General features: G+C 38.8%; 7 protein-coding genes across 9 annotated transcripts; 5 read left to right on the top strand and 2 right to left on the bottom strand.

The window, feature by feature from the left end:
* Window positions 1-16881: 16881 nt before the first annotated feature.
* On the bottom strand, window positions 16882-17482 carry LOC141442666 (probable small nuclear ribonucleoprotein Sm D1). The gene has a single exon (XM_074107713.1). It carries the CDS (start codon window positions 17364-17366, stop codon window positions 16983-16985), a length of 384 nt encoding a protein of 127 aa, XP_073963814.1. The 5' UTR covers window positions 17367-17482; the 3' UTR covers window positions 16882-16982.
* A 159-nt stretch (window positions 17483-17641) lies between these two features.
* LOC141442665 (uncharacterized) lies at window positions 17642-23024 on the top strand. 3 transcript variants are annotated; one of them, XM_074107710.1, is made up of 5 exons: window positions 17642-18010; window positions 18732-18825; window positions 21423-21596; window positions 22561-22673; window positions 22904-23024. In XM_074107710.1, exons 1-5 carry the CDS (start codon window positions 17903-17905, stop codon window positions 22961-22963), a joined length of 549 nt encoding a protein of 182 aa, XP_073963811.1. In that variant the 5' UTR covers window positions 17642-17902; the 3' UTR covers window positions 22964-23024. The 3 variants fall into 3 exon arrangements, with proteins under 3 accessions (XP_073963811.1, XP_073963812.1, XP_073963810.1); XM_074107711.1 differs by lacking the exon at window positions 17642-18010 and adding an exon at window positions 18287-18397; XM_074107709.1 differs by lacking the exon at window positions 17642-18010 and adding an exon at window positions 18287-18430.
* Window positions 23025-23581: 557 nt separating this feature from the next.
* On the top strand, window positions 23582-26840 carry LOC141442845 (uncharacterized). Its single transcript, XM_074107987.1, has 2 exons — window positions 23582-23702; window positions 23783-26840. Exons 1-2 carry the CDS (start codon window positions 23699-23701, stop codon window positions 24190-24192), a joined length of 414 nt encoding a protein of 137 aa, XP_073964088.1. The 5' UTR covers window positions 23582-23698; the 3' UTR covers window positions 24193-26840.
* A 1274-nt stretch (window positions 26841-28114) lies between these two features.
* On the top strand, window positions 28115-28734 carry LOC141442840 (protein D2-like). The gene has a single exon (XM_074107982.1). It carries the CDS (start codon window positions 28162-28164, stop codon window positions 28723-28725), a length of 564 nt encoding a protein of 187 aa, XP_073964083.1. The 5' UTR covers window positions 28115-28161; the 3' UTR covers window positions 28726-28734.
* A 135-nt stretch (window positions 28735-28869) lies between these two features.
* Window positions 28870-29721, top strand: eIF1 (eukaryotic translation initiation factor eIF1). Its single transcript, XM_074107990.1, has one exon. The coding sequence runs from the start codon at window positions 29020-29022 to the stop codon at window positions 29350-29352; it is 333 nt and encodes a 110-aa protein (XP_073964091.1). The 5' UTR covers window positions 28870-29019; the 3' UTR covers window positions 29353-29721.
* A 2026-nt stretch (window positions 29722-31747) lies between these two features.
* On the top strand, window positions 31748-83224 carry DCTN1-p150 (dynactin subunit 1). The gene is made up of 32 exons (XM_074107991.1): window positions 31748-31925; window positions 32303-32500; window positions 34685-34827; window positions 39508-39540; window positions 42290-42349; window positions 46936-47047; window positions 49266-49376; window positions 51546-51743; window positions 52168-52267; window positions 52669-52779; window positions 58243-58388; window positions 59045-59224; window positions 59507-59641; window positions 59874-60006; window positions 60835-61041; window positions 61553-61637; window positions 62345-62450; window positions 63499-63661; window positions 63946-64112; window positions 64575-64712; window positions 66170-66355; window positions 66739-66870; window positions 67111-67233; window positions 67816-67955; window positions 68255-68379; window positions 69688-69726; window positions 70810-70845; window positions 74983-75067; window positions 76235-76397; window positions 76917-77036; window positions 80495-80703; window positions 81108-83224. Exons 2-32 carry the CDS (start codon window positions 32324-32326, stop codon window positions 81190-81192), a joined length of 3948 nt encoding a protein of 1315 aa, XP_073964092.1. The 5' UTR covers window positions 31748-31925; window positions 32303-32323; the 3' UTR covers window positions 81193-83224.
* A 9662-nt stretch (window positions 83225-92886) lies between these two features.
* LOC141442685 (uncharacterized) lies at window positions 92887-102285 on the bottom strand. The gene is made up of 4 exons (XM_074107735.1): window positions 101663-102285; window positions 97527-97596; window positions 97039-97180; window positions 92887-96043 (listed from the first exon to the last, which is right to left on the bottom strand). Exons 1-4 carry the CDS (start codon window positions 102069-102071, stop codon window positions 95930-95932), a joined length of 735 nt encoding a protein of 244 aa, XP_073963836.1. The 5' UTR covers window positions 102072-102285; the 3' UTR covers window positions 92887-95929.
* Between the last annotated feature and the right edge of the window lie 7824 nt (window positions 102286-110109).

Genomic DNA, 110109 nt, shown 5'->3' with positions numbered 1-110109 from the left:
ACGGCGACCAGAGCACCAATGCCTTCCGTTCCGTCGTGGCGGGCTACGCGCTCAGAGTACCTTTCCGACCCTGGTCCGCTGCGGCGTTCGAAGACGCGCTGAAGGAGATCCTTGGCAATGACAGGTCGGCCATTGAGATTTTTAAACACCAGAAATTACAGTCAACATCCCGTAGGAGATATGTCTAATCTAAATCTATACTTTTTTCGTGCAAGACAGTAAATCTTATTCAATTTTTAGACCTTCACCCATAGTTAAGCAACGTTTCCACCAATGTGCAAGGATGTGTTGCGTTGCGAGGAATGTTTTTCAGTAACAAATAGAAACGCTTAAACACTCGTCGCACAGCACATCTCTAGTGGAAACAGCTGAGCGGAGCGAGGATGTGTAAATGAAGCGTTTCTATTTGGTTCATTGTTCGATACAGCGCCATCTATAGTTCACCTGCTGAATTAGATAGCTTGCTAATAATCAAAATGATCGATGCCCGTTGACATTCATGAACCTCATTAGTTACAAAAAACACACAAATGTGGTGGCGTATCGCGCATCAATATAAATAATGTTTTTAAGTTTGTTTGTCACTGTTCTATTGCAATCGTGTTCGGAGTAAAAGGTCTAAAAAACCAACCGATCTCTCATTTCGGGCACCCAATTTTTCATTCATGACAAACACATTCCTCGCACATCTCTGGTGTAAATTAAACGTTCAACAGTTATCTAACAAATGTACTGCTAAATTATTTAAAAAAAAAACTAACCAATCTGGCTGTTTATTTATTGAAGTATATTTAGTCGTTAGTAGTAGGTACCATGTAGTACCTTACATGCAAGCTTACAATGTTATTTTTTTTTTTCAGTTACTACAAGAGAGCAAAACATCTGTCCAAGGTGTTCCATAATCGGCCCGTCGAGCCTTCAAAGCTAATCTCACACTACGTGGAGACAGCTATCGAAACGCAAGGTAAAACTTGAGAAAATAATAGTTTAGCTAATTAGTCACTCAAAACGTGTAACAAATAAAAGCGCCATCTCGTGATGAGTAGCTTCAGTTGTTTTTTTTTTATTGAGTCGCCTTAGTGTAGCGTTTTACAGGCTTTCGGCAGCGCAGTTGGCAACCGTCGCGGGCCAAGAGCTTTGCGTCTCTTGGATTGTTAATCGTTACATAATTTAACGTTCGTTTCGTTTGATCGTGTTAAATTTGGGTAATTTTGGGAAGAATAAAAAATGCAGATTAATGGGTTTGGTGCCGACCGCTTCAGTTGGTGATAGCAAAAAAAGGGCTTTTATTTCTAAGAGACAATCCTTATATACTAGTTTAACAACGCTCTTTGGGTTGTTTACAGAACTAATTAATTAAATACATCATTTCGTAGATTTTCGGAAAGTAGTACCATCAGGTTGGACTAGATGGCCCTGCTTATGTAAATCGTTAAATTAATACATTTTAGAGATCGGTTACATAGTTTTACGGCCTGCGCTACCATCCGCGCTGGCGAAAGCGTGACTAAAACCACACTTAAGGTTCAAAGCCACTATGTCCTTCCTTTTGTTTATGAGTTTAAAGTTTTTAAATTTTATATGAGGCACTCTCGACTTACGCTCTCGTAGAGCATCAGTGCGTTCTCTCAAATAATTAAATTTAGCGACGCTGTCTTAAACATTGTAAAGTTCGGTATTAACAATAAAACGAGAGGGATACTTTCTTTCTAAGTAACAGATCTTTGATAAAGTTTTTAAATGGAAAATTTTAGTTCCGGGTTTATCACAGTTTTCTATTTCTAATCGGTCTCAAATAAAGCACTATACTATACTACAGTAATTTATGACTGTATGTCATAGAATCTTCAGTCTTCAACACTACGTAAAATTAAAAGCTTGTAAAAAAGTGCTCTTTCACTCTTGTTGATGGCAGTATTGAAAGTGTAGTTTAGCTACTATTAGCGCCATCTAGTGACCAAATATAGAAACTCCAACATTATGTACCCTGCTATCGAAACACAACTTCCAACACTAGGAATAACATCTGCAAAGAGACCATGGGCGTCGCCAGGGGTGAGCAGGGAGGGGCACCTCCCCCCCTCCCCCTAGAGATTCTAAAAAAGTAAAACAATAATATTAACGCCATCTATTAGCGAGTAGCATATAACTTTTCCTTTTTTGTTCTAGGTGCTTATCATTTGCGGTCACCATCGCGCCACTACCAATGGTACGAACGCTACATGTTGGATCAACTCTTCGTGATATTAGCCGTTCTGTATATCTTAGGAAAAATATTAAAAGCCTTATTTAGGTTTATTAAGAGCTTATTTGTAGGAAGTAAAGTTAGTAAGGTTAAAAAAGAAACAAAATCGAAGAAGGTTAAAGCACAATAAATTTACTAGAGAAAATGTGGAGGTTCCATTTTTCGGAACTAGATGGCACTGGCGTTCTAGATGGTGTTTCGAAGGATGCGACTTCAAAATAAAATGACCAGAGCTACTAAACACATTCCTTAGAAGTGAAATTTACAGAACAAAATGTCTTCAATTTTTTAGAATAATAATTTATTTTCACAGCACAAAAGCTGTAAATGTGATAAGATTAGTAATAATTCGATTTTGATACAATTTACAAAAAAAAATACAATCTTTTGCATGAATGAGGGTAACTTCAAGTCGATATACAATTTAAGAAAAATAAATTAAACGTTTTTACTCTAACAGTGACTTTTGCTTCTATCATATATGTTTTCGTTTACACAAATTTAACACAAGCTTTTTTGTTGACTGTACTTGCATTTCATCTAGTCTACATATGTATACCAAATTTCAGGTCAATCTAACCACTGGAAAGACCACAAAAAATAACCTTAAATTTTGGACTGATCTGGGACAAAGCATACGAAAGGTAAAGCTGCATGACTATTCCTTCATCAGACCTGGATACCAATCTAGGTTAAAAGTACACCCTAAGACGACTCTAACAAGCCCAAACGGGGCTTGGTTACGTTGTTTTCTTGGAGTCCCAGTGTAGCTTCTAGCTCCATCATCAGATCAGTTCGATGGTTCTATATTATTGTATTGTCATCAGAATTAAAGTTTGAAAAGTCTCGTCAAGAGAACGGTAAAAAGTGAAGTACAAAAATGGTTTTTGAATACAACATAACACAATGCAAATACTTTTCATTAAATTAAGTACTTATTAATGTATTTTACATTTTATTATTTTGATTTCATTTTACTGGCGAAACTCAAGTGGACCATTATTCTCTTTTGACTAGTATAAGTATACATAGTTACAGGTAAAGTTAATATAAAGCGTGTAAAAAAAAGCAGTTTGTTTATTGATTTATTTCAAAAATAAATGGAAATAAGTATACAAATAAACAAATGTCAATATCTAAATTACACATAAAATAAACAAGCGTAAACATGGCATGACTTCGATTAAAACAATCTTAATGACAAGACTTAAAAGAAACTTAATTTTTAAACATTGATTTTCATTGATTCATTCATACATACATATACCTAAAATAAAAATGTGAAAGACCATATTTTTGTATTTGGATAAAAGTATCAAAATCTTTCGACATTTCCTTGAACAATCACTGTTTAAAACTGTTATTTTCATGTGTTTTATTTACAATAACAAGTTATACAATACAACAATAATAAAAAAATTAAATACAAATTAACTGTCGTAATTAAAATTATAGGTCACTTAATTACAAAAACTACGACTGGGCACCACTTTGGTACCATTTTAAACACTCATCAAAACATTCAGTTCGTTCCTTGAAAACATCCCTTGAGTCATTATTTCAATCACTCTCTCCCTTTTCTCTTATGACTAATGTACAGTCGGTGCCCTAACATAAGTGTCCACTTTTCTATGCAACTAGTATCTAACTAAACAACATAAAAACTGAAAAAGTAACACTAGCTAAGGCTACCTATATTTCAGCAGGACACCATGGCGGCGCAAGCAGTCGCCGCCACCAACAAAATGTATGCAGCTCTAGGAAGGGTATCCCACCTGGTGTCCACTTGGTTGCGCAATGCTTCATACATTTTGTTGGTGGCGGCGACTGCTTGCGCCGCCATGGTGTTCCGGTGAAATATAGCCCTTAGGGGACCGACCGTACAACTCTGTATAAAAAACTTCAGTTTTCATTAATAAATCTACGATTTTCTCAACAAGTCTCGTAGTGGCTTTAAAAACATTACAGCCCATTCCAGACGGTTGTAAACCAGCGTCCCAACAGAGGTGACCTTGGCTGGAACTTGGTTTACAACCACGCGCCGACACGCTAACGAATCAGGGAGGCTACTACGAAAATCGAAGTTCGTATCGTACCGTCCCCCTCACTCTCGTATTAAATAATATAAGCGTCAGCGGGACGGCACGACAATACGCCCGTCTGCCAAGGACGTTGGTCATGTTGTCATTTGGTTTAATTGGTTTGACCGTGTACGGTTGGCAACAATCACTAAGCACGTGCTTTAATTAGTACATAAAATAAGTAGCCAATAGTATAAATACAATATTAGGTATTTTTTTAAGAATAAAATTCTATTATATTTCATGTTACAAACATCCTTGGTTCTGGTTTCGGGCACCATATCGTTTCTAACATGAATAAGTTTCTGTTAAAAATTACATTTACTTGTAGCATTTTTACTGACTGCATGTCACACATACATACATTGTCATCCAACTGACGTGTGTATACTATCTGACTAATGGAAGTGGGTCAAAATGAACTTGCATGGTTAGACCAAAAAAAAAACCAACAACCAAAAACCAGGGCAGGTTAAATAAAAGCTTGTACTGAATAAACCCTCTTGGTGAGAAATGTACATAGTCTAAAATAGTCACTTCCCGCCATCTGTACGCTTAGATCTTTTAAACAAAGCGACGGTTTTTAATGCGGTGTTCACTATCAGTTATTTTTTACAGAATGATTATAACAATATTTGATATAATTTCAAAGGATATAATCAGTTTAAATAATAATCATTTGGTATAATTTGTAGACATATATTTTTATTTTTATAATTATTGTTTGGTATAACACTTATTTGTTATTACCATCATATGGCATAAGTCATATTATTAAAACTAATAATCACTTGGTGTAAAAATAGAATTATTTCTTGTCTGTAATTTGCGTTTTATTTAAATGATTGCTAGCAGTCCGTTTTGTGCAAAGTTCGCAATTCTTAACAAACCTACTTCCCTATTAGCTCGGATTATGTCTTTAACACATTAAACTGAAAATGATTATGTCAACTGTACATTAGATGAAGTGAATATTATATCATTGTTCTTTTTAGGAAATGCGCATAATACTTACAGTATGTTATATATAACAAATGTTATTATATGAAATAAGCGTTATTACGATTGATATTATAGGTTAGGTACCTACCTATTATGTTTTAAAATTTCGTGATTTTCACTCAACGTCAAAATACCACAAACGGGACTTATCACGCCAAAACACACGAGTAATATCTACCTGGACGTTTCGACCACATTATAGCGGCCGTGGTCACGAGTAGACTGAAGTGCGGGTAGTTCGAGATACGAGTGCCGGTACTATTTGCGATCAAGTGCGGGAAGATCGAACGACTCGCGCTTTTAGGCAGACTTGACACCCCACACTTCACTTTACTCGTGACCGCGGCCACTGTAATGTGGTCGAAACGTCGAGGTAAATATTACTCGTGTGTTTTGACGTGATAAGTCCTGTTTGTGGTATTTTGACTATGATATTATACTACATATTTTTATAGTCATAGACCTTCATTTTGTGACACTTTGTATATTACAACGAAATGGTCCCTCTTCGGCATGCCATCGCTGCGCGTGATCAATTAAAACGTTCAGATCCGAGAACTGTTCACAACATAAATTGCAAGAATAAGGTTTTTGTACTGCGTCGCTACGTTCGGAAGTATCAAAGCTATACTTACCCGTTGTGTGAATCCGTTTGTGACTAGTCAGAGAACTTAATTCTGTAAATCTTTTGCTACACACACTGCAAACATATGGTTTCACTGCCGAGTGCAGTCGCAAGTGGTTGTCTAAAGTGTTCTTATGTGCAAATTGTTTTTCGCATATATCGCAGGTGTACAGATTCTGTTGTGAGTGCGTTTCTTTGTTTACAAAATCGACGTTGCTTACAGAAATGCTAGGTTCAAGTGGTTTGTTGGCTGTTTCCGTGTGCTGACGCATATGGGTAAGCAAAGCCTTTTCATAAACAAATCGTTTTTCACAAATATCGCAACGGTGGCGTTTTTCGTCAGTTAGATTTCGCTTATGCTTTGTAAACCTGGACGTTAGTTCTTTATTAAGTTCGCTTGCTTTTTGATGTCGCAATCGCATATGAGTGACTAAAGTCTTTTTGTACACGAATCGTTTTCGACAAAAGCTACAACGGTGGGGTTTTTCTTTAGTGGAATCTTCCTTACTTTTTGTAGAACTACTACTACTATAAGGACGTGTGATCTGTTGATCGTCAGGTTTGTTTACTTTCTCATGTCGTATTCGCATATGAGTGAGCAAAGTCTTTCTGTACACAAATCGCCTCTGACAAATTTCACAACAGTGGGCTTTTTCTTGTATAAAATCTTGCTTCATTTGCAAAAGGTGCCTTGCTTGTTGCTTAGCAAAACGAGGCGGTTGAATAATTTGAACTTTAGGTATGATTTCCGGATGCTTTCGCATGTGCGTCATCAAAGTCTTTCTGTAAACGAATCTTCGCTGACAAATTTTACAACAGTGAGACTTTTCTTTAGTTAAATCATGATTACATGTATCTTTATTAGGTTCGTTCACCTTTCGATGTCGTAATCGCATGTGAGTGAGCAAAGTCTTTCTGTACATAAATCGTCTTGGACAAATATCACAAAAGTGTGGTTTTTCTTCAGTTAAATTTTGATTATGTGAGTGTAGTTTATTAGGTTCGTTTACTTTTTGGTGTTGTAATCGAATGTGAGTCATCAAAGTCTTTCTATACATAAATCGTCTCTGACAAATATCACAACAGTGTGGTTTTTCTTCAGTTAAATTTTGATTATGTGAGTGTGGTTTATTAGGTTCGTTCACTTTTTGATGTTGTAATCGCATGTGAGTCATCAAAGTCTTTCTGCACCTAAATCGACTCTGACAAATATCACAACAGTGTGGTTTTACTTCAGTTAAATTTTGATTATGTGAGTGTTGTTTACTAGGTTCGTTCACTTTTTGATGTTGTAATCGCATGTGCGTCATCAAAGTCTTTCTATACATAAATCGTCTTGGACAAATATCACAACAGTGTGGTTTTTCTTCAGTTAAATTTTGATTATGTGAGTGTGGTTTATTAGGTTCGTTCACTTTTTGGTGTTGTAATCGCATGTGAGTCATCAAAGTCTTTCTATACATAAATCGTCTCTGACAAATATCACAACAGTGTGGTTTTTCTTCAGTTAAATTTTGATTATGTGAGTGTTGTTTACTAGGTTCGTTCACTTTTTGATGTTGTAATCGCATGTGAGTCATAAAATTCTTTCTGTACATGAATCGTCTCTGACAAATGTCACAATAGTGGGCTTTTTCTTGTATCAGACCTTGCTTAATTTGCCAAAGGCGCCTTGCTTGTTGCTTGGCAAAACGAGGTGGTTGAGCAAGTCGAAAGTTGCGTTTGTGTTCTGGATGTTTTAACATGTGACTCATCAAAGTCTTTCTGTAAACGAATCGTCTCTGGCAAATTTCACAACAGTGGGGTTTTTCTTTAGTTAAATCAAGATTGTGACTCAGTTGCTCAACAGTTTCTTTTACTCTTTGACGTTCTAATCGACTATGTGTCTTTTTGTACACAAATCGTTTCTGACAATGTCTTTGCTTGGCTAAACTAGAAGGTTGAGTCACACATGTGTCAGGTCTATTTCCAGAGTGTTTTCGCATGTGAGATATCAAAGACTTTCGGTACACAAATCGTTTTTGACAAATGTCGCAACATTGTAATTTTTCTTTTCCGTGATCTTGCTCGTGCTTTGTAGAATTAGGTGGTGTGATCTGTTGGTTTTTAGATTCGATTACTTTCTGATGTTTATCTCGATTTTGTGCGAGTTGTTTATTAAGTTCCACTTTTTGATGTCGTAATCGCATGTGATTCACCAAAGTCTTTCTGTACATAAATTTTTTGTGACAAATATCACAACAGTGTGGTTTTCCTTCAGTTAAATCTGGGTTATGTGTGAGTTGTTTATTGGGTTCGTTCGATTTTTCTTTTTCATGATCCTGCGTATGTTTAAGTCGGTCGTTTGCTTTCGGATGTCGCACTCGCATATGAGTGAGCAAAGTCTTTCTATACACAAATCGTCTCTGACAAATGGTACAACAGTGTGGTTTCTCTTTTTCATGATCCTGTGTATGTGTAAGGTTTTCTGTTGCTTTTGGATGTCGAGTGAGGTGTTTATTGGGTTCGTTCGATTTTTCTTTTTCATGATCCTGCGTATGTTTAAGTCGGTCGTTTGCTTTCGGATGTCGCACTCGCATATGAGTGAGCAAAGTCTTTCTGTACACAAAACGTCTTGGACAAATTTTGCAACAGTGTGGTTTTTCAAGTATAAGGTTTTGGCTTTCCTTGTCTAAACTAGAAGGTGGAGTAACCTGAGTGTCAAGTTTACTTCCTGGATGCTTTCGCATATGTGTTATCAAAGACTTTCTGTACACGAATCTTTTTCGACAAACGCTGCAACCGTTGGGTTTATCTTTTTTCAAATTTGTCTCATGTGTAAGTTGTTCGTTACGTTCCTTTGGTTTTTTATGTCGTCTGCGCATATGATAAAGCAAAGTCTTTCTGTACATAAATCGCCTCTGACAAACATCACAACAGTGTGGTTTTTCTTTAGTTAAATCTTGGTTACGTGCGAGTTTTTTATTAGGTTCATCCATTTTTTGATGTTGTAATCGCATGTGAGTCATTAAAGTCTTTCTGTACATAAATCGTCTCTGACAAATATCACAACAGTGTGGTTTTTCTTCAGTTAAATCTTGATTATGTGCGTGTTTTTTATTAGGTACGTTCACTTTTTTATGTCGTAATCGCATGTGAGTGAGCAAAGTCTTTCGGTACACAAATCTTCTATGACAAATGTCACAAGAGTGGGATTTTTCTTGTATTGAACATTGGTTAATTAGCCAAAGGCACCTTGCTTGTTCCTTAGCAAAACGAGGTGGTTGAGTATGTTGAAAGTTGCATTTGTTTTCCGGATGCTTTCGCATGTGAGTCACCAAAGTCTTTCTGTACACAAATCGTCTCTGACAAATATCACAACAGTGGGGTTTTTCTTTAGTTAAATCTGGTTCATGTATGAGTTGTTTGGTACGTTCTTTTGGTTTTTTATGTCGTCTGCGCATATGATAAAGCAAAGTCTTTCTGTACATAAATCGCCTCTGACAAATATCACAACAGTGTGGTTTTCCTTCAGATAAATCTGGATTATGTGTGAGTTGTTTATTGGGTTCATTCAGTTTTTCTTCCTCATGATCCTGCGTATGTAAAAATTGTTCGTTTGCTTTCGGATGTCGCACACGCATATGAGTGAGCAAAGTCTTTCTGTACACAAATCGTCTCTGACAAATATTACAACAGTGTGATGTTTCTTTTTCATGATCCTGCGCATGCGTAAGGTGATCGTTTGCTTTCGGATGTCGCACTCGCATATGAGTGAGCAAAGTCTTTCTGTACACAAATCGTCTCTGACAAATATTACAACAGTGTGATGTTTCTTTTTCATGATCCTGCGCATGCGTAAGGTGATCGTTTGCTTTCGGATGTCGCACTCGCATATGAGTGAGCAAAGTCTTTCTATACACAAATCGTCTCTGACAAATGGTACAACAGTGTGGTTTCTCTTTTTCATGATCCTGCGTATGTGTAAGTTGTTCGTTTGCTTTTGGAGGTCGCATTCGCATATGATTGTCATGTTTGTGGTGGTGCATGTTATATGTAGGTTTTGTATGACCTGGGTGGCGCTGATGCATATGCTTATATAATTTTTTTTTGACTGTGAACTGTTTCTGGTAAATGTTATAATGGTAAGGTTTCGCCATTGTGTGTTCTAGCATATGCGCATTAAGTTCAGATGACTGTGTAAAAAGTTTTTTGCATACATTACAAGTATATGGTTTTGCTTTATGCATTTCTATGTGTGCAGTTAAAAAACGAGGATATTCAAACTTTTCCATACATATATGGCAAAAGTAACCTATGTGAGTTTTAATATGATTAGTTAAATAATTTTGCCCTGCAAATTGTCTCTGGCAAATGTTACAAATGAAAGGTTTATCCGTTAAACTAGATGAAGAATGTTGCCCCCCCAAAATAAATCGTTCAAGCCTTACAAAACAATATGGGAGTTGCTCATAGGTCTTGACACTCTGAGATTCTGCGGAAAGTGTTGGAGAGGATATATACTCAGTTCTAGGTTCATCCGTCAGCTTCAGTATGTATGGGTCCTCCTCAGTTTTGATCAGAGCATCTGAAAAAAATAGTTTAGGTGGTATCATTAATTTGCTTAACACATTGATGGACAGTATGTACACCTATAGGCGTCCAAATATAAGGCTTAACATCTAATTGAAAGTAGTGTCCATCAATGTGTTCATTAATGTACATATGGTGAAAATACATAATGGTTAATTTAATATAATACATTTTTTTTATCAATACAAAACAACAAATACAAAATTAACTATCTTTTTATTTATAATCCAAAAATTGGTTTAGGTTGGATTAGGTTTATTTTATTTTATAACAATCCTGTGTAGTTCACTATTTCTGAGAAAATTATACTATAGAAATGAATCATTATGTATGAGGTTGAACACCATCAAGATAATTATATTCATGATAATTATTTGATTATTATCAGGTTATTATCCTACAACAATGATATAATAAAAAAATAAAAAAATTACATCTCATTTCAGAAACACGCATTGCCATGACACCATAAAAGTGCCTACTGTATTATATTATTCATATTAGGATACACAATAAAGACCTATAGGTACACATAATATCATAGTTCTCATACCCAGGTACATAAATATGCATTATCATCATTAATTATCAATTTCAAAATATTGTGATAATTATTTTTGATAATTATCTTCCATCCAATAGGGTTACACTGTTAATAGAGCAGGGAGTAAATTTTTACTAATATTAGGCATTTACACTTTATAGGAAACTTGCTTTTGCCCTTGATTCTACAAAGAATTTGTTTATGCCAATGAAAACTAAGCAATTTTCAGGGATAAAAAGTATCCTGTCCTTCTAGGTTCTCCAACTATCTCCATACCAAATTTTAACTGAATTGGGTCAGCAGTTTAAGCATACAAAAGTAAGAGACAGACAAACAGAAAGACAGAAGACATAGGGCCTAATTTTATAGTATGCAGGGTTTAAAATCAAAATGTCTGCCTTTACATAATTTAGGTAATGTTAACACAAATCTTCTTCATCACACCTATAGAGAATATTCTACCAGTGGCAAAACTTAATATTTTTCTTTTCATATTTTAATTGAGGCTTTGAAAACTCCAGGTAATCAAGTAAGCCTTAATGGTGCTCCCTACACAATGGACAGTGTACATGGAACCCAAGCCCCAGAGAACTCTTATTCCAAGTCTGCGTTCCGAAGGGTGACACTATTTACTGGCCGTACAATACCAACATGGAAATACCAACCTGATATTTTGTGTAAACGCCCATAGAAACTCTTGTCAGTTTGACACCAGTGTGTATGGGTGTGTACACGAAATATCAGGCCGGTATTTCCATGTTGGTATTGTCCGTGCTGGTAAATAATGTCACCCAGTTCCAAACAAATTCCAACAAGTCTTCTACCGTCTGGCAAATCTCACACAGCACAGAATGATGGTTTAGCTCTTATATAAAAGGTTTGTGGGGATGTGTCCAAAACTAGCCCTAAGTTAGCAGAGTCAAACCAAGGTGTTCATAAGGAACTTAAGGCGAAACTTACGTTGCATTGATATGGCAATATCCTGTGGTTGAAGTAGCTCGGGACCGAAAACGATTTCTTCTTTGACATCGTGGTCAGCGTACAGGCAAGCCCACGAGGCTGCTTCACTCTCGCCGCCGGCGTCCCACTCGGGCTCCTGTTTCAAGGCCAAGCACTCCTCAGCCGTGCTGTATCTGTAAGACCACGGCAGCGGAGGCTCCTCGTCGGAAAGAAGACTGTTGCAGTCTGCTGGCGTCATGTCACAGAATCACTGTAGTCTATGTAAACAGCTTAAATTTTCCATAAAAAATAGTACGAAAGCGGCACGTGCGTACTAAAACTTTCGGCGCAACTTTATTTCGTGGCACTCAGCTTTGTTTTGCACTTAGCTTGTATCCTGTTTTCATCCTTCTTTTAATAACTAACCAAAGAGACGGTATGCTTGATACAGTAGAATAAATACGCGTAATTTACAATGTAGTCACCAAAATTGCGGCGGCGGCGTCTCATTTCCACTCTTTCGTTGCCAAGCCAAACGTCAAAACCAGTTGACTTGACAGCTGATATTTTTTAGGAAAGACAAAGGAAACTACACCCATACGGCTTACGACACAAAAGCACAAATTAAATACGGGCCCTGCTTCTTTTTCTTCGTAACTGCTACATTAGTGCCATAAAATACTTGAAGATAGCAACATTTCCGCATATAATGAAATGAAAAGCCTTGTGAAAAGCATAGGCGCTGTAAGAGGCGGCATCTGTTGCGGAGTAGTGAAACTAATTTGATTCATTACGGTCGTTATAACATCGATATACATTATTATGTCATGTGTACAGTTGCATTAGTACATTACTGCAGAGGCCATGAAGTAAGGGATTGATGGACGAGTTCGGGGTAGACGGCCGAGTCGTAGACGAGGCCGGATAAAACGAGTCCAGCAATCCCTGTTCTGGCCGAGGCTTGTATAGTGCTTTTCTCAAACAATGTGAGGAAATATTTCATCCATCCATCCATCCATCCATCCATCCATCCATCCATCGCATCGCATCGCATCGCATCGCATCGCTTCGCATCGCATCGCATCGCTTCGCATCGCATCGCATCGCATCGCATCGCTTCGCATCGCATCCCAGTATCGCAAATGCTTACAGAGTAGTGGTGGTTGGCTGTTCGTAATTTTTCCTTTGTCAGTTTAATGTTAGAAAGCAAAATTAAAAAGTTAGAGCAGCGGACAATAATGGATTTTCATACATACTTCATGGCCTAGGCCAAGAAGTTATGTAGGGAGGTAGTAGGGAGCCATAAATGAGAAACTTCATGTCTCCATTTCGTGACATTAACGCATACATTTCCGAGCATGTTTGAGAAAACAATATTTTATCTACATCCATAACGGGTGTGGCCTGTAATATGAGCAAATAATTAAAACATAGATCATACTCGTCAAACTGGACAACATAAGTTCAGCGACTTTTAAAAATAATTAGTTTTTTAATTTTTATTGCACCTTTATGCGAAAAAGCAATGTAAACCAAAATGCTGCAAAATGGAGGATTTACATATGGGTGTAGATAAAATAAACAAACTAACGGTTTTTGAAATTTTATACGTAATTAGAGTATCGCAAGAGATTAAGTTAATGAATGAACTAAAAACAATTACTTTGCTTACCCGCGATAGCTATACTCCATTTATTTTACCATTTATAACGGTAAAATTTGCACGTTTTTAAAATTGTGTTACTCTAATAAAAAACAAATAAATACGTAATAATAATAATAAATGTACATGTAGGTATTTAGTATTTTTAAACCATTCTTATTCGAAATACCGAGAAACGTATGTTACAATTTGACCGTTACTTCAAACCTTAAATTAAACGGAGTATACATAATACGTCTACGCAACAAATGTGTGTTCATGCAGCTCCTCCACCTCCACGCTGTAATAACACATACAAATCACGCAAACCTAACTATCATCACCACCACACTAGTTACACTGACGCGTTTCGAACTCAACCTGAGCTCACCCTCAGAGCAACACAGCTGTTCACCATGCTACCAGATGTTATGGAGACTAACAAACCAAAACAAACATTTAATTTTGTCAATGTGAATCCCCACATGCTCACTTTATTTTTCTCAAACAAACTACCCACAACATTTTTATAAACTTTTTTAATCATCACATGAAACAACTACCTTGTACTTAATTTTATTTTACACTAGCTTTTATACCCGCGACTTCGTCTGCGCAGATTTAGGTTATCGCGCGGTGGCGCCCTCTACCGGAATGAAAGGTATCCTATGTTGATCCTTGGGGTTAAATCAAACTCAAACTACCTATATAAATTTCATCAAAATCGGTTCAGTGGTTTCGACGTGAAAGCGTAACAGACAGACAGTTACTTTCGCATTTATAATATTACATAATAATAATATAAAGTAGGTATTATAATGGGCATCCTACGGGACAGTGGACGTCCTACGGCTGAGATGATGATGATGATGATGATAATGGGCATGTTAATAATAACTGTTCTTGTTCAAATAAGAGAGCTAATTTAATAAAGGCCATAGTCGCGTTTCCATAGTAAGTCTACCCTTACATCAAACGGGCTTGGTTTTTTTTTTTGTGAATACCTCTTATAGGGAAGTTATCTGAAAGTTTGTCTGTTTTTTTTCTTTTATACAACAAAGAGTTTACAAACATACATACAATATTTATGCTGAGTACGAACATCCTAACTTGTGACAGTTTTTGACTTATTATTTTTTTAAGATTTCTTTTAATATATTTTTTTCGGGATGTATAAAATTGAACTGAAATTTTGAAATTATGTTCTTTATATAGATTTGCATCGCCACCCAAAAAACTAGTTATCATATAAAAAAAGAAAAAAATACCAAATGAAAAAAAAACTATTTTTTTATCTGGTTGTGAAGTAGTGACACCTCTCGATTTTGTTCTTAGAATAAACCATATTTTGGCCATATACTTACCTAATTTACGAGTTGCTTGTATTTTTTGCCAGATTATTATTTGTGTGTGACATTCCCAATCCACACTAAGGCCGCGTGGGAAGTACGGCCCAAGCCCTCTCATTCTGAGAGATCTGTGCCCTGCAGTGGGATGTATATAGGCTAGGATGATGATTATTTACTTGCTTGTCAGTTGTCATAGGTATAGGGTTGTAGGGGGCAATGTTCCACTCCTCGTCGACTTGCATGAATGGCTGCCGGCACTATCCATGCCAGCCCAGGAGCTTTATTGTCTAACGCACGGGCTCTTGCCATCGCTTTCACTATCTCTTTCTGTCACCATCTTACACCATTAGACACAAAGACATAATGAATGCAATAGCAAGCATCCGTGCATTAGACAATACTACCTCAGGTCCTGGACACAGCATAGCAGACCCTTTACATTGCCAACGACTTCTTGGAGAGACCCTGGTGACTGGAAATATACTGCCATGCTATAGACATCAGTAGTACTTATAATCTGTTTAATTTAAGGTTTGAATTAAGGTCAAATTGTAACATTTCTCGGTATGACGAACACAAATGGACTAAAAATATGTACATTTATTAGCAGTATTTATTATAGAAGTTATCACAATTTTAAATAGTTTGTTTCATTGTTTTATTTAAAAACATGTGCAAATTTTTGTTAAGTTTCAATGTTAAAATAAATAGAGTATAGGTCTGAATTTTCCCAAAACTAAAATTGGACTTATTACTGATATCTGTTAGTCAGATTTTGTCAAAAATAAAAAATCAGGCTTACTGTTGGATGTTTGTATCAATGGTGCGGCAGTGAAGTAACCTGTAGTTCACCACTCACCACAACACAACTCTTCAGAGAGGTCTTTGCCCGGCAGTGGATATCCTTTAGCTGATTATGGTCATAATTGATCTGCAGTATGCATATAATCAATTTGATTCCTAACACCCAAGTCAAATTTTTGATTTATGAACATCATACCTACTTTACATCATTTATGATTATGGTAGTTTGATGTTAAAATTTAAAAGTCCTTTATAAAGGACTCTGGGCGTTAGGAGGCTATACTACTATATCTATTACAGAACAAAAAAATATTTTTTTGTTCCATGATTATGATTATATACTATAATGACACTAAAGGTCAAGCTAACTTAAAAATTGTTCTTCTGTTCAATAACATCTATTGTCAAGCTAAATAAAAACTGTTCAAATACTGTATACCTACTAGATTAACTGAGCTTTTTTGACCAGGAAGAATGGTTTTCTAAAAAGTAGATAGTGCTTACTTTCACTTAATTATTTCAACAAGAAAATAGAGAAAAAACTTGCAGACTAAAATAAAGTTTTATGTAGTCAAAATACTATGCACAGGATTTATCATGCTAACACACATGAGTAATATTTACCTTGACGTTTCGGCAACATTACAGTGGTCATGGTCATGAGTAGACTGAAGTGAAAATCACGAGTTTCAAACATTATACTTAAGCAAGGACCATGTATGGTCCTTGGTTATAAGTTTTATGTATTTGTGATTAGTGCAAAGTACTGCCGAACAGAATTGGAATTATATGTAACAAAATATATTATACCAGGGTTCATGTTAACTGTAAGAGCTCTTGTAACATGAATAGTCAACATCAGGGTAGACAGTTAGGTAGGCAATAGATTAAATAGATATTAAACTCATCAGTCATCATCCAATCAAAGAAGAGTCATGTGCTAAGATAGGCAATTAAGAGTTTTTATTCTAGGATATATTTATTGAAGTTTGGGACTGTACTGTTCACTCAGACCAAGGTTTGTTAGATAAAATTTAGCAAAGTTTCTATGTTGCTATTTATTATAATAACAGATTACTTACTTAGTAAAGGTTTTTATTGATTAAAACACGGTATTATCGAGAAACTTATACTTAATAATCACGCATCACATTCTTAGGTTGTAGCTTATGGACTAGGTTAACGCCGCCCGCGGCCCCGGCCGCCACGGCCGCCTCTCGGGCCTCCACGACCACGTCCACCTCTGCCGCGACCACCCCGAGCGCCGCCGCCGCCTCTTGGGAAGCCTTCACGCTTGCCGCGGCCTCTGGGAGTGTCGTCGATGAGTAAAGTCTCCAACGGTAGACTGTCCGGCAGCAGATAATACCTAATGTTGTTCCCGCGTATGCTCAATGTCTCCAAATTCAGCTCTTCCTTGTTTTTAAGCGTCACTTTTACAGCCTTTAAGTGTGTGTTCATAGCAACATCGACGCCAGTGATTGTTCCATGCACAACACTGCCATTCTTCAACTCTATCGTCACTGTTTCGTGACTAAGTTTCATCAAAAACCGAACGAGTTTCATGTTTAGCGTTTATATTAAATTAGATTTTAGCAAAAACAATTCCGGCGTCTGCCCGCCTATTATAACCTCAAATAGCAAACAATGCAATATGGCGGCTGGCTACAACTTTTTTTTTTCGAGAACAAACAATTGACGGTTTACTAAAAATGTTGTCAACTAAATAACTCAAGCATTTGGTAGAAATAATGTATGCGCACGAAAATAAAACTGAAAGAGAAGTTCAGTGTGCTCTCGATTTTTAAGCTATTTGGACAATTTTTTAACCAATTTGCTCAGACCAATGAAATCTATGGATCATAATAATATGTCTTCAGCAATTTGACAAGTTATCATTAATTTTTAAATAGTCCTGGCAGTTTGGACGACAAGAGTAAGTTCTTAGTGACAGCAAAATAATTTTCTATCACATCAGATCAGATCACATCTCCCATTGTCTCCCATATCCTTAGTTTCCTACACTGCTCTTATTGCAACACAACACGAAAACATTTGAGTTTGTCTTGTAGCCAATACCTAACTATTATTCATTTATAACAATGAATGCTGATTTGGGAGATCTGGGAGACATTGAACCTGATCAAGAAGCTGAGCCAGAAGAAAAAGAAAAGACTGTTTGTGCACGACTCGTGTTCACGCAAGAACAGGTGAGTTAATTTGAAAAATAATATTTAGAAAATTTATAGATATTTAGCAAATCTGTTGCAGCCTGAACATATATTCTTATATAAGACCACTAAAGCTGTCACCTCAAAATTACCAAACCGTTGCTTGCTGCGTAGCTTTTTTACCACTTTAAAATTTGACTCGTTCTTTCCCATTGTTGTTGGTAACCTTCCACTTGACATTTTTTTCATTAGCAACATTAAAATTGCCGCGAAAAAAAAATGTTTGATCAATGAATTTATCAATGTGCACGTAGCCACATAGTTTCAGTAAATATAACAATGGAAGAAACATTAGATTATTCAGTCACTGCCGATTTTTCTGAGAAAGAGATTGAGGAATTACAAAAAGTTCCTGGAAACTGTCAGGTTAAGGCAAGATTGACTTTAACACGAGAACAGGTAGAACGATTAATACATGCTTTGGTTTTAAATCTACATACTCACATATTAAGAAGAAAGGAAGAAACATCAATTAAAATAGAATATACGAGTTACTTGAGATATACTCTTCGACATGTTTCAGACTCGTCTTTGGTTTTTGTCAAGTTGTATTCGATTTAACGGTTAACCTAACGAAAATACTAACACTAAGTATATAGTTAGTTAAGCTAGCACTTTTGCAGCTCGGTTTCATAGTTTGTGAATCGTACGTAACGACAGCAAATTAATACAGTCTTATTATATTTCTTGATCTGTTTAGGAGGATGACTTGCGAGAAGCTTTCAACCTGTTGGACTACAACGGAGAGGGAAAGATCAAAGCAGAGGATTTTCGAGTTGCTATTAAAGCTTTGGGTACATCATTATTAGTATTTCCAAGAAAAAAGCCTCAACTGATTGATTTTCATGATTATAGTCTGTAATACATTTCTGGCATCTTCTTTTGTAACTGTTTTAAGCTATTTTGAACCCCCGAAGCAAAAAAGGTGTGTTTTAAGTTTGAAGCATCGTAGCTTCTGAGAATGTACCCATGGACCGATTTCGATGCGTTTTTTACGCGAAAGCGAACTTTCTCGCCGTGATTCTTAGCTATATTTCATTAAAATCGGTTCAGCTGTTTTTGAGATATTGAACTTTGAATTTAGGGGGATTTGTACTTTTCTAAATTGATAAGGTTAATCCGGGTTAACGTCTCTGAATGATGTAGAATAAGTTAGGTTAGGTGCATCTTTGATTTAAACATTACCGACAAATTAATGAGTTATTAACTACTAGCTTTTTTCGCACGCGTAAACTATTCGGTCTGGTAGTTGCAATTGAAATTTTTTACTAAATTCTGGAAATTCCAAATTTATATCGTGGTCTTCATTGAGGTTGTGTGTGAATAACTGTACAAAATCAACACTCTAAACCCAAATTTTTCCCTATCCAAATTCAAATTCATATCATTTACAGTAAATAGGCCGCAATGGGCACTTTTACACGTCATTTTTTTAAATACCAGCACTTTTGGAAAGACCATTATTGCCAAGAAGAATGCGCCGCAAGAAGCTTGCCAGAAAGTCATTTTTTCAAAATAAAATAAGTACGAATAAAATACTTAAAACTACAGTAAGTATACAATTAAAGAAAATACAAAATATAATAACAATAATACACGGATGTATGGGGTCCCTTAGTTACAAAACTATCCCGTGGAAATTGATAAAAAGTAGCGTACTTATGTGTTATTCCAGACGTCCGGCTACCTAGATACCAAATTTCATGACTCTAAGCTCAGCGGTTGTTATTTCGAGATTTTATCCATATCCCGTTGGAATATCGGGTCAAAAAGTCACTTAAGTATTATTCCAGATGTCCAGTTACCTACATACCAATTTCATGACTCTAAGCCCAGCGGTTATTATTTCGAGATTTTATCCCTATCCCTTGGGAATATCGGAATAAATAGTAGCCTGTGTTATTCCAGAGGTCTAGCTACCTACATACCAAATTTCATGGCTCTAAGCCCAGTGGTTGTTATTTCGAGATTTTATCCCTTTATCCCGTAGGAATATCGGGTCAAAAAGTCACTTAAGTGTTATTCCAGATGTCCAGTTACCTACGTACCAAATTTCATGACTCTAAGCCCAGCGGTTATTATTTCGACATTTTATCCCTATCCCGTGGGAATATCGGAATAAATAGTAGCCTATGTGTTATTTCAGAGGTTCAGCTACCTACACACTAAATTTCATGGCTCTAAGCCCAGCGGTTGTTATTTCAAGATTTTATCCCTAGGTATCCGTGGAATATCGAGTCAAAAAGTTGCCTATGTGTTATTTCAGACATCCAACTACCTACATACCAAATTTCATGACTCTAAACCCAGCGGTTGTTATTTCGAGATTTTATCCCTATCCCGTGAGAATATCGGAATAAAAAGTAGCCTATGTGTTATTCCAGAGGTCCAGCTACCTACATACATACTAAATTTTATTGCTCAAAGCCCAGCGGTTGTTATTTCAAGATTTATCCCTAGGTTTAGGCATATGCTGAGCTGAGTCCTTTTGGCATCACACTACAGCACAATATCTCTTATTTCTTCTCTTTTCCTATTTATGTTTTTACTGTGTTTTTGTTGTGATGTAGTGTGTTTTTCTTGTCAATAAATGTTGTGAGTTTGAGTTTGAGTTTGAGTTTGAGGTATCCCGTGGGAATATCGGGTCAAAAAGTCACCTATGTTTTATTCCAGACGTCCAACTACCTACATACCAAATTTCATGACTCTAAGCCTAGCGTTGTTATTTCGAGATTTTATCCCTATCCCGTGGGAATATCAAAAAGTATCCTATGTTTTAATCCAGGTTATAAACTAACTTTCCGCCAAATTTCATCCAAATCCGTCCAGCCGTTTAGGTGTGAAAAAGTAACAAACATACTCACTCACTCACTCACTCACTCACAAACTTTCACATTTATAATATTAGTAGGATGACATCGGGACTTTCAAGAAAAGGGCTAGTAATTTCTTAAAAGTCCGGCAATGGGCCAATGACTCCTTGACTAGTTGGTACTCCTGTACGGTGCGATCATTTCCCATCAGATGACCCGCTTGCTTGTTAGCCTCCCTCTTATAATAAACAAAAGAATTTAGTTCTTATGTTCTACTTTTTGTTGACTTGATCAGTCTGTCTTTGTATGTACTCGTAAATTCAGTAGCGAGCGGCGTAGGGCAAGGCGCCGTGGGGCGACCGCCCAGGGCGCCTGAAGCCTATACCTTCTAAAAAAATCCCAAAGTTGGGAGCGCCTTGGAAATCTCGCCCAGGACTCTGGAAGAGCTAAAACTGGTAGTGTGTAAATTCACGCTACCAAACCGTATGTTTTCATGAAAAACTCTTTAGACAGGACTGAGCACGTACTTACTAGATTGTAAGTTTTGTAGCCTTCGTTATTTAAATCTCGTCTCTCAGGTTACGAACCCACCAACGAGGAGCTGCAGAAAATGATCAGCGCGGTGGACAAAGGCCAGTCCGGAAAGCTGAGCTTCGAGAACTTCGAAACCGCCATAATGCGCAAGATCATGTCGCTCGACAGCGACGGAGACATCATGAAGAGCTTCAGACTATTTGACTCTGATGATAATGGTACTTTTTTTTAATATATAAGAGAGGGAAAATGAGCATCGGGTCATCTGATGGGAAGCAATCACCGCCGCCCATGGACACCTGTCAACACGAGGGGTCCCACAGGTGTCTGTCTGTGGCACCGTAGCTCTTAAACGGGTGGACCGATTTGATTGCTGTTTTTTTTTAATCAGGTTTCCTAGCAATGGTTCTTAGACATGTTTCATCAAAATCCAAGTTTTTGTTGGTTAGGTTACAATTCCATATGGGAATCCTAGGTGTGGATCATCTTAATGTAGCTGTGGTAGTCTAGTAGCTTCAACTGTCGCCTCTCAACCAGAAGTTCACGGGCGTGGGATAGGATAGAGCCCGTGCTCTCACCTGTAAGTTTTTCTTAATTCATGTGCGAAATTACATTTGAATCTTACCACGAGCTTTACGGTGATGGAAAACATCGCCAGGAAAGCTGCACAAACGTGCAAAGCAATTTGTTGGTGTATGTGAAGTTTCTAATCCACACTGGGCCCGAGTGGGAACCACGGCCCAAGCCATTCTGAGAGGCGGTCTGTGCCCCGCAGTGGAACCAGCAGTGGAGACCTGCACACACCTGTGAAGCAATTCAATGGTGTGTTTCAAATGTACTGGACCCTCGCGGGAAACTACAGCCCAAACTGTCTTAGAGAGGAGGCCTGTGCCCAATAGTGGGACGTATATAAGCATATCCTGTAGTCAGCATAACTCAAATAAATATAAGAAAGAAAATACTAACGTGTGATTTTGTCAAAATTAGACATTAATGACATTGTAATACGAACCACGGCACGCGTCATCGTGAATGACTACCTATGTTTGGCCTTCTAAGATTATTCACGTGGCTGCAACTATTAAACATACCATTTTATCAAGCATAAGAAAATTAGCTCACTGGTGCATTTGGTTATTTAGGTTAAGGCAAGTTACTTTATGTAAAATACGCTGCTTGCAGGACTGATTGGCTGTGAGCACGTGAAGCGTGTTACTGAGATTCTTGGCACATATCTGACAGATGAAGAAATTGAAGAAATGGTAGATGATGCTGATAAAGATTTCGACGGATTCGTATGTATAAATTAACTGCCACTGACACACATATGCGTTTTCCGAACTGCGTTCGGAGAGTGCCACTGTCATAATTATTCATACATTTTGAACGCACATGTGCGTCGGTGTGGCATCTGTGGAAGTCAATACGTTAAAATATATATTGTTCTTAACTAGTACTGACACAAAACCATGTGGTTTTATTAGCTTAGATTTCAAAATCTAAAAGAATGAAAAACTTGTTGCAGGTTTCAGTAACAGAATTCATGAGGATGATCAAGAATAGCGTTAATATAGTTACTCCTTGAATTGTTTTTAATTATATTAATATAATTAATATATGTATTAAATAAACCTTTTTCATTTGTTTGTAGTAGTTTCAATTATGGTTTCCATTCAAATTTATCTAGGAGAAAGTGACTCGCATCAATTTGTTTGTAGTAGTTTATTTAAGTTATTTATATGGCTACTCTACCATGACGTGTTTTAGAGCGTTTTCAGATTATCCGATCCGTATATTGGTATCGGACGCCTATACGATATCGGAGCAAGTAAAATGTATGAAATATGATCCGATATCGGATCGGATAATGTGAAAACAGTCGTAGTGGAAGAAATGCATTAGTAAACATTGCTCTTAATTAAAAAATACAATAATTAAATTTTGAAGAATTTATTCTAATCAAATAACAAATTAAATTGGAATATTAACGACCGTACACAGCACAGAGCGAGCCACAGAGTACTTTATACATATACTGCAGGGCTACTACGAAACACGAAACTCGAAGTTCGTGTCGTGCAGTCCCTTTCACACTTACACTATTTAATACGAGAGCGAGAGGGATCGCACGACACGAACTTCGAATTTCGAGTTTCATAGTAGCCCAGCTGGAGCTAGCGTCGTTTTTATTACAAATGTCAAATTGACAACGAATTTTGTGTTCAAATTTTGTATTTTTCAGAATCTGCGTTTGCTAACAAAAATAATGTAATTAATAGATTAAATTTGCTTTGCATTTGTAAACACTTGAGACGTTAACATGGGTAAGCAAAGTAATGAAATAATTATTTTCGTTATAGTTAAATTGCCTACAAAACCTATCTCAACAATGATATATTTACAGATATTGAAGACCTAACTCTAGAAGAAAAATGCGAAAACCTCATGACCGCAGTCGTTGAAACACGCAAACGGTTTGGTCAGAAATGTGTGGACTACCAGCACAAGACAGCCCGGGTTGAAAACCAACTCCTACAACTACGACTTGAAAGCTTCTCAAATTATGAATGCAAGCGAAAAAACCCACTCCCAGACTTGGGTATCGACGACGTGGCTTTAAACATCGAGGATATTAAGGCTGAGATCATGGAAAAACAGATAAGAATAGAGAATTTGTGTAAGAGATTGAACAACACTCAGGAGGTGTTATTACAGCTGAAAAATGATAATATTGCTAAGAAAATGCACCAACCTGTAACGATCGAATCACTAATGGCGCGAGCTAAGGAAAAACAACAAAAGCCTATGTGCTAGGAAGTGTTACACAATGGAACAAAAAAAATCAAATTATTGAATATTGCAAAAATATGCCTGGTGCAATTATTAATATTAATTAGTGTTTAAATAAAGCAGCATGTCTTGCATTGTGTGATTGCCTTTTGGCTGTTTAGGATCACGATCAGAAATTACCACAGTAAATTAACAATTCTTGAAATGACCCCTACTTCGTAAGTCCTGACTTTTTTCATACATAGTTCTACAGACTGAACAGAGAATTCTATGTTGTGATTTTGGAAATTACTTACATAAATTTAATGTTCATATTTCATTGAAAAATTTTTACTCCACCATGTAAATTCACCACCTGCTAAAATTTATTCCTTACTTCTCCATCCATTCCATTGTAAATTGTGTTGCCTGGAAGAGATCGCTCTGAAGCGATAAGGTCGCCTAATGCTAACCTCAGAAGTCTGTGTATATATGCCTGTTTTCTGTACTGCTTGCTATGTGATGGTGTGCAATAAAGAGTTATTGTATTGTATTGTACATTCGGCAGTTATTCTTAACTGATTTGTACTTTGTGAATTACACCAGGACTTACGAGGTTAAATATCTACTTTTGATCCAACAATAGTGTAAATCAAAGACTTATTGGGGCCTGGCACTTTGCCACTGCTGCTGTTCATTAAAGAACAAGAACACAAGAAGTGGTCATTTCAATAAGCAGTCATTTTAAAAAGCAATTTCAAGATGTTATTTCTCATTGTGGCCCTAAACCACTGAAAAGTTTGAATGACAGTGAATATTGAATGAAGCTAGTATAGTATATCAGTTTAGTCTAAGATACAATTTATTGGCCTAAATCAGGGGTCTCCAAACTACGGCCCCTGATTTAGGCCCCTCTGATCCGGCCCGTGGAAAGAAAGCGGGAGAGCCAACGGTCTGGCCCGCGATAGGGTCCGATTGTATAAAGCTACAAGTAACTAGTAATTAGTTTTATAAGGCCCGCCACTGATGGTAATTCGCCACTCATGAACATAGTCAACACCAAGTGCGTTCCTTATGCGTTACTCATATCTAGGTGAAGACTAAATCTACTTAACTAATGTATTACCCCCATGACCAGCCAGTCTTGGCCCGCATGAATTTACATTAAGTGCAGTGTGGCCCTTGAGTCAAAAAGTTGTCTTCAGACCCCTGGCCTAAATATTTGGAAGGAGCTTGACTAAGACTTCCTAAAGGATAATAATATTAATGCTGTACCTATATCAATAATTGTGATTTATTATTTTAATAGTCTTTTTGCAAGGGTAGGCTTGATGTTGTATACCATGGCTTCCCTTGAGACTGAGATATATGGTTTTCAAGACTTATTAACACTATTTAACTGGCCATGCCATGCATTACATGTAATGCCGCGTCAAACTAGCTCTGCTACGTCTACATGTCGTCAGGAATGGCTGTTTCTATACATTTGTGCATTATCTGTAATGCACGGACATATCGACCCATGACCATGGTGAATGAAAGTGAGGTACAGTGAAAGTATTAAAAGTACAATAAAAAAGGCAAGCTTTTGTTTTCAATTTGACTTAAAGCTTATTATTTTATTCTATGTTGAGTTTTACCTCGTATTAAATAAATATCATGGGACAATTCACATCAATTGACCTAGTCCCAAAGTAAGCTTAGCAAAGCTTGTGCTATGGGTTTGGGTACTAAGCAATGGATAAATATAAATAACCCTTGCGGAAGCAGCCGATATGATTGTGCAGGTTAATTACATTTGAATTTGAATTTGACATGGATTGTACATAAAGTCCACTGTCGTAACTATTTTCATACTCGTATATAGGCCTAGATACATATTAAACACCCAAGATCCGAGAACAAACATTTGTATTTTTCATACAAATATCTGCCCCAACACGGGAATCAAACCCGGGACTTCAAGCTTTGTAGTCAGGTTCTCTAACCACTAGGCCATCTGGTTGTCAATATCAAATGAAGCAAACACAGTATGGATAAATGTGATGCCATCTCTGTTTGTTTTGTTTGAATAGATTGAGACGGAATCACATTTTTGTGTTAAATAAATTTAATCAAAGGATGGTGAAACAGCCCGTTAACCTCCTGCCTGCCAAAGGCACTTTTTTGGAATATCTTTTTGAAACTTTCAAATTATATTGCTTTGAGCTTATGTTCAGGAAAACTAGAGGAAAAAATCTCCAACTTTTCCTACTAGTTTTTCACTATGTACTTTACAAAAGCCATCAGTGTCCAATTATAATTATTTCTTATGTCCTTCCCAAAGGAAGGATGTAGGTATTTGTGTTATGTATAGAACTAGGGAAAAGTGGGAAAACAGATGGAGTAGGTAATAAAAACATGGCATGAATGTATAAAAAAATATATATGTTGTCTTGTCAGGAGATCCACTTGCTCGTTTGCCATCCAGACGAATAAAAAAAAAGCTGAAAGAAGACCAATTAACACCCTAACCATCAGTTTATCATGGGATGTGAAAATTAAATTTCTAAAGAAACCTCAAGCTTTTCTAAATTTTAACTGCAAGTTGAAGGTATTATTATCTATGTTGTTTAGCAAGCTGTATGCTTTAGATTAGATTTAATGATGCAGAATCAAAACAGTTCAAAAATATACATCACATTTAAAAATAATTTTGTTTAATTTTAAATTTATTTAATAATGATTAGTATGGATTAGGGCAGAAGTACCGTTTGTGGCCACTGTACCGTTTATGGCATGTTTATGACTTATCAGATGAGTTATCAGATTAATGTAAACCTGTATCCTAAATTATATTTTGATCATCAAAATTCGATCACCAAAATAATAGATTTGTCACCTAATAAATAGATCAGTTCCTTAATTCGATGCTTCTACCTATTATACTGAGGCAGGTCTGGTTATGTGCGACCCTCAGTGCGCGAGCCGAGCGAGCGAAGTGAGCGTGCCGCGGCAGCGGCCGGCGAAGTGCCAGAACCGAACATTTTTTGCTAATATACTTGTATGATTATGATGAATATAAATGTTTGTAGTATTAAATATAATGACCCGGATAACTCACGTCTTAAATCGAGTAGTTACTTGAGTCTTGGATGTTTGTATGTATTTAAGTATATATGTATGTGTACCTGTTGTTTAGCACCCATAGAACAAACTGCTTAGTTTGGGGCTGGGTCAATTGGTGTAATTTGTAAGAAGATATTATTATTATTATTTCATTCATTGTATATAATTATCGTCAAATTTTAGTTAAATTATTTGATGATCAATATTATTTTCCAGTGATTATAATTAATTTTTAGGAAGCCATTTCTATATTGTTTGGTGATTCAGTTTTAGTGACACATCTATTATTTTGGAACCCAATATAATGATTAATGATATTATTTCCGAGTAATTTTTAAATAATATTTAGGTAACCGTTTTAATATTATTTGGTGATTTAATTTCGGTGACAGTTCTACTATTTTAGGAACAAATATTATTTATTATTCATAGGTCGCCGAAAACGCATTTATTAGGTGATCAATAAAATCATGCCTGTGTTGTTTATTCCAGACTTGCTATCTATATAGTTAATGTTTTAAAGTCGGGCTATTGTAATGGGCCAAATTTATGCGAAGCTAGTTAAAATCTATTTAAAAAAATTAAACTATTAAGTTGCCAAAGAAAAAACTATTTGAACCATAGACAACTGTAAATTCGTGAACAGACATCTTTATAATGGAGCTGTACTTTTTTTTCAAAGCTTTTTTTTAATTAATAATTTTTAAAAAATTGTGTTATTCTAACATACACGCGATTATTTGTGGACAAAAACAATACAACTTTCGGCTTCTTCCTATTTATTCCAAAGCTTTTTAGTAGAAAAATTTGAAGTTGTCTGTTCGTGGTTCCTTAGTAACGAATAACAAGCTAATTTGACAGATAAAATAAGAATTTTCATGTGCAGCGTTTGTGCACTTAAGTACAATGTCAGACCTTCAAAGTCTTTTTAAGAAGCATTGCGTAGTCCCAGATGTTATAAATACACCACCATCTGAGTTAGCACACGTGCAATACTCAAGTTCACTGCATAATGTTGATCCGGGGAAAGAGCTAACTCCTACTCAAGTAAAAGATAAACCGGTTGTGAAATGGGCAGCTAAAGAGAATGTATATTATGTTCTTGCTATGGTAGATCCGGATGCTCCAAGTCGTGAAAAGCCAAAGTTCAGAGAATGGCATCATTGGTTGGTTGGTAATATTCAAGGCGGTGATTTGAACAAAAGCGAAGTATTATCTGATTATATTGGATCAGGACCACCAAAGGGAACTGGATTACACCGTTACGTGTTTCTGGTTTACAAGCAACCTGAAAAATGTGATTTTTCCAAAGTTCCTAAGTTGCCAAGTAATTCCGGAGATAAAAGAGGAAATTTCTCGATTTTAAAATTTTCACAACAATTCAATCTAGGCCCTCCTGTTGCCGGAAACTTTTTTGTTGCTCAATATGACGGCTATGTGCCAAAACTTTATGCAAAACTCAAGGGTTAATAATTTAATGTTAGTAAACATAGTAGTCAAAATTTCGTGAGTGGTAGCCCTTATAAATTATAAGTAAAACATGTATTGTCTATGGTTCCGATCGATAACTATTTCCGCCTCCGCGTGACATTCTCATTTTTTTGGTCCGCCATATCGTCCGCCATTACATTTCTGGAGTTTGCGTAAATTGGTCGTTGCTGTGTACGATCATCACACCACATCAGTCAGTTTATCAGTGACAGTGAATTACGTGCGTCGTATCGCAGCGGTTTGTTAGAACAAAGAGGCTCTACGTTCAATCGTATGTCCATCCAGAATCTCAACACATTTGACCCGTTTGCCGATGCTATCAAAAGCTCGGAAGACGACGTACAAGATGGACTAGTCCACGTCCGGATCCAGCAGCGGAACGGACGCAAGACGCTAACTACGGTGCAGGGCCTGTCCTCGGAATATGACCTGAAGAAGATCGTGCGGGCATGCAAGAAGGAGTTCGCGTGCAACGGGACCGTGGTCGAGCATCCGGAGTACGGCGAGGTGCTTCAGTTACAAGGCGACCAGCGCGAGAACATTTGCCAGTGGCTCACCAAGTCGGGACTGGTTAAGCCCGAGCAGCTCAAGGTGCACGGCTTCTGAGCTGCGCCGTCGTCCGTCGACATACCATGTCCGCCGCATCCGCATCGTGAAATCATCATAGTCAAATAAAAAATGAGAACGTGCGCGTTATAACCCTATCGAATATGTATTTAGAAAGCACAGATGTTTACAGAGAAGATCGTTCGAAGAGGCCCCCGGCCTCCCGCGCCTTGTGCCTTTCTGACTCCCGTGTATTATAAAGTAAATGTTTTCAGCGACGCCGTCTCGCGTTTCTAGAAAAGCTTTAGTTGCAATTATACGCCGAACGAAATAGTTATAATAATCTCTTTGTTTTTTACGACATTAATACTTATTAAATTGCTGTAATGATTATATGATGTGTCTCAATTAATAAACATGTTTTTCTAATATCTTAGTTTTCTTTTTGCCACGCGTTGTTACTTGTTGTTAACTGTACGGAGGATAACGGGAGTTTCTACTTTTAACAGTGCCAAGTGAAAGTGGGCAGGCAGGCGACAGCAATGCTGAAAATTTCGCTCCTTGTCACGCTTGTCGCGTTGTTACCATGCAACCAACTCTGATCTTATAATAATCAGTTTAAATTTTATTATCTTTGCTAAATGCTGAGTAAACTCGACAGTTATCCATATCTATCATACGGATTCGCGTCGATGAAACGTGTACATTTGTTTATCATTTAATAGTAATTGCGACTAATCTAAAACGAAATATATACAACCAGCTCAGCTCACAATACATAATAATATGTTAGTGTGTGAAAACTTTATTTTATTGTGAAATACTTGCAAGTGTTAATGAGTTCATTAGCATTAGTCACAGGGCCCATGCCCACAGACTATTCACACTGCACTAACGCTAACGCCCGCCCATGTCTACAGCCTTGTTTGTGTTTGACATTGACTTGACAATATTATGACGCATAATTCGTTGGTGACTCATTCATAATTTTATTGTTCTCGACTCGATTTTAAATATCTGTAATTTTGAGTACTTTAGTAGGTCTCTTTTTTGCATTTTTTGTCACTTGTTTTACTTTACGGCACAATTCGCATCCCAAGTCCCAACCAATTTTAAGTTACCAAGTATGACGTATGACGAACTTATGACGAAATATTTTTACTCTCTTATTCCATTCCTCTGTGTGTGACCACTGCCTTGGTTGGTTGGACTTCGGACTATCGCTGACTCATATCTCAATTTAGGAACATTAACACTGTCGAGCACGCTATGTTTGCAGTAAAACTGTCGTAATTTTGTTATTTACCTATTAGTTCAATGAACGATACGTCGAACGTTTAAAATTAAACTGACAAAATTCGAAATATTCTCATTTAACTCGATCACATTTTGTTTAATACAATAGTAGATTGTACAACGAGAGCATAAAATGAGCCATTTTACCCAAGACGTTCATATAGTCACCCGAGGATAGACGTGGTTATCCACGTCTCAAACCCATTAGTATACACACGTCAAGGGAAAAATGGGTTTAATGCTCGTGTTTTACACTGCTTTTCACTTAGATTGCGAGGAAATTAAATAGCAACAGTGGAAACAATTGTTTACTTTCTATGTACCTTTTATTTTCATGCATTACCTATAATACATAAATTATATTTTTTAGTTTTATTATTTGATTGATTTTAAATTTTATATAAATTATAAATCTGCACTAGAGCATAAAAAGTCATTTTATGTCGCCTAGATCCAGCATAAACACTAACTTTACGAGCATGAGAAGTGAAAATTTTATTTTGGAAATGTGAATATTCCGTATTGTGTATCAGTTTCGTTCTAAACGTGCGACGGTGCTTCGACGAATTTGATGTCGTGGGACTTTTTAGGTGTAGGTACAAAATGTATCTAAGTTTATTTTGGAGATCTCGGAAACTGCTCTAATGATGAAATTTGCTATGAGGGATTTTCAAGGGCGACCCCGGAACAATAGATCTAGCTTGGTCTTATCTTTTGGAAAATGTCGTTAGTTTTTTTGAGTTTTAGCCCGAGCGATTGTACCTAGCCTAGCCCAGGTAGGTATTCTAATAACCAAGAACGAATATTTAGGATGAGTAGTGAAATGAATGACTACTACGGTACTACCTAAAAAGTTGCAAGCCTCCGAGATTATTTCTAACGCCTAAAACTTACAAACGAACGGTTGAATGAACCGATTATGACGAAACCCAGCCAAGTAGTAAGCGTTAACTAGTACCTAGTAAAAGTATAGAATAATTTGGTCAGTGTCTAGTGTATTTTGCTTGATGGCTAAGGTACATCAGTTAACATCACGACTAAATTAACTTTCTCCTTACATCGCGTAGGCCCAATGAAATACCTTCGTGTGTACGCAGCGTATCTCAATTCAATTATGCAATAACTAAACGGTTTTGCTGTCAAGTTGTCAAACGAACGACTGACGTTTACAATTTTGACGTTTCCTATAATAATTTGTAAATGTTCAATTCGTCAATACTTTGCAGTATTATATTGTTAGTTATTACAGGGATTTAATATCAAACGGGAATCTCACTATGTTATAATATTTTCATATCGGCACACTTGTTCTGTAACTTCGATTGATTTTTATGCAGGTACCATGCTATTTTTTTCTCTTGCCGTTTTCCATCCTCTTATATATAGGTGTCTAGTGTTGTGCAAGTAATAAGAATAAGTGGTATTTTGTTTTTAAATTATTCTAAATAAAGGATAACAAACTGCAAAGTACTGACTCGAACTATATGGATGGTATACTATTACCAATACAAATCACGCACAGAAGAGAAGTATCCTACTCGGGCGTATGAATGCGACTCTTCTAGGGGCTAAAGTAATATTTAATTTTAAAAATAAAGTAAATCCAGATCCTCTTTAGAAACTTATCAAATAAATCAATTACTGAGCTGTGAAACTTGAACCAACCCATAAACTTACTTCGAAGGGATTGATCATTTTTATTTATCATTTTTAGGTATAATATTACAACGGTATTATGTCAGACAAGGCATTGGCGTTGGGTCAGCGCGTGAAAGTGGTGGGGAAGGATGTGAAGGGCTCTGTAGCATATGTGGGCTACCCCACATTTGCTACTGGAAAGTGGATTGGAGTCATTCTGGATGAGCCCAAGGGGAAGAACAACGGGACTATTAGAGGACATGCATATTTTACGGTGAGTTCAGTTTTTTAGGTAGTCTAGTTGTTGGAGAATGTTGTTTCTCGTTTTTTGCTCATTTAAAAAACTGTCATCTTTTATGTACATTTGTAGCTGATGTCTGGAATGACATAAAGTCTTAAAATAGGTATGGTATAGGTTTAAAAAATGTGTGCTGTGCCATCATAGGGTCTTAATAAGTTTAATTTGCTCACTCTAAATTTAGGTCCTGTGCGACAACTGATCTGGTATATTGTTGCCGACTTACTTTGTTATAAACAGTTTTGATTAACATGATAATAACATAATTATTATAGTGAATGTGAGGTTGTTTCTAATCTTAATTTTAAATCAACGACATTGGATTATGAGGGTAGTAGTAGCAAAAATTTTGTTTATGTTGGGTAAATAATTTCAACTGTCACTTTTTAAATGATAGCCGCCTTTCAAACTGTAATAGTGATTTATTGTGGTTAAAATGTTTGCGGGACAAATAGAACCCTTTGAATTAAGCTCTGATTGGAAGCAGTATGTTGAAAGATTAGAGCAATATTTCATTTTCAATCGTATTCCAGAAGAGTTAAAAGTGTCTGCCCTCATATCTATCATTGGGAAAGAGGGCTATCAGTTGTTAGTGAAATTATGTACACCAGACCGACCTGCAAGCAAGACGTTTGGTAAACTAGTGAATATAATGAAAGAACATTTTGAACCCACTCCAAACACTTTGGAAAGACGCTGCAGGTTCAGACAACGGATACAAAAGCCTGGAGAGTCCATTATGGTCTTTGCAACGGATCTCAGAAAGATGACAGCGGATTGTAACTTCAAAGAACTGAATGGCAATTTATGTGACCAGTTTATCTTTGGAATTGTGAGTGAAACTATAAGACAAAGACTTCTGGATAGAAAGGAAGGTACATTCACTGCAGCTGTAGAATTAGCTCTAATTTGGGAGACAGAAGAGCTATACGTTCAATCTTTTGAGAAAGTAAATTCTATGCAAAAAGAGAGCATGGTACAATTGGATAAAAGCGAAAAAGAAAAAACTGTCTCTTTGCCAGAAAGAGAAGAAAGTTCTCAAGTGGAATCATGCTGTGATAGCTTAACGAGCCTTGAGACAAACTATGTGATTGAGATATGTTCAACAGATGCCTCTTTGACTAGTCAACATACAAACAGTGCTGTTGTATGCAACCTTACGCAGACAGAGTCTACTGAAGATAAATCTATACCTAGCTCTTTGCTTATACCTCCTAATTTGACCAGCAGTACTTGTACTAATAAAACAATTGATTTAAGTAGACTTAGCATCTGTACAAATACTGCAAAGACTTCAATACCTCCTTTAGATACAGAACATTGTGTTGAATATGTTATAAATAGAAGCCAATCTTGTCTAAAAGATCCTTTGATTCAGAAAGAAATGGATGACTTTATAGTTGCTAAGTCAACCCTTGAGTGTGCTGTAGCAGCTATAGACAGGCGCCAGGCTGCATTGCAAGCAGTAAAGCAACATAAACATTGGCAAGATTACGTGGACAGTTCTAATGATTATGCGGACACAATTAGAGCGCTGGTGAACTTTGCTGTGCGGGGTACATATTGTCAGTTGGCTGCATTGCGAGCATCTAAAGCTCAAAGGCAGCATCAAGACTGTATTGTTACTGCGGATGATAATGAACTATTATTGCTAAGTCGCCGTGTATGGGTAGAAGAAAAGGCTGCAAATGGTACAGTAGCATATGTAGGATACCCAACATTTGCCACAGGCAAGTGGGTCGGAGTAATTCTCGATGAGCCTAAGGGAGAAAATGATGGAGTTGTCAGAGGAATTTCTTATTTTACGGTGAGTTGTAAGCAGAGGCGTCTTTACCTATAGTGCAGGGTGTGCATTGCACACGGGCGTAGCGGTGTTAGGGGCGCCGGCCGCGGGCCGCGGCACTGTATCACACTTAATACCTATTCCATTTTGACCGTGCGCTTCCTAGATGGCGCTAAAATAATAATTGCACACGGGCGCTACATGGGCTAAAGCGTGTGTGCGTAAAGCGGCTATACCTGCGTATGATGTTATGCGTCAATTTTATACTGTGTATCCTAATTTGGGTAACATAGTATGTAATTTTTTTGGTGTCACGTCGATTGTGTGTATCCTCACTCGAGGAATGTAACAGTCAAAAGTTTTTTTTGTTTTTTCAGTGCGACGAAAACTATGGGGTGTTCGTTCGTCAGACGCAGATACAGCTGCTTGACGGGGAAGATAATCCCATGGAGAGTTCGATGACCTCCGTGGACGAGCCGCGGGAGGCGCGCGCGCCGCCATCTAACCGACGGCTCAGCAGGTATACGTAGTTCTATATTGTACCGGCTTTAACTAATCCAATCCAAAAAACTAGACGCAAGCCACACAGAGGAGACGTGGGACGGGGACGCGTCAGAGTCACTTCGCCTCTTGAATCAGTTTTCATATTAAATGTATAGAAACGTCGCGATCCAAAGTAGACAGAAGAGACGATGCGGAGACGCGCCGGGGACGTAACGCTTCGACATCTGCGCCTCTCCGCCCCGTCCTCAACGTGCCCCCGTCCTACGTCTCTTCTGTGTGGCTTGCGCCTAAGAGCCTCCGCTAACTCGCGCGGGTGCACAGCTTAGCGCGGGCGCGGCGTGCTGTTTTAATAGGTTCCAATAGAGCAGAGCCAGTGGCGGCCTTAGGGGGTGGCGAATAGGGCAATCGCCCGGGCCCTCGCTCTTGCAGGGGCTCGCGTAAAAAACCAAGCAAATAAAAAAAAAAAACTGTATTTTCGCATTACATACCTACTTTCCACGAAGGACAAAGGGCCTCGCAAAGACCTGCCGCCCGGAGCCTCGCAATGAGTAAGGCCGCCGCTGAGCAGAGCCCCGCATCACGCAGCGCTGCTCTATTAGATGACAAGCACGCCGCCCCAAGCCAAGCCGTGCACCCGCGCAAGTTAGCGGATGCCCTAAAGCTGAGGCATGAATCCATAAGCTAAAATCTCTTCGAACCCTTAAACAACCAGAGCCCTTATTGTCTAACGTACTTGGAATCACAATCGTTCTCACTGCTTCTTTCTATTACACGGTATAAGACGAGGATAGAAAGAGATGGTGGATGCGACTGCGAATGTTAGCGCGTTAGAGCGTTTTCAGATTATCCGATCCGATATCGGTATCGCAAGCCGATACCGATATCGGGGCAAGTAAAATGTATGAATTATGTACCTGTCTTTCAGATTAGCCTGTAGTAAAATGTATGAAATATGTCCTGTGGTGCCGCCAACATATCGGTGTCGGCTCCGATATCCGATATCGGGCCGTACAATGTGAAAGGCAGGGTACATATATTTCATATATTTAATTGCCCCGATATCGTATTGGCGTCCGATACCGATATCGGTTCGGATAATCTGAAAACGCTCTTAGGCAATACGGTCACAGGTCGGCGGGGCTACTGCGAAATTCGATCGAAGTTCGTGTCGTTCCGTCCCTCTGACGCTTATACTATTTAATACGAGAGTGAGAGAGACGGTACGATGCGAAGCGAACTTCAATTTTCGAATTTCGGAGTAGGCCCTCAGGACCTGTGTAGTAGGAAATATGCATGGAACACAAATTGTCTCTTAAATAACTTAACGTGACATGAAAGTGGAAAATAAAATGAGCATGAAAAAGTTATCAATATCTGTTGAAAAATAAAAAATATTAAAAAAGCTCATGTCTTTGTAGAAAAATGAAATTTAGTATGTTGTTTCTATGTGACAGGTCTGTGACATCATAGTTTATGTTTTGTTTACAAGGATCTCACTGTCTAATTGACGATTCAAAACGTCCATATCTTAATATTTTTGTTAGATAAATATTTGAAGAAAAGAAATAAAAAACCCTTGCATATTCCCTATTGTCTTGCATAATGTATTCTTTTCAATCTGTATGAGTGAAGTGCCATGCTTTTGAGAGTTGTAACACTTGTAGCCTCTCACACTCATCGTGGTTTTAAAGTTCGATTGTTATGGAATTGGCACGTGTAGTGGCAAGCCATGTCTCTTTCTGTCCAATAAACATGTGCGAAAGAGATGATACGTATATCCGTGACACATGCTAGTGTCAGGAACATTAGAACAATTTGAGACTAGTTTGTTGATTCATGAACAGAGGAATCGTAAATTTCAGTGCATTTCGACTAAGTAGGGTAATTCTAAGCATGAGCGCTGTCTAGAGGGTTATCTGGTATTTAGTTTCTCTTTTAGTTTTCTACTAAGACTTTTGAGTGTTGCTATAATTGCACTGAGTTTTTTTCTATCGGAATAGTCCACAGTTGTCTCCGAGTCCAAGCCCAGACAGCAAAACCAAATGGTACACAATATACATTCGCTACGCAATGCAAGTGGCTTTATTTTCTAAACTGTGTTGCCATCCGTCACAAGTGTTGCTATGTTCGACGATGGTGTTGCCAGATTCAAAATAGTTTGTTGTGTTACTAGATTCATTGTGTCTTATTTTTTTTATTATTTTTACAGTATTTAGTGAAATAAAGAATTCGTTAAGGACCATGATTGTAATGAATAGAAACTAAATTTTTAAGTAATAGAGTTAGACATGCTATGTAAATTAACACATATCTAGATTATTTGCTATTCTTATAGTTCACCTGTTTTTAACGTAATTAAGCACAAGTAGATTTCTTTCTACATAATTAATTTAATAAGATGTCAGGTCAATGAGTCAATAAAGTTTAAAATAGAAGTGCTCTTATAGTTAAATCTTAATATTAACCTAATTATGCATTGGGCTATACAAATTTAGTTTCTGGGAGATTGGAATTCGAACAAGTAATAAAGCTAAGTTTTACCTTCATTGACATATTATCGAGATAAACGCAAGTGAACCTAAAATTGGGGCAAAAATAAGAGGAAGAGCCCTCTACGCGCCCTTCAGTTTAGTTGTTATTCTGTACATTAATTATACGGAAGTGTTCCCATTATGGTTTTCAATACTTAAGGGGGCACCGAGCTTCTAGCGCTAATCCATGTGATTGGTTTTTTGGAATCATTTTTACTTTTACGGTCATCCCGTAAAACCTAAATTGAAAAACCAGAAAAATAAGACCATCACTGGGAATCGAACCCAGGTCCTCGGTATTCCGTACCGCGTGCTATACCGCTACACCACTGATGATCCCATGGATGGTGATGGTCTTATTTTTCTGGTTTTTCTGTGCATCTATATTTCAGTTTGTATTTTCAATCTAATCAATGTGGATAGGAGGGAAGCGAGGCTCAAGATAGGTCGGTCAGAAAACGCTCGTTTTTGTTTTCTTCGTTTAACTAAAGCAAATACATATTTTAAAAACATAACTTGAACTACAAGTACTAGTGTTTCTACAGTGTATGATTTGTAGAGTATAAACTCAAATATCTCGCACATGAGCTTCAAAACTAAAGCTTTACTAATAATTACACGGCAAAGGAATAAAATTTTGTCATTAAATGTAATTTTTAATTAGACGACAAAATGACGCCCGGATTGGCAAGTGGTTAGAGAACCTAACTATGTAGCTTGAGGTCCCGCCCAGGTTCGAATCCCGGCCGGGGCAGATATTTTTATGAATAACACGAATGTTGTTTTCGGGTCTTGGATGTTTAATATGTATTTAGGTATGTATATTTATCTATATAAATGTAAATTTAATCATTAAATGATTGCAATAAATGCGCGTAAAGCTCGGCGTGCCCTTAATTACTCTTTTTGAGTTGTAAATGTAATTAATTGTGCTCGTAATCATACATTCAGGGGTGTTGCCACAGCCGTATTGGCCCCGGTACCTCATATCCACGGTTTTCAAGGAAGTTGTATGCCTATAGTTTATCTCGATAGTGTGTGAATGTCTACCTATTATGATACTCATCCACAGAGCACTTACGTCCAGAGTTGGCTTTCCCCATCTGGTACAAAATAAGACACCACCACAGACCATTTTGGTCATAGAAATATTCAGTTACAGAGGTGCTGTACGTGTAGACATGATCCCCGCGAAAAGTGGCGGAATGTAGCGCAGATAAACTAAAACTAAAGGTGATATCAGACGGTTCATTTTAATGAATGTCCACTAGAGTGAATGCATCATTTCTCTTTCATTTCATGGTGATCGGCTGAATTAACAGAAAAGGACATTAAATTTGTTCTTCCCTTCAATGTGTCGGCTAAAGCAGTCGTGCATCTGGGAATAGTGGAATATGGCCGAATTAGAATGAACGTTCTCCCCATGTTCAGATTATTGTTCGTTCTTTCGCAATTATGCGGCCGCCCCGTTGCCCGCTTGGAATCACAATCGTTTTTACCTCTTCTTTTTGCCATACGGTGTAGGATGAGGGTAGAAAGAGATGGCGAATGCGGTCGCTAGCGCCCTCGCGTTAGACAATACGGTCACAGACGGTGGCCTAAATGATGCCGAATGGAAATATCCAACGTCTTTAATTCCTTCGACGCTTTTGTTTTTACAAGCTTTTATTTAACTTGCATTGTTTGTTGGGTCAAAACTTGTAAGTTCATTTTGATCCACTTTGAGTGGTCGGATTGACGTGACATTTGATATACATTTTGTCAGTTGGTTGTAGCAATGCGAGTACAGTCAACAAAATGTAAAGTCAGTAGGTACAATTTGTGTTAATACCTGTCACTTTGAGTATGAAACGCAAAAATGAACTGTCCGCTATCTTAGGGTTTACACTCGCTGACGCGGTTTGCACGGAGCTGGTGGACTGGACACCTATTGAAAAATAGTATGAGCAGCGCTAACTGCACACGTCGCGTGCGACGGATTGTGCCTGCACCAGCGCCCGCAGGCGTGCGCCCGCGTCAGCCAGCCTTTTAAGGCCCGTTTTAGGCCAGTTGGCCTTTAAAGTTAACTCTCTTTGTTAAGTGCTCTGTGCCCATCAATAGATGTGTTCACCGGCAGTTGGGCCTTCATTTTAGCGTGTAACTGATAGTGTGTTTTCTCCTGCTAGTATAACTGTGGCCCAGAGGTCTAGACCGACCACGTGAGTACTGACACAGTAGCCGCACCCTGTACTGCTTTTGCACCAGTTGTTTGGTTTGGGTTGATTTAGTTATATATAAGTCAGTATGAAAAAATATCGTTATGTCTTATCTAAAGTCGAGTTTAGAGTTCCAAGAAAAATCGTGCGTTGCATTACATTGCGGCGCTCGATTGCCCACTACAAACTCGTTGGTTTTACGGCCTCGCAATGTAATGCAACTTGCACGATTTTTCTTGCAAGTCTAAACTCTGCTTAAGGTTGCGTTTGCTCGGAAAGCAAAAATACTTTTGTATACTATTAACCGTCGCATTTTTATAATTCGTAGCAATAATTCGTGTCATATTTAATAATAAATAAATAAATTTGATACTGACTTATTGAATTTTTAACTTGCGATAATATCTGAATACTTATTCAAAATTTTCTTATCTATTATCATACAAAGACGTGCTCTTTAGTCAACCAAAAATACTGACTGATTTCGATGCGATTTCTTTATGTGGAAGCGAGTTTCCCTGCTGTAGTTCTTAGTAACATCTTTGATAAAAATAGGCTCACCTGTTTTTGAGATATTGAACTGTAAAATGATAATGTTTACATCTTTTTTTATTGTGAGAGGGAGGAAAACCTGCTTGCTCAGGTCATCTGATGGGAAATGAAATGATCACCATCACCCATGAGTACCAACGACTCGAGTCATTGGTCCGGCCGGCCTTTTAAGAAAGTATAAACCCTTGAAAGCCCCGATGTCCTAATTGTTAATTTCCTAAGTTGGTTAGGTTATATTAGTTGATTAGCTGTCTGGCGCACAAGATGCTATCGCAAGTTAATTTTCAGATCGTAGCTATCGTTTTTAATTTTACTTGTAGCTATATTATTGATAATTATATAAAATTTGTATCTTTATGTCTCCCTGTGCTATGTTGTATCGTCGACCAAGAAAGTCCATTACCACCGGACCACCCTATGATTCTAAATCAGTTGTATTGCTTGAAACAGCAACAGTATTCACTTACAAATCAATGTGACAAAGCCTTATTGTTTTTTATCTGATGCAGCGACTGTCGAAGATTTAAAAGTTTAGATACTTATGCCTTCGCAGTGAACAACTGTAATGACATTAGAATAGAACTACTCCACGGTTCTGAGAAAGTAGTGCCGTCTCTTTCTGTGTTACGGTAATATAGCCAACACTACTGTCATGATTCCAAAGTAAGCTCACTCATTTTGGAGTTGACGGATTTCGCGCGGTCAAAGTATGGTAAGGTCGTATCTAAACTTCAAAATCTTTGGCGACTATCATAAAAGTGGTAAAGCATTTATTTGGTTGATTATACTGCTACTTTCAGAATTCGATTCATATTTAAAATGTCACCTATGTTTAGGACAAAATCCAAAAGTGTTTTCAAAAAGCAGTTTTATACCCGGTGGGCCCTGTAACAGGAGCATAAAAAATAAAGCCTAGTTTCTGCTACTCAAATAGAACAACTTTAATTATGCAACTTTCAACAATTAAGTACATAGCTTAGATTACATCGCCTGTCAAGTAACAAAACAACGGATTTAGCAATACATTGCTTGTCCTATTAAACTTTAAACTATAATAAAAATCACAATAAAAGTTATTTTCAGAATTTGTAGAATAGGTTAGCTCAGGATGGAGACCGGAAGCTGTGGTTTACTTTTTTGCTCCTGTTACAGGGCCCACCCGGTATGTTGAATAATGTGTTTAAATGACGTCTAGTAAATAATTTGAAAAGCACTTTTTTTATGGCTTTCACTCTTGCCGTTTTATTTGAAAAGCACTTAAATGTACCAATTAATGTACAGCACATTTCTGTCAATTTTGTTCCTTCAAAAAAGATTTTTTCTTTATGTTTCAACACTGAAATATTTTCAAAAACACTGTTTCATTTCGTCACTGCCTTTTTTTAGTTACTTAATATTTTATCCTGTGTTTAATATTTACGCATTTGTAAACATAACATAGCTTAGTAAACAAGTTATGTTTTATGTATCACCAATACATGAAAGGATTCTGAGCCATCGCAAACTGGTAGTATGCAGCAACTAGAGTCTTAAGTTTTTTTTAAACTAAGTGCGTCTACGCAGCAAATCCCTACGGCGCCGGCTGGCAATACTAACGTTTCCTTCTTCTTGACTCGGCTCGCGCACGAGCGCGTCCGCTGTCTCACATTTTTGACCATTTATTTTAAAACGACTGGATGGCAAACGAGCAAGTGGGTCTCCTGATGGTAAGAGATCACCACCGCCCATAAACATCTGCAACACCAGGGGCATTGCAGATGTGTTGCCAACCTAGAGGCCTAAGATGGGATACCTCAAGTGCCAGTAATTTCACCGGCTGTCTTACTCTCCACGCCGAAACACAACAGTGCAAGCACTGCTGCTTCACGGCTGGATTAGCTAGCAAAATGGTGGCAGCAATCCGGGCGGACCTTGCACAAGGTCCTACCACCTGAAAAAAATTTTTGTAGTACGAGTAACCAGTCTACCTTTGTAGTTCACTATTCTATTTAAAGTCAAAATCAGGGCTAGATTTCACAATGATCCGGCTCGAAGGGATGTGATGCGTAGACAAAAAGTGTTTCGTTTCGTACGAACGGGACACCCACCCGCATCTTCTGGGAATGTTTTGCTTAACATTGCTGCTGTTTCGCTGCCAGATTCCATCGCTAACTTGTGTCTAATACATGTGTTAACAACGCAACGTATTGTGTCGGTGAAGGGTCCGACGGAAGACGCAGCCGACAGCGACGGCCAAGGCAGGCACACTGTCCATGTCGAGGTAACCAAGGAGACTCGTACGTCCTGTAATATAGTAATGCACATTGTTAACTTGTTGGCAAACTAAATGGATCTCACCAATATATCCTACTCTTTAACACGTTCGGCCCCAGTGACGTATTTGTGACTGCTGTGAGATATGCGTAGGCATAGCGTAAGAGCTTAGTGGATTGTTTCTGGGGCTGAACGTGTTAAGGTCTCTATCCACTACACCGTCCTACTTTGACCGCATTAGGTCACTAGTACGTTTCTTAACAGCGGTCGCCGTCGCGTGGCATGCACGGGCCGTCAAAAACGGTGCCGATACACTTGTTATGGGCACGCCGTTGACATGTTCTAGTTCGTGTCGCGTTACATTCCGTGCCTGATACGTTTTTATTACGGTCATCGTATGATACGGTGCAGCGGGTAGAGACCTTTAGGGGCTGTTTCACCACTCATTGATTAGTGTTAACTGACGCTTAAATGTGATGCCGTCTCCGTCTATTCGAACAAAACAAATAGAGACGGCATTACATTTAACCGTCAGTTAACACTAATCCATGGGTGGTGAAACAGCCCCTTAATCTTGCTAGCAGTAGTGCTTGATTGCTTAGCGATGGCGTGCATTAAGTACCTAGGCAGCAGGGTAGGTAGTGCTGGTGCTGGCAAACTACAAGCTGCCTGCCCTGGAATTGAACCAATGCACGCCAATATGCTTATTGCTCAGCAATCACCGAACATCTAGTTTGCCAAAAGCGTTGAGCACATTATGATTATGTAATGATAATTGACCGATTGTGTTTTGTCTCTTTAAGTACTTAAATAAAGAAGAAGACAAAACATTAAAGGCTAGGTTTTAAAATTCGCTAACGCGCTTTTTTAGTCTTTCTGTTTTTAAGTAAGCATTTTGAGAATCATGATGCTAGCACTGAGGAATTTAGGCAGCGAGGGAGGCTTTGGGGGGGGAGGATACAAGAAATCTCTCTCCAGGCAGATGCTATGCCTGGGGACCCGAGTCTGAAGCACGGGCGTCGGAACTTCTATTTATGCGTGCGAGTTGAACTTCGATTAGGATGTAAGAGTTTCTATATTTGGCCACTAGATGGCGCTAGGAGTCACGACACTACTAAAAATTAAGCTTCAGTTGGCTAATCAGTCAGAACAATAATAAGGTAAAGGCCTAACGTTCCACGCAACATGTTAAACAAATGGGTTTAGTTGTTACACAGCGTTACAATTCTACTTCCATAAATCTAAGTTTTTTTTTGTAGTAAATGGTTTTGAAATTTAAACCGTGAGTGTTACTAAATTTGTTATTTGAAGAAACTAAACGTTTATCCAGTGCTGGCGTTATGTAGAAAGCTTTACATTATGTAAAGGTGTTAGTGCTTGTTTATATTCGATTATCTTTTCTTTATTGTTTTTAATTTATCCCTTTTATAAAGGGGAGTCTTAGTTTCTTGTTATTGTTAATTTTTAATTGTATTCACACTTAGCAAAATAAGCTATTGCACGACTTTTCTTGTTATTTATAAAATGGGCCAGAGTCTATTTCATTTTGTTAAAAAAATAATTAAAATTAATTAAATACACCATAAATAGAAAAAGTTGAATATAACCATAAAAAATAGTTGCGGCCGGGTCAAATCCGGCTCCTCATGAATCCGTCCGTGTTTCACTATACACCAAGGCGAGCCAGATCCACTCATCACCTGGTCATCCTTTCTGGTTTCTTCAATGCCTTCTAGTTACGGTATATTTAAGAAAATTCGTTCTTGGGCGAATATTCGGGCGGTCAAACGTCATTAGAGTCCCACGTTTATTGGCACAACGGAGAGACAAGTCACAAGAATTTTAATCACGCTAAATTCAGCATCGGTATTGTCTTAAAGTTTCATAAAAAAACAACCCTGGGCATTACCACTTTTAATAACACTTGCGAAGACACTGACCGCAAAAAAGCTGTAAAAACGCAGTTTTCTTAACAGAAAAACTTTAAAAATAATTAAAAAAGTAAAATTTTTGAAGTTCCAAGTTAATTATTGTGTTAAAAAATATAAAGAAATAGTTGGAATAGAACCCGGCCCGCTTTTAAAATTTGTTCATCTGTATATATTATTTTATGTCTACATAAATGCGTCTATACAAATGTAGTCATAGTCATAAGTTGCCTTTATTATTGCTTGTAAGGCAGTAGTAAAAACAGCCACCACCGACAAGTAGTGAAAACAGTGTTTTAGTACGAAAATTTTGTCGCTAAAATGTTCATACTAAAAACACTTATCGCTACTCGCCGACGGTGGGAATAATGCCTAATCTTTATAACAGGTTCCCATTACTCAAATTCAAATTCATTTATATATCAGATAGTATAATTGATCCGGATTTGTTAGTAACATTACAATAATTGTATATAATCAGTTAGTAAGTTACAGTCTGTATTTCCCACTTAGGGCTCTTTAAGGTTAGAGTGGCTTTTTGCAATAGATAATCCGAAAAATTTTAGACCTGTGATTTATAAATAATGATTAATCACAGAATAGAAAACGCAAAAGGAAAAAGCATGTTAACCGCACACTCTGATCATAAATATGTGCAGTGATATTGCATTTATGTCAAATTTAAATCCTCTCGTGGCCCAAGTCAAATTTTTGTTTGATAAACATGAAACTTTATGTCATTTAAGAGAGTTCGATTTCACATTATAACAAGTCCTATTTATAGGACATTGGATCGTAGAAGGTTAATAATATAGGTAGCATCCGGTAGTTCTATATTCTGAATCAATTTGAAGATACCCTACCCAACCCTGTATAATACGACAGTTGGAGCAGAAGGATCGACTAATTTAATATATTGTCTGTCTCTATCCACTATCCAATGCTTTTGTAAAGGGAACCTGTTAATGTATATGTATTATATCGTTAGACTTGGTATCTGCTGTGCTAATATAATTAGAGATATGCTATTTTTGGGATGGTAGAAAAGGATGCGCTTAATGGAAAAGTAAGTTTCGTATCCTTATTACGGGTGCTATCTGGTCGCATAATTTTTGAAAGTCATAATGTAATGTTTGTGATAATATTTTGATAGTCATACATAAAAAAAATCCCGCCAAAACTAATATAAAACATGAATAAATAGTCATCATGTGTAACTCTATAGGTTATAATATGGTTTGTTTAATAATAATACAAACATATACGTTATGACTTACAACAATTATGCGAGGCGATATGGAGCTGTGTTACTATAGTAAGTAGAATTTTAATTTATTGTTTTTGTGTTTCTTTCCAGTTCTTATCTTCCGTATGTACAACGTTTAAACTATAGTACTGTTCTACATTTTCTCAATCAAGTTCGTCTTACGATATTACGCACTAGTTCCACCGTTGGCGAGTACCGAGAAGAAAGTGTTTTTTGGTATGAAAAATTTGTCAGCGAAAAAAGAGATAAAATGTTCATACAACACTGTCTTGTCGCTACACGCCGGCGGTAGGGCTAGTGTCTTAGTTCATATCGACGGTTGAAAGAAGTTTGAAAGGCTACATCTAAGCGACATTTTTTGAGAAATTGAGTTATGTATATTTTCGGAATCAGTGATTTTTTCTCTGTCGTTTGAGCTGTGTGTTAAATTTTTCGTAAAAATGTCGCTTAGATGAATTAGCCTTTAAACCGTCGATATGGGCCACAATAATAATTATTTTTCTAACATATCTTTTTGGTGGTCTATTCGAATCAAGGGAACCTTTTGGATAGGTCGTCATCTCGGCCTATATGTATACGTCTCACAGCGAGCACAGGTTTCCTCTTGGATGGGGCTTGAGCTACTTCCCATACGGGTCCAGTGTGAAACGAATTTCTTCACAAACGACAAATTTTTGGCTTATCCTCTGACCCGATCATGTGGCCAAATAAGCCGTGGTGGCCTAGTGGTTTGACCTATGGCCTCTCATATCTAGTTTTTCGAAATTCATGTGCCAAATTACATTTGTAAAAATAAATTTGAAATTTACCACGAGATTATTATTTGTGAAGCAATACGGTATTTGACAACTCCTGAATTTGCCATGTCTTATATTATTATTATGACAATATAGATAGACTGACAGTGCTTAGCGAAGAGAAAACTTAAATCGGTTGAAAATTGGATTTATAGTGATTTTTTGAAAAATCTATATACCTGTCTCTTTCTCAAACACTTTTCTCTATGCAGCAAGTATGGCGCTACTTGCGTGTGACGTCACATGCAAGTATGTCTTTCTCTGTCTAATCTTGAATTTCAAACCTTTATAACTTTGTTATTTGTAAAGGTAGCTTAAAAATTGTTTCTCTATTCGATAACAGGTATTGTTAAGTTTTAATTTATAAAATACATTAAAAATAGTCAAATACCGTGTTCAATGGTGTGTGAGACTGAGAAGTTCCCGATTTGCACTGGGCCCGCGCGGGAACTGTGGTCCAAGCCCACAACAACACTCATTGTGAGAGGAGGTCTGTGTCCCGCAGCGGGACGTAAATAAGCTGGGATGATGATGATTGTTTGAGCATACATCATGAAGCGCGCCTATACCCGACAGATGTCACGGTTGTCGCTGTTTTCAGTTCGCGCACGTCGCTGGCGAGCAGCCGGCAGTCGCTGTCGTCGTTTGTGTCGCCGACGGCCGAGCGCGCCGCGTCGCCCGACCAGGCCGCTAAGCGAGCCTCCTTCGTTGAAGTGAGCTAATTTAATTAAGTGCGTTTATACCTGCTGAGCCGGCAACGTTGCATTTTTGTTAGTTTTTCTCGATTATTCCATAAAAATTGAATGAAAATTAAAAATGTGGTCTGATAGAACTGTTCTTAATACCTATATAAGTTAATGTATGTACCTACTGCAATAATGATTCGTAATAGACTTATTTTATTTGAAAACCGTTTGATAAAGGTTTGTTCATTTTAAAAGAATATAACAGTCTATCACGAATAATTATTGCAGTAGACACATTGACTTATACATTAAGAACAGTTCTAACAGATCACATTTTAAATTTTCATTAATTTTTTATGGAATAATCGAGTAAAACTAACAAAAATGCAACGTTGCCGGCTCAGCAGGTATAAACGCTCTTAAAGGGTCAATCAACTATTTTGTCCCGTAATCAGTGATACAATTTGTTAGAAAAATGTTTGCAATGTGTACTATTATAGCATACTTAGTAGATGAGCAATGAAGTAATTGCTTTAAAACTGTCACAACTCCTAATAGTAGAAGATCCGAACTTGAAAAGATCTTCACCGGTCTGATAATAGGATGAAATGTATTTTTATAATAAATTTAGTATTTTAGAAAATATATTAGAAATGATTTTGCTAAAAAATCCTAGACAGGCAATTTTTTTTTTTTAAATGATTTTTAAATTAATGCAGACAACCCTATATCAACGTGTTCACAATAAAACAGCGCTTACGTTGATATACAATTTGTTCTATTATCTAATCAAGTGAAAGTAACGGGCATCGATATAACTATTTGAATTTATACCTGGCAACCCAGTAGTTCGTCCAGGTAAACAATAGCAAACCCAACGTCTACATATTTTATAGGTTTTATACTTTAAGTTAATATAAAATTTTCTTATTATCTCGATGATGCAACAAAAATTTATTAAAAAATCATTTTTTTTTAATAATTAAAATAGCCTGTCCAGGATATTTTTAGAAAGTCCATTTCTAATATATTTTCTAAAATACTAAATTTATTATAAAATACATTTCATTCTATTATCAGACCGGTGAAGATCTTTTCAAGTTCGTATCTTAGAATATAAACTTTTAGTGAATTTGTACCCCATAAAATCATACTTTTAGTAAGTAACTCAGAAGACGTTAGCGTAGCAACAAGGTACGCTAAATTTAATCCGCTATGGCTGCGGCTCCACTGAGGCGGAGACGAACGGAGCGGAGAGGAGACGTGTAAGGATTGACCAATCATATTAGTTGAATACACATCTCAGCTCCGCCTCATTATCATCAGACGTGTAGGGATTGGTCGATACCTATACGTCTCCTTTCCGTTCCGCTCGTCTCCTTGGTCTGGTAGTTGGGGCGCAGGTTGCGGGACAGAGGCGCTGACTCCTGTTTCTAGTCGTACTTGGTTCAGCAGATCTCGCTGGTCATACAGCGGGGCTGCCGCTGGGGTGATGGGTAGTTTGGGGCCAAGTAAGAGGAGGATTGCTGAGGACCTGGGTTCGATTTCCAGTGCTGGTCTCTTTTTCTGGTTTTTCTGTGCATCCATATCTCAGTTTTTATTTTCGACACATATCGGTTCACCATTGACCATCCATCATGTATGAAATTCATGTGTCTCCGAGTATGAACGCTGGTTGTCTTCTTAAAGTGTGGAGGAGGAGGAGCTGTATGAACACACATTTGTTGCATAGACGCAGCTATTGTAAGGTCGCAGGGGAGCAAAGTAATACGGTATTTGACAACTCCTCATTTTGCCATATCTTAATATTATTATGAAAATATAGATAAACAGATAGTGTTTAGTGAAGAGAAAATTTAAATCGGTTGAAAATTAGATTTATAGTGATTTTTTGAAAAATCTATATACCTGTCTCTTTCTCAAATGCTTTTCTCTATGCAGCAAGTATGGCGCTACTGGCGTGTGACGTCACATGCCAGTATGTCTTTCTCTGTCTAATCTTGAATTTCAAACCTTTATAACTTTGTTATTTGTAAAGGTAGCTTAAAAAATGTTTTTCTATTCGATAACAGGCATTGTGTAGTTTTAATTAAAAAACATATACAAATTAGTCAAATACCGTACTGTTTGTAGTTCATTGATACGGACCGCCGCAAAGTAAACCCTGAGTCAATACACAGGGTAAGTTAAATAAAAGCCTGTAGAAAGAACTGAACGCTATGGCCATATTGTCCATGCTTCGCAGACGGGCTTCGTGGAAACCTTGACGCAGCAGTACACGCCGGGACAGAGCATCACCTCCCCGCAGCCCAACTTGGCGGAGGAGCGCGCTGCCGCTGCCCAGGCGCAACAGGAGGTACAATACAATACAATACAAATATTCTTTTCACTTCTCATGCTCGTAAATTTCGTGTTTATGCTGGATTAGGCGACATAAAATGACTTGTTATGCTCTAGTGCATAAAGTAAAATCTTCGTCTAAGACCAAGGCAATCAGGTGTAAACAGCCACAAACAAAGAAGTTTCTTCATATATTTTTTAATAATTTTTAATGTATATAATACTAAAAATCAATCAAAATAGATCAATAAAACTAAAAAAATATATAATTATGCATGAACAATAAAAGGTCCATAGTAAGTAAAAACTCGAGCATTAAACCCAATGTCCCCTCGACGTGTCTATCCACCCTCGCCGTACCGGCTCGGGTGGCTATATAAACGTCTTGGGTAAAATAAGCTCGTTTTATGCTCTTGTTGTACAATCTACTATTATTACACACCAAAAATCAGTTTTTATTGCATGGACACAAAATGCAGGGCAGACAGGGTCTTATCGCTTAAAAGCGATCTACTGTCAAGGGATCATTCAAGTATTGCGTAAGCAGAATTTTAGTCATATGTAAACCCCCCCCCCCCCTTGTCAGCGAAAGTCAGCAAAACCCTCCCCCCTCCCCCCTATGCTTACGTAAACATTGGTATATATATTTTAAAATCTATTTAGGTTTATTGTTATTTATGAGAATTTGTTGCAAGTAGAGTAGCCATATTTGCTTGTATTAAAACCTACTACATTTTGCATAAAAAAACAAGAAATAATAAATAAATATTGCTGACGTAAGCACCATGTCATCAAAAATAAGCAAAGCAAATACCCCACCCCCCTTCGGTGCTTACGTAATACTTGAATGAGCCCCAAGAAAAATATCCCTAATTGAAAATACAAACTGAGACATGGATGCACGCACAGAACAAAACAGAAAAAGAGACCAGCGCTGGGAATCGAACCCAGGTCCTCACCAATCCGTGCTGCGTGCTATAACCCCTACACCACCGCTGGACAGGAATCTAGACACGAATTTTTCCTATGCATATGTCGGCGGCCGATCGTAAAATCCGCCAGATCACGAAATTCCTAGGCATATCGTGAAATGCCGCCATTTCATGAATTGGCTAAGGGACATCCGCCATATCGTTCAAAACTCACCGTTTAGCGATTAGCCTAGTGACGTTTAGGCAGATCATGAAAATCCTAGGCATATCATGAAACGCCGCCATATCGGTTCTGGCACTTCGCCGGCCGCTGCCGCGGCACGCTCGCTTCGCTCGCTCGGCTCGTGCGTCGTGATCACAATTAATACTAACCACTCCTCGCTTCGCTCGTCGTACCTAAATTTTTCTATATAAATAAATAACAACTAGTGAATACTTTATTTACCAACAAAATACTAACCTCTAAAATACGGGCAGACGTCCATGGTTTTTTCACATTGTGCACAGAATCCGTTTGATTGACATAAAAAGAACGGAGCTGATGTTCAAAAGCTTCTTTTGCACTTCTATTTTGAATTCAATCACTATTTTCGATTTAAAGATGCCTGATGATGATTATTGCGACGCCGACATTTTTCACGCGCTAAACAAACACGGCCGGTCAGCTGGTCACGGCCGCCATTGCATACGCAGCGCCACCAGTGGCCAAATAAAAAACTATTTTACGATGTGCCCGGTATAGAGCTAGGAATATCGACGAACGCGTTGCTCTAATCGATCTGTCGTATTATTTCTCAGGCACATCGTGATATGCCTGGCCAACGTTTAGGCATATCATGAAATGGCGGCGTTTCACGATATGCCTAGGAATTTCGTGATCTGGCGGATTTTACGATCGGCCGCCGACACATACATATCTCAGGAGTCAGGTTGCTTATTTCTACTACGCTACTTATGCAGCAGCACTAGCGACATCTATGTCTATATATTCTGTCACCTACTAGATTTCTTTTTCGGCCTCGTTGTCGCCATTTATTTGTCTGTCTGTTGGTCTTATGTTTCTGGTTTTTCTGTGCATCTATATTTCAGTTTGTATTTTCGATATGTATATTATTCTGTCCCCTAACTCAGATATAAGCATACATTTTCTTAGAAAAATGTTTGTAATATACTATTAGCATACTTAGGAGATAACGAGATGAGCCATGAAGGAATTGCCTTAAATCTGTCACAATTACTAAATTAAATTTCAGAATGCCCAACTGAAATCCGAAGTGGAAGACTTGAAAGAGAAGTTGGAGACTCTACGAGTGAAGAGAGCGGAGGACAGGGAGCGACTGAGAGAGCTAGAACGCGTGCGGCTGCAGTTAGAGCAGGCCAATGAGTTCAAAGCGCGCATTATGGAGTCGCAGGCGCAGTTGCAGCGCGACTTGCAACGTGCTAAGCAGGAGGTAAGTACACACACACACACTATTTTTTTTTGTTTTAATTCTCTAAAAGGTTATTTTTATGGGATGTGAATCAAGAAAGAGCTGTTAATCTGTCAATCCTTCCGGATATACCGGGTGTGTCCTGTAATATGAGCAAAAAATTAAAACATAGATCGTCCTCGTTAAACTGAACAACATTACTTCAGCGACTTTTAAAAATAATGGAGACTTTGAATTTTCCTTTTTCATACTAATTAAATATTAATACTATTATAGCAGTATCTAAACGTCTTTTTGGTAAGCTTAATTTTGGATTATACCATTTTTTTTACTAACCCAGCAAAATAATAAATAAGAAAAATAAATTTTTGTACCAACTTGAACCAACTCACAACATTTGCCATGTTCATTATCCATTGCTCACTGAGTACCGTTATCGTTCAAGGTGCGAGAAGCTCAAGAGGCATTGGACTTGCACAACGACGAAACGGCTGAGCTGCAAGAAGCTACCGAGATGGCAGCATTGGATAAGGAAATGGCTGAAGGTATGGTTCTTATTCGTTATATTATTGACATTTAATTTTTATGCTTTCCCGCCTTTATTCATTATAAAAACTGCAGGTGTTTTTTCCATCGAAAACACCACAAGCTACATATTTCAGAGACAATAAAAAAGTCCGAAGTTCCAACAAAGTAACTGATACCGGCCATTTGAGTTGGATGTATACGACTTGTGCCAACATTCCCATAGCCGTTTTTTTTAAAGTTTGAGACTCGACAATAATGGAATTTGTATGCGACATTATTGTCGAGCTAGCGAGCCAGCAATCATTTTTGCTTCGCCTAATGCCGCTTATTCGCATATCGCCGATATGTAAAGAATAATGTCAACTGTGTTGAAATTTTTGACAAAAGAGTCGTTGTATTGTATTTTTTTTGTCCACAGAGCGGGCAGAAGCACTCCAGCTGGAGTTGGAGCAGTGCCGCGAGAAGCTGGAGGAAGCTACCCTGGACTTGCAGCTCATGCGGGCGGAGATGGAGGCCTCCGGGAACACACGTGAGTTTACTGTCGGACATATCTGAAGCATAATGTTCCTCGAACCAGAAATGACCTTTTCAAATCAAATTAAATAAAGTTTGAAAATAGTTAACAAAAAATAAACAAATTTCTAAAAGTGGTCATTTTAAGAAGTGTTCACTTCAAGAAATGGTCGTTTCACTAAGTGGTCATTTCAAGAATTGGTAATTTCTCATTGTGGTCCTAAACCGCTGAAAGGGTTAAATAAATAATTTCGCTTTTGAACGGCTTTCAGCTTAATAAAATTATATTATATATGCCGTTGTAGATGACGGCTTTACAAATAATGAAATTAGTGAACTTTAAGCCTAGTAATGAATGCAATAAAAACCCTATAAGTTTCGTTGTATTGCTGCGTGTTATAGATAACTCATACTATAAAGAACCACGTTATTTTCCCTAAGTTTACACTATGATGGGCTTTACGAGATTAAAGCTTATGTTACCTCTTCCCCGCAGACAGATGACGCTACTTGCACGTTCTTTCTGGCATATGTAAACAAGGCTTTACCTTTTGATTTTACATACACAATATGAATTGGATAGTTGACAGCATTTATAATCCTAAAACACGACTCCAGTTGTAGCTTGTAGACGTCCGTTGTTTCACCGGACAACGGAGCGTTTTTTGCCGGACTTGCGGTGTTGTATGGCTAAGTCGCCGGACAAGCGTCCGGTGCATGTACATTCATTGTAAGCCATACAACACCGCAAGTCCGGCAAAGAAAACGGTCCATTTACCAGTGAAAACAATGGACGTCTACAAGCGGCCTTCTACCATATTTTTGGATTAACTGTTAAATAAAAAAAGATTCCTAGTTGCTTTGAAATAAATAAATAGTTATCTCAGTTTGCATATAAGTGTCGTCACAGTTATTGTCATACAAAAACGTGTCATAGAAGTACCTGGGAATTGTAATTTTACAACTTATAAAATTATGTCAATGAAAGCTTCCTGACAGGCGAAATATCGCTAGATGGCGTTAATATCGTGAGGTCCGTTTGACGTTTCAGTCTTGCTTGCGATTGGCTCATTTAGTTTAACCAATCACAAACGTGACGCAAATATGAAAGTTGTGGTGCGGCCACATGCAGTCGCTCGTCGCTCGTTTGCAGCAATAAATCTGGTCGCGTGACCCCGTTTTGAATGTGATTGTGAATTTCCCGCGACTCAAACAAGTAGCGTCAATTCGCCGCGTCGAGCAGCAGCGTCAAGATGGTTGCTTACAGGAATGATCTTGGTCTTGGAAGCTGATTTCTTAATCTAATTTAGTAGCAGTCGTGGCAGTGGTACAAATAAAAGAAATTGGAGTGAATTAGAAAAAAAATAACACTGTTTTTGCCGAAATTGAAGAGGTTTTTTTTCCAGCGATAAAGCTCAACATTTTCAGCTTTATCGCTATATGTCACGTGACCAGATTTGACGCTGGAAACGAGCGTCGAGCGACTTGCAAATCTCAAATTTCTCAAACGGACCTCACTATAGCGCCAACAAGCCTGTCACAGAAAGCCCTCATTGATTGATGGTTTGAACTACCCAATTTAGTCTTGGGTTAAAAAGTTGGTGCAAAATTGATTACGAATATAAATAATTATATATTGATTTTAGGGTCTCCGCTAACTCGTGCGGATGCACGGCTTGGCTTAGCGCGGCGTGCTCAATAGAGAATATACGCAAAAATCTGCACAGGGGACAACTTCATTTCTCTTTATATGTTGTTTGTGGCCATGACGGATCATGACGTAACAAAATAAGATGATATTTACACCGATAGTAATGATAAAGCTATTTTTCCAAAAAATATAATTGAAATAATATGATGTTATGGCATCCTACGGACATTTAAAAGACAATTAAGAAATTACAAAAAACTTTTGACGGTTTGTGCTAGTGCTGCATTCTGGTGGCAGAACATTGCAGTAATATTCCCTATAGACCAGAGCCCTGCCTCACGCAGCGCTGCCTATCAGATAACATGAAAGCCAAGTCGTGCACCCACGCGAGTTACCGAAAGCCTTTACATATTTTTACCACTTAAATAATTACACTATCTGTTAGATGGATTCAATATCTTATCTATCAGACAGTGAAGTTATCTAGAGGTATTTATAGTTAAGGCAGCACACACGGTCTCACATACATACCTTGTCCTCGTTCTAATTTGCTATTTTATTTATTTATTTTATATTTTAATTTATATTGATTTGTATTTTATAGAAAAACATAAACAGCTAACAGGTGTACGTATAAGATCACGGTTTTGGTTGTGGGTCGCACTTAGACTCCATGTTTTATATTTATATATTTCCATATAGTATCATTTTGTTATATTTTTATTTTATGCACGAACTTGACGCATTCACTGCTTTCGGGATTTGGAAGCGATGCTTGGGATATTGTTATTTAGAAATCTGAATTGGTTTTAGTTGAAATACACTTAACAGTACTTTTTTTTATTAGTTGGCATTGGCAATCTTGTAATTTATGTTGTTAAATAAATAATAATGAGGGCAAATAATAGCTACGTCTACGTCTGTGCAAAAATTGTGTGTTCATGCAGATGCTTCCCCTCCGCACTGTAAGAACACACACAAGTCACACAAACCGAACTGTCTGCACCACACTACGTTGACGCGTTTCGAAGTCAACCAGAGTTCATCCCCATGGTGAACGGTTGTATTTGCTCTGAGGGTGATCTCTGGTTGAGTTGGAAACGCGTCAGCGTGTGGTGGTGGTGATATCTGTGTTTGTGTGTGTTCTTACAGTAAATACACAATACACATTTGTTGCATAGACGTGTAGTAAGGTCGCGGGTGAGCAAATTTTATTTATAGTTCAATCACATCTAGTTGCATCAGGTGCAAAGGACATCGGCTTACAAACTAAGAATGTCTATATCTTTTAGTCATATCCATATATACAGGGAGTCACTGAACATGGGGCTTTAAATCCAGGGTTCAATTCGACTCGCATAACTGAGGTACTTTTTAAAAATATGACCACTGTTAATTGTAATTTTTGAAATAATATTAGTTATTCTTTTACAAATGTACAATTTTACTCGCAAATGTGATGAATAACATTGTATGTCGCACGGGCGGTACTAGAATTACGAACATTTTCTCATTAAAGTCTTCGACTTCGGGCTTCTAATAGACTCTCGTTCGTAATTCGTTATTTACCGCCCTTAAGACACAATATACTATTTTAATGACATAATTCTCAGCTTTGTTGGTTTTTGGTACACTTCCCACACAAAGTTGCTCATGGTCCTTAATGTTTCTTGAAATGCTACAAAACAAAAGTAGCTTAGTTTTGTGAGTAGAATTGAACCTTCAATTTAAAGCCCCATGGCCAGACACCCTGGCTAGCTACTACGAAACTCGAAACTCGAAGTTCGTATCGTACCGTCCCTCTCGCTCTCGTATTAAATAGTATAAGTGTCAGAGGGATCGCACCTGCTGTATATAAGTACTACACGTTGTGGATATTACAACATCATGGCTGCAATCGCAATAATTATTTGCCTAGTGTATACAGTGTATTACAATTTTTTGTTGTGTCACAAAATCCCAAAGCCAATGGTATTTTTTACTCTGTAATGGAATTAGCAGATTGTGGAAAGTTCGCTCTTAATTTTAGAAATTTGAATGATGTCAAATTATAGTGAATGTGTTAGGTCTTTGTGTGTCGAATAATATTGTTTGCATGTATTTTGTGTATGTGTTTGTGTTTTAAGCCTCCGATTGACACGACGACCGTCTCTTTCTGACATTATATCATCGTCAGTTTTGATAAAGTCCAAGTAACATTAATACGTAATATTTAATCAAATATAAATATCTTGCTTTTATAAAATCCTTTTTTTTAAAGTCAAGAACTATGGTAAAAATAATAAAAGATAGTAAATAAACATTTATTTGCACTGTTCCTGTTTAATGAGGGTTTTCACAGAGGCGTAATATCGCTAGATGGCGTTAGTGTCGTGAGGTCCGTTTGACGTTTGCTCGTGATTGGTTAAAAAACTAAATGAGCCAATCGCAAGCAAACGTCAAACGTCAAATGGACCTCACGATCTAACGCCATCTAGCGATACTTCGGCTCTGTGAAAACCCTCATTACATCGGAATCGAAGTGAAAAACGTACTTTATGACTTGTTCATAAAACTTGTGCTCCCCTCAAAATATTAACTCTTGCCTGCGGCTCGGGTGGATATGACGATTCGGGTACAGATCTAGTATTAACGTTTTTCCATCGTATTCTGTCTGATAATCTCAATTAGCTCCAGTAAACTTCAGTAAGCTAGTTGAGAGAGCAAGATAACCTTTTTCGACAAAAGACGATGGCAAAACATAATTCACTACTAGAATGTTGCCCGCGACTCCGACCAAGTAGAATTCGTTTATCGCTATCGCGTGGGAACTATGCAAATTTCCGTTATAAAAACTATCTTATGTCCTTCCCGGGGACTCAAACTATCTATATACCGAATTTTACCTAAATTGGTTCAACGGATTAGATGTGAAAAGGAAACAAACAAACATACTTGCAAAACAAATAGTTTGAGTACCGGGGAAGGACATAAAATCTTTAAAGATTCTTAAGATCTTTTTTTAAGGAAACAGGTATTCTAACCCTGCCGTCACTTTATGTTTTTGAAATAATCATGTATGTTAGGAAGAAGATATGTGATTTTCCCACTAACGTCGATAAGCTAAAGGCTACTAGAAATACAGGGAAGCTTAAAGTTCCATCTTACAGACTGGCTAAAACCAAGAAGTCGTTTCTGGGAAATTGCATTCGTTTTTATAATAAGATTCCAAAAAATATTGCAAATAAAACGGATAAAAATTCAGATCTATTGTCAAGAAGACATTAATATCTAAGGCGTATTATAAAGTTAATGATTATATCATGGACAGCGATATTTGGAAATAATTCCGATCCGCATTAGCGATCCCTTCAAATAGCGAACCTACTGTGTTAAAAATAAAGTTGTGTTAAATACTTGTGATGTATAGATACAATTTAATAATATTGTAAATCTATTTAAAAAAAATACCTCGCTTAGTTTCTTGCCGGATTCTTCTCAATAGAGGTTTTTCCGAACCGGTGGTAGATTTTTTTTGACATTCAAAAGTGCTTGTTATAGCCTAAATTGAATAAAGATATTTTGACTTTGACTTTGAAATAGTCTTTATCCGAGAAAATTGCATAGTTCCCGCGGGATACCGATAAACGAATTCTACGCGGACGGAGTCGCAGGCAACAGCTAGTATAAAAGACAAGTAAACAATAGCAGGGACTTAGTGTCTCTGGCCATTAAGGCGACTACCCCCAATAAAAAGATTACTCCTCTCACCCCCACCCATGACGTGACGTACTGACCCCGGAGCCTGCATGTCACCCCCATAACCGTGGTACCGTGTGCGCTGACCAGAGCACCCGTACGCAGCGGCCGACGGCGCCGCCACCGGCTACGAGCTGCGTCAGCTGCAGCAGCAGAATACGCGGCTCCGGGACACGCTGGTGCGGCTGAGAGACCTCTCCGCGCATGACAAACATGCCATGCAGAAGATGCAGAAGGTAGGGGACTGCTAACTTACAAGACCTTTGGATATAGGGACGAAGGCAGTAATCGCGCGTAGCGACGGCTCCTTATGGTCAATATGATAACCCCGTCTATATGAAAAATGATGAACGATGTTTCGCTAGTCAATGTGATAGCCCTTCTGCGTTACCATGGTGGTATAACGACGACTCTATGCAGCAGGCAACTATAGCTGCGGGATTCCCCGGCGAGGCTTAATTACCTAACCGCTCATAACAAATGCCATCCAGAAGAGGCAAACGGTAAGAACCTGCTCTCTCACAAGGACTTACCTTGGCGACTACACATCTACTAGATATGAGTGCATCAGCTATAGCAACAGAGTCTCCGGGATTCCCTCGCGAGGCTAAGTGACCTATCCGTCTGTGGTAAATGCCAAACAGAAGGTACAAAAGGTAGGAGGCAAATCCTTTCCAGGAAAACGATGATATGATGGTTCTACATGGTGATAAAACATGGTCAGATGACGTCAGAACCCAAGTGATAGTCATCTCTGTCATGTCATCACTTAGCATTCTCTCAGTCTTATTATTTATTCGTAGCACGAAGACTTTAAGCGTGACAGTTGATTCAAACTTCTCCTCAGATGAACATAAACAAATGTCTTCATTTCAATCCCTTCCTTTTGCAGGATATAGAGCAATACAAGTCGGAGATTGCGGAACTGTCCCGTACCAAGGAGAAGCTGTCCTCTAGGGTTGAAGAACTGGAGGCGCAAGTCGCAGACCTTCGGGAACAGGTGGACGCCGCGCTCGGGGCCGAGGAGATGGTGGAACAGCTGGCTGAGAAGAAGATGGCGTTGGAGGACCAGGTATGTGGATATTATAGATCGGGGAACAGTCTACGGTGTGTATTGAGTAGGCAGCAGGGTGGGCAGTGCTATTGCTGATGGTGCGCTGCTGCGGCGCGAACTACCATCGCCATCTTTTCGTTGTGCAACGTTGTAGAGGGGAAGCATCCCCGTTGCGCCATCTATCCTCAAACCTCCGAACCGGTAGAGAACCTGATAGCTCTCCCGGATTATCAGACCTCTACTAGCTCGGTTGAAAGTAGAAAGATGGCGCTGTGTGTAACATGCGATTGGTCCTTCCAGGTGGAACAACTGAAGCAAGACGTGTCGGAGCTGGAAGCGCTGCAGGAAGTCCACGAGCAGCTGGTGGAGTCCAACCGGGAGCTGGAGCAGGATCTGCGAGAGGAGTTGGAGCTGGCGCACGCCGCCACCCGAGAGGTGAGGTCGAAGATCTTTAAGATCTGCTAAGGTCGACTAATGACCATTTCTGGAGTCTTGTTTAGAAGCTCGTAGACTTGCTTTTCTATCTGCCCCAGTGGAGCGTGCAAATATATCGGACACGTCTTACCGACCCTAGAAATAGTGTCCTATCAGATATTTATGCACGCTTCAGTAATTAAATACCAAATACAATTACAAGTTATTCAAACACGTTCACCCTAATGCGCAGGTGGTGCGCGAGAGAGAGGCGGCGTTCGAAACGATCATGGACCGCGACTCCACTATCCTCAAGTTCAGGGAGCTGGTCCAGAAAATGACGGAGCAGTACAACGAGATACGAACGCAACTGGAATCCAAACAAGGTCAGATGCTATTGGCAGTAGATTCTCCTACAAAAAAAAATTAAATCGAAGACCAAACAAGAAATGGTCACCATCTTAACGATCGTCAAAACGCATCCCTACGATTTCATGACAGAAAATTGTTTTGGGATCCTAATGTCATTATCACATCAGCCGCAGGACGTCCACTGTTGGACTTATGCCTCGATAGGCATAGGAAGCGGTCTGCATCCATGGATTCTCCAGGGATTCCAGGCTGGACGGACCAAATCTCAAAGACACTGTCTTGTCTGTAGGGCATGAAGCTTTAAAACTATGCAGAATAGGAGCTCCGCAAAGCGGTGTTCCATCGGCTTAGTCTTATTTGGTAGTCACTTACTATTTAGAGTTATAATTTCAAACTATGTAGAATAGGAACTCCGCAAAGCGGTGTTACTGTATCTGGTTGATCTGCTGAAGGTCGCAAGAGCCCCGACGTTATTTAGGGGATGCCTATGATGTCCAACAATAGTCGTTTTCCAGTTGATGACGCAAATTATATCTGGTGATCAATTAATTAATCAAATCGGCCCACATCTACTTACTGTTGAGTAAAGGCTTCTTCATTTTAAAGCCACTTTGCCCAGCCGTGTGCCGGTGGCATCCGCAGTTTACCAGCCGATAGCCACATTCACCCACCATTCTTCGACCCAATCTTGGCCATCACTCCATAACCGCTTTTGACCACCTGTTGTCGCTGCGTCTCACAAAGACTCCCGCCCATCTCCACTTCAATTGTGTTACCTTCCTGCCTAAATCCACAACTCCAGTCCATTTCCGAATTTGAACCCATTGTATTTTGTTGTTTAGACTCACCCGCGCCAGGTTCAGAGCAAGAAGCGACGCCGGAGCCGGTGCCCCGCTCGCCTCCCGTGGAACTTGGCTCTCTTGTGCACTCCTCGCGGGCCTCCACGCGCTCGGTGGACCTTCAGCTGCGAGCTCTGGAGTTGGCTCAGGCTCGAGCGCGGGCCGACATGCTGGCAGCCTGCCTGCCTGATCACTACATGCAGCCGGCAGGTGAGTGGCTTAGGTCATAGAGCTGGAAGAACCAAGTCGCATGTATACGGTCTACTGGCGAGTGAGATAGCTGGCCCAGGCTCGGAGAGCGTGCGGACATGCTGGCAGCCTGCCTGCCTGATCACTACATGCAGCCTTCAGGTGAGTGGCTTAGGTCATAGAGCTGGAAGAACCAATTCGCATGTATACGATATTTGTATAAATAATACGAATGTTTATTCTCGAGTCTTCTACTTGATTATCTGATGCTTAGTACCCATAGTAACAAGCTTTGCTTAGTTTGGGACTAAGTCAATTGGTGTCCTATGATATTTTTTATTTTTACTATTTTATTTTTTATTTAAACTGCACCCCAATCCCAGACAGAATAACAGAATAATTCAAAGTTTACACATCATGGGGAGTAGTAAATATTGCTCTCATCTCCACCATTTTTTGAAGATTCTAAAGGTTACAGTGTAATAGGTTGTTTTCAAAGTGTACCTCAGTTACTGAAACGTTGTTTTTTCAGGCGACCACGACGCGATCCTCTTGATACTGCTGCTGCAACGACTCACCACCAAAGCGGACATCATTCTCGGCCAGATCAGAGAACGGTAAAGTTTAAAAATTATAAAAATCTTTTAAACACATGAAGTGAAATACATCATGTCAGTACTGATGCATAATGATTTTCCATCATATTGTATCAGAAATGTTTGTATTTGTCATGCTCTTTTAATTAGTTTCAGTACCATCGTACAGCCGTACATTTTTTAATTTGACATTTGACACTAAATAATAAGGTTCCATAATAATGGATATGACAATGTCACTCATTTAATACAATAATTGATTGACATTTCGTGTGCCGTCGATCCCGATTGGTATCAGGCTTTTGCCGATGGAAATACATTATGCACTGCCTCTGCTTCTGTACCAGCCTTCTGGACAATTTAAATCCGTTGCGTACTTCCACGCGCGTGTGCAGATGGGTCAATGAATTATTTTGGGTAACCATGGTAACGTCTCCTGAGTTACTTATTAAAGCTATGATTTTATGGAGTACAAATCCATTGAAAGTTAGGAGTTGTGACAGTTTTAAGGCAATTCCTTCATAGCTCATCTCCTAAGCAAGCCAATAGTATACATTGTAAATATTTTTCTAACAAAGTGTATCTGTCTTCTGAGTTACGGGATAGAAAACCATGCACTAAAAAGTCGATTGACCCAGGTGTTTTAGCACTTGCCAACGCGCGCAACGACTGCGGCTAGGGGGGGCAATGGTTTTATTTGGCTGCTGCAAAATCGATTGATTTGACAGGTTCCCGGCTGTGAACGTGTGGGATCGCGAGGCAGTTACCAAGACCCATACTGCCGTGCAGTACAGCTTCCGTTGCCAGCTCGAGTACCAGCTACATATGATCCAGGTCAGTGATACTGTCTGCGTTGCTATCAGAGATGTGCGAGGATGCGTTGTGAGGAAGGTATTTTCCACGAACCAATACAAACGCTTCATATACCTATCTACGCTCAGCGCAGCTCTAGAGGAATCAGCTTAGTGGTGCGAGGTTTTTGTATATACGAAATAAGTTTTTGGTACAAATTTCATTTTTAATCCAAGCTTTTTTTGCTGACTGTACTTTTTGTTGACTTTACTTGCATTGCCACCCAAACTACATTTCCATACCAATTTTCAAATCGATGGCATTACCCGTTGAAGAGTTCCGTCCTGCGGAGACGATCCGGGCCGGACTACCAGGATTTCACTACCAGATTATTGTATTGTTACTCAATTTACATAAGTATTCCAAATTTTAAGTCAATCTGATTCCTGGAAGTTGGTCAAATTGAACTTGCAAGATTTGATTACAGACAGACAGTCAGACAACGAGACAGGTGGAACTAAATAAACCTTTGTAACAAAGGAAGGATATGTTGAAATGTGTGGAGGGATGTGCTGCGTGGGATGTGTTGCGAAGTACTCAGTCCCCCTCACCGCACCCTGCTCACTTATTTGAAAAGAGTCCAATACACCGCCCCTGGTGGAAACAGTCACAATGTGCCACATCCTCGCTGCGCATCCTCGTACGGTTGGACATAGGCCTCACTCATAGTCCTCCAGTTGCTTCGGTTGGAAGTGGCCTGCATTCACCGTGAACCCGCGGCTTTAACCAGATCATACATCCATCTCGTTGGTGGACATCCTACGCCGCGTTTGCCGATTCGCGGTCTCCAGTTGAGAACTCTTTGGCTCCAAAGGCCATCTGTTCTCCGTGGCCTGTTACTACTTCAACGAGCTAATTCGCTTGGCTGTGTCGTCGGTGACCCTCGTTCTTCTACCTACTGTAATGTGATACCTGTACTATGCAGCCGGAAGGTATCTTCTGGTCACAGAGTTGGAAGGACCAAACACGTACCCAGCTCTAGAAAACGATTTCTTTACGTCGGAGATAAAAACTATGTCGTAACTTCCAGTGCATCGTGGCGATGTGGACAGTGGCCCTGGACTGCTGCAGTCCGGAGCTGCTGCTGCGAGCTGCCAGCGCGCTGCCGGACGCCTGCCAGCAGGAGCGCGCGCTGGACGGCGCGCTGCAGCTGCTGAAGAGCAACGAGCTGGACGAGAACTGCGCGCTGGACGGTACGTCGCTACTGACACTGCATCGCCATCAGCTTCAGGGGAAATCCTAGCATGGTGCGAGACAAGCCCTCAACAATGGTGCGAGATAACCACGTGGAACATTCCTGAGGCAAATGCCGCGTGCGTTCGCTCTTGGAGCTCCCAGCAAGCAACTTGCGTCACGTACCATATTGCAGGGCTTGTTGCAGGGCAAATAGTCAAACACGTTATAGCGTCACCGAGATTGTGTGTTGCGCGTCATGTGTGACCTTCACTATTGGTTCACTAGTAGTATTCGGTTGCAGGTATCGAGCGTTGCTGGACGTACCTGTCGGCGATGTGGTCTGCGCTGGGCTTGGCGCCGCTGCAGCCGAGCCCGCCGCGTGCCGCCGTCAGCCACGCGTGCTGCGCGCTGGACGCGCTCGCCCGCGCGCTGCATGCCGACGCTAGCGCGCTGCAGCAGACCCTGCTGGTGCGCCCCCCTTACAATGTGCCCCCCCCACACAGCCCCGTGCCCAGCGGCCAGCTGTGTCAGATTCGAGCCCATCATCATCCCAGCCTATACACATCCCACTGCTGGTCACCAGCCTCTGAATAAGAGGGCTTAAGCTGTAGATTCCATGCGGGCCCGGCGGATTGGGAACTTCACATGTTTTCCTTTAGCGTATAACTCGTAAATTTCTAATCTAGTTCCGCATATGAATTTTCAAAATTTAGAGATTCGAGACCGGGTTTGAATCCACCGCCCTCTGCTTGAGAGGCCATAGGCCAAACCACTAGGCCCCCACGGCTTTCGCGCTCAAGGTTGCTAAATTACTCAAAAACGACTCCTGTCATGATTTTCGACATCAAAATATCATCCGCTTTAGATTTCAAAAAGGTCTCATTTGAACAACTTACCCACCTAGTGACATAATCCACTATTGTTTTCCAGCAAGCGGACCACGGCTCGGAGATAGGGCTCCTCCACGCACACGTGTCGAGCAGCGCCGAAGCATTACAGCAGGCGTTGAAGGGCGTGCGACGCCGGCTGCCGCCCGCGGCCGGGGCGCCGGTGCCGCTGCCTCCACAGGTCGGTAATACTGAAAGAAAGCCACAACATTGTAAATCTGTTCAAAATTAGTGCATTACTGTAGAGGCCGGGAAGTAGGGGGTTGCCGGCCAAGGCTTGTATACTGACCGAACCTCGACCTCTCGACCTCGACCGGACTCTCGACCGGATGGCCGAGTGGTTAGAGAACCTGACTACGAAGCTTAAGGTCCCGGGTTCGAATCCCGGCCGGGGCAGATATTTGTATGAATAATACGAATGTTTGTTCTCGGGTCTTGGATGTTTAATATGTATTTAAGTATGTATTTATCTATATAAGTATGTTTATCCGTTGCCTAGTGTCCATAGTACAAGCTTTGCTTAGTTTGGGACTAGGTCAATTGGTGTCAAGTGTCCCATGATATTTATTTATTTATTTATTTATACTGATTTTCTCAAAAATTACATGAAATATAATAAAAAAAAACAAGAAATGAAGCTGGCGAGACGCTAGTCTGGTCGCCCTGTTATGTGGCTGCTGGCGGCGGGTGGCTGCGGGCGGGCGGTGTTGCTGGGCGTGGGCCGCGTGCGTATCGCAGAGCGCGCGTTGAAACAAAAGACGGTCGCATTGCCGGCCAGCGGCCTGCAAGGTTGTATGAAATCTCTTTGCAGGCCGCTGGAGTGACTGCGCGCACGCAGCTGAGCCGCAGCGCCTGCAGCGCGATACTTCTCGGCCTATTATTTGTAACACAACGTCAATATTTCGGTGTACTGCCTTTTCGGCGAAATATGTTTCGCCAAATTTCACTTAGCAACCAATCTTTCGCCAAAGTTTCATTTGGCAAACAATTCGTTGGCATAACTTTACTCCGCATTTTTCTTATTACGCAACAATTTCATATTGCAAAATTTTACTTCATCACACTTTTATGTGGCAAATAATTATGTAGCAAATGATTGGCTAAGGCGAATAACAAATTGTCAAATAACATTTGGTCAATTTTTATATTGCAAAGTTTTACTTCAAAATTTGTGCGAGCGAGCGAGCAAGACGGCTCGGAGCAGAAGCGACTTGGATAATTTAGGTTCAGAAGGCTAAGGCGGGAGCGAAGCGGAGCGTAGCTACGCTCCGCTTCGCTCCCGCCTTAGCCTTCGATGTTAGGCTTTTTTTTATAGCAGCCAGGATAAGTGCCACTAGGAAAGTAGGTTGTATGCGATTCAATATGTTGCTAAGTTAAGGTATGCCAATCAATACATTTGACCAAAATATAAAAGACATCTTAAAAAAAAACCAGGTAATAATTTGCATAATAATAATTTATCAAATGATTAGTTGGGAAATGATATCAGTGCGAAATGTTGAGTTGGGAAATAACATTTCGCCTAAATAAAAATATGGGATAAATAGTTTGGGAGCGAATAATTTGCTAAATAATTTTCGCCGAATCATTTGTAAACCCAATATTTCATGTCATGTTAGAGAAAATGTATGTTGCTAGTTGATCGAGCGCGTCCGCACGGAGGCGGCGCCGACGCTGTCCCGCTGCGCGCGCGCCGCGTGGCTGGCGGCGCGCGCGGCGTGCGCCTGCGCCGCGACGGCCGGCGAGCGCGGCGACGGCGCGCCGCTGCCGCACGCCACGCTCGCCGGCGTCTGGGCCTGCGCCGTCACCAAGGCCTACCAGCAGGTGAGTCAATCAACTCTTTCTAGTCCCTTTCCATTAAAAACTGTATGTATGTAAACTCTTTATTGTACAAAATAAGTAACAACCACAATTGACAGACATTGAGATATATGTACAAAGGCGAACTTATCCCTTTAAGGGATCTCTACCAGCCAACCTTTGACTCTTTATCGGAAATAGAAAAAAACATGGTAACAACTTTTATATAATATTTCTAGCTGGCTTGTACCTTGAGATCCCCTGAAATGTCACTTTGACAAGTAGGAAACTTTGTTTAAATTTTTTCCTTGGGATTAAAGATCCCGTTTAGGTGCGTAATGTACTATTTTCCAACCATAAACTGTTTATTCCATGTCTAATCAATAATCTTCTATTAATTTTGCCAGGACGACCACGGACCAGTACGCACAGTCAAGCATGCATTAGCGTCCGTCACTGCTGACGTCACGAAGCTGGCAACACTGGCTACTGAAAAAGAGTATGACATGCTGTCTATGGTCAACACACCCTCTGAGAAGGTATTGTTAAGCTGCCAGTTCCACTTTTTGACATTTTGGGTGGTGGTTGGAGAAGACTCAAGTTTACCTAAACACCTACTACAAGTCTTCCCACAAAATTGTTAAATTAAAGTTTGATAAATATTATCCTCTCCCCGCTGCTTCAACTGGACTGAATGCTCTTGAGAATGACTTGTTTTCAGCACTTGTGTAATAATGTAGTATTACTAAGTGTAATGCTTGATACATTTCTGTCTGCAGCCGACACCACCCGTGGTGGTGCGAGCACAGCTGGTCAAGAAGCAGTTGGAAGAAACCAAGACTCTCACCATCAAGCTGGAGAATAAGGAGGCTGATATCAAGGAGTTGAGGAAGGCGTTGAAGGTTTGTTAAACTACAGCAGAGTAAATATTCAGCGTTTTTGCGGCTTTTTTTTCATTATTACCGTTTTGGCAAGTATTATCAGAAGGCGAACTGCATAAGTCAGCGAAAAATTAAAAAGTAAAAAAAATGTATGATCGATAAACTCGACGACAATGTCGCATGCAAATTCCATTATTATCGAATCTCAAACTTAAAAAAAACGGCCTCGGTAATAAGTTGGCAAAAGTAGTATAAAGCCACGTCAAATGGCCGGTATCAGTAACTTTGTTAGAACCCCGGACTTTTTTTTAATGTGTGTGAAAACAGCTTGTGGTGTTTTCGGTAGAAAAATACCTGTAGTTTTTTTTAATGAAAAAATGCGGTAAAGCATATAAAATATATTGGAATAAAATTAAATGTCATAATATATTTTGAGAAAAAGTTTATTCTAATTTAGTACTTTTCCTTCACCGTTTTTGAGAAAAACTTTCTTAATCTCGGCTGGGAAATCTGGAAGCTCGTCCATTTAATACTCATACTCAGCCAGTAATTGTCTACTTCCATCCCACGACAATAATCTACTATTACTCTGCATGCACTCAGGCGAAACAAGAGGAGCTATCAGAGATGCAGATCCGGCGCGAGCTCGGCGAACGCAAGCTGACATCGGCCGCGCGGGACGCCGAGCTGCGCGCCGAACAGCTCGCGCGCCGCCTGGACGACGCACATAACCAGCTCAAGAGGTAGGACGTCCACTGTTTGACGTCAAATAGTGGTAGTAGTATGAGTAATTTTTCTTTGCTTTTCCGTTTTTGGTGTCCTGTCGTGTCACCATGTAACTTAGTTTTATTGTTAGTGTTAGTGTTTAAGACTAAAACTAAGTTACGTCAACGATGGAACCAAAATAAATCTCTCTCTTCAAAGTGTTTATCTATTGCGGTCCACGAGATACAGGCCTGTGAGAGACGAACGGGCCAGCAACGAAGTATTTTGTCAAATTGGTAATCATACTTCATTCTCAAATTTCATCTTTTTTTTTCAGGAAAGAGAAAGAATTCGAGGAAACAATGGATCACCTCCAACAAGATATAGACTCTCTGGAGAGCGAGCGAGGCGCGCTTCGAGACAAACTAAAATTATACGCGAAGCGCGGTGGCACGCACCACGGTAAGTTACTGGCTCATGCTCTCTGTTCGACGAAATCAGTTATACAGAATGTGGCGTTCACCGAATTTCTTTTTCACCGAGTTTTTTTGTTACAGTCATTGAGTGTTCAGAATATGTGAGGTGTAGTCCAAGTAGCTGGATTACGTAATTTTCTACGTATCATTATCATTACGCATTATAACGGCAGAAAATGTCAGTAAAATTAAAAAAAATCGGTCGTGATTGTTGCTAAGTTTGAGCATTTTCTTTGTGACGGTTAAAAAGAGTCTTTCATTTAATATGTATTCTTTATCAAGGGTAATTATTTGCCTTTATTATATTACTATGGAATTTGAAAAAATCGATTCAGTTTCTTGAACCGTATATTTACCCCGTTTCTTAGGTAATATTTTTAGTTTATCGCCATATCGAAACGGATTTCAACAAAAAAATTCGGTGAAATTAAAATTTTGCGAACTTACATTAAACGGACACCTGTTTTTATGTTATTTTTTCTGACTGAAAACATATGAATAAGTACTTGAATTAAATCTGCTATAGCAAGTATTAAGTTCTTAAGTTAATATTAGCTTACTTAATATACTTTTTTATTATTTTAATAGTCCTTATTTATATTTTTAGACTTGGCAGTTTTACGTAAGTGCTGTTTACTTTGTGTTTGTTCTAATATTGTTTTTGAAAATATTGCTTTGTTATTAATAATTGCGTTGAAATAAGAAGAAAATATTGAAGCCAAGATTTTTTATGCCTAAAATGTTATTATATGTTTTTTTTATTTACTTACACTTGTTTATGTGACATACACTGCGAGGAACTGATATTGATGATTATTGATAAATACGTGTTTTTTTGCAGTCGAATGTTTAGGTCAAATAACTATGCTGACAAATTTGAGTACTTGTATAATGAGCGTTCAAGCGAAACAACATTATGTTTCGATCTTTTTGTTGAGCATCTGTGCGACATTATCTTGAATAATAAGATCTGTGACGAGCATTTACTAGAGCGTCCCCTAGAATGACCGTAAAAATGTTCGCAGCAATGTTCGGTTCTACGCTTGGTTCGGTTTGTTGTTCAGTTCGACATTTAAAACCGGCAAATGCTCGATGTCGTGTTACAAGGGAATACTTAAGGCTAACCGCGTGTTCTATCGCGCTATCCCTTATCAAAGTATCAGTAGAGAAAGAGTACGTAGCCTATGTGTATCAGCATCTAAACGCGGTGAATGTCACATAAATAAGTTACGAAGGTTAACGTGTAAGAGTGTGTATAAACATATATAATGAGTGTGTTTGTGTGCGCGCGCAGCGGTGGCGCCGCCTGCGGCCATCTCCAGAGACTATTCACGTAAGCCACGCCTTTATCGACCGTTTATCGATATCGATAGACTCGGTACCACACTTTTTTACTATAGAATAGTTTTGTTTCAATTTTACTAATCTAAATAATTTCTCAGAAGTGACGTAACTATATTTCTATTTTTTCTATATATTTTTTTTCATAACGTGAAGGACTATTTTAATTTTCGTGTTATGCGTCAGCTGCTTTCTTATTCTATTATATAATTTTAGTTAATCGAATCCACGATATATTGGGAAGAATTCTATTACTTTTTTTTTTGTAATATTTGAGTGAATGTACATTTGAACTAGACCCAGAAAACAGTGGACAGGTAATTCCGGCAAGTTAGTTACAAGTTTTGTATTCGGCAAAAAAAAGTATGCTCGAATAAACAGAGAAGGTATCACATTTCTCTGTCGCACAAAATTTATATTATAAACGATATAATCTCTGAAGTTAAGTGTGTTAATGTAGGCATTTCTTTAGTTTTATTTCGTCGTGTCTATCGATATCTTTATACGAGGGTAACGGCCCTAAATGTTGTACTTTCTAACCCGGCATGCCTTCCCTCACTTATTAAATACCAGGTGCCAGGACTAAGACGTCATTATTTTAACAAAATTATGTTATACGACAAGAATTTTAATTAGATACTTACGTCAATCGTCAGCGTTGTTCTAAATTAATGATTGGTTATTAGGCACCATCGTCAATGAGGGTTTTCACGGAGGCGAAATATCGCTAGATGGCGTTAGTGTCGTGAGTTCCGTTTGACGTTTGCTCGTGATTGGTTAAATAACTAAATGAGCCAATCGCAAGCAAACAGATCTCACGATACTAACGCCATCTAGCGATCGCCTCTGTGAAAACCCTCGTTCTAAAGTTGATTGTCAATTAAATCGATGACACCACCGTCAATTGATGCGTTGTTCTAAAGTTTATTGACAATTACACGGATGATAAGCCACCTTGACGCGTTGTTCTAAAGTTTACTGTCAATTTAATTGATGTTTAGGGTATTAGATCCCGCTGTCAATTGACATGTTACCTAAGTATATATGACGTAAGTAAGGATGTGTGTTTGCGCAGCGGCAGTGACGCCTGTGCACGCGCCGGTCGTGATGCGTAAGCGCTTCCCAAATATTCAGTGTCGCATGATTGTTATGCCTGTTTTAAGACTTGTATGAGATGCGTTTGACTATAAATGAAAAAAAAAAAACCACGGGATACTTTACACCAGTGAGTTTCGTGAGAGGAGAAATATCGCTAGATGGCGTTAGTGTCGTGAGGTCCGTTTGACGTTACGGAAACCCTTTAAAGCTTATACCGGGTGTGGCCTGTAGTACGAGCAAATAATTAGTAGTTATTTATGTGGCTGGTGCATAATGAGAGGCATTAAAGTACGAGTGTGGTTTTATGCAACGAGCCGAAGCTGCATACATAACTTTATCTACATGCATATCATAAGTTTTCTATAATATGTTCAGATATGGCCTGTATTTTGACTTTGACTTTGACTTTGACTTGGAAATAATTATTATCTACATGCATGTCATAAGTTTTCTACAATATGTACAGCTATGCATTGTTAAAAAAGTATTACCGATACTTTAATGTAAACATTAAGATGCACTGTACTTTAATGTGAACATTAAGATGCACCCGCAGATAACAGGTTTCTTAATAAAGGCCATTTGATAGTCGTTTCTGAACATATAATAGGGAAGTTATGATATGCATGTAGATAAAACATTTAAAGTTTATTCGAAGGAGCAATGTAAAGCAAAATGCTTGATTCTTGTACCGTGACAGGCGACGTCAGTTGGGTTCTAGGATGGGGTACGTTGATAACAGTATTTAATTTTTATGAAAAAGGGAAGATCTAAACCCTCCATTATTTTTAAGTCGCTGAATTAATGTTGTTTAATTTGACGAGTACGACCTGTGTTTTAATTATTTCCTCGCATAATAGTCCACACCCGGTATGTACTGGTATACATATTAAGCACGCAAGACTTGAGAGCGAACATTAGTATTTTTCACACTTATCTGCCCCGACTGCGGATCGGACCCGGACCTCAGGCTTCGTAATCAGGTTCTCTAACCGTGGCTAACTGGTCCATCACAACGAAACGGAAAAAGGTCTTTTAACCTGTCCTCTCCCGGAGGCACAAATTTGTGCCCAAATTCCTTTGATCCTGTTATCCTGGGAGATGACAGATTAAATGACAAACGCATCTCATTTTTATTTTCCGTCCGTGCCGTTTATTAGTTTGGTATTTTTTTATAAGTTAATAAGTTAGATAGATTGTTCGTTTTAGGATTTTTATTGTTACTTGTTATAATAAGTGAAGGGTAAGGTTTTAACAAAACAAGCTGTGAATTGGAATGGCTACTAATTGTGTATTAATTCTTGTAAATTGTCATTACATTATTATTTAATTGTTATTAAGCATCTGCTGCACTCAATGACATCTTTAAATCGTTCTTAAAATTATACAATTTGCTCACCCGCGACCTTTAAGTAGTTACATCTATGCAACAAAATGTATGTTCATGCAGCTCCTCCACCTACACGCTGTAAGAACACACACAAATTACACAAACCCAACTATCACCTCTAACGCGTTTCGAACTCAACCAGAGTTCATCCTCAGAGCAACAGAACGACCATGTTACGGATGTTAGACTCATTATTAAGTATTTTTTTATTGATAATGATAAAATGTCTTTGAGTGCTCCAGTAAGATAAGTTTTCTGTCTCATAATGCTTAACTTTTAATTTAATTCTAAACCATCTCTAATTAATGGTTTAAGGTTCAAGTATTTAAGAGCCTTTTCACACAGGCGATTTTTATCGTCGTTTTAAAGGTCGAGCGAGAGAGAAATAGTAAGTTAAATAGTGTGAGGAGCTATATTATACGAAGAAGAAGTAATTTCAAGCAATATGTAGGTACTTTCTTCTGACTTGAAATAATTGTATATTCGTTGATTTGAGATGGTTATTTATAATTATAACTAAGCATGTTAACTATACAGTATGTACGAAAAAGCCTTGGTCTTTTCGTTCATTTCGAAAAATAAGAAAGAAATAAAGAAATAAAGAATACATTTATTTGCCAAAATTCCAATAAATAAATAAGATTTTGCCTATTTTAAAATAATATAATTATAAAAACACAAGTGCTTTCCGGACATACATCATTCATGTTAATTTTCTGTGTCATGTGCTATGTAATAATTTTAAAATATCTGCTTTATCATAGACCTATTTCATAACGTAATAATTTTATAACTGTGGGTACTTTTGCCTCTGTACTCACGACCTACCCCCGCACGCAGCGAATAAGGGTTTCTTAACAGGCGATTTCGCTAGATGGCGTTAGTATCGTGAGGTTTTGACGTTACAGTCCTGCTTTGCGATTGGCTCTTTTATTTATTTAACCAATGACAAACCTGACGCAAATGTGAAAGTTGTCAAACGGTTACGATAGTAGCGCCTAGTCATAGAAACTCTTGTTATGGGGATAGATGGGGTTTGCACCGCGAAATAGTTCTGTCTAAACATCCGTGCTTATTTACTATTGAACTATAACGCTATAGTTATTGAACCGTAATACAAGGTGCCCCTAACAATTGGGATTTAAATGCAAGGTTCGATTGTACTCTCACAACTGAACTATTTTTCCTTTGCAACTTGTCCAGTGCTTTTTTTTCCATAAAGATTTAATGTGATTTGGTTTGTTTTCAGTGTATGCAATATAATACAAAATTGACAGCACATTGACAAATGTTGCAAGTTTGGTAATGGAATAGAGTACAAAGTATTTTTCCTTCGCACCATGAGACAGCGATACCACCGTCATATCTAAAACACTGTTTTACTTAACGATTAAACTCTGAGGATCAATAAATTATCTCAATAGGGAACATTAATGAAATTTTCTCCCGTCAGAGTGCAGCACTAGCACAAAACCGTTAACGGTTTTTTGAGTATTTAGATTCCATAATATCGTATATTTCAATTAAACTTTTGGAAATATAGCTCTATCGTTATTATCGATGTAAAATATCATGTTATTTTGTTAGTAATAACTATATCAAGATTTCCATAGGTACTAATACTCTTTGGTCATGATCTGTCATGGCGACAAAATATAAAAAGAACTGACGTTGTCATGGGTTTACGCTAGTGTCGCCCCCTGCGTAGAGCTTTGCCTAATATGCCCTCATCCCAGCCTATATATGTCCCACTGCTGGGCACAGGCCTCCTCTCAGAACAAGAGGGCTTGGGCTATAGTTCCCACGCGGGCCCAGTGCGTATTGGGAACTTCACACGCACCATTGAATTGCTTCGCAGGTTTGTGCAGGTTTCCTCACGATGTTTTCCTTCACCGCAAAGCTCGTGGTAAATTTCAAATGTAATTCCGCACATGAATTTGGAAAAATTCAGAGGTGCAAGCCGGGGTTTGAATCCACGACCCTCTGTTTGAGAGGCGATAGGTCAAACCACTAGGCCACCACGGCTAATATGCCCTATTCAAGTACTTTGAAAATTTTACAAAACAAAAGTATATTATTATTATTAATAGTATTGGACCTTGCATTTAGAGCTTTATTGTCAGATGCATCCTGTATAAAGCGATTGAATTTTATAGCCGAGAACCGATGCGAAAAGGAAGCGTTAAAGCGTGACGCGTAATTCGCGTCAAAGCGTTTGGGTTTTTAATCGAGCGTTTGTTCCTAATCATTTTTGTGGTCGCTTTTCTGTAAAAATGGTACAAGATTTCGAAACAATTCTTCAGTTATCTGATAGAGGTACAGGAATTCTAACAAATAATCGAAAATTACATCAAAATCAACAGCCAATTTGAGAAAAATGTGACCACGCTCGAATAATGACCCGTTTACGATGCGTCAGTGTATTTTAGCACCGGACCCTTTGCCGAACCCTTTGTTTCCCATAAACTTATTGTTTCTAATTTCGATGGTCAGAAGTTGATATCCATAAAATTTATAAACATAAACATCATTAGGGTCTCCCCACATCTATTGACGCGGCAAAAGCTGATAGAAATACCTTTATGCCCACGCAATAAGAGCTAACAAGGCAAGGTTCGTCTACGTCTTGTTCCCTCTTTTTGCGTAGACATAAAGCTTTATTTCCAGTTGTTACATGTGGGGAGACCCATATACATAATTTTGGTTATGCAAAAACGCGGGCCTTGTTACAGACCGTAATAAATTGATGTCGTGTTGTAGATGAGGCCCCGGTGAAGGTGACTCCGGGCATCGCGGCCGGAGAAGTCAACGAGGCTCTGCAGCAACAGCTTAAAGTACTCAGCTGGTTAGTACCATGATATCAGTGGCGTAGCTAGGTAACCTAGGGCCCTGGGGCAAATAAAAAAATGGGGCCCACTGCTATCAAAACTGGTAAGGTTTTTTGAAGTAAAATCATTATATATACAAATACTTTAAAAATGCTAAGCAACTTTATCATCAGCTATAAAGCAGAATTTCGAGGGCCTTCTGAGCTTGAGGGCCCCGGGGCACTGCCCCGCCTAGCCCCTTGGTAGCTACGCCACTGCATGATATAACACGTCTTCAGTGCGTAGTGCTCATAGACTTGAGCATTGACTTGTAATCAGCATTCTAGCGAATGTTATTACAGTTTTTTTTAAGTTAAAATGAACAGGAGAGTTTTAGCGAGTGTTCTAACTAACAAGCATTCAAGCGAATCGATGTTGTTAGTGTTGTACCCTATATTTGTCAAGTAAAAATGACAGTGAAAACGCGGGTAGTTGTGCCCCCGTATTAGTTTCGTTGGGTAGTCACGCGAACAGAGCGGTGGCGCGCAGTGCGTGTGTTGCAGCAGTCGACGAGGAAGGGCTACGAATTAGCTCGAAACATGGCGAGCTAAACTCGATTTAGGACGTCAGCTATTCGGATTTATTTTATTAAATATGTGCGAGTCTCACGTTAGTTTCATGTTCGTGTTTTTGAACGAAAAAGTTGCAAAGATTAGTTTGCTTTGTTAATGATATGTGTGAAAATTTTAAAACCGACTCCAAAAAATAAACCATTAACTTAAAGCTCCTTCTTAGTCGCTTATCTAGGTATATTAATAATGATCGTTTATAGACGAGCGAGCATTACTTAGCTTTGACGAGTTCCATTGGTCATCTACGGTCTTCTTCATCAGGTCCAGTTTACCAAATGATACTTTCTGAATGTAAATGCTTATCTTAATGCTAAAAATGCCAAAATCGCCATAGGTGTGCCTATAAAATTTGAGGTTTGCCCTCGTTTTTCCTAGGATCCCATCGTCAGATCTTGACTTGGTGACAATGGGACCACCTCAGATGAGTACCCTTTCGAATAAAAAAAGAATTTTGAAAATCGGTCCACAATGTGAACATACATAAAAAAAATACAAACATTGGAACATAGAACCTCTTCCTTTTTTGAAGTCGGTTAAAAATAAAACGGTGTTGTGACACTTGTTACTACGCAGGACGTTGGAGCGCGAGCGCGCGGCGCGAGTCGCGGCGTGCCGACGGGCGGAGAACGTGGCAGCGCAGCGACTGAGGCCACTGGAGCACCCCGGCGCGCCCGCGGCCGTCGCGCGCCGCGCCGCAGCCGCCGCGTTGCAGGCTCGACTGGATGCATTGCACGCGGTCAGTTACTATACTATCTGCGAGTGCTGTCATTGAAGCGAGTGGTTCAAAAGAAAAATTCTGAGCGGAGCCGAGGGTTTCAAGGCACAAGATGCTGAATAACTTTACCGCCGAGTGAACCACACAATTCTGCCCTCCTATTCCAAAAGGCGGCTTAAAAAAACTTGAGTTATTTATACCATGTGATGCAGAATGTCTTGAGGTGCTTTTCCACCGGCGAGGCGCGGCGAGCCGCCGTGGGCGCCGCCATACAAATTTCAGTTCTCGTCTCGCCTCGTCTCGTCTCGCCTCTCCGGTGGAAAATCACCATTAAGCTACACAAGTACACAATAGTATTAATAACTCCAAAGTGTTTTTTATGAGATGCCGCCTTTTGGTTTAGGAGGGCAGAATTTTTCGCCTCTCACCGCACTGCAGTGAGAAAAATAGTAGTTGGAAGAAAAACAGTGGAAAATCAGTTCTTATTAAACATAAACAGTTTGATCTTGATTGTTATTGATGACTATGGTACCTGCGCAGGAGTGGACGATGTTCGTGGCGCGCTCGGGGCTGGTCGCGTTTCCGGAGGAGCCCGGAAGGTACGCGCGCGCACTCGCTCAGCACAAGGAGCGGCAGCGAGAGAAGCGGAAGCAGCTTGAGGTCAGTCATCATCATCATCATCATCATCATCATCGTCGTCATTATCGTCATCATTTTCATCATCATCATCATTGCTCAACTCAACTGCAGGTGTAATTATTCACCGAAAACACCACGAGCTGTTTCAGACACAATAAAAAAAGTTCGGGGTTCCAACAAAATAACTAATACCGGTCATTTGGGTAGGCTGTATAATTTGTGCCAATTTAGTACGATTAGACAATAATGGAATTTGTATGCGACATTGTTGTCGAGTGTAGCGATCCTGCAATATTTTTATTTTTTTATTTTTCGCGGACCGTAAAGTATGCACTTCGCCTTCTGAAAAGAATAATGTCAACTTTTACAGAAATTGTAATATTATAAGAAGGGACGTGGTGGTCAATAAGACGACAGTTGTAGGTGTGCGTAATATAGATCCATTTAATCAACGGTGCACATCGATTTAGAATACCCTTTTTCAGGTCGCAAAAATGTCCCATCGCGTAATGGCTGTTTGTCAACAAACTGGAATTTATTTAACTCATAATGTTGCCCTTTAGAGTTTAGTTGCCGTGTACAAAAACAATTTTACCGAAATTGGCGTTAAGTATTAATAAGCGTCACCTAAGTATTCGTAACGAAAACGTGGTTTTTTGGCACGTGAAAAGAAATATATAAAACATGAAAATTATTTGATTATCATGATTCCGCAATCGGTAGGACTATCGTTATATCATAAAATTTTGTTTAAACAAAATCATGATCATGAGAAGTTAAATAGCATGAAATAATAAGGTATTAAGTACTCGTGGTCAAAAAAAATAGTCAATTTTCGTTACGTTTTGGACGGTAATATATTTTTATTATTTTTTTAAAAGGGTTTAAATCAATTATCTAATTTGCGACCTTGAGAGTTTATATCGTGGCATATAATACAAAAAAAATTAAACCTCTAGGTGTTATCAGTTTTTTTTTATCAGCGTTCCAAATTTGAAACGTCCAAATTGGTCAAAATTCGCGGCCTTACCCATGTGATGCAGAATGTCTTGAGGTGCTTTTCCACCGGCGAGGCGCGGCGAGCCGCCGTGGGCGCCGTCATACAAATTTCAGTTCTCGTCTCGCCTCGTCTCGTCTCGCCTCTCCGGTGGAAAATCACCATTAAGCTACACAAGTACACAATAGTATTAATAACTCCAAAGTGTTTTTTATGAGATGCCGCCTTTTGGTTTAGGAGGGCAGAATTTTTCGCCTCTCACCGCACTGCAGTGAGAAAAATAGTAGTTGGAAGAAAAACAGTGGAAAATCAGTTCTTATTAAACCTAAACAGTTTGATCTTGATTGTTATTGATGACTATGGTACCTGCGCAGGAGTGGACGATGTTCGTGGCGCGCTCGGGGCTGGTCGCGTTTCCGGAGGAGCCCGGAAGGTACGCGCGCGCACTCGCTCAGCACAAGGAGCGGCAGCGAGAGAAGCGGAAGCAGCTTGAGGTCAGTCATCATCATCATCATCATCATCATCATCATCGTCGTCATTATCGTCATCATTTTCATCATCATCATCATTGCTCAACTCAACTGCAGGTGTAATTATTCACCGAAAACACCACGAGCTGTTTCAGACACAATAAAAAAAGTTCGGGGTTCCAACAAAATAACTAATACCGGTCATTTGGGTAGGCTGTATACGATTTGTGCCAATTTAGTACGATTAGACAATAATGGAATTTGTATGCGACATTGTTGTCGAGTGTAGCGATCCTGCAATATTTTTAGTTTTTTTATTTTTCGCGGACCGTAAAGTATGCACTTCGCCTTCTGAAAAGAATAATGTCAACTTTTACAGAAATTGTAATATTATAAGAAGGGACGTGGTGGTCAATAAGACGACAGTTGTAGGTGTGCGTAATATAGATCCATTTAATCAACGGTGCACATCGATTTAGAATACCCTAGATGCACCGTTACCAACAAATTCAGGTCGCAAAAATGTCCCATCGCTAAGTTACAAGTGCGTGCGTCTACTAAGGCATATCAAAAACACATAATGTACTTAAAAACATTTCAATTTTCGTTACATGCAACCTTATGTTACCAAAATTAAGGTGTTATTTCGAGTACACGCGATGACGGTTATGACATAACATAACAAGACCATCGCGCTTTCTGTCGTAGGCAAGATGATTTTTAACAATACTATACCTTGAGTCAATTCCTATTAAGTCGAATTCAGTTGACGCCGCGTGACAATCGTGACAAATTGACGGCTTTAACGTTTCAAATGAAGATAGTTACTTATTTGAAATTAATTTCAAACAATAATGTTTTTAATGATTCGAATTGTAGCATCCGAACATGGCGGATGTAGACAGTACTCATATCTAATTTTGGTATTTCTGGTTTCTTTGGGTAGTTGAAGTATAATTTTGATAGTGTTTTTATGCGGCGATTAACCTTAACAGTGAACAGTGATCACAAAATTATATATTGCTCTCGTGTCTGAAATTTTTAAGGCGCAAGTTGTCCCCGCGTGGTTTCTGGATTTTTACTATCAAGTTGCAAAAACTACAATCACCGTACAACGTCGCTCCCAAAGAGAGCTTACTTCGACACTGGCGAAATTGTCCTAAAATAGGACGGAAGCCATATTTTAAATAAATAATAATGTTTTTAATGTGTTGAAGGCGTTTTGCCACAAATTCACTACATTATAAAACTATTAACTTGTACTTAACGAAAATACAATATGCCATCTTTTTCAGCGTCGTTAATGTATTATTTTCGCACTTTTTACGGAGCACTTCGGCATGTTGATCCGATAACGAAGCACGCGTTACTGACAGCGCACCTGTGCTTAGAAGGTGCTTAAGCACAGTTGTAGGAAGACACATTTTAAGCGTTAGCAGGGTATCTAGGGTATTCTAAATCGATGACGGTGCATCTTAGTTATATACAGTTGGATTATCGCTGATACAAGCAATATGCGTTTATGTAGCATTAAGCTGTGTCCAATGAGGGCTATCGTTTTTTGTCTCACTAGATGGCGCACTGTTGCGTGAGGTTTTTAAGTATGGCTTTCAAAGTCTGTTATTACGGGCGTGAAAACAAAGTTTAGATTAAAATCATATTTAATACACCTTAAAACCGTACCATCAAAATATCGAGCATGCCACAGTGTTGCATAGTCCCCGTTTTGTTCGGAAAAAGGGAGGACAAAGGTTTCCGAAAGACAAAACTGTCTCAAAACACAGACATTCATTGCCCCGGAACGCATATTTGCCATAATTAATTTCAGATATTGCAAAATATTCACGAAATTATTCTAATTATAAATAATCCCGCGTAGCTCACCCAAAAACTATGAGATTTGACATTTCGGAGACCTCACGCTACACTAGCGCCTCTAGTGGCGAATTCATACGCGATAGCCCTCATTGCCATACTACAAAACATTTGAGAAAAATCACGTAACGCTGCAGGAGCGTCTGATGGCCCTCCAAGCCGAGGTCCGCGAGCAGCTGCTACTCCACCGTCCGTGGCGCTGCGTGCCGTCCGAGCTCGCGGCGTTCCCGGCGCCCGAGCTGACCGGCGCGCTGGCGCCCCGCGCGCTGCCCGCCGGCCAGCTGCGGTACCCCGCCGAGACCGCGGGACACCACACTGTCTACGTCACGCCGGCGCAGCTCGCCCAGTTAGTGCACACATACACGCACACACCCTTCACATACACAAGGTTCCCATGGAACGTTAGGCAAGGTCCCCAATTCATTACAAAAATACCCCGGGTACTTTACACAACGTCTCTGCCACATTACACATGGCACCTGTCACATTACACAAGCTTCTCTGGACATTATAATAAAGGCCCCACCACATTACACAAATACCCAGGGAACTTTACTCAACGTCTCTGCGATATTACACAATTCCCCTGGAACGTTACATAACGTTTCTGCCATATTGCACAAATTCCCCTGGAAACTTACATTGCCACATTACACAAAAACCCTGGAACGTACACAAGGTTTCCGGTTCATTACACAAAGATCTTGGCCCAGTTATTAAAATACTAAATCTGATCTTCTCTATTTCCAGATTGCGAGATCTAGTGTCGGAATTGAAGTCTGACGACGTGAAACTAGACCTAAATCCACTCGACGCGACCGTCTGCGCAGCTTAAACGTGTTTCAGAGACAACAGTGACAACATTTTTTTTGAGCAAATAAAGCAGGTAGTAATTTCTTAGTTTGGAATGCTCTGTTTTACAATTAAATAATAAATTAAAATAAATACTCGCATACTCAATGGTCTTGAATTGCAAAAAAAATGTTGTCAATTTCTAAAAGTAGGTAATTTCTACGTTACGTTCGATATAATCTAATGTAACGTGACTTAGATATTACTTTTTTCTTTTACAAATTAATTGTTCACTAAGAAACAATTAGAGAGTAGAATAATTAACAATTCATTATACATTACTTAGTTTTTATCAGATATATGAAATGACGCACAAAAATATCCTTAACGATAAACATATATATGTATTAAATTTGAACCTAATTATTCTATGAGTCAATGTCAACCCAACCTAAATCTGCAGTGGTCATTGAGTGAAGGGATTTTTCAATACACAATAGCTCGTTCTGAGGGGTCGCCAATCTGCGAGTTTTACCTCGGCTGTTGAAAGCGACTATAAGCTGCGGCACTGCTTACTATGAGGCGAAATGTATATTTATGTATTTTGCGTAAAACATGTATAAAGTAGGAAAATTACTGAAAATAAATTGGATTGCTCCACAGTTGCTATAGCTCCTCTACTAATAGTAATTTCATATTTCTGATAAAAACTGAATATCGAATTTGTAAAAGACATTATTGAAGAATTTATTTATTTAAGAGATTATGGCAACTAATGCTTTGTTTAAGTAAATAGCTTATAATAGCAATTCGTTGATATTTATTGGACATGTTTTTGATATTTTATTATTACGGCATTAAATACTGTTTTTGTTAGCACAAGTTAATGGAAACTAGATTTGTTTGAATCGAAAGAGTATGAATCATGACTAAAGAGATGATTTTAGAAATCATGTGTGGGAATACAGTCGAGTTCATAAACTTATGAGCAAAATTTTGATAAAAAATATCTAAATGAACAGTTTTTATTTTTAACGGCGTAGAAGCGTGCTCAGACATTTTTGATCAAATTTTTGCTCACAAGCTTATGAATTGGATTGTACCATTTGATATGTAAAGAAAAGGTAATCGTCATTCTCCATTAATTGCACATTTTCATACGCGAAAAAAATATGTGACTAGTATCATACAAATGGTACATACAAATTGTGTTTTGTGATGTTTGGTCATCATCATCCTAGTGTATATATTTCCCATTGCTGGGCACAGGCATCCTTTCAGAATGAGAGGGCTTGGGCCGGAGTTCTTACGCGGATTGGGAACTTCACACCATTCAATTCAATGGAATTGTTTCGCGGGTTGTGCAGGTTTTCTCACGGTGTTTTCCTTGACCGTAAAGCTTTCAGATGTGATAACTATGTAAAGGTAAGTAGATCTGTATCATAATGATTTTCATCGTCATACAATGCGATGTCATTATTATATCTGTAAATTGGGCCATGATTAGTTAATTCGATGTATGTATCTTAGTCAATATAATGTTTGTCATAACTCATTTTTCTCTGAATCAATAAATTGTTCAGAATTGTTAGAGTGTTAGAATTAGGTGGATTAGTTATATAACGTTTATTTAAAATGAAAGTCAAACAAAGGTCAAACGTTATTTTGCATATATACACACGATCAATTAGTATTTTTTACAAAAATGTTATAAAATGATTTAATAAACCTATTCCTCGAAATGGTTTTGGAATTAGACCACATTGTAAAAAAGTGATCAATGCCAATTAAGTTTCCAAAAAAATTAGGGTTTCGGCGTGAAAAAATTATGACTAGCAAGTATTATGACAAACATTACATTATGACTTTCATAAATTATGCGACTAACGCATCCATCACAAAGACGATGATTGCATTACAGTGCAGTTGACATTATTATAATTTTTAACTCATCTCGGTCTGTCTTAATTTTGTACAGACAGTATTAATCGAAATATTGCACTAGCGAATCTGTATATAAGAAAAGCTGTTAAAATTGTACTTACTTTGAAATAAACGCTTATTTAATATCTAAATGGTTTATTATATTTTTGCTTCTACACTCACCATGTTTCTTCTTTTCCATTTAGACTTCTAGACTTGAGTCCTTTCTCCTACCGCATACGCGTGTAATAAGGAATGTGCCTGAATCAATTTTCTCTAGAATATATGAACGTGATAAAAAAATGGAAAATGTAACGAATGACTTAAAAAATCATCAATATCTGTTTAAAAACAAGGAAGATACTTTCCAGAAAAGTTCAATTCCGTCATTCCGTATAGACTTCTTATATGGTTGTCGCGTTCGACGTCATAATACTTAAACGTCAGATTTACGTCCATTTGACAATTTACAACGTCCATAATATTTTATTTTTTAAGATATTTTTCTTAAAACATTCTTCCACAACACTGTTTGTCAAGCAATAATATTCTGTACTAGCCGTTACCCGCGACTCCGCCCGCGCAGAGTTCGTTTATCGCTATCCTGCTTGAACTACACAATTTTCCGAGATAAAAACTATCCTAAGTCCTTCTCCGGGACCTAAACTATTTGTATACCGAATTTCATCTGAATCGGTTCAGTGGTTTAGACGTGATGAAGTAACAAACAAACAGACTTACAAACTTTTGCATTTGTAATATTCGCGAGATTAGGTGAGCCGTGCGTTTGTTCGGTAGGTATTGGTATTTTAAGCTTTTGAACAAGACACGACCTATATTTAAACGGATGACAACTATGGTGAATTGAATTTATAGGGGAACCGAGCGAGTAAATTTTAATTATGACACCGGCACCCAGCCGGCATCCATATTCTGTTGACTGCCTGTAATAAATACATATTTTTTCATAACGTACGCATTAACCTTCGTTCGCTGGGTCTTACGATACCTAAACTGCAAATAACAGTAGTCTACACAACTCTGCCCCGCCGCTGGGCCCCGCTAGCACAATAAGCACGAGGCGTGGCGCGGGGACTGCATGAGGGCCCAATCTGATTACGATGCTTATAAATTTGTCTCCTAGGGGCCGCACTTGACGATCCAAAGTGAAAATCAAAAGAGAAATGCAAAAGTAAGGTTTTTCCAACTCGCTACGGCAATCGGTAAGGTAGCCATATCGCAAAAATATTGCATTTCATTTCATTTCATTTTTTAACATCCTACGCAAAAAAAGGTTGAAGAATGTTTGACCGCTATGTGTGTCTGTGTATCTGGTGTCCATAGGTATCGGCTCGCATACTTATTGGAAGTCCGAATGTAATATTTTTCAGAACGATCGTTTGTTCATAACTCTTTTTTCTCTGAATTCAATAATTATTCAGAATTGTTATAAAATAAACCTAACCTAACCTATAGTTTTGTATAGGATGACTATTTAAAAAAGTGGGAAAAAAATTTATGACAAACGATAATTCGGACAAAAATTACGGTATGACTAGCGAAGAGTATGCGAACTTTGAACTCCAAACGGAACGTACTTCGTTCGAACGAGACTGCCATAGAGAATTGGCGCCAGAACGAAAGACGGAATATTCGCATTCGCATTCGCGAATATTCAAAAAATGACATTCGTTACATCACTATAGCATCATAATAGCTCTCAAACGGATTATTTTGCTTGAAAGCGGATTTCCTTGTGGGTGGTTCTTAGCTGTATTTGATAAAAATCGGTTCAGCCATTTTTGAGATATTGAGCTTTGAAATGACGTCGGGGATTTCAAAAAAATCTATGTTGGTTAGGTTAGGTTATTAAACTATGTGGCTTACTGATATATATAGGTAAATTATATACTTATGCTAACATTCATCACTTCAATTCTGAGATGAGATGAAGACGGAGGCACAAGATAGTATTTGTACAAAAATATTATTTTGTTTTTTACTACCCAAATCCGTCCCCTCTGATCGGAATGCGCGGTATTTAAATGAATCCAATGGGGCGCAGGCGCAGCACCCCAGCACTAAGCAGTAACGCAACACATTATATTAATTTGTTTAATGCTGTTCGTTAGGATATTGAAAAATCCGTCGGTTTTTATCGGAAAATTTGTTTTTTTGTCGGAATTGGTTTACAACAATATACAGCGATTTAGGTAAATGTACGAGTGCTCGTCACTGTCCCAATAGTTGGCATCTTTAATCTTATGTCATTAGCAATAGTGATGACAGCAGTGTGTCGTCCATTGGGCCTTAGCGTGTCGAGCACTCGGACTTTTACCTTATGTCTATTGATAAAAGCTGAAGGGAAATGGTCAAAACATATTTTTTAACAAATTTGATTTCTAAGGAATATGACCAAGTCACGCAGGATGTTAAAATGGTGAATCCATTTCATGATTTGCCTAGAAATGAATCTGTTTAGTGAATGACGAAATCAGCCCAAATAGGCAACCGGACAACAACCGGACAACCGGAGTTTTTCATTTCACGAATTGCAAGTAACAGGTGGATGCAAGCAAGTGGCGAGTTGTAATTAATTATGGCGTTTTAAGGGGGAGGACTTACTAAGGCGTACCTATATAGAGGGGTGGGGGGGGGGGGCCGTGCCCAACACAGGCTATTGGGCTACCGATTCAAAATTCTAATCTTCACACGAAAATCCAGGCCAGGCCCTCCTGCAAACTCTACCTGAAATACACCCTAGATACGCCATGGTGGATGTTTTCCGGCTGATGATTATGATGCATTTACAGCGTATAAGACATGTGAAACAATCAGTATACTGTGGCGCATCCCAAACACAACTTTTAAAAGGGGAGACTGTTACTACTTGCGTTACTCGAATTCGTTTGGCATCGCTCTTAGTACTTAAGCTTTAAAGTGCAATTTCGCTCAATTTTCATACTTTAGTGAAAATCTTTTCGATTTATTAAGTAGTTCTGTTCCGTGACAAAACTTTGCCTGGAAAAGAAACGTCGGAGAAGCAGAATATCTTCGTATACATAGGTACTTCATTGTATACATTTGGCAGATTGCATTATAACATCATAGAATGTTATTATTATTTCAAGAGGTGGGGTTGGGGCCTTTGTCAGTAGAATTACATGTGTCATGATCATGAAATGAAGTATGGTATGTAAGATAAAATATACATTATTCTGTCTCCTTCTTACCAGGTGCCAGAAATTAGTGAAGGAGGAGTGAAGTGTATATGTGTGCGTGCACGCACACCACTGTCATCTAACGAGTGACGTATTAGTATTAAACTAGCTTTGCCTTGTGTATGCGCGTTTCATTACTGTCCGCTATCTACCCTCAGACTTCTCAAAAGGTACCTGCCTGAAATAAACAGGTGGTAGGCAGGTTCATTTACTTTTATTTGTACACCTACTTATCCTTGTATTATTATTGTAAATCTTGCTAATATTATCAAAAATTCTAACAACACTTTGGCAGTTTTCAATGAGGGTTTTCACAGAGGTGAAGTATCGCTAGATGGCGTTAGTATCGTGAGATCCGTTTGCTTGCGATTGGCTCATTTAGTTATTTAACCAATCACGAGCAAACGTCAAACGGAAGTCACGATATTTCGCCTCTGTGAAAACCCTTATTACAGTACAATTTACAATGACTGTATTTTACTTTACTGTTTATTATAATTATGTGCCACACAAGACCACTGGAAGTGGGTCGAAATGAACTTGCAAGATTTGACCCAGCAACAAAAGGGCAAGTTATATAAAAGTTTGAAAAAATCGACGGGCTGTTAGAAAAGACGGATATTCTCGACAGACGGTTTTTGGGCTTCTTATATACCTACACATAAACCTGATAATGATATCGATTCACGCTGCGACGTCAGGGGGTAAAAGTGCCTACCATTAAAATATCGAAAAGTAGCAAATTTAAAATTCAAATCCAAATAATTTATTCAGTAAATAGGCCGCAATGGGCACTTTTACACGTCATTTTTAAACTACCAGCGCTTTCGGAAAGACCATCATTGCCAAGAAGAATGCGCCGCAAGAAACTTGGCAGAAAGTCAATTTTTCATAAAAAATACAAATAAAATACTTAAAATGTATGGGGTCCCTTAGAAAAAAACTAACACAACTATATCTAACTAAACTATATCTAGGTACGTTCAGTGGAAGTGTAGAATGCTCCACCGTAATAAATTTTAAAATAATAATAACAATAATTTAGTTCTGAAATATACATTTCAGGTCAAGTAACCATTAAGCTTTTGGATTTCGAAGGCAAGCTCACGTCTGCCGCCCCCAAAGTTAGCATAAGCACTAATAACGACATCTTACAACCACGCACCTAAGACCTGACCTAAGACCTGCAAGATGTCGTTAGTAGTGCAATATCAATATTTTAATGGTAGGCGCTTACCCCCTGCGGCGCACTTTTTTTTTTTTTTTATTCGACTGGATGCCAAACGAGCAAGTGGGTCTCCTGGTGGTAAGAGATCACCACCGCCCATAGACAACTGCAACACCAGGGTATTGCAGATGCGTTGACAACCTAGAGGCCTAAGATGGAATACCTCAAGTGCCAGTTATTTCACCGGCTGTCTTACTCTCCACGCCGAAACACAACAGTGCAAGCACTGCTGCTTCACGGCAGGATTAGCGAGCAAGACCACCTGCAAACCCGCACTTACCCCGACTCACTTCACCTGTTGTAGAAATCTGATTTTTCTGATTTTTCATGAGACGATGTCGCATCGCGAAACAATGTCGCGTCGTACGACGCGTTATCGTATCGTCTTTATGTCATCATCATCTCAGCCTATATACGGCGTACTGCTGAGCACAGGCCTCCTCTCACAATGAAAGGGCTTGGGCCGTAGTTCCCACGCGGGCCCACTGCGGATTGGGAACTTCACACGCACCATTGAATTGCTTCGCTGGTTTGTGCAGGTTTCCTCACGATGTTTACCTTCACCAAAAACCTCGTGGTTTTCAAATGTAATTTCGCACATGAATTTCGAAAAATTCAGAGGTGCGAGCCGGGGTTGATGTGTAAGAGCCCTTTGATTGAAAGTTTCTGTCTCTGTCAATGGCTAACCTGGGGCAACCTTATCGGTCGGCAATCTGTCTTCATGGCAACCCCTTGACCGTCCCTTTGATCATTGCAGCCGCTCAACCACTTAGCTTAACTCTAGCTCTAATGACCCAACGGTTATTAACCATCTTAATCGTACACAGCAACAATCAGTGTGACAGTTAGATTGTCAAACTGTCCAATTAACTGAATAGAATCCATATTAATTAGGTCATCATCATCATCACTGCTGGGCACAGGCCTCCTCTCAGAACAAGAGGGCTTGGGCTATAGTTCCCACGCGGGCCCAGTGCGGATTGGGAACTTCACACGCACCATTGAATTGCTTCGCAGGTTTGTGCAGGTTTCCTCACGATGTTTTCCTTCACCGCAAAGCTCGTGGTAAATTTCAAATGTAATTCCGCACATGAATTTCGAAAAACTCAGAGGTGCGAGCCGGGGTTTGAACCCACGACCCTTAATTAGGTATAGGTATATGAACTTTAAAAGATTGTGTAGCCATTTATCTTTCTAAAAACCGGCCAAGTGCGAGTTGGACCTGCGCAGTAAAGGTTTCGTACAAATTTAGATATCTATGAATATCCAGTGTTAGCAGAGCTGTGTACCTAGAAAAATGTATGCAGTGTCGGTTATTTAAGATTGGACAATGACTTGGCTACCTTCATACCAAATTTCAAGTTTCTAGACCAACTAGAAGTAGGTACCATTATACTTAGGTCTTGGTTCCCTGGAAACTGTTATGAACACGTCTCCTAATTGCGCTGACTTAGACTAGAAGTGAGATTTTTTCAACACTCTAAAGGGTAGAGCAGTCCTAAGTATTTGATATTAATTTCAGCAAGATAACTCCACGTCTTCTTGAAAAATTTCTTGACAGACGGACAGATAGACAGATAGATTGTTTTGTTTTTTTTTTTAAAATAATTTGCATGCTACTGTGTAGTTAAATAGTTGTGTCATTATTACTCCAATCCACTATCTTATTGTACACTATTTTCTGCAAATAAATGACTTATGACTTATGACTTATGACACTAGGATACCAAAATGATCCTATAAGGTTTCCGTTTATGCCAACAATGATGAACAAGCTTATAATACCGTAAAGACGAGAGTTTCTGAAACAGGTTGTTTGGCGCTGGTATCGTGAGGTTTGCCATTTGCACTACGTTTGTGACTGCTTAATAACTAAATGAGCCAATCGGAAGCAAGAATGAAACGTCAAACGGACCTCTTGATATTAAGACCATCTCGACCTTATTTTGATTGGTTTTTTTGGAGTCTTTTTGTATTTTTTTATTTCAACTCCAAATTTTTTTTTACGGGTATCCCGTGAAACCATATTGTAAATACAAGTTGAGACATGGATGCACAGAAAAACCAGAAAAAGAGACCAGCACTGGGAATCGAACCCAGGTCCTCAGCAATCCGTGCTGCGTGCACCACTGCTGGACAGGAATCTAGACACGATTTTTTCCTATGCATACATACCTCAGGTTGTTTATTTCTACTATGCTACTTAAGCAGCAGCACTAGCGACATCTATGTTTCATCTATGTGGCTGCTTAAGTAGCATAGTAAAAACAAAGTCTAAGAACTTTTTAGATTTTCTTACACTGTGGTAGAAATAAGCAACCTGAGATATGTATGCATAGGAAAAATTCGTGTCTAGATTCCTGTCCAGCAGTGGTGTAGGGGTTATAGCACGCAGCACGGATTGCTGAGGAACTGGGTTCGATTCCCAGTGCTGGTCTCTTTTTCTGGTTTTTCTGTGCATCCATGTATCAGTTTTTATTTTCGATGAGGTCGAGATTATTTATTAGCAACGATCATGTCAAAAACAGCGATGCTTGGCGTCGCTCCTAGAAGTCCTAGGGGACGGTGCCAGCAGCATATGCAGACGCTGCCACCTATTGTCACAAATTGTAACTACTAGACAGATTTTGTATGGAGTCTTATAATGTCGCAGGTGGTAGGACCTTGTGCAAGGTCCGCCCGGATTGCTACCACCATCTTGCTCGCTAATCCTGCCGTGAAGCAGCAGTGCTTGCACTGTTGTGTTTCGGCGTGGAGAGTAAGACAGCCGGTGAAATTACTGGCACGTGAGGTATCCCATCTTAGGCCTCTAGGTTGGCAACGCGTCTGCAATACCCCCGGTGGTGCAGATGTTTGTGGGCGGTGGTGATCTCTTACCATCAGGAGACCCACTTGCTCGTTTTCCATCCAGTCAAATAAAAAAAAAAAATGTTTTGTGGCACTAAATTGTATCTTTCTTTCATTATACAAAACGGCGTGGTTCCGAAACGTATAATAAAAATAAAACACGTGTTATCCAATATAAAATGTCAACGAGCATAGATAAAAGGGCAAAGTTCATAAAAAATAACTCGCATTAGCTCAACATGTAATTTGGCTTCAAGTGGCCAATATTACATCCATCAAAGCACCCCACGACAACGTTGGGACTAAGCGACAAGTTGTCATAAAACTGTCTCTAATCCGGGCTGCGAACCGCCGCTAGGAAGCGAGGGTTCCGTATTTATTAGACAGGGAAATGTAATTAATTGTTTCAATACTTCATCAGGTACTTACCAACTTCAGAAGTTGTAAATATTGTATTGTAAACTTTTTATTGTAGGTACATAAAAACACATGAAATTAACAGATAACAAAGATAATAAAGATGTACAAAGGCGCGTTCAAGTGAAAGTATATTTATTTAATTTTGGTTTAAGTATAAAAATAATGTCAAAGCGTCAAAGACTTGTTCGTTATCAGATGATGCAGCTTTTCATTTTAGTAAGGTTACCTATTGTATGTTAGTAATGATGGAATATTTCCTCCGCGGCGTTAGAATTAGGTAGAAATAGGTTAGGTTAAAACTTAAGAAACTCTTATTCATACCTACCACATAAAACTGTATTGTATGTTAACAAAAATAGTTTACTATAAGAATTCTCGTGGGAAGTAAGTGAAAATCCCGGTATTTCAATTGATTTAAACTGATTTATTTGTTTCCGTGAACGAAGCAGCGGGTTAAGACTAGTCCTTAAATATTTAACTACGTAGGCGAAGGATAAAAATATTCTGTACAGTCGAGGTCAAAAATGTTTTACACTTTTGAACCTTGTCACTGTACCTTCTGAGAATTTTATACAAAAATACAAACATACGAGTGTCATTGACCTCGACTATCAATACATCTGTGTACTTCTTGTTATATTATGGTGTGCAAAAAAGAGTAATTGTATTGTATTATGTTAAAAAAAAGCCTAAATAAAGAACTTTTTCTACTCCTATACTGTAATCTGTGATTAACTTAATCACGAACAGTAATATAACAGCATACATAAAAAGATTCTGGAAAAGTCGATATTGTCTATTCCCCATAACAGCACTGTATCGTAATGTTGCTAAAACGATACTGCAAACTGCATCCACTTACTTTTTTTTTCTTAATTCGTACGTTCGGACAGGCTAAGGTGCAGCCATTTACATATTTTATATGGTTTTCATACAGAATAAAAACTTTCCGAACATAATCCATAGCCTGCCAACGCTGCCAACATAAGTAACGCGTATTTTTAACATCGTCACAGGCAAGTAAACGTGAATCAAAAACAAAATTTAACTTAGACAAATTTTTACATTTTCATATTTGTCACTTGTTTATTGTTGTTTACCTTCTCTTTGCGTTTGCCATACTTTTTACTAAAGTATGAAGACGTTTAAAGTTTAGGTACTATTTCTCTAATTTTGTATTGTAATTTATAAGTATCCAGTCGAAGAAAAAGTATTGTATGCAACGTTGTATAAGTAAGTCAAAAAAAGCTCGTGGCGTCTTTTTCTTACGATGTTCGCTAAAGCTCACATCGTAACTCACGCCACTCACCTTTTTTGAACCCTGTTATACAACTGTTGCATAAAATACTATTATTATTATTAATTTATTACAATTTAGCAAGGGTGTCTAACAGTTTTGCGGGACCCTAGAATGGCATACGTTAGGGTCATTTCGTCATGGGGGAGGCCACCTGCAAACCACTTGTGCTAACGTCGATGTAAGTCAGGGCTCCGCGGGAATTTAGGGGTCATAATTACTTATTATTTTCATTCGAATACCCTAGTCTAGTTGGTCTAGTACTGGTATAATGGTATTTGTTGCTCGTCAAAAATTTGATGTTATTTTTATTTATTTTTTCGACTGGATGGCAAACGATCAATAGACACCTGCAACACCAGGGGGATTGCAGATGCGTTGCCAACCTAGAGGCCTAAGATGAACGACAAGAGTTGGGAACGACAGCGAATTTATCATAGCAAATGTTTCACATTTCAAATACAATAGATAAAGACAGAAGGTGTCCCGTTTGGATTTTTTATATACTGCTCAAAAGAAAATAATTTAAGGGCCACGTGAATTTTATAGATGAAACGAAAACACTAATAAATATAATTCTTTATGACATTCCTTGTCTAAAATTGGTTTTATTAATACAACATAATCAATACAAATACTTTTCATTCAATTAAATATATTCAATTAAAAACGACAACATATTTTTGATTTCATTTTACCGGTAAAATCCAAGTGGCCCTTATATTCTTTTGAGTTAGGTTAAGTTAAGGGTAAATAAATTGCACTCATTGAAAAGATCTTACATATTTAATGACTAGATAATGTACATTGTTTATCAAATATACTATACAGCTTAGGCGAGCCCTAGCACTTATCTAAACTAAAACGTACAGAACTTTCTGGTTCGCCGCATTGTTGTGCCAACCATAAAGAAAATAGGTATTAAGTATATTTTTGTCTTGAAAATGTTGAAGGTTCTACACTCTACACTGTATACCACATGTATAGTTAGAGTCATTCCCGATGACGCGTGCGTGGTGATGACAATGTCTTTAATGTCTAATTTTGTCAAAATCACGCGTCTTCGTGGATGGCACTAGGTATATACCATGACCGTAACACAGACGGACGGCACAGAATCTAAAGCGACACGGACTACAACATTTCCACGGCGTGTCATACCTGTGGCGCCACTAGCGACCAGCAGCGCCGTCGCATCATCCCGCCACTATTTTAATTTAATTACACAATCTGTGCACCACGGTTCGAACCGGCCAATCAACGATCAGTAACTCTTCTTCTACGACTCGCGGCCGTGGCACGTTGTTAAAATTATATTCATCACATCGATACAAGAATCATATCATATCGTATGTAAGCACTCTGATCCGAACTGTAACTACCTATACATTGTTGGCTGGAATGGAATAAACGTCTGTACACGGTGCGTATGTGTATCATTCAAAAGACTCCAAATACCCATTAGCAGCGTATCGGCACCGTTTTTGACGCTCCGTGCATGGTAGAAACGGCCACGATTGGTCAAGAAACTTACTAGTGGGCAGTCTCATACTTTTCAATACAAATAATATATTTTTGCCTGACACGTCCCTTATACGGTCATGGTTTGATACGGTGTAGTAGGTAGAGACTTAGGGGCTGTTTCACCATCCATTGATTAGCGTTAACCGACGGTTAAATGTGATGCCGTCTCCGTCTATTCTAACAAAACAAATAGAGACGGCATCCCACCTAACCGCCAGTTAACACTAATCATAATCAATGTATGGTGAAACAGCCCCTTAATGTCTAGAAAGACCTTAATTTTTTAACATTGGTAATAGCCAAACTCAAACCATAGAAATTATACTTACAACTACCACAAAACTTTCTATTGGAATATAAAATTAATTAAATTAAACGCGGGTACTCAGACTCGCCGCCTACCAATACATACACAGCTATAGAGATATGGGTTTCTCAAAACATTATAGAAAATAAGGACAGTATCTTATAGCTAACAGTTCAAAGCAATCACGTAGCGTGGAGTTCTCAACCCAGGGCGAAAACAAACCCCCCGAACTCATAAACCCTTGATTTCTGATGGTTTATCTTTATTAAGCCCTTAGGTATGTACCATCAGCCAAATAAGTGGTCTATCAATTTTTAAAGTTCCTATCAAATGGATATGTCGCTAAAGTCGAATTTCGAGTTGACAGACACGTCTATTGGCATTATTGTTTTATGCGTTTGCATGTGCAAACGATTATCAACTTTAGGGTGGTAGACCACATATTTGGCTGATGGTATATAGCTATTAGCTATACGAGTAGACGTAGCATATTTTTTCTCATAACTGGTCTGTATTTTTTCATGAATAAAGGAAAGAATAGGTAGGATAGTGACCTAAATATATCTAACTAGTCTATCAATTAGATCATCAGAATGTATCGGACACGTATTTAAAATAATGAAGACGAAGAGATGGCCTGTCCATTAGTCGAGCGTACGTTTTTAAAAAGTAATATTGTAATTTTGTACAGAACATTGTTTTTTCCCTCGCATTCAAAGTAAAAAGTAGAGTGTTTAACGCGAGACTAAACAACCATAATGCCACTCGAACTATAGCCCCATCGTCTAGAAACTTTAACAGGGGTACGTGGAGCCATAAGTTTGAGAAACCCTGCGTGGAGTATTCACTCATTATTGTTTATAGTTATGCAGCGCCAGTTCTGACGCATTTTTAGCCCTATTGGTCAATTTGGCCGTTATTGTCGCCAAAATTATATCAGATTCATCACCAATGACGGTTTAGAGATTCTACATAAATGATCGGCCTTGGAATGGCTCACGGTTGGTTGGTGATCCGTCTGCCGCTATCATTCTGGAGTCCAATTTAAACTTGCAAGTAATGCCGTGCTGTTTATTTGTATTACATTGCGAGGCTGTAAAGTGAACGAGTTGGGTTAATCGTGAGTCGTAATGTATCGCGACTTGCACGGATTTTCTTTCAAGTCTAAATGAACACCTTCATATAGGTACCTCCGAAATTTTGTTGCGAGAAGTTTTGTTGAGAGCAGACATTAGGTTTGGCCAAGAAACTGCACCAACTTACGGGGTTAACTGCAGCCCTTGAATCTCTTCATAAGCTGAACCAAATGGCCTATACCCTTGCGAATCCTCGCGTACTTTATAAAGCACAAATTGTTAATTGAGTAACGAATTTCAAGATTGTTGAAATTATAATCCAAAATAACAAAGCTGACGTACGTCTGGGTCTTAAATACTAGGTACATCTGTTAAAAAAATTAAGACTCAGGAGGATAAAGTACTGATGTGCCATGCCACTTTCCAAAATTGCGGAATTTTTCATATAGGTAAATTTCGGAAACTTCTCACAATTTTGTATGGGTATTGAAACTTTCCGTTTCTTAAATTTAAATTTCCTATATTTATTGTGCAAATTTCCAGAAATTTCCTACTTTCCTACTTTTTGGAAACTTTCTGCAACTTGCACATCTGTAGGATAAAGGTATATGTGGAGTGGATGTAACTATACCTAAACCACATACTCGTAGTCTGACCAGACGTAAATCACGAAGTTCGTGTCGCTCCGTCCGTCTTACACTTATACTATTCAATAAGAGAGCGAGAGGAATAGGACGATACGAACCTCGATTTTTGAATTTCGGAGTAGTCCCTCAGACGTAAATCAAGGCCTTCACCATTGTATTTTAAGTACTGTGACACGTCAGGAAACTTGTTAAAACTTGTTCTTCTTCAAAAAAGTCATATTCCTTCACGATCATACCGAATGCAGTCGAATGATGCCTATTCTGTTCTTTTAGCACTTAGTTCTTGCTAACTAGTCCTCGTCTCCTTCGGGCCGGTGCCGCTGCAGCACGGCCAGCCGCTGCTGCGTCACTTCCAGGTGGTGCTTGCGCCATTTGATGCGTCTGTTCTGGAACCAGACCTTCACCTGAAAGGGAACTGAGTTAGGGATATCGGTAACATACAGATGCAGTGAATAATGGTTTGCCAGCATATTTTGTCGCATAAATTCGTATTTACAGCTGTCTCAATTAGCTTCAGTAATTCAGTAAGTTAGTTTAGAAAGCGAGATAAATATAGTTATTTGTGTCACAAGGGAGCAAAATGGTGTATTTACGGCGAGGGCGTACATTGAATCCAGAATGTAGCGAAGGGATTGAGCGTAGCGAGGGATTCTAAAGCAGAATCCTGAGCGTAATGAGGGTTTCAAGTGTTAACGCCCAAGATGAAATAATTTTGCTCCTGAGTCGCTCATACAACTTTTCACACCGAGCATTAAGAAACTTGAAAAAAAATTATTAAAGAACTACAAGCATAGAAAATGGCGTGGCTTTCCAATTATCAACTTCAAAAAATGGCCTTGAACAGAAAAGTTGCACTTTGCTCCCTCTCGTCAGGGAGGAAAGTTACTTTTCTGAAGGAGAGGTGTGAAAAGAACTTTTCGCATAAAACACGATGGCAAAACATTATTCATTACATGTCTGTACCGGGTGCAGCTTAATGCTAAGAGTGATAAACGTGGAAAGAGACGATGAATGCGGTCGTGAGCACCCGCGCGTTAGAAAATACGGCCACTGAATGGCCTCCGTCTACCGTTTGCTACCGGTGCCCTACTTATCAGTGGCGAAGCGTCCATAGAACCTCATTCCCACCGGCTTGCCCAATATTGTCAAAATACGACAACAGGACGTAAATTACTTATGAGGGATGTGGGCGATCTTTACTGCTACTTATAACATGTCATCACCTGTGCTTCAGTTATCTGCAGTTGTACCAAGTACAGTTTCTCTGGCCCTACCATGTACCGACACTTCAGTGCAACTCGCTCTAGGTATTCCAGCCAGGATGGCTTTCATGACTGTTCAGTATAACCGCTCTGCGCTATCGTTTGCTAATGGTGCCCGCCTGATACTGTGTCCTTACCTGTGCTTCAGTGAGCTGCAATGCGTGCGCCAAGTACAGTCTCTCTGGCCCCACCATATACTGCTGCCGCTCGAACTCTGCTTCTAGCCGCTCCAGCTGCTCCGGCGTGAAGATTGTCCGGATACGTTTGCTGCGACCTGAACTGCACAAAAATACTTCTATATGATCCTCAAGAAACCAAATAAACAGTTTTTAATGATTCACGGTTATTTTAATCCTTATTAATATTATGGTTGGGTTTTTGGAGTCTTTTTGTATTTTTTATTTCAACTCCAAATTCGTCATAGTTCCCGCGGGAGAACAAGTAGTCTTTACTAATATTATAAATGTGAAAGTGAGTATATTCGTTGGTTTGTTTATTACACTATCAACCTAACATTACACAATACAATCAACACAATCGATCGTGATGAAATTTTATTTGGAGATAGCTTACGACACTGAAAGGACATTGGACAAGGCCGGTGTTGGCTTGCAGCTGGTGTTACCTGGTGGTGCAGGAGATGGAGTGCCGCGGCGCTCGGGACTGCGCCGGCCGGGGCTCCGGGCGCGGGCTGTCTGCAACAAACTGCACGTTATGGACCTCCGGGGCTCTCAAATCCGCAAGGACAAACGTAAAGGGCTGTTTCACCCGGCACCCGGTTCATATCTAGTCAAGTATAATTTTATGCAAGTCCTAATTTAATGTTTATCAGAATTTTTGTTAGTCATATTTTTTTCCCGCCTAAACCGTAATTATTTCTTAAAATTTTAAGTAGTCGTCCTATAGAAAATTGTAGGCTAGGTTAGGTTATTTAATAACAATACTGAGCAATTAATAGATTCAGAGCAAAAAGAGTTAAGTATATAAGACAAACAGCACATTATTGTAAACATTACATTACTTATCATTGTTTATTTACCTATTTATTCGTTACACCAACAGAATACATTAATAACATTGTTACCTACTCTAATAATAGTACCTGGGTGGGCGAACGAGCTTCGCTTGGGTTAAAACTCGATAAGAAGCGTTTTCCCAGCGATAAGACCAAGCTGGATCGACTTTTCGTCGCCGAAAACCCCTATATACCAAATTTCATCGAATTCGTTGGAGCCGTTTCCGAGATTGTAATTATACTTACTATATACAAGAATTGCTCGTTTAAAGGTAAAATTATATGTATTAGATAGTAATGACTGAAACTTAATAATTGTAAAAAAATATATAACAAAAAATTTAACAGACCACGAAAAACCATGAAAATAATTTTCTACCTGTCTGTTGTCAGTCGGATCTTTAGTCAATAATAGTCATCTACCTCACCTACGCAATTTATATTGGGCTTAAATCACTCCTGCTGGCTCGTGCTGAGGCACCGACCGACTTCAGACTGGTAGAAAATTATTTTCATGGTTTTTTGTAGTCTGTTAAATTTTTTGTTATATTTTTTTTCACGATTTTTAGTGTAAATAATCTAAGATACAATAGTTTAATATCAACTGCTCGTCACCTTTTACGAAAGATTGCTTTTTCCGATGCAGATGCTTCATTATTGAGGAGTTTGCTTCACCACCCGTTTTACCATATGCATTACGAGGAGCATAAATTGCTTAGCAACTGTGTCAAAGTAATTAAATATCAACCCGTGAAATACTTATCATTGAGTAGTAACTCCAATGGTCAACTATGGTCTTCATGATGATTTTCAAGAGCAAATGCACGAGTTACCTAGGCACTACTCAATATATCCAATTTAATAAAGGTGTCCCAATATACAACATTTGAAGAGTTCCCTCGATTTCCTTAAGATCCAATCATCCGATCCTGATTTGGTGCTTATGGGACCTAATTGAAGACAATACTAGACGAACGCAAAAAAAAAATTCAAATCGGTTCATAAATGACGGAGTTTTGAGGTAACAAGCATAAAAAAAAATACAACCGAATTGATAACCTCCTTTTTTGAAGTCGGTTAAAAAGTACATGAATCACTATACAAATGTCGAAGAAAGATATTATTTTTTCTCCATTATGCTCGGAAATGTAAACTGTGTGTAAAACCTAACTGTCGCAAACGTAGTACACGAAGTTCTTCCCTGTAGACTACCACAAATTAAAAAAAAAAAAAACGGGCAAGAGCGTGTCGGACACGCCTCAAATAGGGTTCCGTAGCCATTAAGAAAAAATACGTTTTGTACGGAATATTCCAAGTTTAGGTATCTTATACCGTGCCTGCTATTTACTCTTAAACTACTAATAATTCTCAAGAAAACTTAACCGTTACAGTTTTCCTTGTAAGTTTGGTAGACTTACTACCATCCTGAATTTTTTCAAATTTTTGCACCCACTGGTTTAGATTTTAGAGGGATTTTAATGAAAATTTGCACTTTAAAGTTGAATATTTTACAAACAAATAACTGTTTTTTTTTTAAATTATTGTACCATTTTGTCGGCATAGTTTACATATATATTCATGCAAAATTACAGCTTTCTAGCATTGATAGTCCCTGAAAAAAGCCGCGGGCGGACAGACAGACAGACAGACATGGCGAAACTATTATAAGGGTTCCGTTTTTGCCATTTTGGCTACGGAACCCTAAAAATGAATTGTATGCAATTTTATTACTGATAGTTTTTACTTTTTAAATTCACATTTTGTTTTGACTACGATAAGTCAATCTGAGCAGCCATATTCGTGAAGATCAAATTCCTTCTACCTTTTTTTTAAACTTATAATTTTTTTTATGGTATATGGGGGAAAACGAGCAGGCGGATCGCCTGATGGTAAGCGATTACCGTCGCCCATGGACACCTGGAACACCAGAAGAGTCACAAGTGCGTTGCCGGCCTTTAAGGTAGGAGTACGCTCTTTTCTTGAAAATTTGAAGGTCATATCGGTCCGGGAATACCGCAGGCGATAGATCATTCCAGAGTTTTGCTGTGCGAGGCAGGAAATTTCTGGAAAAACGCACAGTAGAGACCGCCAACCATCTAAATGGTGAGGATGGAAGTGTTGTGTGTGCTGAGCTGAGTCCTTTTGGCATCACACTACAGCACAATATCTCTTATTTTCCTCTCTTCTCCTATTTATGTTTTTACTGTGTTTTTGTTGTGATGTAGTGTGTTTTTCTTGTCAATAAATGTTGTGTTTGAGTTTTAGTGTGAGTTTGAGTTTTGTCGTGTAGGTGGGTGGCGAAAGGATGCGGCAGGGATCAACCCAAATAACTCCTCGGAGCACTCCCCGTTGTACATGCGATAGAGGATGCACAGTGAAGCTACATCTCTACGCAGCGCCAAAGAGTCAAGTCGATCAGAAACTCGTTGGCAGCCGACTATTCGAGTCGCTCTCCGTTGTATGCGGTCCAGAGGGAGAAGCTGGTACTGGGGAGCCCCTGCCCACAGATGAGAGCAGTTGCCATATGTGGGCTGTGGGCTGCCTGTGTCTTTATAAATGTCTCGAACTGTTGTCACTGTTTTTTTTTATATTTCGAGCTCAAGCACAAGGTTCAAGGTACCGAAAAAATGCTAACAAAAGAAAATGGCTGAATTTCCTAAAAAGCGTTTGTAGCACTTTTAACTGTAATTTAGTTATCTATACAAAGCTTCATTGCATCAATGAACTTTTTAATTTAACTTTATTTTCTTTATACATATACTTAATACATTTTTTTAAGTTATTTTTTTTTAATGAAATGGCATTATGAGCGTGTCGTGTAGGCTAGGTATGTTTGTTACTCCTTCACGCTTAAACGGCTTGACGGATTTAGATGAAATTTGGTGTGTAGATAGCTGGACCCCCACTGCTGGATCCGCACTGGGCCCGCGTGGGAACATGGCCCAAGCCCTCTTGTTCTTGTTTTGACAGGAGGCCTGTGCCCAGCAGTGGGAGGTAGGCTGGGATGGAGATAAGTAGCTGGACATCCCAAATAACATAGTAGGCTACTTTTTATCCCGATATTCCCACGGAATCGGGATAAAATCTCTAAATCTCAACCGCTGGGTGTAGAGTCGTGAAATTTGGCACGGTTGTTTTTAGTGGAACGTGAATGAAGACTACGACATATTATTTGGGAATAAAATCCTGGAATTTCATTCAACGGCTGGATCTAGTACTTTACGCGTGCAAAGCCTTAAACACTAACAAATAAATAAATACCCTACTGCGGTCACCCAGATCTTTATGTATCACACGTAAATCATTAGATACAGCAGTTGAATTGAAATTCCGGGATTTTATAATAAATTCTCGGGACAATTCCCTAAAATAACATCGTGGTCATTGACGTTAAATTAAAACAACCATGCCAAATTTCATGACTCTAAACCCAGCGGTTATTTCGAGATTTTATCCCTATCCCGTGGGAACATCGGAATAAAAAGTAGCCTATGTATTATTCTAGTTGTCCAGCTACCTACATACCAAATTTCAAAACTCTAAGCCCAGCGGTTGTTATTTAGATATTTTATCCCTATCCCGTGGGAATATCGGGATATAAAGTATTCTATGTTTTAATCCAGGTCATAAACTAACTTTTTGCCAAATTTCATCTAAATCCGTGGAGCCGTTTCAGCGTGAAGAAGTAACAAACATACTCACTCACTAACATTCACATTTATAATATTATTAGGATTAGGATATACCTTGTCGCATGCCTGGCGGTACCATGCCTCTGCAGAACCCGTCGTTCAGCCTCTGTATATCGTGCCCTGCATACAGGTAACTCTGCAATTGCCGCTGACTCTGCAATCGCTCCTGCACACTCAAGTTCATAGCATCCTCTTCAGCATTCGTCAAACCCAAGATGGCCGCTATCGTAAAAGACTTTCCCGCTAAATTCGTCGCCTTCCCCGTCAAGTCAACGCCAAACGCTGACTGACTGTCCTCTTCTATAGTAGATACGGGAGAGGATGAACGGTCATTCGGCTCGGCGAAACTTTCGCCGAATCCGTCGGCTATTGAAAGTCTTTCAGTGTTGTGTTGGTATGAAACGGCTAGTAACTCGGTCAAATTGGCCGGGTAAATCGACGGCGACGGACGTTGCTCCATCATTTTAACTTTTTTAACTACACTAGCTTCTGTTCCTTTTTTAAAAACACTGGCCACATTGTCACATTTTTTTTAATTAGGTCCAAATTGAGTGTAATTGTTCATTGCCAGTTAATTTGGAAGCAATTAGACAACCGAGCGAACTGGCTGGCGCGACGCGATTGCGGTTTATGATTAAAAGCACATTTTAAAATTGGAGCCGGGGCGTGGCTAGACGTCAAACGATCGGTTTGGCGGGAAAAAAATGACATCGCATAGAGCGGTCAATTGAGGGTGCATGATTTCCTTTACCCCCATTAAGGGGGAAAATGGGGCGCGCTGATTGGCTGGCGCGGCGCGTGCGCGGCGCGAGGCGTGGCCAGATTTAGAGGGGTGTGGTCCCGCAGTGATTTGCGGTCCTAAAGCCTTTGATTGGGACAGGGAGGTACTTGGAATCGCGGTTTCGGGAGGTTTTTATTATACGTCATCTAAGTAGAACATGAAAAAAAACATTGTTTTGGGTATTGAATACTTATAACTAATAAATCAGCTGAAAACCAGCGCTGCAGCTCTGGTTAGAGGGCTACGGCATATGCTGAGCTGAGTCCTTTTGGCATCACACTACAGCACAATATCTCTTATTTTCCTCTCTTTTCCTATTTATGTTTTTACTGTGTTTTTGTTGTGATGTAGTGTGTTTTTCTTGTCAATAAATGTTGTGAGTTTGAGTTTGTTTGAGTTTTTAAATAAATGATTTTGCAGAAGGTAGAAGTAATTACCTATCTACATATTGCCACTTGGGTGGAAGACAAATTGTTTTTTTTAAACAGCTATAGTATATAGATTGTTGATCTCACTAAAATCTCGTCAATGTTCCCTTTCGAATGCGAATTATAAAAATGCTAAAAAACCTCGAAAAAATTGATACCTCTACATGCAACATTTTTGTCAATTTCAACCAATTTACTGGCGATGCTCAAAGAAACATCCCTTTTGGATTGGTTGGGCTGGCTCTCTCTCTCTCTCTCTCTCTCTCTCTCTCTCTCTCTCTCTCTCTCTCTCTAAGAAATAAAACAATATTTAAATTCAAAAATATGATAACCCGAGTGCGGTCCTGGGCGTCTTGCCTCCGTGAAACAATTTAATATCATAATCTGCCCGATACCAAGGAACTGCGAAGCTAAGTGCGAGCGCTGGACGCGGCATCTTTTGACATTTGCTACCAACTGTGCACATTTCAGATAATTTTGACATTATTGATAAATTGACACATTTTTTTGAATTTTCGTAACGCGACTCCCGCTTAGATGTATGTAAATCTCAGTTTAGACCTGCAAAATAAATCGTGGCCCTCGCTTCATCTTTTCTAACTAGTTCGCATTGCGGCGAATAGGTAGGTAGGTACCTCATTGAAAAAATCATTGATGAAAATCTTTGAATGCAGTATTTTTGTATATCTTTTTAAATACTTCATCATCACCATCCCAGCCTATATACGTTCCACTGCTGGGCACAGGCCTCCTCTCAGATCAAGAGGGCTTGAGCCATAGTTCCCACGCGGGCCCAGTGCAGATTGGGAACTTCGCACGCACCATTGAATCGCTTCGCAGGTTTGTGCAGGTTTCCTCACGATGTTTTCCTTCACCGCAAAGCTCGTGGTAAATTTCAAATGTAATTCAGCACATGAATTTCGAAAAGCTCAGAGGTGCGAGCCGGGGTTCGAACCCACGACCCTCTGCTTGAGAGGCGATAGGTCAAACCACTAGGCTACCACGGCTTCTTTTAAATACTTAGAATTAGATAACTATGAGTTAAGGCAGTTTCCCTTCAGGATCCATCAATTTTTTCCAACCTGAGGCCTCAATGTTTAAGAGACTTGGAATCACAATTGTTTTCACTAAGTACCTACTTTGCACCACAATAGGTAGGTCACATCTTTCTATCACAGTGTATAAATCAATAATAAATAAATATCATGGGACAATTTATTGAATCAGGCGTTACTTTGCGGAGATCCATATCAATGAACTAAAAGAATTTCCTTGCTCACCCGCGACCGAGTGTGGAGGTGGAGGAACTGCATGAACACGCTTATTTCGCGTAAGCTTAGATATCGGAAGGTCGCGGGTGAGCAAGGAAACTCTTTTAGTTTATCATTTGACATTTAACATGGGACACTTGACATGGGACACTCTCTCTCTCTCTCCGTCACGACACAACACGACACGACAGATAAATAATGTGAATGCGGCTGATAATACAGCCTCTGTATAAAGGTAAGGTGCTACATATTGTGCTTCTTGTATCAATGGTGCAAAATAAATCTAATGCAATTACATGCAGGTGCACCGTTTGTCAGTTTTATGGCTCCGGGGTTTCGGTGCAGTGAAAAATGTACAAAATCCACGTTCTTTGTTTGGCTATTTCGATTTCTTTAACTTTTATTGGTATTCAATTAAAAAATAAGAATGAAGGAATTAATTTTATTTTTTAGTTAATAAAAAAACGGTATCTTTTGATAGTTGCATCTCCATTATAACGCTATTTCTAGCTCAATTTATTTATACAAATAAAGAAATTTTATTTTTGGTTCGTTGGCAAGATTAAGTCCATACTAATGTTATAAATGTGAAATTGTGTGTTTGTATGTTTGTCCTTCTTTCACGCCGCAACGGTGCGACGTATCGAAGTGATTTATGGCATTGAGATAGTTAATGGGCCCGAGAGTGACATAGGCTACTTTTCATCCCGGGAAAGTGCACAGTTCCCGAGGGAAAGCTAGTTAGGTATAATTTGCTTCTCTTTTTCAAAAATAATTTCTCATCATTTTCGAATGGTATTTTCACAGGTATGACTTTAGTAAAAACCGGTCAAGCGTGAGTCGGATCTACGGTTGTCTATCTCATCATTTTTGGGCTTCTATCTCTTCTGCTGGCTCGCGCTGCCTACCGACTTCAAACTTACCTACAATGCCGTCGGAACAAATAATGCAATCAAATGGCTGTTTTTATCCGACTTCAAAAAAAGGAGGAGGTTATCAATTCGGTTCTATTTTTTTTAATTATCATCATTTTTATTTTTTAGGGTTCCGTACCCAAAGGGTGCCAACGGAACCCTATTACTGAGACTCCGCTGTCTGTCTGTCCGTCCGTCTGTCACAGGGCTCTATCTCTTGAGCTGTTAAAGCTAGACACTTGAAATTTTCACAGATTATGTATTAGGTACTGTGGCCGCTATAACAACAAATACTAAAAACAGAATAAAATAAATATTTAAGGGGGGCTCCCATACAATACACTTGATTTTTTTTTTGCTGTTTTTTGTTCGATGTTAATAACGGCAACAGGTAGACGGTTGAAATATTCATAGAATATTTAGTTGTATAATCACTTTAAAAATAAATAATTAAATTAAAATAAAATAAATATTTAAGGGGGGCTTCCATCATAAAACTTGTTTTTTAGGGTTCTGTACCCAAAATGGCAAAAACGGAACCAGTCTGTCTGTCTGTCTGTCTGTCCGTCGGCGGCTTTGCTCAGGGACCATCAATGCTAGAAAGCTGTTATTTTGCACGAATATATATGTAAACTATGCCGACCAAATGGCACCATAAAAAATTCAAAAAATATTTTTTTAGGGTACCTTCCATAGACGTAGAGTGGGGATGATTTTTTTTTCTCATCCAACCTTGTAGTGTGGCGTATCGTTGGATAGGTATTTTAAAATAGTAATAATAGTAATAGTAATTATATTATAAATTATAGTAGTAATTATATCAAGCTTACAAGGAAAACTATAACGGTTAAGTTTTCTTGAGAACTATTAGTACTTTAAGAGTAAATAGCAGCCTAAGGTATAAAATATACCTAAACTTGGAATATTCCGTACCAAATACGAAATCCTTAGAAAAATATAACTTAATTTTTTCGTAATGGCTACGGAACCCTATTTCGGGCGTGTCCGACAAGCTCTTGGCCGGTTTTTTAAAGATCTCTAAGTTGTAACTACCGCTCCAGAAACACTGTGTGGAAAAAAGTTTCTGCCAAGCGAAACTTCACACATCACCATGTTTACCGGCTATAAAATGTTTAGTGATAAAAAAACTCACTTTTCAGGTTCTAAAACCACCTCCATATCAAATAGCTGTTGCCCGCGACTACCAGCGATCTGCGAAGTGTTCGATTATCGCGCACCTGCAAGTACCACAAATAGGATAAAAACTATCCCATGTCCTCTTTAGGATCTCACACTATCCCCACACTAAATCCTTCCATACTATGCTATACTAATATTATAAATGCGAAAGTGTGTGTGTTTGTATGTTTGTCCGTCTGTCACGTCGCAACGGAGCGACGGATTGACGTGATTTTTGGCATAGGGATAGTTTGTGGGCCAGAAAGTGACATAGGTTACTTTTTATCCCGGAAAAATGTACAGTTGCCGAGGGAACAGCGATAATCGAATTCCACGCAAGCGCAGCCGCGGGCAAAAGCTACTTTAATTAATAAAGAAACAATTACTCACTTTGTCATGTATAATATTACTAAGGATGTTGTTCTTATAAAGAAATGACATAAATACTTTTTTCACACCTCTCTTTCAGAAAAGTAACTTTTCCTCCCTGACGAGAGGGAGCAAAGTACAACTTTTCTGTTCAAGGCTTTTCTAAGTGTTTTATTGCAAATGCCATTTTATGAAGTTGATAATTGTAAAGCCACGCCAATTTTTATGCTGGTTGTTCTTTAATAATATTCATATTTTTTTTTCAAGTTTCTTAATGCTCGGTGTGAAAAGTTGTATGAGCCACTCGGGAGCAAAATTATTTTCATCTTGGGCGTTAACATTTGAATCCCTCATTACGCTCAGAATTCTGCTTTAGAATCCCTCGCTACGCTCAGGATTCTATTGTATAATCCTTCGCTACATTCTGGATTCAATATACGCCCTCGCCGTAAATACACCATTTTGCTCCCTTGTGACACAAATAACTATATTTCAGACCTTATAAATATAATGCATAGAATAGATTATAAATAAGCGCTTATGTAATTTGTCCTGTGTGGAGGGCCAAATGGGTAAGGCCGCGAATTTTAACCAATGTGACATAGAAATAATTTATTTGAAATTTGGTATAACATGTAAGTTGGATGAATGCAAGTACAGCTAACAAAAAGTACAATCAGCAAAACCAGCATCCATCCATCCATTCACATCGCATCGCAATGTCGCCAATGCTAACAGAGTAGTGGTGGTCGGCTGTTTGTACTTTTCCTTTCTCTATTTAATGTTATAAGCAAATTTAAAAAGTTAGAGCAGCGGACAATAATAGATTTTCATACTTCCTTATGGCCTAGGCCCTAGGCCAAAAGTAATGTAGGGAGCCATAAACAAGAAACTTCATGTCTCCATTTCGTGTCATTAACGCATACATTTCCGAGCATGTTTGAGAAAATAAACTTAACAACTATAAAATGTCAGCTGTTGCATGTCCACTGTTAGCCAAAGGCCTCCCCCTCCCCCCATAAAATCCAGTGGCTCGGTTAGAAACCTTGACATGCTTGTTCAATGTAACTTACAACTCTTATCAAGGCAAGGCTGGCCTGATAAAATACATGAAGGACAGATTTGTTATGAAATAGGTACCTAATAACTAGGTTTTGAGTTTTTATATTTATTCATATTCATTCCATTGCCACTTATATAAAAACGTCTGTACCTATGTAGGTACATTGATTACGTGTTTCACAATTTTTTTTGGGTTACAATGTAATGGCATAAAAGCCGTGGTGGCCGAGTGGTTTGACCTATGGCCTCTCAAGCAGAGGATCGTGGGTTCAAACTCCGGCTCGCACCGAGTTTTTCGAAATTCATGTGCGAAATTACATTTGAAATTTACCACGAGCTTTACGGTGAAGGAAAACATCGTGAGGAAAGCGAGGAAACCTGCGAAGCAATTCAATGGTGTGTGTGAAGTTCCCAATCCGCACTGGGCCCGCGTGGGAACTACGGCCCAAGCCCTCTCATTCTGAGAGGAGGCCTGTGCCCAGCAGTGGGGCGTATATAGGCTTAGATGATAGATGATGATTGACATATTCTAAATTAAATGTAGTACTTCAAACGCCGAGTCAAATTGTTGTCAAAACAATAAAGGAAGCACAAAGTTTTCCAATAGCGCGCTGCGTGACAGCCGTGACGCCATGTTGTTTAAGGGGCAAAAAGTGAACGGGATTCGGCAAGGGGATGCGTATTTTGCTATCGTACTAGACCACTTACTAACTGCGGCCCGCGGGCCAGGTGTGGCCTATCTAACTTCTGGGCCCAGAATTTGTATTTTTAATAAGTGGGCGTTTTCAAAAAAAAGTTTTTTGGTTTTTTATTGTTTTTTGACATTTGGAAAAAATATGGTTTTCACTTCTCATGCTCTAAAAGTTAGTCAATATAGCCTTACGAGGCGGGAGTAAAGTGAGTACTTTAGTCCCTAGGGAGTAAAAGTAATTATTTTTTAATTTATTTCGAGTGACTTACTCGTAGATAAACTCAAACAGCCAGTTACTTGCAAAAAATAAGATTGTAGTACCATTTTCATGACGAAAATGTTACGTTCTTAGTCTACGTAGTGGTCTTAGTTCTATGCTTTTTCCGCATGGAAGGTGGCGCCATTCTATTTTTCCATTTGTGTACATCGCATCGGCGAAATGGTCCCATTTCGCCGATGCGATTTTGTTATATCTGTGTCTGGTTGGTAAAAAATACTTACCGCAAAAACTTTGAAATTGTTGTAGAGCGTAAATCGTAAATGATTAGAATAAATTGATTATTCTCACAATGTCGTCAAGTGATAGTGAAAATTATGATGTCGAGCCTTTGCTCGCTCTTTGCTTTGCTCTTTAGCAAAAGACATAATTGATAATCTTTTGCCGCCGAAATCTAGAAAGATTTATTTTTATTTTTTGATTAAATCTTTTTGTACTAAACTGACTATTTTCTTCTCGCAATCGAAGTGAAAAATAGAGTTTTCACTACGAGACTAAAAGTCAATATAAAACCTCGGATAAATAGACACCCTCGCTAAAGCTCGGGTGGCTAACCACCTCGGGTATATATTGGCTTATTTTAGTCCCTCGATAAAAAAGATGCTATTTTTCTACCCAGAATACCCGACGTTTTTTTCATATACTCAGTACAAAACTGACTCATAAAATTTTGTATGAAAAAATGGGGACATTTTTTTAAATAATCGGAAGCGATTGTGCTCTTGATTCTGAGTAGGAAAAACCATATTTTCGCCAAAATTTTAAAAAAAGGCTACACTTTTTTTAAAACTCCCAAGTATCTGCTAAAAACTATTTTGCCGAATATACCTTTTGTTGACTGTATTTGTGATGTCATGCAATTTAGATAATGTATAGCTACCAAATTTCCATTCGATCCGACCACTGGAAGCGGGTCAAAATGATCTTGCAATATTTGACCCAAAAACAGCTACCTTGTAAAAATAAAGTACTCATTGTCCCTTCCGATTAGATAACTCGTAATTTTTCGAGGTTAAGGTTTGCTATATTTAGTCTCTACTTCTATTATGATGTATGAATCATTGTAAACGGTTCAGCATAAAAGGAGAACAAACCAAACTGACTTTCGCATTTATAATGTTGGTAAGGATAGACGACCGGTTAGCTCAGTGGTTTGAGAAACCTGACTACTTATGAAGCTTGAGGTCTCGGGTTTGATCCCCGGTCGGGGTAGGTATTTGTATGAATAATACGAATGTTTGTTCGCGTGTCTTGGGTGTTTATTAGGTATTTAAATATGTATCTATATATTTGAGTATGTTTATCCGTTGCCTAGGACACATAACAGAAGCTTTGTTTACTTTGGGACTAGGTCAATAAAATTGGTGTCAAGCTATTGTCATGTGTCCGTTTTTTTTTTTTTTTTTTTTTTTAATATTAATTAATTATTTTAGTAGGGATCCCTAGTGAAGTAGGGTTCGACGACCGCGCGCCGCTTCTAGCGTTCCGCGCAATCGTATGATGCGCTTTTTGATATAAGCACCCCTAAT

This window comes from Choristoneura fumiferana, chromosome 26, assembly GCF_025370935.1.
Source record: "Choristoneura fumiferana chromosome 26, NRCan_CFum_1, whole genome shotgun sequence".
Lineage (NCBI taxonomy): Eukaryota > Metazoa > Arthropoda > Insecta > Lepidoptera > Tortricidae > Choristoneura > Choristoneura fumiferana.
The sequence above is the reverse complement of the archived record's forward strand: the minus strand, read 5'-3'. Positions and strand labels throughout refer to the sequence as shown.

Coding starts and splice junctions, on each gene's coding strand:
- LOC141442666 (XM_074107713.1), bottom strand. CDS start 17,366: ATGAAACTCGTTCGGTTTTTGATGAAACTTAGTCACGAAACAGTGACG.
- LOC141442665 (XM_074107709.1), top strand. CDS start 18,311: ATGGAAGAAACATTAGATTATTCAGTCACTGCCGATTTTTCTGAGAAA. Junction 21,597..22,560: donor ATTTGACTCTGATGATAATG/GTACTTTTTTTT, acceptor CGCTGCTTGCAG/GACTGATTGGCTGTGAGCAC. Junction 22,674..22,903: donor ATAAAGATTTCGACGGATTC/GTATGTATAAAT, acceptor AACTTGTTGCAG/GTTTCAGTAACAGAATTCAT.
- eIF1 (XM_074107990.1), top strand. CDS start 29,020: ATGTCCATCCAGAATCTCAACACATTTGACCCGTTTGCCGATGCTATC.
- DCTN1-p150 (XM_074107991.1), top strand. CDS start 32,324: ATGTCAGACAAGGCATTGGCGTTGGGTCAGCGCGTGAAAGTGGTGGGG. Junction 64,713..66,169: donor CGGTGCCGCTGCCTCCACAG/GTCGGTAATACT, acceptor GTATGTTGCTAG/TTGATCGAGCGCGTCCGCAC. Junction 67,956..68,254: donor GCACATAACCAGCTCAAGAG/GTAGGACGTCCA, acceptor TTTTTTTTTCAG/GAAAGAGAAAGAATTCGAGG.
- LOC141442840 (XM_074107982.1), top strand. CDS start 28,162: ATGTCAGACCTTCAAAGTCTTTTTAAGAAGCATTGCGTAGTCCCAGAT.
- LOC141442685 (XM_074107735.1), bottom strand. CDS start 102,071: ATGATGGAGCAACGTCCGTCGCCGTCGATTTACCCGGCCAATTTGACC. Junction 97,597..101,662: donor ACCGCCAGGCATGCGACAAG/GTATATCCTAAT, acceptor AGTTTGTTGCAG/ACAGCCCGCGCCCGGAGCCC. Junction 96,044..97,038: donor TGCAGCTCACTGAAGCACAG/GTAAGGACACAG, acceptor GTTCCCTTTCAG/GTGAAGGTCTGGTTCCAGAA.